The sequence below is a fragment of the Micropterus salmoides genome, unplaced genomic scaffold (assembly GCF_014851395.1).
Source record: "Micropterus salmoides isolate LMB-PRFRI ecotype aquatic unplaced genomic scaffold, ASM1485139v1 Ms_hic_scaffold_15, whole genome shotgun sequence".
In the NCBI taxonomy this organism is placed as follows: Eukaryota; Metazoa; Chordata; class Actinopteri; order Centrarchiformes; family Centrarchidae; genus Micropterus; species Micropterus salmoides.
In genome coordinates this window covers 34,075,161-34,219,339 of record NW_024040596.1, presented here as the reverse complement: position 1 = coordinate 34,219,339, position 144,179 = coordinate 34,075,161, and the positions used below count along the sequence as shown (strand labels likewise).

Sequence of the window (144,179 nt, the reverse complement as noted above, 5' to 3'; positions counted from 1 at the left end):
GGCATTTGGGTCGGGGTCTTCTGCGTTTGCATCGCGGTGCATCTGGGAGTCTTTGTTTTTTTTTGATTTGATTTATTCTTTTTCCTTCTTCCACCCCTATTGGCTACTGGGGGCAGACATCTACACACCCATACCGATTTATATTCATAGCGGCAAGTGCTATGTAGCTCCACATAGGGGACACAGGAAGTGACATATAGCACCTTCATTCGCACATGGGCGTGGCAAAATGACTCGCTAGCGCCACCTAGAAAATTGGAAAAGATTAGCCCCTCGTTCACGTTCAACCTACATGTACGAAATTTTCTGGGGACATGTAGCATATCAAGACGCACAAAAAAGCCTCAAGAACCCATAGCCTAAAGTCAACAGGAAGTCGGCCATTTTGAATTTTACGGCACATTAAGTGACCTTTAACGAAGCAGCCCCCGCCGCACGTTTCACCTACGTGCACGAGTTTTGAAGATGAAAAGTTGTGCTATTTGCGAGTTTTTGTCAATGGGTGTGCCCATGGCGTGGAACTTTGCAAAAAAAAAAAAATAAATAAAATCCGAGCAAATTCTATTCGAGCAATTCATTTTTTGTGCGTCTTGATACGATACATGTCTCCAGAAAATTTCGGACATGTAGGTTGAACGTGAACGAGGGGCTAATCTTTTCCAATTTTCTAGGTGGCGCTAGCGAGTCATTTTGCCACGCCCATGTGCGAAACTTGTAGAATACGAAATTTTCACCGGTTCTGACATGTTTGCAAATTTTGGTGAGTTTTCGAGTATGTTTAGGCCACGTCAGTTGAGCCTACTTTGCAAAAAAAAAATAATAATTCCGAGCAAATTCAATAGGGACCTCGCACGGTCATGCTCGGGCCCTAACTAAAGTTATTTGTCTCAAGATTCATCTTTATTTATAACTTGTAACAGTCTTTGAACATTTGTAAAGAACAAACTGTGTGGTGAAAAGATGCGGCTCTTTGTTGCCTCATACAACGTTGATATTTTTTCACAAAATTTGATACCATAGAATCATTTCTTGTAAAATCATCATGATACAAAGACAGCACATTCTCAAAAGATAGACCGCAGGCTCGATGACACAAATAGAACACACACTCCAAGATACTTTTGGGGTAATGTAAAAACTCTGGTGAGAATCCAAAAGAATCAAAAAAGCTAGCTTTCTGGCCATCCTCAAGAGTGAGCGCCAGCCAGTGCTCCCCAGGCTCGTGTGCAGGGTGGGTGTTAACTATCATGTAAGCAGGTAGTCTAAGGGACTGTCTCAGTAAAGGTAACTGATCTGAAGCCCACACGCCACAAAAGGAATCTCCAAGTAAATGTCGCAATATTCCTTCCAATTCATGGTTGTTCATATTGCCTTAGTAATAGTCCACCAACACTTGTCGTTTTGAATGTATTTCCAGAATAGATTCGTAACACGCGTAAACAATGAGAGTTGTGGTATGAGGTAAGGGCACTCGGAATCTCATTTCCAGTCTTAATCTCCCGTTGGAAATGGTTGACAAAGCTACGCTGTCTTCACTGGCATTGAGGTTGAAAACAAACAAAGAGTAACCTTGCTGAAATTCTTCCCGGTTGATGCTCAGAGGTAAATCTTTTATCCTTTAATCCTCCCTGTGGCGGTAAACATATTATAAAATTCTCGGACAGACAACCCATGGTAAAATTGAGGCTGGAAAGCTTTGGCTGGGACTTGTCTCCCGTCCTGACACAGTGCCATGTATTCTACATCATTGTGAATAAAACTGAAGGGTGACAGGTCTCTCTTTCCTGTGAAGGCTTCGTGGTTTACCATGGCAATAACTAGATATTTAGGTAACGTTCCTAGGAAGAGATTTTCTTGGTTGCATATCCGTGAATTTGCGGGTATAGAATAGGTTTTGACATTCACACGGGATAAGGGGTAGAGGGCAATCCCCCTCATTAAGGCCGATGCATGACCTAGTTGCACTGCTGGGGATACAGTGACTTTCTTAACAAACAGAGAGGCCCCCAGTATTTTTAATCTGTAAGTACTGGCAGCCCCAGCCATGAGAGAAAAGGCATCGCTAGCCCTGGTTAGCTTAATTCTTAAATCCACAGAGTTCAGGAGAAGCCTCTCGCTGAAAAAAATGTCACTATGAAGAGGGCCCAACTGGTGTACCTCCTTAGATTCTTCACTGAATTGAGCTCTCTGTACTAATCCTTTGTTTGGCCCATTATTTACCACAACTGAGTCCATAGACCCCGCTGTGTCTTTGAAAAATAATCCGGCGGTGAACTGGCTTTTTAGAGTATCTTCAGAATAGTGGGCAGGGTTTCTTCAGAATAGTGGGCAGGGTTTCGATCATTGCTCTGTAGGGGTGTGTAGCGCTGGACTGTGAAATCAGTCTATCTCCCAAAATAACGTCGCATTGGCTGAAGATTGTATTTAGGGGATAATTGATGAGACCCACAGAGGCATCGTCAGCCAGGTCTGATCCATCCGCATTTGTAATTTTCAAGCGCAGGTGTAACAGGGTGTCGTTCAAATCCAAATATTTTTCCCCATCACCGGGGATAAAATATTCAACGGAACCTCCATCAGTAATGTCTGACAGAGGCATGACTTCTGTGTAAATCTTTTCATCGATGGAGAGCTGTGTCATAGGAGCTGAAAATTCCCATTCCAATTCCCCCATAGTGCATTCGGCCGATTTGTGATGTAAAAGAGCCATCTTTTCTAAAATATATCAGAGGCCCTTCTGCTAGTGTGCTTCCTCTTGGTCTTACTTTTTTCAACTGATCTTTTTCTTTTTGTCTGCCCCGCTTTTACACGCCGCCCTGGCAGTCTCTTCCTTGCTCTTCGAGCCAACACCATCATGCTGCCTGATCCTTCTTGAACACCTTGGGCCGATCGATCACCTAATTTACCAACGGCGTGGGTTATCACCTCTGAGGTTATGTTTTTAGCCGCTGATTTAAGATGAGGCTTAGCAATGGCAAAACCTCTTTTCATCAGCAGCGCAACAAAACGAAATAATTTTGAGAATATAGACCCTATGCCTCTCCCGTACATCACGGGAGCCCCGCTAAAACCAGGGAGAGCGCCCCCTACTTGATTTTCATAATAGCTCACAAAGCGGTGAGGATCGCATGTATGATGTATCATTTTGTCACAGAAGATGCAAAGTTTTTTGAAGGTCTAAAATGGAGTTTCCAAATGGTAAACTTCACCGGTGTATTTTGATCCGTTTTAATCTCTATGTGAATGTTTTAATTGTGATTCTTGATCACTGGAAGGTAGCAGGGGGGATTAAAATATTGTGTGATGACGTCCCCGTATGTTCCTTGTATATCGATCGTTCTCAAGAGCGGAGCGTATGTATCGCCAACCAGCTGATGCCGAACCAGATCACTGTAGACATATAGATGGGACATACCAGCTTTTATATCTGCTGGGTAGGGTGCCATCCTCTGATTGAACTGTAACCATTTCCCCGGTTCAAACCCCAACATGTAAGCAACAGGAGGATAAAAATGGAGATGAAATTGCCCCCCTGCCTGAAATTCAAATGTCTTTTGAATGGTACTAAAGAGAAAATAAATATCAGAGCCAATTTTTCTAAGAAATGCATGCAGCTCGAGCCTGAGCTTTTCTATGTTGTGATAATATCCTCCCCTAAACCTCTGACGGTGGACCTCACTGTCTGACTGTCCTTCTGAGGGTTTATTCCTCCAATCAAAGTAGGCATCCCCATTAGATATGTTAAACCAGGTATGCGGATATGAAATCTCTGTCAAGGCCACTTGCCACCGACCCTCTAAATTAAGGTGCTGGGCTAAATCTACATGGTAGCTAGAGCTCGTATTATTTTTAAATACTTCGAGACTGGCGTTGGAAGGTAAAGTCACGTAAAACCCCTCTCCGGAGGCTTGATCCATGTTGTAATGACTACAAATCCAATGTATCTGTTTTTTATATATTTTTTAGGTCTCTTGCTTTGACCCAGCTGTTAAACTTCTCAGGCCAGTTTTTCCAGCGCACCAGCATTTCTTTTCTCCCCCTGATACTACGTTCCTCTAAGATTTCTTCCACTTGAAATGCTTTGTCTTTAGAAACCTTAACTTTTTTGCAACTCTGCTTCATAGAATGTACCCTGTATAGGTTCTCCGTCATAATCATTCAGTTTATAAACGGGGTGTTGACGAGGAATGCATTCTGTCACTGTAAAAAGTTCATCTGTATAACTCTGTTGATATTTTTTATCAAACACTCCTCTCAGTTTTGATATTCTTACCAAATCCCCCACATTAAATTTCATCTTTACATCATTTTTGCGCCTAATAGGAAATGTACTGTACAGGTTTTCAAACACTTGAGAGGTATTTTCTGACGTGACCTGCATAGGCGTCATTTTTATACTTTTATGATAGCTATTATTATAGCTTTCAAGCAGTTCCTGTAAGACATCCAAGTATCTAAGGGTGTTTGTAGCTGTAAAAAACCTCCACATTCGCGTTTTTAGCGTACGGTTAAATCTTTCAACCACTGACACTTTTAAGTCACTGGCTGTTGCAAAATGATTAATACCTTGTTTTGTCATTAATCTTTCAAAAGTCTTGTTAAAGAATTCTTTACCCGCATCCGTTTGTAACTTTTCAGGGCTCCGGCTGTCTTTTAAAATAGACTCAAATGCCTTAGAGACCTCGACCCCTGTTTTTTTCTTCAAGGGTTTGGAAAAAACATCGATTACTGTTAATAAATAATTAAAGCCATCATTGTGTTCAGCGAAAGCCTGCATATCGCAAAGATCAGCCTGAAACTGATTTAGGGGTCGTGGTACAAAAACTCTATTTCTTACTAAATGTATCCTGGCAGGTTTATGCAAAGTATATGAATCCTGCTCAGATAAAAAATCTTTGACGCATTCTACATTTACTTTTTTCCCCATTTCATCCTGTAACGCTCTATGGAGTCTGTCTACTCCGCCAAAACTAGCCGGATGTGATGGATTATAATACACTTTTTTCATAATTCGTTTTTCAGACATGTTTCCTGCTGCTCTCTTTGAGGGTATTTGAAAACAACAACGGGATACAAGGGTCTTTATGATTTTTTTATTATTAGTTTTCACAGACATCATCCTCTCAACACAGTCAATGTTAATTTCAATACACTCCCTCCTACAATATGGTAAATATTATTATGCAATCTTCTCACTTCAGTCAAGGTAATTTTTTTTTTACACAATAACTCACAAAATCAACAATATGTACCATATTTTCTACAATAATTACCCATTATGAATTAATTTTTCCCTTCCAAAAGTCCGCAACTTCATTCATCTCCTTGATCTTGGCTTCATCTTCTCCGATCAACATGTCATACAATTTGTCAATTTTCTCACTGATGCGTCGTTACATTTTGAGGTTGTGAAGAAAGGCCTCGGTAGCACCATGGACCCTGTATAACATGTGATGTGAGTCTGCTGGTTCGAAGACATGGTATTTCAGATTTTGTCCTCCTTTAAATTGTGTTTTCTTAGGGGCGGGCTTAGGGGGCGTTGTTGGAGGAGGAGTCTTCTGTGAACGTTAGAGTCTTTTTCATTTGCAGAATCTCCCAGGAGGTCTGACTTTTTTTGAAGAGATCTTTTAACTTTTCTGCTTTTTCAAACATCATTTCCATCCAAACCTCGACAGGTATCCTTAAAGAAGTCTGAAACACGCCACATTCAGTATTGAAATACTGCAAGACAAATTCATCCAAGGCTTCATCTCCTTCGCTCTTCTGATGGCTTGCACGGTAGAACCATCTGCCGGAAGCTGAGCTCCCAAACACTACAGGAAACAATTTTTTTAGGAACAAGCACGGGTGGAACTTCCTGCTTCATTCTCACAGTTGTTTGAGTCTGCTTGTCTTTTGTAGCGGGTTCCTCGGACGTCGCGGTTTTGAGATTGTTTAAAACCAACAGAGTAAGCACAGCCCAGTCCGTTGATGTGAGCGTTGCTTTTGCTGTGAGGTGTCCAAATGTTTCACCTTTCTCCAACTGGTAAAAACAGTTCGTTTACATCATAGTTGAACGCATACCCCCAGACACGTCCTGAATCTAAATTCCATTCCTCATGAAGTGTATCAGGGGGCGGCGTCTGGATCCGACTCAAATACAACACTCGTTTCTTTGGGGCTCCTCCCGGGGTTGAGTTTTGATAACTCGTTACAGGTGTCTGGCTGATCATCTTCGAATTGGCTGCTCTCTTGCTCATGTTTAGGTTGTTTTGGAATAGTTTTGTTATATGTTTCTGAATGACTAAATGGACTCCTTTTATTTTCACAGACTCCCATCATTGGTCTATGGTAACCCCTCCAAGTCTCTTATCATTGGCTCACGGTAACTCTGCCCACCCTCTTATTTTGTATTTGACAGCATGTGGGAGATAACTGATGAGGGGTTGGGGCCGTTACTTCTGGTACAACCAGATTATTATATAGTTCCAAACTCTCCGGCTGATAAAAATAGGTTCCTGTTTCAAAAACGAACTCTGTCTGATAAAACCAGACCGTTTTTTAACATCCGGAGTCTGGGTTATAGATAACCGTAGTTAATAACTGGTCTACAAGATTACCTGAGGATGACAGTTAAACACACAACATGACTCATTGAGAAAACAGAGGGAGGTGCGGGGGGTGGAGCACATTCCGCAATTCACCCTGCACAGCCTATGCTACACCAGAAAGAGTGAGAGGACAGAGAAGAGGAGACACAGACTCACAAGTTTAAGACTAGGCTACAGCTTTGGAGTGATAATGATGGCAAGTTTGTAAGACAAAGCACTAGCAAAGTTTAATTTTGGAACTCACTCTTATTTTGCTGCATGCTGTTGAAGGTAATTTATAATGCTGTTTAATTTTTACTCACCGTTATACCATTTTACTGCTTTACTGTCATTATTTCAATTTATTCTTCACTTGTTTAATAATAAAGACTGACTTGATTCCAAATCAATGAAGAAACCTCCTACTGATCCTTTGCTGGCCCCGGAGATTCCTCCTTTACTTATAACTCACTGCTATACTTTTTTAATGATAAATTTATTGCCATAAACACCTACTAGTTAATTCATTCAAGTTTTATTACTTAATAAAGTATTTAAATCAATGAAAACCCCCCTCCAATTATCAGTCAAAAACACCCAATGGAAGGATGTATGCAACCCTCTTATCAGTTACACACAGACATATTTCCGGTTGGAGCGGGACCGGATGCACCCCTCTTATCAGTTACATACAGACATATTTCCGGTTGGGGCGGGACCGGATGCAACCCTCTTATCAGTTACACACAGACATCTGGTGTAGGGGCGGGACGGGAAATAGCTGTCAAAAATGAGTTTGATGGAATGTCATGTATAATTCTCTCTCGATCTGATAAATAGGACTTAAACCAGCTTAGAGCGGTTCCTTTAATCCCAATGAAATGTTCCAGTCTCTGCAATAGGATCTGATGGTCAATGGTATCAAATGCAGCACTAAGATCTAATAAACAGTACAGAGACAAGTCCTTTGTCTACTGCAATTAGGAGGTCATTAGTAATTTTCACTAGTGCTGTCTCTGTGCTATGATGAGCTCTAAATCCTGACTGAAAATCCTCAAATAAACTATTGCTCTGTAGAAAGTCACACAGCTGTTAAGCTTCTGCTTTCTCCAGAACCTTAGAGAGAAATGGAAGGTTAGATATAGGTCTATAGTTGGCTAAAACATCCGGATCAAGTTTGGGCTTTTTCAGAAGAGGTTTAATTACAGCTACTTTAAAGTACTGTGGTACATAGCCTGTTGATAGAGATAGATTGGTCATATGTAGTATAGAGGTGCTGACTAAGGATAAAACTTCTTTAAGCAACCTAGTCGGGATGGGGTCTAAGAGGCAGGTTGATGGTTTAGATGAAGAAATTATTGAAGTTAGGAAGCAAAACAGTCTAAACATATATCTGGTTCTACAGCTGTTTCTAAGGTTCCTGAGTTAAGAGATAAGTTGGTGCCAGGTGAGGGCAGGTCTTGGTGAATTTTGTCTCTAATAGCTAGAATTTTATCATTAAAGAAGCTCATGAAGACGTAACTACTGAGAGCTATGGGAATACTTGGCTCAATAGAGCTGTGACTCTCTGTCAGCCTGGCTACAGTGCTGAAAAGAAACCTGGGGTTGTTCCTATTTTCCTCTATTAATGATGAGTAGTACGCTGCTCTGGCATTACGGAGGGCCTTCCTATAAGTTTTAAGACTATCTTGCCAAATTAAACGAGAATTTTCCAGTTTGGTGTTGAGTTTCAGTATTATACCATGGAGCTAACTGTCTTTGTTTTAGTATTTTCTTTTTTAGAGGGGCTACAGAGTCGAGTGTCAGCCTGCAGCACTATCAACAAGATGATCGATTTGGGAGGGACTGAAATTAGCATAGGAGTCCTCCGTTACTTTGTGACTTGATAATGAATATAGAGCTGGTGGAATCGCATCCTTAAATTTAGCTACAGCACTATCAGACAGACATCTTGTATAGAAATTTTTGCCCAATGGCGTGTAGTTCAGCAATACAAACTCAAAAGTTATCAAACAGTGGTCGGACAAAGAGGGATTCTGTGGGAACACCACTAAATGTTCAATTTCAATACCATACACCAAAACAAGGTTGAGGGTGTGGTTAAAACAGTGAGTCGGTTCATGAACACTCTGAGAGAAGCCAATGGAATCTAACAGAGAGATAAACTCTACTAAAGCTGTCATTCTCAACGTCCACATGAATATTAAAATCCCCTACAATAATAACTTTGTCCGTTTTAAGGTCTAAGTTGACAAAAACTCAAATTCAGATAAGAATTCAGAGTACGGACCAGGTGCTCGGTACACTATAACGAAGAGAAGTGGTTGCAGTGATTTCCAACTTGGGTGTGAAAGACCAAGAACAAGGCTTTCAAATGAGTTATAATTTAGTTTAGGTTTAGAGCTGATTAGTAGGCTAGAGTCGAAGATAGCTGCAACTCCACCTCCTCGGCCTGTGCCTCGAGGAATGTGAGTATTAATATGACTGGGAGGGGTGGATTCATTTAGGCTAACATATTCTCCATCACCCAGCCAGGTTTCAGTAAGACAAAATAAATCAATATCATAATCTGATATTAGTTCATTCACTAGTACACCTTTAGAAGAGAGAGATCTGATGTTTAAGTGTCTATATTTAACTCTCCTATTCGTTTGCACTATTGCTCTTGTGGTTTTAATTTTTATGAGGTTTTTATGCACAGCTCCTCTTCTGTTTACTTTTTAAATAATTTCGATGGTCGGGGACAGACACCGTCACTATAGGATTTTCACTAAGTAACTCCTGAAATGGAGGAGCAAAGAAGTGTGTTAGACTGCGACTCTGCGTAGGGTTTTGGGTGGGTAACTGCTGAATTAGAAGGGCAGAGAAGTGTGTTAGACTGCGACTCTGCCTCCTGGTCTCAACTCTGGGTTGTCATGGATTTGGTCCACTAATAAACTTGGCCAGATTTCTAGAAATGAGAGCTGCTCCTTCCCAAGTGGGATGGATGCCGTCTCTCCGAATCAGACCAGGTCTTCCCCAGAAAGTCTGCCAATGGTCTACAAAGCCCACATCGTTTGCTGGACACCACCTCGACAACCAGCGGCGGAATGATGCTAATGATGCTATACATGTCATCACTGGTCAGATTTGGCAGGGGTCCAGAGAAAACTACGGTGTCCAACATTGTTTTTGCATATGTACACACCGACTCAACATTAATCTTAGTGACCTCCGATTGACGTAACCGGGAGTCATTACCGCCGACGTGAATAACAATCTTACTGTATTTACATTTATCCTTAGCCAGCAGTTTCAAATAAGACTCAGTGTCGCCTGCTCTGGCCCCAGGGATGCACTTAACTATGGCCACTGGCTTCGCTAACTTCACGTTTCTCAAAATGGAGCTGCCAATGATAAGAGTTGGTTTCTCAGCGGGTGTGTCGCTGAGTGGGGAAAATCTGTTAGAAACGTGAACAGGTTGATGGTGCCCCGTGGACTTTGAATGCTTATGACTATTCCTCCTTCGGACAGTCACCCAGCCCCCCCTTCCTGGCTGCTCAGGAAATCCCGGGGGACGGCTACCAGAGGCCGTTCCGCACCGACTACCGGGGACTGGCTAGCTACAGTAGCTAAAGACTGATCTACCAAGGTGCGGAGCCGGACTTCTAAATCACTGAGCCTCGCCTCCATGTCTAAAAATAATCTACACTTATTACACGTACCATTACCGCTAAAGGAGGCAGAGGAGTAACTGAACATCTGACACACCGAGCAGGAGAAAGTAGGAGAGAGAGAGGTAGAAGGCGAAGCCATCTCTAGCTGCTAAGCTAAAGTACTGTAGTGTCAGCTACCAAAACTTTAGAACAACTATGAGATTGAACAGCAGTCACTAAAAGATGGAAAGAACTGTGAGTGCTTAGGCAAAATTACTGTAAAGAATAAGTGTTTAACGGACAGTTGGCCGCTGTAATCTAACAAATGTAACTGTTATTTATATGTTATTTAGCGAGAGCAGCACAACACGGTACCAACACACAAGCACCGGAAACGGAAATGAGTTGACACACTTACCCCAGTACGTCAATCCTCCAACATCCAGCCATCCAGGTTGATGGGCACATTACTCTCTCAAAAGATAAAACATCAGCGCTACACTTACACATTTTTTATCCCACAATAACAGTCAGGCTAACATTATTGTCTGTGCAGAGATAGATGGCGGTGCATCCACACATGCATTTCGCACATGTCATGTCAAAACGACAGATGTCTAGCTGTGAACCCATCCTATTCTCATAACCCCAACCGCTGTCACACACAGACAATACCATCCACAGTTTTAGCCTACACTACAGGCATTCGCATAATTCGCCACGCATAATCACACAAGTTTAAATAATTATACATACAGGTGGAACATTTGCTGCTTACCTCTGAGTAGTGTAGCTTGAAGCCTAAAGTCTTTCTAAATAACCAGACATTTGTATGATTGATTCTCCCTGAAGTTCGCTATAAAAAATTAAAACATACAAACAAAAAACCCATAAACATAATTTAAGATAATATGCGGCACACAAAAAGAACCATGACTGAGGATAATAATATAAGCAGAGATTCTGTTTCTGCAAAAGAACACCTCATTTAATTACTTGTAAACAGTACAATTTATTCTCAAGTTGAAGTGGAGGACAAATTACATTTGAATTGAAGCCATTTTCAATGCAACAGTCGAGCAAATACTATGGCATAGTCTCATAATATACTGTTATCACATGATTGCTTCCTACCGCCATACAGGTGGAGTTTAAAACAATAACGAAAAATAACACTAGTCTATTTCATTGTTGTTTACAACAAGTCACAGGCTATTTGTTTTAACTCATTGCCATCGTTGTTAAGTGCATGGACTGTTTGTGTAACCTAAATACATGTTTAAACACAGGAGGAAATGCACTTGGTTTACTCTCATTTCAAACGGGGGAATCCAGGGGTCACCCCGTATTGCATACAAATGTCCCCCTTCAATCAGTGACGGCACTACTCAGGAGGAATGCGAACAAAAAATAACCACACATGCATTTGAAACTATTGTTACTGAGAGTTTAAATCAAGAATGAAAGATAACCACACATACACTTGAAACTATTGTTACTGAGAGTGTAAATCAAGAACGAAAAATAACTACACAGGCATTTGAAACTATGGTTACTGAGAGTTTAAATCAAGAACGAAAGATAACCACACATACAATTGAAACTATTGTTACTGAGAGTTTAAATCAAGAACGAAAAATAACCATGCATGCATTTGAAACTTTTGTTACTCATTTTGTTACTGAGAAAGTTTAATTGTCCGCTATAAGACAGTTTAGCCACAGTTAAGAGAAAGCATACATAAATCCACACTGAATCTCAGTAGACCCTCCCTCCTCTACATCACAGTCTTGCAACTAGATGTTACTGCATGTAAGAGACAGAGGCTCACACACCCGCAATGTAGTACAGCCTATCAGCTTTAAAGGCCGTCCCTCAGACATCCCATGATGCATTTCAACTACGGGAGCTTTGTTAAAATTTACTGAAAAAAACTCCTATTTGTATGAAATACAGAAGATGCTTTGTAATTTATGTTTTCTTAAATGTTTCTGGTTATAATATAATGTTTTTTGTCGGTAATTATCATTCCTACAGTTCCGACAGTTTACTATTGAAACCATGAGTGAAGGGACTGTTTAATTTGATGGAGATGGTGACCGGACAAATCCTTAACAAGTTACTGCATATAGCTCTTATGGCTGATTGTATAGCTGGTCTGTTAAAGCACAATTGTTACATTGCTAGCAAACATGTTCTGTTGATAAACTCGTAAATTCACATTGGATTAAAGATATTATATCAGCTCAGACCAGTTGGTGCAGTACTATAGCTTGCTATGGCGGGCGTTGTTAAATGAGAAATCCCCAGGAAACAGCACTAGTCACATCCAACTCTCTGAAATTTTGAGCAACTAATAATGCTTACGGTGTTTTGTTGAACTAAACATGTGATTGCACCGCTGTGGCCCCAAGGTGGGCGATGTCAAAAGATAAACCCCAGAAAACACTTCAACTCTCACACAAATAACAACTCATCTCCAAGAAAGCAAGATTCTCTGCTTTCAAGTCTATAAGGTGTAAGGATTATAATACGCTATACTTTAATTAATTTATTTGTATATAGATAATATCATGAATTTCATAGGGTTTTTAAGGGGCCATCCCACTTGGGAAGGAGCAGCTCTCATTTCTAGAAATCTGGCCAAGTTTATTAGTGCACCAAGTCCATGACAACCCAGAGTTGAGACAAGGAGGCAGAGTCGCAGTCTAACACACTTCTCTGCTCTTCTATTCCAGGAGTTACTTAGTGAAAACCCTATAGTGACGGTGTCTGCCCCCCGACTATTGAAATTATTTAAATCAAAGGTAAACAGAAGAGGAGCTGTGCATAAAAAACTCATAAAAATTAAAACCACAAGAGCAATAGTGCAAACAAATAGGAAAATGAAATGTGGACTCTTAAACATCAGATCTCGCTCTTCTAAAGGTGTACTAGTAAATGAACTAATATCAGATTATGATATTGATTTATTTTGTCTTACTGAAACCTGGCTGGGTGATGGAGAATATGTTAGCCTAAATGAATCAGCTCTAAACCTAAACTAAATTATAACTCATTTGAAAGCCTTGTTCTTAGTCTTTCAAACCCAAGTTGGAAATCACTGCAACCAATTCTTTTTGTTATAGTGTACCGAGCACCTGGTCCACCCTCTGAATTCTTATCTGAATTTGCAGAGTTTTTGTCAACTTTAGTCCTTAAAATGGACAAAGTTATTATTGTAGGGGATTTTATTATTCATGTGGACGTTGAGAATGACAGCTTCAGTACTGTGTACTCTCTTTTAAATTCCATTGGCTTCTCTCAGAGTGTTCATGAACCAACTCACTGTTTTAACCACACACTCGACCTTGTTCTGTATAGCGGTATATGGTATTGAAATTGAACATTTAATAGTGTTCCCACAGAATCCCTCTTTATCCGACCAGTTTGATAACTTTTGAGTTTGTATTGCTGAACTACACGCCATTGGGCAAAAAATTCTATACAAGACGTCTGTCTGATAGTGCTGTAGCTAAATTTAAGGATGCGATTCCATCAGCTCTAAATTCATTATCAAGTCACATAGTAAGGACTCCTATGCTAATTTCAGTCCCTCCCAAATCGATCATCTTGTTGATAGTGCTGCAGGCTCGCTGCAAATGACACTCGACTCTGTAGCCCATCTAAAAAAGAAGATAATAAAACAAAGACGGTTAGCTCCATGGTATAATACTGAAACTCGCAAATTAAAGCAAATATCGCGGAAACGTGAGAGAAATTGGCGTTCCACCAAACTGGAAAATTCTCGTTTAATTTAAGTTTTAAGATAGTCTTAAAACTTATAGGAAGGCCCTCCGTAATGCCAGAGCAGCATACTATTCATCATTAATAGAGGGGGAAAAAAGGAACAACCCCAGGTTTCTTTTCAGCACTGTAGCCAGGCTGACAGAGAGTCACAGCTCTATTGAGCCAAGTATTCCCATAACTCTCAGTAGTTATGATTTCATGAGCTTCTTTAATGATAAAATTCTAACTATTAGAAACAAAAGACCTGCCCTCAACTGGCACCGACTTATCTCCAAACTCAGGAACCTTAGAAACAACTGTAAAACCAGATATATGTTTAGACTGCTTTGCTTCCCTCAGTCTTTACCAACTAACTTCAATAATTTCTTCATCTAAACCATCAACCTGCCTCTTAGACCCCATCCCGACTAGGCTGCTTAAAGAAGTTTTAACCTTAGTCAGCACTTCTATACTAGATATGATCAATCTATCTTTATCAACAGGCCATGTACCTTAAAGTAGCTGTAATTAAACCTCTTCTGAAAAAGCCCAACCTTGATCCAGTGATTTTAGTAAACTATAGACCTATATCTAACCTTCCCTTTCTCTCTAAAATCCTTGAGAAAGCAGTCGCCAAACAGCTGTATGACTTTCTACATAGCAATAGTTTATCTGAGGATTTTCAGTCAGGATTTAGAGCTCATCATAGCACAGAGACAGCACTGGTGAAAATTACTAATGACCTCCTAATTGCATCAGACAAAGGACTTGTCTCTGTACTGGTTTTATTAGATCTTAGTGCTGCATTTGATACCATTGACCATCATATTACATACATATTATTATTATCATATTACACAGACTGGAACATTTAATGGGCATTAAAGGAACCGTTGTAAGCTGTAAGTCCTATTTATCAGATCGATCTCAGTTTGTACATGTTAACGATGCACACCAAAGTTAGTCATGGAGTTCACCAATCCTCTTCACTTTATGTATGCTTCCTTTAGGCAATATTATTAGGAAACACTCCATAAACTTTCATTGTTATGCAGATGATACTCTTATCTATATTATATCTATCGATCAAGCTAGGAGAAACTAATCAGTTAGCTAAACTTCAAATGTGCCTTCAGGATGTAAAAACCTGGATGACCTGTAATTTTCTAACGTTAAACTCAAGCACCTCTGTGATGCATTATCTAAAGCAGGGGTTCTTAACCTTTCTAGCAGTCCAACCCCTTTTTGAAGTTGAAAATATTTCCCCCTCATGGTATTTATTTCTGCCTGTCCTTTTTAAATTTCTGTATGCATTTCTGCCTCGTTATGCAAATGAGGAGGGGCTGTGTCTCAAGGGGTCATCTTCTCTGCTATTGGTGGACCAGTCAGACAGGAGAGCTCTAGGCCTACTCTGCCTGCAGACATCAACGATCTTGCCCCTCATACAGTCAGATGGCTTCCATCAGTGCGCTGAGGTGTTTAACAACTCTGAAGACAATACTACCAGCCATGTCTTCCTTCTCTTTTCATGTAGATGCTCCGACAGACAGTGCTTTCAGTTTGCTGCATGCATGGACACAGAACTGCGGTATATGGAGAAGCACACGGTCAGCTGGCTGCAGCTAAATCTTGAGTGCACTCTTATTCAATTCTGTATGGTAAATTCAGTTTTAACGGATTAGAGCGAGCTGATAGGCAGAGTTAGAGACTTTTTCTGTCCGTTTCTCTCTTTACAAAGACGCATGTTGCAGTCAGAGTCTTCTCTGAAGAGGGCAATGAAGTCTCAGTAGTACACGATGCGAGCACCACATACAAAACAATTCAATCAAATTACACAACGGATATACAGTATGAAAATAAGATTGATTGGATTATACTCACAGGAAGTGAAACCTCTTACATGCGTCTATTAAGTAAAGTAACACAAAAATGTCAGGGAAATTACTTTACTTAGATTTAAGTACTGCAGTTGTACATTTGAAATACCTTCCTACCTTTCTGATAGGAAGCCTTCTTGAGGTGGTATAAAACATTTCTTCTTATATTCTGATTTGAGTTGTGGACAACTATGACCACATGAATTTAAAAAATTAAACATTTCACTGCCCAAGTCAGCTATAACACAAGTCTTGTTCATTAGACTACATGCTGTACAGTATTTGTGGACAGATTTTGTCCCAGGATTTATTATGCATTTCTTCTTCTTCGTTGCATGATTTAGAATAATAAGGTGAGAAATGGGTCTGTTCTAAGTTCATCCTGCACTGCAGCAGCTAATAAAGTCCATTTAATCCCAAAAACGCTTTTCTTTTAGGCAGGCTGGAGCAGAAAACAACTCACCTTTCTCAAGTTGTACAGTAATGTCACATGTGTATGAAGGTGGATCAAACAAGCTAATCTTAAATGTCAAAGTAGAGAGGAGCCTAGTAGGCCTATTTATTTTCATTCATTACACAATATGAATAAGCTATGCAGACAGTTGTAAAGAAAGAACATCTTTTTCTTCTGTTCTCTACTTGTTATAGTTACACAGTATTAGGGGTGTGGGCTGTATTAAAAGTATCCACTGTTCTCCCATGCTCTAACACACACAGTAACGATGAAATGTGTGCTGTTCTCACATTCTTCCTCTGTATGTACACATAAACAACAAGGCAGGGAAATATAAAAGGAATTTATTTTATTGTTTGGGTACATTATTGTTCAGTGTACATGCTCACATCTGAAACAAACTTTACGTGCTTGATAACTCTCCCACCCCGCAGACATCTACACACCCATACCGATTTATATTCATAGCGGCAAGTGCTATGTAGCTCCACATAGGGGACACAGGAAGTGACATATAACACCTTCATGCGGCGTCATAACCGCGTAGCAAATTCACAGCCGCACCGGCAGAGCTCCAGAATATGCAACTCGGCCGGCTCACACGCGGACGCGCTTACAAGTGCTTGTGTGTTGGTACCGTGTTGTGCTGCTCTCGCTAAATAACAGTTACATTTGTTAGATTACAGCGGCCAACTGTTCGCTAAACACTTATTCTTTACAGTAATTTTGCCTAAGCACTCACAGTTCTTTCCATCTTTTAGTGACTGCTGTTCAATCTCATAGTTGTTCTAAAGTTTTGGTAACTGACGCTACAGTACTTTAGCTTAGCCGTTAGCGACTTTAGCTTAGCAGCTAGCGATGGCTTCTCCTTCTCCCTCTCTCTCTCCTACTTTCTCCTGCTCGGTGTGTCAGATGTTTAGTTACTCCTCTGCCTCCTTTAGCGGTAATGGTACATGTAATAAGTGTAGTTTATTTATAGACATGGAGGCGAGGCTCAGTGAGTTAGAAGTCCGGCTCCGCACCCTGGTAGATCAGTCTTTAGCTACTGTAGCTAGCCAGTCCCCGGTAGTCGGTGCGGAACGGCCTGAGTTAGCCTCTGGTAGCCGTCCTCCGGCATCCCCTGTGCAGCCAGGAAAGGGGGGCTGGGTGACTGTCCGAAGGAGGAATAGTAAGCATTCAAAGTCCACGGGGCATCATCAACCTGTTCACGTTTCTAACAGATTTTCCCCACTCAGCGACACACCCGCTGAGAAACCAACTCTGATCATTGGCAGCTCCATTTTGAGAAACGTGAATTTAGCGAAGCCAGCGGCCATAGTTAAGTGCATCCCTGGGGCCAGAGCGGGCGACATTGAGTCTTATTTGAAACTGCTGGCTAAGGATAAACGTAAATACAGTAAGATTGTTATTCACGTCGGCGGTAATGACTCCCGGTTACGCCAATCGGAGGTCACTAAGATTAATGTTGAGTCGGTGTGTACATATGCAAAAACAATGTCGGACACCGTAGTTTTCTCTGGACCCCTGCCAAATCTGACCAGTGATGACATGTATAGCCGCATGTCGTCATTCCGCCGCTGGTTGTCGAGGTGGTGTCCAGCAAACGATGTGGGCTTTGTTGATCATTGGCAGACTTTCTGGGGAAGACCTGGTCTGATCCGGAGAGACGGCATCCATCCCACTTGGGAAGGAGCAGCTCTCATTTCTAGAAATCTGGCCAAGTTTATTAGTGGACCAAATCCATGACAACCCAGAGTTGAGACCAGGAGGCAGAGTCGCAGTTTAACACACTTCTCTGCCCTTCTTTTTCAGCAGTTACCCACCCAAAACCCTACGCAGAGTCGCAGTCTAACACACTTCTCTGCTCCTCCATTTCAGGAGTTACTTAGTGAAAACCCTATAGTGACGGTGTCTGTCCCCCGACCATCGAAATTATTTAAAAAGGTAAACAGAAGAGGAGCTGTGCATAAAAACCTTATAAAAATTAAAACCACAAGAGCAATAGTGCAAACAAATAGGAGAGTTAAATGTGGACTCTTAAACATCAGATCTCTCTCTTCTAAAGGTGTACTAGTAAATGAACTAATATCAGATTATGATATTGATTTATTTGGTCTTACTGAAACCTGGCTGGGTGATGGAGAATATGTTAGCCTAAATGAATCCACCCCTCCCAGTCATATTAATACTCACATTCCTCGAGGCACAGGCCGAGGAGGTGGAGTTGCAGCTATCTTCGACTCTAGCCTATTAATCAGCTCTAAACCTAAACTAAACTATAACTCATTTGAAAGTCTTGTTCTTAGTCTTTCGCACCCAAGTTGGAAATCACTGCAACCAATTCTTTTTGTTATAGTGTACCGAGCACCTGGCCCGTATTCTGAATTCTTATCTGAATTTGCAGAGTTTTTGTCAACTTTAGTCCTTAAAACGGACAAAGTTATTATTGTAGGGGATTTTAATATTCATGTAGATGTTGAGAATGACAGCTTCAGTACTGCGTTTATCTCTTTGTTAGATTCCATCGGCTTCTCTCAGAGTGTTCATGAACCGACTCACTGTTTTAACCACACCCTTGACCTTGTTTTGGTGTATGGTATTGAAATTGAACATTTAGTGGTGTTCCCACAGAATCCCTCTTTATCCGACCACTGTTTGATAACTTTTGAGTTTGTATTGCTGAACTACTCGCCATTGGGCAAAAATTTCTATACAAGATGTCTGTCTGATAGTGCTATAGCTAAATTTAAGGATGCGATTCCATCAGCTCTAAATACATTATCTAGTCACAAAGTAACGGAGGACTCCTATGCTAATTTCAGTCCCTCCCAAATCGATCATCTTGTTGATAGTGCTGCTGGCTCGCTGCGAATGACACTCGACTCTGTAGCCCCTCTAAAAAAGAAAATACTAAAACAAAGACGGTTAGCTCCATGGTATAATACTGAAACTCGCAAATTAAAGCAAATATCACGGAAACTTGAGAGGAATTGGCGTTCCACCAAAGTGGAAAATTCTCGTTTAATTTGGCAAGATAGTCTTAAAACTTATAGGAAGGCCCTCCGTAATGCCAGAGCAGCGTACTACTCGTCATTAATAGAGGAAAATAGGAACAACCCCAGGTTTCTTTTCAGCACTGTAGCCAGGCTGACAGAGAGTCACAGCTCTATTGAGCCAAGTATTCCCATAGCTCTCAGTAGTTACGACTTCATGAGCTTCTTTAATGATAAAATTCTAGCTATTAGAGACAAAATTCACCAAGACCTGCCCTCAACTGGCACCGACTTATCTCTAAACTCAGGAACCTTAGAAACAGCTGTAGAACCAGATACATGTTTAGACTGTTTTGCTTCCCTCAATCTTTACCAACTAACTTCAATAATTTCTTCATCTAAACCATCAACCTGCCTCTTAGACCCCATCCCGACTAGGCTGCTTAAAGATGTTTTACCCTTAGTCAGCACCTCTATACTAGATATGATCAATCTATCTTTATCAACAGGCTATGTACCACAGTACTTTAAAGTAGCTGTAATTAAACCTCTTCTGAAAAAGCCCAAACTTGATCCGGATGTTTTATCAACTATAGACCTATATCTAACCTTCCATTTCTCTCTAAGGTTCTGGAGAAAGCAGTTGCTAAACAGCTGTGTGACTTTCTACAGAGCAATAGTTTATTTGAGGATTTTCAGTCAGGATTTAGAGCTCATCATAGCACAGAGACAGCACTGGTGAAAATTACTAATGACCTCCTTATTGCATCAGACAAAGGACTTGTCTCTGTACTGGTTTTATTAGATCTTAGTGCTGCATTTGATACCATTGACCATCAGATCCTATTGCAGAGACTGGAATATTTCATTGGCATTAAAGGAACCGCTCTAAGCTGGTTTAAGTCCTATTTATCAGATCGATTTCAGTTTGTACATGTTAACGATGAGTCCTCCATGCACGCCAAAGTTACTCATGGAGTTCCTCAAGGATCTGTCCTTGGACCAATCCTCTTCACTTTATATATGCTTCCTTTAGGCAATATTATCAGGAAACATTCCATAAGCTTTCATTGTTATGCAGATGATACTCAGTTATATCTATCGATCAAGCCAGATGAAACTCATCAGTTAGCTAAACTTCAAATGTGCCTTCAGGATGTTAAAACCTGGATGAGCTGTAATTTTCTTATGTTAAACTCAGATAAAACTGAAGTTATTGTTCTGGGGCCTAAGCACCTCCGTGACGCATTATCTAAAGATATAGTTTCCCTGGATGGCATCGCCTTGGCCTCCAGCACCACTGTGAGGAATCTTGGAGTTATCTTTGATCAGGACATGTCGTTTAAGTCCCACATTAAGCAAATTTCAAGGACCGCCTTTTTTCACCTACGTAATATTGCGAAAATCAGGAACATCCTGTCTAAAAATGATGCAGAAAAACTAGTCCATGCATTTGTTACTTCTAGGCTGGATTACTGCAATTCCTTATTATCAGGCTGCTCGAAAAAGTCCATTAAGACTCTTCAGCTGATCCAGAATGCTGCAGCACGTGTTCTGACAGGAACCAGGAAAAGAGATCACATTTCTCCTGTTTTAGCTTCTTTGCATTGGCTTCCAGTAAAATCCAGAATAGAATTTAAAATCATTCTTCTTACCTACAAAGCTCTTAATGGTCAGGCACCATCTTATCTTAAAGAGCTCATAGTACCTTACTACCCCACCAGAGCACTGCGCTCCCAGAATGCAGGGTTACTTGTGGTTCCTAGAGTCTCCAAAAGTAGACTAGGAGCCAGAGCGTTCAGCTATCAAGCTCCTCTCCTGTGGAACCAGGTTCCAGTTTGGGTTCAGGAGGCAGACACCATCTCCACATTTAAGAGTAGGCTTAAGACTTTCCTCTTTGATAAAGCTTATAGTTAGGGCTGGCTCAGGTAGTCCTGAACCATCCCTTAGTTATGCTGCTATAGGCCTAGACTGCCGGGGGATTTCCCATGATGCACTGAGCTCCTCTCTCCTCTACTTTCTCTCCCTCTGTATGCAACCTTATCCCATTATTGCATGTTACTAACACAACTTCTCCCCTTTCTGGTAGTCTTGTGCTTTCTCGTCCCTCTCCTCTCTCCTCCTATCACTTCCTGCAGGTTTTCTGGCTCTGGAGCTGTGGAGTCTGGATCTGTGGCTGCGGGTCGCCTGCTGCCCCGTGTTCCTGCTCGACACCCTCTACTGCAGCGACTGTTGTCGCTGGTCTTATTGTTATTATAATCATTAACATTACGATGGTTACCATTAACACTATTATAAATATCTGTACCATTTTTCATTTAGTTTATAGCAACATTACCTTCGCTGTCTGTACCTCTGTGTGTATATTGTGTAGGCTGCCTCCCTCCCCTCTCTCTCTCCTTACATCCCTCTCTCTCTCTCTCTCTCTCTTTCTCTCTCTCTCTCTCTTTCACTCTCTTCTCTCTCTCTTTCTCTCTCTCTCTCTCTCTCACCCCAACCGGTCGAGGCAGATGGCCACCCACCCTGAGCCATGGTTCTGCTCGAGGTTTCTGCCTCTTAAAAGGAAGTTTTTCCTTGCCTCTGTCGCCTAGTGCTTGCTCTTGGTGGGAACTGTTGGGCTTCTGTAAATATCATCACAGAGTACGGTCTAGACCTGCTCTTTTATGAAAAGCGCTGTGAGATAACTGTTGTTGTGATTTGGCGCTATATAAATAAAATTGAATTGAATTGAATTGAACAAGTGCGTGGGCCCGCCCAACGCTGCTTGCAGCTTTAATTATTGTATTATTTTTTTAGGGGTGCTTAGATGAAATTTAGTGGTGCTTCAGCGCCCCTAAAAATGGTCTAAAATCAGGAGGAGAGAGGAGCTCAGTGTATCATGGGAAGTCCCCCGGCAATGCATTTTTAGACATTATCTTTGGCTATTTCTTTGATGATCCAGAGGTTGTGGGCTGTGAAGGGACGATCTATTCCAAGGCTGTTGGATTAGACTACAGGTTTTTAAACTGCAACATGCCTGGGGATGCTGGAGAGTTGGAGGGGGTGGCGGAGGAGAGATGTGAGGCAGAGATACTGAGGAGGTGAAAGGGACAGGTGCATGCCGTGTTCTGAAAACAACAGGAGGTTGGCTAATCCTGGCCTCACACTACAGGATAGTTGGGCAGGTTTTGGGCCAGATCCCCCCCTCCTGACATGCTATATAAATGTATAAGCCATACCTCTTGATTGAATTGTCTGGTGTGTGAGTTCTGATGTGTAAAATATTAACACATGGAGACACTTACTAGGTACCTTAAAACCCTTAGCACCCAAATGCAACAATTTATCTTAGAAATCATACTCCACTAAGAATCAGTGTTACTTTTAATTCAGTGTTACTTACACTTTCTGAGGAGATCATTATCTCTTAAGTCCATCATAAATAAAGATAAATATTTAGCAACCATAGACCTGAGTGTGTGCCTTAGAATACAGGTTGTATATTCTTGCTCTTGCTCGCAGTCAACTGCTTAAACTGCTTACATCAAAACTCCCTGACATGTGTCTATTTGCACCATGGAAATCATGGAAGTATTCCCCATGCATTATTTGCAAAAAAAATAATTTTGTGAAATTCAGCCTGACGTACAGTATTTGTCTGTGAAATTTGTTCATAGAAAATAATATTAATATTGTAATAAGTTCAGAATGATGTACTGAGGGCAGCAATATAAGTCTAATAAAATATTTTCCGAGCAATAAGTCTACTTATTTTGATGAGTATTTTATTTCAGCAAATAACATAAGTGGTCTTTTTCCAGAATGAAGACTTACGGTCTCTACAAAGCTAATCCCAAAATTGCTTTGTGACCACAGTATTTTACTTTGCAGCAAAACAGAAATGAAGCATGCCAGGAACAATAGGAAAACAGAATGATGTCATTATTTTTATACTGAAGAGTTTTAGGTTGTTTTTAAAACTAATCCACCACAATGGCATGCCTTTTTATTTTTGTTTTTCATTCTTTTTTTCCTCTTTAATTGTGATCATAGACATTCATTTTCAATATTGTTTTAAAATATGCTGAATAAAGATTTCTGACAGCTGAAGCTTTGGTTATGTGATGCAGTTAAGTCAGTATAGTTATGAGAAAGTACATGTTAAAATGTGCTCAGTTGGCTTAGCAAGGCAGTTTCTCTCTGGGACACAATCCAACTAATAACCTCTATATGCCTTCAACATCCTGTTTATAAACAAAATTTAAAAGTATTGTAAGCTCTAAAACATAATAATATGTATATTTTTAATAATCCCGTTTCCAAAGAATGCTGGCATGCTGTGTAAAATACTGTACCATCCGGCTTGTTACCAGTACTCAGTGTAAAAAGCCAGCATCCATGATGATATGGGGGTGCATCAGTGCACATGGCATGGGGAACCTGTACATCTGTGAAGGCACCACTGATGCTGAATGACACATTTTCGAGCAACATATACTGCCAAGTAGACAACGTCTTTTTTAGGGATGACCATGCTTATTTCAGCCGGACAATGAAAAATTCAGCATGTATTCCATCAGCATGGCTCTGTAGTAAAAGAGTGCAGGTGCTAAACTGGCATGCCTGGAGTCCGGACTTGTCACCCATTGAAAATGTATGGCTGGCATCAAACTCAAAATAGGAATATTCATTTTCGGTGTTTTGCACACATTTGTTTAATTTATATTTTAGACAGCATGCAAACTGTTTGTAAAATGGGGTTGTAGCTTATTATATCTTATTAGGGGAACATAAATATTTCTATAATCAGTGTTCTAATTTTTTAACAAATGATTGATTAAATTTATGGCCTAGTCCCTAACCCTAACCCTAACATGTAAGTTTCAAAAGGCATCTCTTCTTTATGTGTTTCTTAGGAAAAAGATGTGTTTAATAGAGCCAGTGATGCTGCTGTCTTTAGAATAGAAGAAATGTCTTAAACAACTTTGTATTATTCTTGATGCATGAAGCCATAAATATAAAAGTTATAACTTTATTTAATTACAGCCTCTCTGAGAGGATTCATATCAAGGTGTCTTCCAGTGAAAACCAAATTGGCACTATCTGAGTTGGACTTTGTTAAGCACAACCTCTCCCTTCGCCATGCAGCAGCATTTAGAAATGTCCTCGGTGCTTTGCCTCTTTCTCTGTGCGCCGTGATCTTACATTTCAAGCAAAGTGTACAACATACATGTTGTATGTTGGCACTATTTGAGTTGGACTTTGTTAAGCACAACCTCTCCCTTCGCCATGCAGCAGCATTTAGAAATGTCCTCGGTGCTTTGCCTCTTTCTCTGTGCGCCGTGATCTTACATTTCAAGCAAAGTGTACAACATACATGTTGTATGTTTTGAACAATGGATCCTTACCGTTAAAAAAACACGACGGAGTTAGTTGTAGAGGCGTCGGTTGGTAACGCCACCCAATGAACTACCGTGTAATAAGATCGGTCTTTTAGTCAGCCAATAGCGTCAAGGGGAGGGTGTTTGTGAGGCGCGGGGGTCGACCGCACCGCAGCAGAGGCATGATGGGAGGGACAATAGGCTCTGTTATAGCTGGTCAACCCCGCCGAGCTGTGTGTTTGGAGCGGCCAACTTGCTCGTTCGGTCTCGTATGTAAAGATGGCGGATCTGCAGGTGAGTATGGATTTAGTTAGCAACATTGTTCATATTCCGCTGCGTTCCATGAAATAACGTTAAGCTTAGAGGACGCCGTTAGACGGTCTTGTAGAGAGCCTCGGGTCTTGTTTCCTTGTTTGAGCACTTGGCAGCTAAAGTTAACGTTAAAGGAAAGAGTGTTTGGAACCGATCTTCCGATGTACCAGTAGGGCTAGTGGCCTATAGCTAGCTGAGTGGTTCATAAAGACGTGTTTGCAGGGTGTGCTGGGACTCTTCACGGCTCTGTTACCTCCGCGAAGTCAGGTGGGAGCTAAATGCAGCCGTGGACTCCAGGTGTAACATTTTGTCTTTGGTTTGGAAGTTAATCTCTGGAGATATGATGTGATGTTGGCCGGTGGACTGTGACCTGCTTGAGTTCAACTTGTAAGACGTGTTAAAGTCAGACTTGAGAAGAGGGCAGCTGCTGACACACTGCTCTGCCTGCTGACAAGATGGACATGGAGCATTTGTGTGGTGAAAAGTTATCCTGGCAGCTGCCCAGTGACAGTGGGAGGATTTAAAATGGTGCAGGTCCCTGACCTTTGACCGACAACCATCCAGTAAGTGAGCGGGATGGCGCATGCTCCTGCCACGTGATCTTTGCTCCTACATTGTGCTATGGCATGTTGTATTTCTGTTGTACATTTAGTGTCCTTGAGGTTTCCTTGCAGATGTTCTGGCAGATACTCTAATAGCTTTTTTTTACACATGATCATATACTGGGGTGGAGTGCTTCTCTGGCAATTTGCAGATGAACAATATGTAGCATGAATCCAAACCTCTAACAGATCATTTTACTTTAGTTTATCTGACCTGGTCCTCCACCTGGCCCATTGGCACTGTGTGTGTGTCTCCCAGTAAATCAACAAGCTTTTTAGACTTTTTGCCTCCTTTTTATTTTTTTTCTTCATTCATCTCCAGATTCATTCTGCCTCAAGTCTTTTTCTGTTTTTGTTTTTTATTTAACCTGCCAATTCCAGTTTTCTTTAAGAAACTTTTAACTTCTCTGTAATGGAAAATTCTTTCTCCTATTAGGACATTTACATCGGCATAAGCATTGATTATTCTTCCTTAGGTGTTCAAAAAAATCCATTCACTATTAAATAACTTTTTGATTTTGAACTGCCGCAGGTTACAGGACCTTCTGTCGCTCAAAATAAACAAACACATCTCAAAAAAGTGCTCCTGGTCAGACTATTGGATGGAGCTTTGTGGACGAATAAAACCTGACTGAAAGTGAACTGCAGTATAACACAGCTCAGTGTTTACCACAGGGTTAAACTGCCTAAATAGTTCTATATCTTAGAAAATCTTTGAAAGCATATGTGTGTGCATTACACAAACTATTGTGCAGCCGGTTGCGTCTGAAAACCGTCCAGTTCTGGTCATCAGAACAACAACCTCTTCTCTCCAACTCTGACTCACGTTTCCAACAACTCACATCTCACAAGACTTCAGAGTGAGAATTGTCCTTAATTCAGTTTCTTGTTAAATACAAAGGGTTTCACCGACAGTCGCTCGTAGGGATCCTTTCCGACATGTTGTCAGACAAAAAAACTTGAATATTCTCTGACGTTAGTCACACATTTCTGGGAAAAACTTCACTTGGCAAGGCTGCAACATCACACACACCTCTGCCCTGCATTAGGCATGCACTGGAAAGTTATATTAGACTTCGCAATTGGATTTAGCAGTGAGGACATACTCGTGAGTTTAGCCCACAATCAGTATATTATCATGTGCCTTAGACATTGCCTTGGATTGGTCCTATTCAGAAGAAAACAGCAGAGTGATTTTTTTGTTGTGTTTGTTTTTGACTTTGATTTCAAAATTTTAGAGTTTTTGCTCTTGTACATTTGCCACTTTCATCTATGATTTTCTTTCTCGGTTTATTAACCCCCACCCTGGCTCTGTATTTTTTTTGGACACGCAAAAATCTAAATATGTGAAAACACTTAGGAGAATTCATTTATAGCCTATAAGTGGGTTACATCTCAAACTATCTCGTTAATTAAAATCTCCTTCCTAAAATCACAGAGGCTGCAGGGCTTGATGTGTGAACATAATGCTGTTGTGTTAATGATTACTTCAACTGCAACCGCAGTGAACAAGTCAGGATGACATCTTAAAATATTTTATCAAGTTGTGTGTATAAATTTCCTACTTCTCATCATTAACACTGGGTACAGATGTGGTGCGTAGTCCAAGTATACAGGGTAGCCTGCAATTAACAACCAACAAAATCTGCTGGGAGCAGTTTAGAGATCCAGCATAATTGGCAACAGATCATGGGTAAAATCTACCCACCTTTCATAGTACGGATTAAATAACTAAAATGAAAGAGTAAATGTCATTAGTTTTCGTTTATTTATTTTATAGGACCTAATAAGCCTACATTTCGAGTAAATATGAATCCGGGGGAACCGATGTTGTGGGGCAGTTGGTCTGACTGGACCGGCAGTTCAGCGGTGCGCGTGGTGATTAGCAGATAGGCACCTGTTGGTGAGCCGCAGGTGGGTTATGCTTCTGTCCTCCGCTTGTAGAGCTGGCATGCTACTTGTCCGTCAAGAGAGCCCGGGGTCCGGGCGGCGTCTGGCGACCACTGTTGTGAGGGGAGCCCCATGTAATGTTAGGGGGAGGCTGACTTAGTTGTGGAGACCCAGGTAGGGATTGGCTGGTAGTTTGTGCGATTTGAACATGTTTTCCATTATCTTTTATACATGTGTACAAAATAATATGAATGCAACAACTGTATGGAGTTGTGTTTTTAGTTTGGGTTGCAGGTAGTGAGTTACTGTCTTGGTGGTTTTCTTTTCCTTGTTTTGTTCCATTAGCCATCCTGCGTGTGGGATAAACTTGCCCCTTGCCCCTTGCCCACTGACTGTGAGCTCCTCTTGCACTGGGTTAAAGTGTCTGCTGGTCATTATATTTACTGCATTTAACCAAGAATGACAGAGCTAGAGATTGATGTAATGAATTTCTTGGGACCCAAGTAGTAGGATTAGGGTAGTTTAGCTCTTAGGGTTTTCTGTATGTAGGTTAGAAATTATACTGTAGATTGCATGTGCTTCATTTATTTGTAGTATTTATTTTGACAATGTGTTAGTTGGGGTGGGAGAAATAATCAATTCTTAGATGCATTGTAATGTGGACGTGGATTATTATGAATCGATCAACAAATGTCTAAATATCAATTATTTAAATGTTAATTGATAACGTAATGTTGACGGAACGCAAAAGGCGGGACTCGCGGAAGTGCAGCGCCTGGACCGTCTGTGGAGCGCACACAACAGCCTGTATTCGGCACACCACCGCTGCGGAATGAATAACCACCCCACTAAAATGTCAGACAATCATTAATATCGATGCGCAAGTAATGATTTTAACTCGCACACTGTGAGCATGGTGACACTCGACGCTCTGCAGCTCTGTGTATCCTGTGTGTGAGGCCGAGTGAATGAGTCCGTTAATAAAAGTCTGTATTTTCCCCAAATGCTGGAAAAGTGAAGGCTGTTGGCGCTACATTTTATGCGTCAAGGCCTGCTCCCTGTCCCCCACACCAGATTCCGGACTTTTGGGGACAGAGCCTTCAGCGTCACAGTCCCCACCCTCTGGAACTGATCCCCACAGAGATCAGAAATGCTGCCTGTCAGGACACTTTCAACGATCTACTAAAAACCCAGCTCTTTACCCAGGCATTCAATCTGGATGACTTTTTGTTGTTCCGTCACTGTAACTATATGTAAAGCATTCTTGGTTCCTGTGAAAAATATTTATTTATGTAACGTTCTAACCATCTGAATCGTAATCGAATCGTGAGGTGCCCAGAGATTCCCACCCCCTTGTGTTAGTTCTTCATATATAAAAAAGGATGTCCCCTTTCGCAAATATTTCTGATTGTACTTGTATTTTGATGTTTTGTGAAAAAATTAACTGAACTGAGCTTCGCATCCTGCAGCGACAAGACTAAACTAAAACTAATAAAAACTAAACTAAAAATTAAAGCTGCAAGCAGCATTGGGAAGTCCCTCGCACTTGTAGCGCGTCCGGGTGTGAGCTGGCCGCGTTGCATATTCTGGAGCTCTGCCCGTGCGGCTGTGAATTTGCTACGCTGTTCCAACGCTGCATGAAGGTGTTCTATGTCACTTCCTGTGTCCCCTTTGTGGAGCTACATAGCACTTGCCGCTATGAATATAAATCGGTATTGGCGTGTAGATGTCTGCGGGGTGGGAGAGTTATCAAGCACGTAAAGTTTGTTTCAGATGTGAGCATGTACACTGAAGTTACAACTTCCTGTGTCATGGCGAAGAGTTGATCTTTGATGCCACGCCACGGACACGCCCATTGACGAAAACTCACAGATAACTTTTCATCGTCAATGCCTTTTAGAAGGCACAGCAGAAATTTGACGTCGATCCGACTAAATCCCTAGGAGGAGTTCGTTAAAGTACAAAGTGTGTAAATCATCCAAAAATGGCCATAAAATTTAAAATAGCCGACTTCCTGTTGTTTTTAGGGCATCGCTCCAAGAGGCTTTTTGGTACGTCTATATAATAATAGCAAATTTGGCTCATTTGTTCCCCATGGGTCCCTGATGACACCTGAAAGATTTGGTGCAATTTGGGCTAAAGGTGACTATAATCAAAAGCTGAAATACCGTGGGAAAATCCTGTTCATGTGAATGTGATTTTTGACCAAGGGACATTTTGCCTCACAACTACACGCCAGTACATTGCAAATTAATAAACCTTATGTCTGCGTGTTTGGGTGATGCTGTCGTATGGGATAGGACACGCCTCTTTTTATTTATTTTTTTGCAACATCTCCACAACTGAAAGCCCTTTTTATGACTATTTATGACTTTTCGTCGTCAATACCTTTAGAAGGCACAGCAGAAATTTGACGTCGATCCGACTAAATCCCTAGGAGGAGTTCGTTAAAGTACAAAGTGTGTAAATCATCCAAAAATGGCTGTAAAATTCAAAATGGCCGACTTCCTGTTGACTTTAGGGTATGGCTTCTTGAGGCTTTTTTGTGCGTCTTGAAATGATACATGTCCCCAGAAAAGTTTGTGCATGTAGGTTGAATGTGAACAAGGGGCTAATTTTTTCCAATTTTCTAGGTGGCTCTAGCGAGTCATTTTGCTCACCCATGCGCGAAACCCATAAAATACGAATTTTTATTTTTATTTTTAATGCCAAAAGAGCAAAAAAACACATTGGAAAAAAATGTTATGTTAGTGTTTTATACCTGGACCCCGTTTCAGGAAAGCATGATGAGGCATACTGGGTTTTCTGTTTCAGATAGTGAGATCAGACAAACCCTGTATCCGTAACACCGGCAACTGATGCTGTGAAGTACTTCACGACACACATTTCTTCATTCATACTGTTTCGATGTCAAAGCACGTACGGACTGCATATCATTTGCAGATGTTAGAAAAAATCGTCATGGTTAGATTTTTAACATGACTGATTTATGACCGATCTGTCAGGAATGTGGACAGAGATGGCGATCTCCGGACATTGTGAATTTATCCTCAGAATAAATTCAATAGGCGACACTAGGGCTGCACAGTTAATCGAATATTGATCGTGATCACGATTTTAGCTTCCCACAATTAAATGAACATGATCGACAGCGATATCGCCATTTTAAAATGAGTGCTCTGGTCATGGAAAACTCTGCTGCATATCAGATCAAGTGCTTCCTAAACTTACAGCCAGGGGGGCGATTTGACTGCGCTCACCTTCCTCCGTAAAGTCTACGAGCCTGCATGTGTCCGCTGCGCCGCAGCTGCCGGAGGTCGTCGCTGCCCTTCTAGTCAATGCTTGAGTCCATCAGACGCAGCATGTGTCAGATGCAGCTCTCTGCTCCGCTACGCGAGGAATACACAAGTCTGTTTTTGACGGAAGCCTTGTCAAGCTGCACAGAGCAGACCGAACTGGGTAGGAAGTCAGACACAGAACGGAATAGAGAACCCGGTCAGTCTTCAAAATAAAACTCCCTGTGCATACTCCGTATAATTTATAAAATAAAACTGCAAAATAGCGTGTGGCACAATGATTTTATCTCAATTGCTTTTGTAATCGTTGGAAGTCAAAATCGAAATTGTGATTTAAAATATGATTAATTGCACAGCCCTACTGTCAGGTATAATAAGTAAGTTTACAAGACTTCCAACCTGGACCATTTCCATGTTCTAAAGTCTGTAATGCCACTGTGTTGATTCCTGTGGACTACGGTAGATCAGAGGTCAAGATGGCATCCAAAGTATCGCTTTAGAATTGTTCTGAAGTTTCTTTTCCTGTCCCCTGCAGGCAAAATTTGATGCAGCAGCAGCTGAGGTGAAGCAGCTGAAGGCGAAGCCTACTGATGAAGACATGCTGCAGGTTTACGCCCTGTTCAAGCAGGCCTCCGTGGGCGACGTCAACACAGGTGAGACAGCATGTCTCATGCTATGACAACTGGCTTCACCAGTATTTGCGGCAACTGCATAATTATTGCTTTTCCCAAAGTCCTTCTAGGCAAGTCCTGCTACTTGGTAACCCGTCTGGGCAGTTATCATTTTGGACTAACAAGACCAGGCCCCCTGTACTTTCACCGAAAAAAACTGCATGTTTAAAACCAGAAGTTTAAAAAAAGTTAATGACTTTGCCCCAAAATAAGGATTAAAAAGTGGTTTTCCTCACCGGTTACACTTCAGCTACACATGCGTGGTAGACCCTTCATTCAGTGGAACTAGGCTTGGGCGATCATCTCTATTTTCATATCGTCTCATCATGGCTACTTGAGAGCTGAATGGGGATCTGATCACTAGGGGGCGGTGTTACGTTGCAGCATGCCAGTAAAATGCCAGCATGAAACAAACTGTGCCTAAATCGCTTCCTGTGTAAATGTAAATGCTCCCTATTTGTATAGCGCCTTTCTAGTTTTTTATTTTTTACTCATTCATACACTGGCGGAACAGCCGCCAGGGGTTTTCGGGTTTCAGTTCGTGGTTCAGTATCTTGCCCAAGGACACTTCGACACGCAACCAGGGATTGAACCGCCGACCTTCCGATTAACGGCCGACCCGCTTGACCTCCTGAGCCACAGCCGTGTGAAAAGGCCTTTACCATGTGGTGGTGCCGTGCATGCGCAAGGGCCAGGCATGCAAACGCCTCACTTTTTCAGCGAAATTTGCCATTTTGAAACCAAAATGGGTCACCTACATGATTTGTGCAGATTCGATGAGAAAATATTTAAACTGTTGCTAAGACAGAATTTAGGCCTACCTGAGAGTCCTTTCCTCTCTAGCATGAGCTTTACAACTGGCTGTGCCTAACCAATCGTCTCTCCGAGTCTGACAGCTGAACATATCGACCTGCCGAACAAACTGATGTAAGCCAGAAGTAAGCTAGCTTACAATGTTAACTGTCCTGTCAGGCACAGTGATGTTGCCACTTTTATAACTTTGCCTACTTTTATTTTTAAGCAGTAATGTTAGCTAAGCTAATTGTTCAGAGCAGTGGCAGCAACCTGGATGTAATGTGGGCTAACGTCGAGGAAAAAAAACGTGTCGGCGTCTGTGTTTACACTGGGGGAGCTGGGGACATGTCCCCAACACTTTTTCAAAGCATTTTTAACAAATGCTTTGAAAAATATCCTGCAACATGAAATGGTAAAGAACAAATGAAAATGCTTTGAGAAAGATTTATTTGCACTGATTTTTATTTTTTTTATTTTTTTATGAATAACCAAGCTAGCCTACTGATTATAAAATGACCTCAGAACGTGCAGGACCAGTCAGTAACTTTAATAACTTCTTGTCACAGTTTGTAGTTGGCCAAATTCTGTGAACATGACACTACAGGAGGGAAGACTAAATCATGCCTGCATGTGTGCTAATTCAGCAGGGAAGATGTCACTTGTTGATCTACAGGAGAAACATGTGAAAGCAACACAGAATGAGAGCTGCATTAGATTCTGTAATACTTACAGATTTTGAATTGTCACCTGACACCTGAATTTTGTGTTTCCCTTTACATAAATAAAACGCATCCACCATAAATTGATGTAGGAAAGGCAGAACAATAAATGTCACCAGAATGTAGCAAATTAAGTGTTTAATGCTCAAAACTTTCTGGGGGAGGACCCCCAACTCATACATTTCAGCTTTGATGATTTCTATTAAATACTGTTAAATTATCGTCACATCTCATTCTCGAGACAACAGTATGGTAAGTGCAAGTGTATCGTCACATCTCTAATCTGAGCCCTGATGTCTCCATTTCTTTTCAACACAAAGTGATGCCCTTGCGTGTCAGTATCTGTATAACTTGTAAGCTTAAAAACAGACCCCTCTGACACTGTCTCTCTGCGTTTCTCTGCTTGCGTATCTCTGACATTGACAGTGTTAAGATAGACTAACTTCTCAGAGTTAGCTTTAATGCTTTAGTCCCGCGAGCAGGTGGAGGTGCTGAGTGTGTGTGTGTGTGTGTGTGTGTGTAAAAATGTATGTGTATACGCCGCTATGTTGTGCTTCTTTAAATAATATCATAGAGTATGGTCTAGTTCACTAAGTCCAACTAATCACACATAGAAGTGTTTCTTTCAAGGCAGCCTCCGCTAATTGCAGTCACGGAACTTGGCATCGCCACCTTGTTGTGCCTTTTGGCGATTTTTTTCATGCAAATACCGGACGGATGATGTTTTACTATGCCATTAATTGTACTAACAGACCTTCCAAGAAGCATGTGCTCCAGTTGGTAAGTGAAATCCTAGCATTTTATTAATGTTGTGTTAGCAATAATTAGCAGGTATCGGTACATTACATTAGCTTAGTCATTTAACTAGCTAATTAGCTAGCTTCAAGCAAGACAAGCTGTGCTAATGATGCTCAAAAAACAATAGTTTAACTTAATACACTTTTAATGCAGTTTGAAGTGTCATGCACAGAAATCAAAATGTATTAGTGTGCATTTAATGTGATAAAACTTTTTTACAAAAGTAATCAGTTAGTCAGAGTTGATTGTGCGCCATTTAGTTAACGTTAGGTAGGGAGATTTATTTTGTTATAGTATAACAGGTTATATAGACAATAATACATATAAAAGCAATTACAAAAATGGTAAACAGAAATAAACTATATTCAGTGGAGTAGTGCTAAGTCTGATCACTACATCTTCCATTCATACCTTCATATCTTAACCAGTCTGTAATCTGCATTAGGCTTCATTAACCGAAATGAGCTGTCATCCAGGCTGTGTGCACGCAGTTGCGTAGATCAGACCTGGTGTCGGATGCAAACATTTAGAAAATCAGGCAAATACCTTTTTTTTGTTTGTTTGTTTTGTTTTAAGGCTTTCACAAGCTGGCAAGTGAAATATTTTCCATTAACGGCGCATTTAAAGCATATTTAGTCTCTGCAGAGCAAATGAAGACTGAACTCTAACATCTAAGTGAGATGATCACTGGATGGATTCTGATATATTAACAGTTCCTGTTGATGTAAAGATGGACATTCGCAGACTGTTATCTGTGCATATGCACCAAACAGCAGTTCAGAGTATTCGGCCTTCTTGGATACCCTGAATGGAGTTCTGTATGGAGCTCCAGTAGGGGACTCCATAGTTCTGCTGGGAGACTTCAACGCGCATGTGGGCAATGATGGAGATGGCCTGGAAAGGCGTGATCGGGAGGAACAGCCCCCCTGATCTGAACCCGAGTGGGTGGGTGGTGTTACACTTCTGTGCTAGTCATGGATTGTCTATAACAAACATCATGTCCGAACATAAGGATTCTCATAAGTGTATGTAGTACCAGAGCACCCTAGGCCGAAGATCGACGATCGATTTTTGTAATCGTTTCGGTTTTGAGGCCACATGTTTCGGACACTCATCAGGTGAAGACGTGTGGAGCTGTCAACTGATCACCATCTAGTGGTGAGTTGGGTCATGGGGTGGGGGAAGACTCTGGACAGACCCGGTAAGCCCAAACGGGTAGTGCGGGTGAACTGGGAACGTCTGGAGGAGGCCCCTGTCCGTGAGATCTTCAACTCGAACATCCGGCGGAGCTTTTCTGGCATCCCTGTGGAGGTTGGGGACATTGAACATGAGTGGGCAATGTTCAAAGCCTCTATCAGCTAAATGAATAAATGCTATTGCTGAAGCTGCTGCAGGAGGCTGTGGTCTCAAGGTCTTAGGTGCCTCAAGGGGCGGTAACCCGCGAACACCATGGTGGACGCCGGTGGTTAGGGAAGCCGTCCGACTGAAGGAGGCCTTCCGGGATTTGTTGTTTGGGATGGAAATAGCTGCATTAAGATAATCAGATAATCAACCAGCAAAGCAAATTGCATTCCCTAGAAATGACCTGTTGCACAGCAGATTAATTATATTAAATATATTTTATTCTGTGTTCACAAACATGTGTTGCAGGTAGAGTCAGGGCAAAGTGAGACACAGGAAATATCAGACGGCTCACAAGTGTAACGTTAGGATAACTAAATACATTTGTACTGTGGCTAGCTACATTAACTAGCAGCTGTTCCATGGTTTTTATGGTATGTAGTCATTTTTGTTGTAGTTATATTATACTCCGTCTCTCTGACTGTGCACCCGGGTTTTCATAATCACCCCCCTCCAGTCTATTCTCCATCTTCTCCCACTGCAAAGACCCTCTTTCAACTACAATAATTACACTCCTGTTTTTTTTTTAAAAATAAAATCAGGGAGGCATGCCCCCGAACCCCCCTAGCATTTCAGCGTCCCCCACCCCCCAGATTCAAAATCCTTCTGCATTTCTCTGATACTCCAGACACGTATGGAATCACAATGTTGTTGCGTTTGACCTTCTTTTCCTCCTCCCCTGTAGTTTTGTTGTTCCTGGATCTTGTGGCTGTTTTCACAAAGGTCCATTTCAGGTATCCGCATGCTGTAAGTGCCCCCTTCAGGTGGTTCTTTCTCTCTGGCTTGGGCGTTTGTTAGTATGTTTTCCCCTCTGTGGTGTAGTGTTCTCATGGCCCCTAGCTTGTGCTTCAGTGGGTGGTGGGAATCGAAGAGTAGGTATTGGTGTGTGTGTGTGTGTGTGTGTGTGTGTGTGTGTGTGTTTTCTGTTTACTCCAATTTGCAGGCTCCTGTCCTCTTCAGTGTGTACAGCGCAGTCCAAGAAGGCCAAACTGTTGCTGTGGACATCTTCTCGTGTGAACTTGATGTTGCTGTCCACAGAGTTGTGTTCTGTGAAGGCTTGCACTTCATGGCTTTTAATTTTGACCCAGGTGTCGTCCACATATCTGTACCAGTGGCTCGGTGCTGTTCCTCTGAAGGAGTTGAGGGCTTTGTTCTCCACTTCTTCCATGTAGATGTTTGCCACACCGATGAACCCATGGCATAGCCATGCGTCTGTAGAATCCTCCATTGTACTGGAAATAGGTGGTGTTTAGACAGAGTTCGAGTAATTTGCAGATCTGGTCAGGGCTGAGGCTGGTTCTGTTGTCCAGGGTGTCTTGTGTTAGCCGTTTCCTTAAGGTGAACAAAGAAGTCACATGATAGGATACCATCTGGGTCCAGTTTCAGTCCTCAAACTTTGTTTACAAAGTCAATGGAGTTTTGAATGTGGTGTGGCATGTTTCCCACCAAGGGAGCTAAGATGGTAGAAATGTGTTTGGCAATGTTGTAGGTGACCGAGTTAATGCTGCTGATAATGGGCCTGAGTGGGGCTCCTTCTTTGTGTATCTTGGGTAGTCCATATATGCATGGAATGGCTTCTCCAGGATACAAACGGTAAAATTGTTCACGGGTGATGGTGTTGTCTTTCTGTAGCTGCTGTAGACATTCTATGTCCTTTTTCTTGTATCCATAACGACTGTCGTTACAACAGCCAGGAACACTAAAGAACCAGCGGTATCGACGATCCTGGCAAACGACCCCACTGAGGTTAAATAGCTTAGTTTCCCAGTCAGTCAGAATTGAAGAAGTCCTTTGGATGAAGGATGAAACCAAGTCCAGTTGCCCTTGACTTTAATGTTCTTTGGATAAATATGACCTGGATGACTGAGAATTTTCAGACATGATAAATATACGAAACCAAAATTGAGTGTTTAAAGTGGTGCCTCCTGCATAGATTATTATAGCATATTTGAGTAAATAGTGTAAAAAATGTAAATGATTTCAGGTTAAATCCTGCTAAATGGGAAAACTATGCCACCTGCTGTTATAAAGTTGTACCTACATCAAGTAACGTTGGTAATCTAAGGTAGAGGATTATGGATAATTCTCCAAGCGACGGAGGATTTGCTATTAGGTAAGGTGTTTGTAAATGTCTGTGGACTAAACAATGATAACTAAGTTGAAAAGCACAAAGACTGAGCTAGCTTTATTTTGTTGAATGTTAGATTAAATTTGCCATATTTAAATGAAAATAACCATTAATTTTGTGTTCTCTCCAGGGTAGCTTGCTAACTTTATCATGATGCTGTTTTATCAGACAGATTGTTGCTGCTGTTTGTCCCCATGAGATGACGATTCTACACTATTGTCCTTTGTCAGAAATGCAGGTATGTTGCAGTGTGTTGTTCTAAAGAGTGTAGTAATATTTAAACATTAGGTTGACTCATTTCCTGTTATTTGCCTCCTTGTATGTTGTCATGTAACCAAGTTGCATTATTGTAAGCATAAAATGGAAAAATACATATAAAAAGGTAACCGTGAAGGAAATCTGTATGAACACATTTTCATGTATGTTGTTCTATTCTCACAATTTAAGAGAGACAACTTTTGTTATTTCATTTATTTAGTTATTTATCGAATAGTGAATTTAAATCCACTATACGATCAATGTGTTGTTGTGTCAATGTATTGTACTTTGGATTTGCCACTAGACAGAGCATGCAATGTTTGTCCACATGCGATGACAATTCTACACTCTTGTCCTTTGTCGTAAATGCAAATGTGGAGTAAATCTGCTGTTATTCATTGAGATTCAGTTAGACAAGCGACATACCACAGAGATCATACATGCTACCCTAACTGTTATGCTATGCTATAAAGGTTATCATGTTGAGGTGATCTCAGAGTGTACAGTAGGTTTATGGGAGGACATTGCTTGTTTGTGTGCTTTGTCAATAATTTTTTTACCCATTTTGTATTTTGAGGTGCCAGGAGAGCCGATTGCAGAATCCGTCCAGATGTGGTGCACCTGTGTCCACCTCTACTTGATATAAAAGTTTCCACCTTGTTCACCTTGCTGCTTTGCTTGACCTTTTGTTTTTACTTTATACCACAATATATGAACACTATATAATATGATTTTAAAATGACACTAGGTTCCCATCCATAGGTTCTATCATTATAATTACTGTTAGAACACATTATTTCCATGTCATAAAAAACTGTTACATTTGTAACCTTTTAATATTGATGTTTTCGTGAATGCAAAATATGATTTTAATTTAAGCTGTTGCTTGTGTATTGGGAATCAGACTAAATGTACTTGCAATAAAATCACATTCTTCACTGATCACTTTACTATGTTAACTGGAAATAATGTGATCTAATCTTTTAACAAAATGACAGTAAACAGCTGTAAATGAACATGTTATGATGGTATTTATAAGTTTAACATTTTGTTTATATGCTAGAAAGTTAAAAATGAAAACCTGCCGTCCAAATAAAACCAGAAGACCATGGAAAATCAGCTTTCATACGTCAAGTATCCAAGACGAGTATTTAGCAGTTTAACTGGGTGTAGCAGACACGGTGGATGCTTCATAGGTGGCCATGACCTCCACAACAACTGACCACTGAAAGAAATGTGTTATAACAAATCTCAATGTGCCTTTGTGTGTCAACAGTCATATTCAAGATAAGAATCTCGCACAGCGCGGTCTATTGCATTAACGCTCAAGTCCAAACTAGCGTGTAGGGAATTACAATCTTTAACGTAAGCTGTTAGGCAATAAAAGTTAAGTCTAATGGTTTGCAAGCTAAATAGCTACCATCATATGTAATCAAGCACTAGTTTATTAAGTTGTGACAAGTAACGTTATAATCAAGTGACAAATAAATGACTCGTAACTAGTTAGCCCATGTGAAAATCTAAATTGAGGTTCATTGATTTGCTTCAGATTGTTCGTTTGAATTGTGTAGTATAATCTCAATAAAAGATAAATTATTATTTTAAGTTTTGTTGAGTAGTTTCAGGTTAACCTACCTCCAGTGTTACGTCAAGCTGGTAATGGGACAGACATCGGCTGTAGGTCGTCGGTCCGGAGAGGACAGCGGCTGGGTCCGGATCCGGACCGTGGTCCGCCTATTAGTGACCTCTGGACTATAGGTTCTATTTCGCTACCAACCACCAATGTCGACTTGCCTCTGAGGGGTTTTAGCCGATTAGCTACCTCCATGCTAGCAATGCAGACTAGCATATTAGCTTGGTAGCTATAGGTGCATGGTTTCAGAAATAAGGAACCTGATCTCCTTCAAAACAGCTGTTCAGAAATCAGTCACAGACACTGTCGATTGGTGTTGTTTTTTTTGTTTTTTTTTTTTTTTTTTTATACAGTCAATCATCATAATACACAGTAATGTGCGCAGCACATCGACAAACAGGTATCAGTCATAGGCTGCTCAGACTTGACAGGTTGGGCTTGCAAAGGAAAGGCAATGACTATAGCAAGGGTATTCAATTAGAATTCAAAGAGGTCCAGTTAGAGAAAATTTCCTGAAGCAAAGGTCCGGAAAATCAAAACGACTAACTTGCATTATCAATCAGTACCATAACGTAGTTGTATCAACATATGTTTTTAGTCAACAACGGATTGTCAAATTAAATAATATTTGAGTCAGTTTTCACATCAAACTGGAGGGATAATAAATAACTACTCTAATAATAAATTCTAAATTTAAGTAAACCAAAGTGCTTAATTTTTAGAAAAAAATTAAATAAAAAGTGTAGCTTGAAGTAATGAAGTGTAGTCTTAACCAACACACAACACACCTTAACAAATGAACAGCTGTAATGCTCTTCTCTTTCATTTCCATTTATAAACCTCTTTCCTATTTTCTCTTGTTCATTCAGAAACATGATCTCTAGATTGTCCTGCCAGCTAGCATTGGAGTTCTATGAGAGATTCTGGTTTTGAACTGCCTGTGGGAGGAACATACATGTAAAAATCTGTACATTCTTGATTAAAAGCCATATGAAATCTCTTTTCTCTTTCGCCTACTCAATTCGTGTGTGTTTCCAAAACGTCTTTTGTGAATCTGGTGGACTCAACCAACAAGCATTGGAATGCACAGATTTGATTGGCAGAGCAGCGTCACATGGGACGACTGGAGCACATGCGATTGGACTGTGAGTTTCCTGGTCCGCTAAACCAGTACAGTAAAGTTTCAGTAATAAATCAGTTGTAGGTCGTCGGTCCGGACAACGGCTGGGTTGTGGCTGGGTTATTAGTGATCTGTGGAGTAAGGTTCTATTTCCTCTCCTACGTCCTCACCTTGAATATATACAATGGTGAGACCCAGCCTTCTGCTTGCATTTTTCTTCAGCACTGAGCTGTCTAAAGAGCAGAAGATTTCCTGTCGGAAAAGAAGAGCGATGTCTTTTAGCAAGTCGGCCTGAGCGGGGTGGGGACGCCGTTACATCAGTACGGGTGTGCGGCATCCGTGACACGGGCTTCGTCCTGCCGGGGGACCTCCATTCCCCACACACCCATGCTGGGTGTGCCTCAGACAGTAGCTCACCCCTGGCTCACGCTGCTTGTTCTGCGACCTCCTTTCTCCCGAAGAGAAGCAGCACTGGGCGGATCATGTTGCCGATGAGGTGGCTTGGCGGTCCACCCACTCTCTTGACAAAGCCCTCGGCCTGTTGCTATCGGATGAGCAGGAATCCCCCAGCAGCTCCGCGCTCCTCGTTCCAACGCCGGGCCTCGATGTTGCTATGTTGCCGCAGCGAGGCAAGCAATCGTTAAGCTACAAGGATGCTACGGTCGGGCTAACGTTGAGCTAACAGGTAGCTAACGGTAAGCTACCGTGTAGCTGGTAAGCTATACGTCGGAAAGAAGCTTTGTGAAATGTAAGTGCTCCGTATTTGTATAGCGCCCGTCTAGTCTTTTTTGAACACTCATAGCGCTTTTACACTACATCTGCATTCACCTTCATACACAGAGCCTAAGTGCTCACGGAAACTGACATTCACACTCATTCATACACTGGCGGAACAGCTTCATTATCAGGGGTTCAGCCACAGCCGCCCCCAAATCTTTTTGCTCCTTTTGTGGAAGTTGTTGAACAAATGCCGTCTGTGCCTGTCTGCCAGCTGCCATTAGCCAAGTGACTAATCTGCAGCTTGAAGCTCAAAGCAACAAGCATCTGTTCACGATCAGAGGTCCCTTTACACACCCGTCCCCACAGAAACTGTATGAGCCCACGACAGCGGACATTTCGCTTCCTGTGGACAGAACACATACACACCCGGTACAGTGTGTGATGCTATTGACATGCACGCTCCCCTGGCAGTGCCCTGTGAGCTCGTACATAGTCACGGCATCACCGACGCAGTCCCTCCTCCTGCATCCGTGAAGTACGGCATCAAGTGTGCGCCAACATGTCCTGGTGGAGCGAGTACTGGCTCGCCTCCCCTGGTGGCTGCGACTTGCCGTCATATTGACTCTCACATGCCCGCCACGCAGGGAGGTGCTCCCTCCTGTATGGTGCCCATGACCCTCCCTTCCCCCCACCAGGTGCTAAGTTCTCCTGTTCGGTGGAACACAGAGGTTGCTGCCTGCCAGGCCCCACCACAGCCAGCATCCCCGCCCTAATGAGGCGGGCCCCTCCCCCATGGGTCGTGGCTGGGCTTGAAAGTTTTGTGATATCTACTGCCTACTTAGCCTATCAACACAGAATGATACTGCGCCACAAACAGGCACAGAGGAATGCATTTTCAGACTGGAGCAGCTTCAGTGAACGAGTGGGAAATATGTTTTGAAGGTATTATTCTTGACTTGCTCAGACCCCAAAGTGGTAACTACAGACTGAGAGAGTCGGCTGCATCAGTGCCAAAGTAGTGCATTTTTTTTATAAACCTTTACCGATTTATTATGTCAGCAATCTGATTTAAAAAAAAACAAAAAAGACAATTCCGAAAATTGAGAACATGCTGAATATCGGCTCTGATATGGCACAATAATTTTAAACATTTCAGCTCAATCAACTTGTTTTTATTATCAGCCAAAGCCAAAATTGAGATTAAAATTTGATGAATTGCACAGCCCTACTCGAGACATACCCATCCTTCATTTTAGCTGTTGCTGCCTTTTTTTCTTTTGTGGTGAAACATTACAAACGTGCTATGAGTTAGGGTTTGGATGAAAGGCATCTGCCTTGTTCTTTAGTGGCCTTTTATAATTTAACAGTAGCACCCCGCTGCTGGGCTCCAGTTTCCACTCTTTAACGGGAGGCTTTCTGACTTCAAATGCATTACAGCTCCAGCACACAAGGTTTCTTATTTAATTTACTTAAACCTTGTAACTTCTGTCTTTGTCTTTCTTCTCTCTAAGGTCGTCCAGGGATGTTTGACTTCACTGGGAAAGCTAAATGGGATGCCTGGGAGAAGCAGAAAGGTACACGTTCAGATCTGTTGACTATATCAGAATCAGAAATACTTTATTGATCCCCGAAGTGAAATTCTGTGTTACAGTTGCACACATTGCACAAGGGCAAAGGAATATAATAAAGATGGTGGTATAGAGAAGTACAGTGGGTACGGAAAGTATTCAGACCCCTTAAAATTTTTCACTCTTTGTTTCATTGCAGCCATTTTCCAAAAATCAAAAAAGTTCATTTTATTTCTCAGTAATGTACACTCAGCACCCCATCTTGACAGAAAAAAACAGAAATGTAGAAATTTTGGCAAATTTATTAAAAAAGAAAAACTGAAATATCACATGGTCATAAGTATTCAGACCCTTTGCTCAGTATTTAGTAGAAGCACCCTTTTGATCTAATACAGCCATGAGTCGTTTTGGGAAAGATGCAACAAGTTTTTCACATCTGGATTTGGGTATCCTCTGCCATTCCTCCTTGCAGATCCTCTCCAGTTCTGTCAGGTTGGATGGTAAACGTTGGTGGACAGCCATTTTCAGGTCTCTCCAGAGATGCTCAATTGGGTTTAAGTCAGGGCTCTGGCTGGGCCATTCAAGAACAGCCACGGAGTTGTTGTGAAGCCACTCCTTCGTTATTTTAGCGGTGTGCTTAGGGTCATTGTCTTGTTGGAAGGTAAACCTTCGGCCCAGTCTGAGGTCCAGAGCGCTCTGGAAAAGGTTTTCGTCCAGGATATCCCTGTACTTGGCCGCATTCATCTTTCCCTCGATTGCAACCAGTCGTCCTGTCCCTGCAGCTGAAAAACACCCCCACAACATGATGCTGCCACCACCATGCTTCACTGTTGAGACTGTATTGGACAGGTGATGAGCAGTGCCTGGTTTTCTCCACACATACCGCTTAGAATTAAGGCCAAAAAGTTCTATCTTGGTCTCATCAGACCAGAGGATCTTATTTATCACCATCTTGGAGTCCTTCAGGTGTTTTTTTAGCAAACTCCATGCGGGCTTTCATGTGTCTTGCACTGAGGAGAGGCTTCCGTCGGGCCATTCTGCCATAAAGCCCTGACTGGTGGATTGCTGCAGTGATGGTTGACTTACTACAACTTTCTCCCATCTCCCGACTGCATCTCTGGAGCTCAGCCACAGTGACCTTTGGGTTCTTCTTTACCTCTCTCACCAAGGCTCTTCTCCCCCGATAGCTCAGTTTGGCCGGACGGCCAGCTCTAGGAAGGGTTCTGGTCGTCCCAAACATCTTCCATTTGAGGATTATGGAGGCCACTGTGCTCTTAGGAACCTTAAGTGCAGCAGAACTTTTTTTGTAACCTTGGCCAGATCTGTGCCTTGCCACAATTCTGTCTCTGAGCTCTTCAGGCAGTTCCTTTGACCTCATGATTCTCATTTGCTCTGACATGCACTGTGAGCTGTAAGGTCTTATATAGACAGGTGTGTGGCTTTTAAGGGGTCTGAATACTTTCCGTACCCACTGTATATACAGTGAGGAAAATAAGTATTTGAACACCCTGTTCTCACACTTAGAAATCATGGGAGGGGTCTGAAATTGTCATCGTAGGTGCATGTCCACTGTGAGAGACATAATCTAAAAAAAAAATCCAGAAATCACAATGTATGATTTTTTTAACTATTTATTTGTATGATACAGCTGCAAATAAGTATTTGAACACCTGAGAAAATCAATGTTAATATTTGGTACAGTAGCCTTTGTTTGCAATTACAGAGGTCAAACGTTTCCTGTAGTTTTTCACCAGGTTTGCACACACTGCAGGAGGGATTTTGGCCCACTCCTCCACACAGATCTTCTCTAGATCAGTCAGGTTTCTGGGCTGTCGCTGAGAAACACGGAGTTTGAGCTCCCTCCAAAGATTCTCTATTGGGTTTAGGTCTGGAGACTGGCTAGGCCATGCCAGAACCTCGATATGCTTCTTACAGAGCCACTCCTTGGTTATCCTGGCTGTGTGCTTCAGGTCATTGTCATGTTGGAAGACCCAGCCATCTTCAATGCTCTAACTGAGGGAAGGAGGTTGTTCCCCAAAATCTCGCAATACATGGCCCCGGTCATCCTCTCCTTAATACAGTGCAGTCGCCCTGTCCCATGTACAGAAAAACACCCCCAAAGCATGATGCTACCCACCCCCATGCTTCACAGTAGGGATGGTGTTCTTGGGATGGTACTCATCATTCTTCTTCCTCCAAACACGGTTAGTGGAATTATGACCAAAAAGTTCTATTTTGGTCTCATCTGACCACATGACTTTCTCCCATGACTCCTCTGGATCATCCAAATGGTCATTGGCAAACTGAAGACGGGCCTTGACATGTGCTGGTTTAAGCAGGGGAACCTTCCGTGCCATGCATGATTTCAAACCATGACGTCTTAGTGTATTACCAACAGTAACCTTGGAAACGGTGGTCCCAGCTCTTTTCAGGTCATTGACCAGCTCCTCCCGTGTAGTTCTGGGCTGATTTCTACCTTTCTTAGGATCATTGAGACCCCACGAGGTGAGATCTTCCATGGAGCCCCAGTCCGAGGGAAATTGACAGTCATGTTTAGCTTCTTCCATTTTCTAATGATTGCTCCAACAGTGGACCTTTTTTCACCAAGCTGCTTGGCAATTTCCCCGTAGCCCTTTCCAGCCTTGTGGAGGTGTACAATTTTGTCTCTAGTGTCTTTGGACAGCTCTTTGGTCTTGGCCATGTTAGTAGTTGGATTCTTACTGATTGTATGGGGTGGACAGGTGTCTTTATGCAGCTAACGACCTCAAACAGGTGCATCTAATTTAGGATAATAAATGGAGTGGAGGTGGACATTTTGAAGGCAGACTAACAGGTCTTTGAGAGTCAGAATTCTAGCTGATAGACAGGTGTTCAAATACTTATTTGCAGCTGTATCATACAAATAAATAGTTAAAAAATCATACATTGTGATTTCTGGATATATTTTTTTTAGATTATGTCTCTCACAGTGGACATGCACCTACGATGACAATTTCAGACCCCTCCATGATTTCTAAGTGGGAGAACTTGCAAAATAGCAGGGTGTTCAAATACTTGTTTTCCTCACTGTAAATATCAGAGTAAAAATATAAAATAAAATAATATAAGGAGTGTGGATATGTACAATATTTATAATATTTACATAATTACAAACTGTTGGTGAACAGTAATATGGAATAAATAGTAGCAGCAGATAGTATTGCACATTATAATTCAAGCAATGTGTTATTGCACAAAACAGATGATAATGTCCAGTTTAAAACTAAGTGTCCATGTGTCAGACACTTAGAGGGAGGAGTTATAGAGTTTGATGGCCACAGGCAGGAATGACTTCCTGTGGCGCTCTGGTGCATTTTGGGGGAATAAGTCTTGCACTGAAAGTGCTCCTGTGTTTGAGCAGCACATCATGGAGTGGGTGGGAGACATTGTCCAAGATGACATGTAGCTTGGACAGTATCCTCCTCTCTGACACCACCGACAGAGAGTCCAGCTGCACCCCACAACGTTACTAGCCTTGTGGATCAGTATGAGTCTGTTAGTGTCCCTCAGCCTACTGTCCCAGCATGTAACAGGATACCACTGGCCACTACAGACTCATAAAACATCCTCAGCATCGTCCTGCAGATGTTGAAAGACCTCAGCCTCCACAGACAATAGAGACTGCTTTGGCCCTTGCTGTAGAGGGCTTGAGTGTTCTTGGCCCAGTCTAGTTTATGTGCACTCCCAGGTATTTATCCTCCACAATGTCCACAGGGACCCCCTGGATGGAAACAGGGGTCACCGGTGCCTTTGCTGTCCTTAGTAGTGATGGGAAAAGTCACTCTTTTGAAAGACTCGAGTCACCAAATCTCGTTCATTAAAACCAACTAATCTTTTTTTGTGTCATTTCGTTCATTTTAACTAAGCTGGTTATTGCGGTGCTGCAGCCCTCTAGTCGGCCATTTAAAAAAAAACAGTTCTCAAACACAGAAGGCTGCCTGGCTTGCTCTAATTGACATAGTATAAGGCACAAATTCACCTCTTGATCTTTCTTGGTTCTATAAAGCCCCATGGAGCCACAACCAAATTCAAACCATGTGAAAACCACAGAAATATGTTGTCAATATTCGATTAAGCAACTACTCCGGCTAAATCTGTCCATTTTCACAATCTTTCCTGAGTATACTACCAGACCAGCCATATATATGTGTGTGTGTGTGTGTGTGTGTGTGTATATATATATATATATATATATATATATATATATATAATTATAATTACTATCACTATATCTCTAAAGTGCTCATTCATACAGCAGCCTAACGCCTATCCATGAGTAAAATGATTTACAGGGAATATATTGAAGTAATAAGCTTGACACACTAGAAGAATAAAACACACTCTTATTAAAATTTAACAAATTTAATAATAATCTCAAACACTGCAGGTTGTTCACCAGTGAGGAGCGGTGAAACAACAGCAGGGCTCTGTCCATAAATAAAAAGTAAACGTTAAGTTGCGTTCTCTAGTGGACCGGATCAGCTGTTAGATGTAAAAACACCATGAACGAAACGTTCTTTGAACGACACAACACTACTCCTTAGATCCACAACCAGCTCCTTATTCTTTGAGCTGCAGATGGTTCTGCTCACAACATGTGGTAAATGTTGTACATGTTTGTACATGGTACATGTTTCATTAGTTGTCAGTTTTAATCATCACTGAATGTATACATTATACAAGTTTTACTTTTTGAATGGCATTACTGAAATAAATCAACTTTTTGATGATATTCTAATTATATGACCAGCACTTGTAGTCTTCACTCAGTAATCTCAACCGCCATCAGAAAATATTGGTAATCCCTCACAGCTCGAGGACCCAACCATACGCAGTAATTAGGTTTCATATGACTACTTCTCAGGACTAAACACTGCATGCAACAAGGAGTAATGAACAAGTAGTAACATTAGAAGAATTTATTGCAATTTATTACCAATTACTTAATGAATGCATTTTGATTTTTCATTAACTATCAGGCAAGTCCAAAGAGGATGCCATGAACGAGTACATCACCCTGGTGGAGCAGCTGAAGCAAAAGTATGGATTCTAACGTTATGATAACGACAAGCCAAGTGGACTGAAAGCACCAGCTGAGACCACCACCGGTCGTCCCGACGCTGGGAAACGCCTTAAAACCTAAGGAGTATGTCCTTACACAACACGTGAATGCCTGGTGGACCACCGATCAGAAACTGTTGTCATATTTTAGTTGATGTTTTCAACCATGTCTCTGCACAGAGTCCTGTCATTTCAAATAAAAATCATTCTACTCTTCAGTGCAGTTTGGTGTTCTCAGATTTAAAAAAATAATGTGTGTATTATTTACATCATACATAAAGATTTTCATGGATGGTAGCAAGGTGAATAACTTGATGAAGGTATTTCAAGGCTGTGGATGAGATTCACACACTTACTGCTACAGGCCTAATTGGCGCTTGTTCCTAGCAAAGAGTTTTCCCTTCAAACCTTCTTACTTAGCTGCCTTGAGCGAGGCCCAGTGTCAAGTTTCCCCTTTCACACCAGATTTTGATGCAGGTTCCCATTAAGTCTGCGAGGACTCATGGCTATCCTCCTGTGACATCAGCAAGTGTTTTTGAGTGCTCTTTGGTTGACTTTGTCGCCCTTAATGCACACTGCCTATAACGCTGCAGACTTTGCTTTAGTGAGAAACCCACAATTCATAGTGTGATGTTTACATGGTGATGACAGTGGAATTAAAATAACAAATCTTTTAACTATGAATGTGCATGTTAAGCAGTATGTAAATTGCACATATTGCACAGTGATGTCATCCAATTAGGTTTATTTATTTACTGCAGTTGAATATTATGAAAAACGGCTTTCAACTTTCTGATCTTAACCCTGAGCCACAGCCGCCCCGTTGTTCTACCTCTGTATTTTAAAACATTGACCAATAGGAGCACAGAGCACAAGCAGCCAAAAAAATGTCCACAGAAATACAGACAGTAAAGGTAGTAGGGGTACAGACTGAAAATTAGAGGAGGCATTTACTCACTTAACAGGTTATAATCTGAAACTGAGTTTGTAACTCCGTTCTGCTACACAGTAGACCGTATACATTAATACAGAAGCACTTATAATTAAAGCTGCAAGCAGCGTTGGGCGGGACCTCGCACTTGTAAGCGCGTCCGCGTGTGAAACGGCCGAGTTGCATATTCTGGAGCTGCATGAAGGTGTTATATGTCACTTCCTGTGTCCCCTATGTGGAGCTACATAGCACTTGCCGCTATGAATATAAATCGGTATTGACGTGTAGATGTCTGCGGGGTGGGAGAGTTATCAAGCACGTAAAGTTTGTTTCAGATGTGAGCATGTACACTGAACAATAATGTACCCAAACAATAAAATAAATTCCTTTTATATTTCCCTGCCTTGTTGTTTATGTGTACATACAGAGGAAGAATGTGAGTACAGCACACATTTCATCGTTACTGTGTGTTAGAGCATGGGAGAACAGTGGATACTTTTAATACAGCCCACACCCCTAATACTGTGTAACTATAACAAGTAGAGAACAGAAGAAAAAGATGTTCTTTCTTTACAACTGTCTGCATAGCTTATTCATATTGTGTAATGAATGAAAATAAATAGGCCTACTAGGCTCCTCTCTACTTTGACATTTAAGATTAGCTTGTTTGATCCACCTTCATACACATGTGACATTACTGTACAACTTGAGAAAGGTGAGTTGTTTTCTGCTCCAGCCTGCCTAAAAGAAAAGCGTTTTTGGGATTAAATGGACTTTATTAGCTGCTGCAGTGCAGGATGAACTCAGAATAGACCCATTTCTCACCTTATTATTCTAAATCATGCAACGAAGAAGAAGAAATGCATAATAAATCCTGTCCACAAATACTGTACAGCATGTAGTCTGATGAACAAGACTTGTGTTATAGCTGACTTGGGCAGTGAAATGTTTAATTTTTTTAATTCATGTGGTCATAGTTGTCCACAACTCAAATCAGAATATAAGAAGAAATGTTTTATACCACCTCAAGAAGGCTTCCTATCAGAAAGGTAGGAAGGTATTTCAAATGTACAACTGCAGTACTTAAATCTAAGTAAAGTAATTTCCCTGACATTTTTGTGTTACTTTACTTTTAATAGACGCATGTAACAGGTTTTATACTTCCTGTGAGTATAATCCAATCAATCTTATTTTCATACTGTATATCCGTTGTGTAATTTGATAAATTGTGTTGTATGTGGTGCTCACATCGGGTACTACTGAGACTTCATTGCCCTCTTCAGAGAAGACTCTGATTGCAACATGCGTCTTTGTAAAGAGAGAAACAGACAGAAAAAGTCTCTAACTCTGCCTGTCAGCTCGCTCTGCTCCGTTAAAACTGAATTTACCATACAGAATTGAATACGAGTGCACTCCAGATTTAGCTGCAGCCAGCTGACCGTGTGCTTCTCCCTATACCGCAGTTCTGTGTCCATGCATGCAGCAAACTGAAAGCACTGTCTGTCGGAGCGTCTACGTGAAAAGAGAAGGAAGACATTGCTGGTAGTATTGTCTTCAGAGTTGTTAAACACCTCAGTGCACTGAAGGAAGCCATCTGACTGTGTGAGGGGCAAGATCGTTGATGTCTGCAGGCAGAGTAGGAGCTCTCCTGTCTGACTGGTCCACCAATAGCAGAGAAGATGACCCCTTGAGACACAGCCCCTCCTCATTTGCATAATGAGGCAGAAATGCATACAAAAATAAAAAAAGACAGGCAGAAATAAATACCATGGGTGAAAATAAATAAGGTAAAAAAATACAAAGGAAGAATAAAACAGACAAAAATATTAAAAACACACATAAATAAATACATTAAAAAAATTAGTAATAAATAAAGTTGAATAAACAAATAAGGTAATTATAACAAAGGTGAATAAGTAAAGGCACTAATTAAAATATATACATTTATGTCTCCTTGTATAATTTAATTACTACCTACATTTATTTATTTACTTTATTTTTTTGTGTATTTAATTGGATGCTTATTTATTTATTGAGCATTTATTTATTTCTGTATTTATTTCTGACTGTGTCAGGATCGGTCCTCCATAGCGGGGTGGGAGAGTTATCAAGCACGTAAAGTTTGGTTAAGATGTGAGCATGTACACTGAAGTTACAATAACTTCCTGTGTCATGGCGAAGACTTGATCTCTGACGCCACGCCACGGACACACCCATTGACGAAAACTCGCAAATAGCACAACTTTTCATCTTCAATGCCTTTAGAAGGCACAGCACAAATTTGAAGTCGGTCGGACTAAATCCCTAGGAGGAGTTCGTTAAAGTACGAAGTGTGTAAATCATCCAAAATTTGACGTAAAATTCAAAATGGCCGACTTCCTGTTGATTTTAGGGCATCGCTCCAAGAGGCTTTTTTGTGCGTCTGGACAAGATACACGTACCACAGAAAATTCGTGCACGTAGGTGAAACGTGCGGCAGGGGCTGCTTTGTTAAAGGTTACTTCCTGTTGCCAGCAGGTGGCGCTATGACTGTGGGTGAATGTCGGCATGTACATGTGTTCAGGGCGGGACTCTCATCCTACATGTACAGTTTGGTCCAGATGTGAGCATGTACACTGAAGTTACAACAACTTCCTGTGTCATGGCGAAGAGCTGATCTTTGACGCCACGCCACGGACACGCCCATTGACGAAAACTCGCAAATAGCACAACTTTTCATCGTCAATGCCTTTAGAAGGCACAGCAGAAATTTGACGTCGATCCGACTAAATCCCTAGGAGGAGTTCGTTAAAGTACGAAGTGTGTAAATCATCCAAAAATGGCCGTAAAATTCAAAATGGCCGACTTCCTGTTGACTTTAGGGTATGGGTTCTTGAGGCTTTTTTGTGCGTCTTGCCATGATACATGTCCCCAGCAAATTTCGTGCATGTAGGTTGAACGTGAACGAGGGGCAAATTTTTTCCAATTTTCTAGGTGGCGCTAGCGAGTCATTTTGCAACGCCCATGTGCGAAACTTGTAGAATACGAAATTTTTCACCGGTTCTGACATGTTTGCAAATTTTGGTGAGTTTTCGAGTATGTTTAGGCCATGTCAGTTGGGCCTACTTTGCAGAAAAAAAAATATATATACATATATATATATATATATATAATCCGAGCAAATTCAATAGGGACCTCACACGGTTGTGCTCGGGCCCTAATTAAAGCTGCAAGCAGCGTTGGGCGGGCCCTCGCACTTGTAGCGCGTCCACGCGTGAGCCAGCCGAGTTGCATATTCTGGAGCTCTGCCGGTGCGGCTGTGAATTTCCTACGCGGTTCCGACGCCGCATGAAGGTGTTATATGTCACTTCCTGTGTCCCCTATGTGGAGCTACATAGCACTTGCCGCTATGAATATAAATCGGTATTGGCGTGTAGATGTCTGCGGTGTGGGAGAGTTATCAAGCACGTAAAGTTTGTTTCAGATGTGAGCATGTACACTGAACAATAATGTACCCAAACAATAAAATAAATTCCTTTTATATTTCCCTGCCTTGTTGTTTATCTGTACATACAGAGGAAGAATGTGAGAACAGCACACATTTCATCGTTACTGTGTGTTAGAGCATGGGAGAACAGTGGATACTTTTAATACAGCCCACACCCCTAATACTGTGTAACTATAACAAGTAGAGAACAGAAGAAAAAGATGTTCTTTCTTTACAACTGTCTGCATAGCTTATTCATATTGTGTAATGAATGAAAATAAATAGGCCTACTAGGCTCCTCTCTACTTTGACATTTAAGATTAGCTTGTTTGATCCACCTTCATACACATGTGACATTACTGTACAACTTGAGAAAGGTGAGTTGTTTTTTTGGGATTAAATGGACTTTATTAGCTGCTGCAGTGCAGGATGAACTCAGAATAGACCCATTTCTCACCTTATTATTCTAAATCATGCAACAAAGAAGAAGAAATGCATAATAAATCCTGGGACAAAATCTGTCCACAATACTGTACAGCATGTAGTCTAATGAACAAGACTTGTGTTATAGCTGACTTGGGCAGTGAAATGTTTAATTTTTTAATTCATGTGGTCATAGTTGTCCACAACTCAAATCAGAATATAAGAAGAAATGTTTTATACCACCTCAAGAAGGCTTCCTATCAGAAAGGTAGGAAGGTATTTCAAATGTACAACTGCAGTACTTAAATCTAAGTGACATTTTTGTGTTACTTTACTTTTAATAGACCCATGTAAGAGGTTTTATACTTCCTGTGAGTATAATCCAATCAATCTTATTTTCATACTGAATATCCATTGTGTAATTTGATAAATTGTGTTGTATGTCGTGCTCGCATCGCATCTCAGAGAAGACTCTGACTGCAACATGCGTCTTTGTAAAGAGAGAAACGGACAGAAAAAGTCTCTAACTTTGCCTGTCAGCTCGCTCTGCTCCGTTAAAACTGAATTTACCATACAGAATTGAGTACGAGTGCACTCCAGATTTAGCTGCAGCCAGCTGACCGTGTGCTTCTCCCTATACCGCAGTTCTGTGCCTTTAGAAGGCACAGCAGAAATTTGAAGTCGGTCAGACTAAATCCCTAGGAGGAGTTCGTTAAAGTACGAAGTGTAAATCATACAAAAATTAAAAATGGCCGACTTCCTGTTGAGTTTAGGGTACGGGTCTCGCACGGTCGTTCTCGGGCCCTAATAATCTCTACAAATTCAATAGGGACCTCGCACGGTTCATCCTCGGGCCCTAAAAATAATAATCTTCACAAATTCAATAGGGACCTCGCAGGGTTCGTGCTCGGGCCCTAAAAAAATAATCCTTACAATTCCAATAGGGACCTCGCACAGTTCGTGCTCGGGCCCTAATAATCTTTACAATTTCAATAGGGACCTCACACGGTTCGTGCTCGGGCCCTAATAAACTATCATCAGGGGAGCAGTGCTGAGGATGAATTAGAGTTTAAGAGTCTGATAGCTTGGGGTTAAAAGCTGCTCTGCAGTCTGGTGGTGCGGCAGCAGAAACTTCTATATTCCTTCCCAGAAGGCAGCAGGCTGTGGCTGGGTGGGTACTGTCCTTTAGTATCTTTTGGGACCTCCAGTCCTGGGCCGTGAACATCCCATGTTAGTGATGTTTCCAGTCAGGATGCTTCCTATTGCTCCTCTGTAAAAGCTGACAAGAACTTGGCGTAAGTACTATAGTATTGTATGTCTTTATATTCAGCACCTGCATAAAAACACATTAAGAACAAAACTCTAAATCAAAAGCCTGTTACACTCAAAAATGTTATGCACAAAAGACAATGAAAGACTCATTCTGTTCATTCATTTGTGCTGGCCAGAGGACTTCGTCCACATCACACGCAACTTTCCAGTCCTTTGCCAGGCAAAGGGGGAAAACCCTCTGGTGTGCCAGATCTAGCCTAAACACCCCACCACACCGATCTCACCACAGGCCAATTCGATTGGCTGTAAGAGATTTTCTCTAGTATACGAGTCTCTGTCATAGACCGTCCAGCTCCAGGCAGAGAAACACTCGGTTCGGTTGAGGGAAAGGGCTGTATGGGTGAAGGTAAACCTTTTGAATCACTGGTTGATGTCTCACATATCCGGACTCCATTGTGAAAGCTGACATAGGCTCAAACCACAACATAGACAGGATGTACTGCAGGCTGATGATTCGGCTGCTCACACTCAAACAAAAGACCCCAAGGTTAAATGATGGTAGAGACCTGTCCCTTACTTTTCTTTGCAAAAAGAGTGGATGTGATTTGCAAAAGGTGTCCAACTACCTGATCTTGTTTAAGGTTTTGCCAAAAGAGTGATTCATTTGACAATTCAATTCAATTCAATTTTATTTATATAGCGCCAAATCACAACAACAGTTATCTCACAGCGCTTTGACTTACAGGTTTAGGCCACTGAGGTTCACCGTGTTTTCCTAGAATGCTCATAATATCGCTGTTACTTTCATGTTTTGGGTCAGGATTGATTCACCATAGTGACTGAGTCTGTGAATTTTGTGCGTACAACTTAAATTAAACTCACTAGAGTCAGGAAATTGGAGGAGACCACGTCTCTAAACAAAGGAATATTCACAGCAAAAACCTTCCTCCACGCCCTCAATCTCCTCCTCTGTGGCTCATGACAAAAAGAGAGCTGCTGTCATCCCAGCTAGGCTGGCGGTTTTCCTTTCTAGTTTTAGATGTCTTTAAATTTCTTGTGCCTCATCTAGCCAGTGAACAATGGGACTATTCTCACAAGCTGCTGTTGTTGTTCAGTACAAAACTGAAGAATTTAGTTTTGTACCACGTGGTCTTTCCAGTTATAGCTTTCCATTTCTTGTGTTTAGTTTTTATCTGACAAATGCAATTATAAGAAGTTAGCGCAGTCAGATGTATTTTAGAGAAGAGCTCAGAACCGCAGCTGTACTGAGCTGCTACTCTAGCCAGCTTTGAAAGTGGCTTTGTGTTCTAACGCAAGAAAGAGAACAGAAGAAACGGCAAGACCTGCATCTTCCTGAGAGCTGTGCCCACAAGACCTTCCGTTCAGCATGGACTGCACCTAGACCTGCTAAACCAGGGTTTTTGCTGTGATGAGTTAATTAACTTTAGAGAAGCGCCCTAGCTGGGTGGCATGGTGGTGCAGTGGTTAGTAATGTTGCCTCACAGCAAGAGGTTGTGGGTTCAAACTCCGGTTTCCCCGGCCTTTCTGTGTGGAGTTTGCATGTTCCCCTTCGAGGGAACTGCGTCGGTTACGACACTATGGGAACGCCTCTAGGCGTAGCAGGTCTGAACGTGAATGAAATCACTCCAATCCTATTGGCTTGTTGCTAGAACGGTAAGGTGTGACGGAATAACCGGAGGAGTATAAAGCACACCTGTACACACTCATCATTAGCTTTTTTCTATTCAGCAGGCGCTCTGTATGTTGTTTGAAGAAAGCTCCAGTCCTACAAGCAGTGTGTCTTACCTGAAGAAGAAGTCTACCAGCATGTCCGGCAACCAGATGTACAGAAGGTGTGTTTTTTTCTTGCCCTCCGTACATCACGGATGGAGATTCTCATGAGATGTGTGTCTCATGTTTGGGGATGGAGCACGCCCGGGCAGCTCTCGAGGGGGCTGCCTGCGCCCGTTGCGAAGCCCTTTCCGTGCGGGTACTGAGGTACAGCATGGCTCTCTTTCCGAGGATGGTCGGATGTGTTTTCCCCGTGGCGCGGGCCCTGTGGCCGCTGAGGCGGCCCGGCGGCTTCACTCATGGGTTCACAGCGTGATCTGTCGGAGGATTTCGGGACGGCTGAGGCTTTTTCCCGACCTTCATCCGCTGGCTCCGACGCTTCCTTTCCTCGTTCGGGAGCCCGTTCTCGGCTTCTCCCGCTCGCGGTTTGGATCCGGAGACGCGGCAGCAATCCGACTCCGAGGAGGCGGACGTGCTCAGCGCAGTGGACGATGACTTCCGGGTGTCGGGGTGGCGACATCTGGCCGCGCCCGACTATGACGTGCTGCTGGAGGTGGTGACTAGAGCCGTGGCTAAGCTCAACACCAAGAGACAGGAGGAGCAGACACCACAGGCTAGTGGTAAGCTTGATGAAAGGTTTCTTAAGCACCACGCACCACCTCCACGCCGATCTCTTCCTGATTTACATGATGAACTGAGTAAATCATGGGGCAGACTTCTCTACACGGCTTTCCACACCCCAATCACTGAACTACAGTAATGTGATGGGGGTTAGGAACCGTGGTTATGGGAGGATGCCTCGGGTGGAGGATGCGCTTGCGAGCTATCTCTCCCCTCGACTTGCGTCCTCCCTGGAGAAGCCGGCGTTACCATCCAAACCATGTCGCACCACATCCACGCTCGTGGGGAAGGCGTACATGGCAGCGGGCCAGGCAGGTGCGAGCTTGCACACCATGGCGGTGCTTCAAGCCTACCAAGCCGACCTGCTACAGGAGATGGTTCAGAGGGGGGGTCCCTCTAGGGAAGATCTGGCGGAGCCTCGCAGAACCACGGAGCGTTAGACGCAGGGCGATGCGTTCCGCCGGTACCTCCCTTGCCGGTCTGCACCCCAGGCAGCTGAGGCTGCCGGGCGTAGGTCCCTTCCCTCTACGAGCTCCTACCGAGAGGAGAGCAAGCAGAGTGTCGCTTCTCGGGGGCCCCCCCCGAGGGGCTAGGGCAGCGAGGCGCTCTCAACCTCAGCCTTCTGTGAGACGCGATCTGAGGACCGTCATCCAGTCCCGACGGAGCTCAGGGAAGAGGTCCTGAAGACCGGGGTAGGGGAGTTTTTTCTCCCCTCCCGCACCCCCCCCACCCCCCCGGAGGCCGACCGAGGTCCCCTCCGCCGTGGCAACAGGTGATGTTATCCCGCCGTTTACACGTTCAGGACGCACCTGCCACCAACGAGTCCGCGCCGTACTGCCTGCCCCGAGGGTCTGCAGGCGGACGACATCCCGACTCACTCACCGTGGATCTTCGGCGGCTCCCCCTGCCGTTCTGGGGCTTCAGGGGTCCACCAGAAGATCACACGAGACACCGACCACCAGCCCTGAGGGGCTGGTTCCGTTGGCAGACTTTGCAGAGGCTTGGCGGAGCCTGACAAACATTTCTCCGCGGGTCCTGCGCACTGCCATAGATGGGTATCGACTACAGTTCAAACCCGCCCTCCAATTCAACAGAACAGAGGGGGTGGTTTGGACTGTTGTCCGCCCGGAGCAAGGTCCGGTGTTGGGACAGGAAGTTCGTACTCTGCTGAGGAAAGGGGCCGTGGAACGTGTCTCCCCCCAGACAGAGACGCCGGTTCTACAGCCGTTACTTCATAGTCCCCAAGAAGGACGGAGGGCTGCGTGCCCTATTTTTGGATCTGCGGGTTCTAACCGGTCTCTGAGGAGATTCAGGTTCACGATGCTCATCATCCCCGCCATCGTGACGCACATCCAATCTGAGGATTGGTTCGTCACAATAGATCTAAAGGACGCCTATTTCCAGGTCTCCATCCGTCCTTCTCACAGGAAGTTCCTGAGGTTCGCCTTCGGGGGTGTGGCTTACCAGTATCGGGTTCTTCCATTCGGCACCCCCCCCCGGAGGCCGACCGAGGTCCCCTCCGCCGTGGCAACAGGTGATGTTATCCCGCCGTTTACACGTTCAGGACGCACCTGCCACCATCGAGTCCGCGCCGTACTGCCTGCCCCGAGGGTCTGCAGGCGGACGGCATCCCGACTCACTCACCGTGGATCTTCGGCGGCTCCCCCCTGCCGTTCTGGGGCTTCAGGGGTCCACCAGAAGATCACACGAGACACCGACCACCAGCCCCGAGGGGCTGGTTCCGTTGGCAGACTTCGCAGATGCTTGGCGGAGCCTGACGAACATTTCTCCGCGGGTCCTGCGCACTGCCATAGATGGGTATCGACTACAGTTCAAAACCCGCCCTCCAAATTCAACAGAAGAGAGGGGGTGGTTTGGACTGTGGTCCGCCCGGAGCAAGGTCCGGTGTTGGGACAGGAAGTTGTACTCTGCTGAGGAAAGGGGCCGTGGAACGTGTCTCCCCCCAGACAGAGACGCCGGTTCTACAGCCGGTACTTCATAGTCCCCAAGAAGGACGGAGGGCTGCGTGCCCTATTTTGGATCTGCGGGTTCTAACCGGTCTCTGAGGAGATTCAGGTTAAAGATGCTCATCATCCCCGCCACCGTGACGCACATCCAATCTGAGGATTGGTTCGTCACGATAGATCTAAAGGACGCCTATTTCCAGGTCTCCATCCGTCCTTCTCACAGGAAGTTCCTGAGGTTTGCCTTCGGGGGTGTGGCTTACCAGTATCGGGTTCTTCCATTCGGCCTGGCACTTCCCCTAGCACATTCACCAAGTGTATGGATGCAGCACTGGCCCCGCTGAGGCTCCGGGGCATCCGGGTTTCAACTTCATCGACGACTGGCTCATCCTAGCCCAGTCTCGAGAGTTGGCAGTTCGGCATCGAGATGTCGTTCTGGCTCGTCTGCGGCGTTTAGGGCTGAGGCTCAACGCAAAGAAGAGCGTGCTGGCGCCCACCCAACGGGCTACGTTCCTAGGGGTTGTATGGGATTCGACAACGATGCGGGCACAATTGTCTCCGGCACGTGTCGACACCATATTGGCTGCCGTGAAAGGGGTGAAGTTAGGCCACGCCATCACTATGAAACACTTTCAACGAGTGTTGGGTCTCCTGGCGGCTGCGTCCAGCGTAATACCATCTGGACTGCTGCACATGAGACCCCTGCAGTGGTGGCTAAGGAACAAGGGTTTTTCCCCGAGGGGAATCCTCTCCGTCTGGTTTGGGTTACGCACAAGTGTCTTCGTTCCCTATCAGTTTGGAAGGAAACTTGGTTCCTGTCCCAGGGGCCCGTGCTGGGAGGGTCTTGTCGCCGGCTGGTTCTTTCAACAGACGCCTCCCTCACGGGCTGGGGCGCGGTCATGGAGCGATGTATCTCCTGGGGACGCAGAATCAGGGAGCAGACCTGCTGTTGAGGCAGGGGCTGAGGCCCGGGGAATGGAGACTTCACCCCGAAGTGGTTCGAGCCCCATAGACGTGGATCTGTTTGCGTCTCAAGAGACTACGCACTGCCCGCTATGGTTTCTCTCGTTCCTCCAGTCCCGTTGGGTCTGGACGCCATGGTACATTCGTGGCCGAGGCTACGTCTGTACGCTTTTCCCCCAGTCGCTCTGCTCCCGGGGTTCTGGAGCGGGTCCGCCAGGACTATGTCGGCCTACTGCTCGTAGCCCCGTTCTGGCCAACCCGGGTGTGGTTCTCGGACATCATGTCGCTCCTGGACGGCCCGCCGTGGCGGGTCCCTCTGAGGAGAGACCTGCTGTCCCAGGCGCAGGGCCGGGTTCTTCACCCTTGCCCCGCCATATGGCGACTGTGGGTCTGGCCCCTGAGGGGGCACAGTACCTAGAGGCGGGTCTAACAGCCGGAGCAGTCGAGACCCTCCTGAGCTCCAGGGCCCCGTCCACACGGAGGATGTACGGCCTGAAGTGGAGTGTTTTCTCCACTTGGTGTAGGGAGCGGTCGGTGGACCCTGTTACCTGCCCGGTGGTTCAGGTACTTGAGTTCCTCCAGGACCGGTTCTCTGCTGGTCTTTCCCCTTCCACCCTCAAGGTGTACGTGGCAGCTATTTCATCTTTCCACACCCCTCTGAGGGAGGGGTTCTTGGGGAAACTTCCCTTGGTTGTACTTTTCCTCCGTGGTGCCCGGAGGATGAGACCTGCGACTCGGTCCAAGGTTCCCACTTGGGATCTGGCAGTGGTTCTTGGGGCGTTGGCTGAGGCCCCCTTCAAACCCCTGGAGTCAGCTGAGGCTAAGCACTTGACCCTCAAGATGGCCTTTCTCCTTGCTATCACCTCTCTGAGGAGGGTGGGGGAGCTCCAAGCGCTTTCGGTTTCCCCGCAAGCCTGGAGTTTGCCCCGGGGAATATTAGGGCTATCCTGCACCCTCGTTCAGGATACATCCCTAAAATGCCTTCTTGTGCGGCAGGGTCCACAGTGCTGCAGGCATTTCATCCTCCACCTCATGTGACGGCGGAGGACGGGAGACTTCATCTGCTCTGCCCTGTCAGAGCACTGAGTATTTACACTCTGAGGTCCTCCCGTTGGAGGAAGGCTGACCAGCTGCTAGTGTGTTTTGGGTCTCCCAGGGCCGGGCTCCCTGCATCCAAACATACTATTAGCAACTGGATTCAGACTATTTCCCTGGCCTATCAGGTGCGCGGTTTGCCTTCACCTGTGGCTGTGAGGGCTCATTCTACCAGAGGCAAGGCGGCCTCTCGAGCCCTCCTTTCCGGGGCCTCTTGCAGGATGTTGTTTAGCGGCTGGCTGGGCCACTCCGCACACATTCATTCGGTTTTACAGTCTTGACCTTCCTTCGGCACCTGGCACTCGTGCGCTCTCCTCTTAGTAGTGCCACTTTATTGCACACAGGGGCAGGCGGGGTTTTCGGCACGGTTTAGTGGGTATCTCGTTCCCATAGTGTCGTAACCGACGCAGTTCGAGTTCCCTCGAAGGGGAATGTCTCGGGTTACGTATGTAACCCTGGTTCCCCGAGAAGGGGAACGAGAGACTGCGTCGGCCCGCCGCACCTCTCTCCCCGCCTGAAGCGCCTGCTTCATAGTTTAAGCTAATGATGAGTGTGTACAGGTGTGCTTTATACTCCTCCGGTTATTCCGTCACACCTTACCGTTCTAGCAACAAGCCAATAGGATTGGAGTGATTTCATTCACGTTCAGACCTGCTACGCCTAGAGGCGTTCCCATAGTGTCGTAACCGACGCAGTCTCTCGTTCCCCTTCTCGGGGAACCAGGGTTACATACGTAACCCGAGACGTTCTCCTTGTGTCTGCGTGGGTTCTCTCCAGGTGCTCTGGCTTCCTCCCACAGTCCGAAGACATGCAGACTGACCCTAAATTGTCCTTAGGGGAGTGTGAGTGGTTGTCTGTCTATGTGTGGCCCTGCGATGGATTGGCGACCTGTCCAGGGTGTACCCGCCTTGCGCATGATGTCAGCTGGGATTGGCTCTAGCCCCCTGTGACCCTATACGCAGGATAAGCGGTTGACAATGGATGGAAGTGCCCTAGCTTAGATCATAACTTCACTGTTGCCAGTAAGCTTCATTTCACCACAATATCTGCTATGTTTGTTCTTTTCCCTGTTAATCATTCATTTATTAGGTATTTAGCTATAAAACCCTCATTTCCTCAGAAGCTGTTTTTTCTTTGAAGCAGAAGAAAAGGTCAGTCTATCCTTCTGAAGAATGATCAAATGAATAAATCTACTTTGAATTAAACAGGGTTGTGCCTCTATAAACAAGTGTTTACTGAAGAAGTGTTTCTCCTACACCATTTCTGTTTTGTCTGGTGGTCCTCAAACGAGTGTAGGCCTATTGGCCTCAGGTGAAGATACCAACGATGGTCGTTCAGTCTTGGCCACAGGTAGTCTTAACGACTGTAACGACTGTCGTCACAGCAACAAGGAACACTAACGAACCAGCGGTATCGATGACCCGGGATAACGACCCCACTGAGGTTAAATAGCTGAGTTTCCCTGCCAGTCAGTCAGAACTGAAGAAGTCCTTTGGATGAGGGACGAAACGTCTTCCAGTATCTTCAACCAAGTCCAGTTGCCCTTGATTTTAACCTTCGTTGGATAACTATGACCTGGATGACTGAGAATCTTCATAGACATCTTATACACTTGCAGTTTAGTCAAGAAGCACTTTATTATAATGACAGTAGTGTTTCAACCTGTGGGTCTGAAATCTATAAATGTAAATCAATATCAACATGTTGCAAAGGACAAAACAGAGGAGTCAGTGGATGATATCCATGGATAGTTTTACTGAAAAGGCAGCGTCCCAGGTGTTCAACTGCCCTGAAACTTCTTCATGATCAGGCTGCTGGGTGGTGCGTTGGTGAATATTGTCCCCACAAAAACATGTGTCCCCCACAAAGAGTGATGGATCACTCTGCAGCAGCCCAGGTCCTCAATCTGAAAGCCCAGGTAACGGTACCTGTCATCCGTCTCAAACAGTGTGTTGTTGGTGTACGAGCCAAAGAACTGCAGAGGAACAAACACAGCGTTACTTGATCACACCCCTCTCCACAAACCAGCAGCGCTTTTAAACACAACTCATGATTATTGCTGTTGTTATTGTACATATTCTTTATTATTCTATTATTCTTCATCTTTGTATTTAATTTATGATTCTTCACCTGCAGAGTTTCATCACCTTCCTAAAATAATGGCCATTTTTTCAGATTTTTCAGAAAACACAAAAATTTAACCAAATATTGAATGAATGATAAATATTAATAATTTTACTCAAAAAGGTTATGGCTATAGATGACTGTTGACATACTAATAACGACACGTCTATTACGTAACATAAGAGGAATACATTTTTGAACATGCCTTTGTGACAATTTTAAACCTTCCACTTACTATAACAATTGCACTTGTAGCGCGTCCGGGTGTGAGCCGGCCGAGTTGCATATTCTGGAGCTCTGCCGGTGCGGCTGTGAATTTGCTACGCGGTTCCGACGCCGCATGAAGGTGCTATATGTCACTTCCTGTGTCCCCTATGTTGAGCTACATAGCACTTGCCGCTATGAATATAAATCGGTATTGGTGTGTAGATGTTTGCGGGGTGGGAGAGTTATCAAGCACGTAAAGTTTGTTTCACCAGTCCTGACATGTGTGCAAAGTTTGGTGAGTTTTCGAGTATGTTTAGGCCCCGTCAATGGAGCCTTGATAATGTAATGTAATATGCCAATTGCTTCAGTGATTATTGATTCTATTTAGGGCCCGAGCACGACCGTGTGAGGTCCCTATTGAATTTTTTATTTTATTTCTGCAAAGTAGGCTCAAATGACATGGCCTAAACATACTCGAAAACTCACCAAAATTTGCAAACATGTCAGAACTTTCGTATTCTTCAAGTTTCGCACATGGGCGTGGCAAAATGACTCGCTAGCGCCACCTAGAAAATTGGAAAAGATTAGCCCCTCGTTCACGTTCAGCCTACATGTAGGAAATTTTCTGGGGACATGTATCACCATTTTTGGATGATTTACACACTCCGTACTTTAACAAACTCCTCCTAGGGATTTAGTCCGACCGACCTGTGACCTTTAACGAAGCAGCCCCCGCCGCACGTTTCACCTACGTGCACGAATTTTCTGTGGTACGTGTATCTTGTCCAGACGCACAAAAAAGCCTCTTGGAGCGATGCCCTAAAACCAACAGGAAGTCGGCTATTTTGAATTTTACGTCAAATTTTGGATGATTTACACACTTTGTACTTTAACAAACTCCTCTTAGGGATTTAGTCCGATCGACCTCAAATTTGTGCTGTGCCTTCTAAAGGCATTGAAGATGAAAAGTTGTGCTATTTGCAAGTTTTCGTCAATGGGCATGTCCGTGGCGTCGATGATTCGCTATGAAACAGGAAGTTGTTGTAACTTCAGTGTACATGCTCACATCTGCACCAAACTGTACATGTAGGATGAGAGTCCAGCCCTGAACACATGTACATGCCGACATTCACCCACAGTCATAGCGCCACCTGCTGGCAACAGGAAGTGACTTTTAACGACGCAGCCCCCGCCGCACGTTTCACCTACGTGCACGAATTTTCTGTGGTACGTGCATCTTGTCCAGACGCACAAAAAAGCCTCTTGGAGCGATGCCCTAAAATCAACAGGAAGTCGGCCATTTTGAATTTTACGTCAAATTTTGGATGATTTACACACTTCGTACTTTAACGAACTCCTCCTAGGGATTTAGTCCAACCGACTTCAAATTTGTGCTGTGCCTTCTAAAGGCATTGAAGATGAAAAGTTGTGCTATTTACAAGTTTTCGTCAATGGGTGTGTCTGTGGCGTGGCGTCAAAGATCAAGTCTTCGCCATGACACAGGAAGTTGTTGTAACTTCAGTGTACATGCTCACATCTGAAACAAACTTTACGTGCTTGATAACTCTCCCACCCCGAAGACATCTACACGCCAATACCGATTTATATTCATAGCGGCAAGTGCTATGTAGCCCCACATAGGGGACACAGGAAGTGACATATAGCACCTTCATGCGGCGTCGGAACCGCATAGCAAATTCACAGCCGCACCGGCAGAGCTCCAGAATGTGCAACTCGGCCGGCTCACACCCGGACGCGCTACAAGTGCGAGGGCCCGCCCAACGCTGCTTGCAGCTTTAATTTTTATTGATAGATACCCTTATTGAGACTGCTTAACGATCTGATTCTTTATCGAAAAATATTCAATGTGCGATAACGTACTGAACGAAAATATATTGAGATGACATATCACTTGCGGTAAATAAACATATATTGAAGTGTGCATACTGTATTAACTGCCTGGTTGTTTTTAATTTAATATTTTAAATACAGCTAAATGTTTCTAGAGCAGCAATGTTTACAACAGCAAAGTAACTCAATAATTTTATCTGACATCACTAGTGACTGACGTTTAGAAAAAATACCATCAGTCTGTAACGTTATCAGTCCCTCCTCCTCTCTCACTGGCTGCAGGTAACGTTACCAGGTAGGAGGAGGAGCGGCTGGTTTGTCTCAGCCATCAGCTGAGTTTTTAAGACTACAGACCAGTCTGTGCTCCAGACAGACAGCTTTCTATTCAGCCTGTTTGTAACATTTGGCTAATGCCAAGCTAGCGTTAGCTGTGCTTGTATATAACACACAGGATGAGATAACGTTACTGAGGACAGAGATGATTAAATGAACCCTTTCTACATGTTTAACGTTACCTTACAGACAGGTGTATTGATAAAGTATTGTCTTTTTACTTGCAAAGGTTTTATTGCACGTACTTACAGTAACGAGGACGTAAACAGGAACGTTACCTGTACTGCCTTGTATCATCAGAGTCACACCAAATGGAGTATATTATTAAGTCACACACACACACAAAGTGTTTATTTATGGCGTTACGGTATTAATTTCATCCTACGAACGGACAAGAAAATATTTTATACTTTGTAAATGAAATGTAACCCTTTTAAGACCCCGTGGGTACCCTGAGCACTGAATGACAGTGTTTGGCGCTCATTGTAAGTCACTTTGGATAAAAGCCTCAACTAAATGAATGTGGAATCTTACCGCCAGGCCGGAGGATGGGTCAATAAAGTCGGCCCAGAATCCTTCTCTCTGTAGAGCGTAGCAGATATCCTTCGCTCCATCTATGAACTGCAAGGCAGAGGAACAACTTCGTCTCAGCTGGTGCCTTCAATGATGTGTGTGAGATTGTGTGTTTGCTGATGATTTACCCTCTTCAGTTAACCATGTGTGATGCATCTGCATGATAAGTAATAAAACTATTGATCAAAAGTATTTTTCTTCCAAAAACACCTGGTTTATTTTTTGTCAACATAATCTGTTATTAATTCATGTTCACTGTATGTAGTTAGGATAATAGAAACACATTCACAAAGTTTATATTCAGGCTGAGTTATAGCAGTTATAACATTCGGAGCAAGTGTGATTTGCACAAAAAACACAAAGCCATGTAAAAAGAGCCTGACATTCCAGAGTGAGCTGTGAGAAAGCTGGGGACTGAGCACAGACTGTGACATGTCTCCGTCAGACTTATTCAGCCATAACTACATTACTCAAAAAAAGGGCTGGGTATCGTTCAAAGATTTTCGATATCGATACGATACCTCGACTTCGATCCCAGTTCCTGAACGATACTTTTTTCGATACCAATTTTATTCTCAACAAACGGAGAACCATTGTTGTTTGTATAAAGTAACTTAATTATAAGATTATTATTATTAATAGTTTATTTCAATAATTGTTCCTGCATATGCTGCATATTTTCAATGTAACATAGGCCTATATTATGTTTTTGTTGTTTTTATTCCTCTTTCTTTAGTTTTTATAATGTCATTTCATTGTTTATTAATTATATATTTTTTATTGTTTATATGTGAATTTGTGCTCTGGCAACATTTCAACCTAAACATTCATGGCAATAGGCCTGAAAGAAAGAGAGAAATCTCTCATCTCATGGAAACAAGTTTCTGCCACTACATATCAAAGTTTCCTCCTCACTAGAGGAAGAGGTGGCCAGGCGACAACTATCACAATAGAAAGTAAACTTAGCCGCGCTGTCTTTAATCCACTGCAGCAAAGTCACACACATCAGCCCAAGGATCAGGACATGATGTCACTATCACACGGAAGCGCTTCCACCGGCTGCACATACAGGTCCGTGTGTGGCAGTGGCGTCACTTACTGATCCTTGGGAAAATGTAGCGTGTGTGGAAGCTACCGCGCTACTCGGTCAATAAAAGAGCTTTGATTTGATTCAAAAAACAGCGCCACCAAGCTACTAAGAAATGTAGTTAAACTAGTAATGGTGCTACTTGTAGCGACGGTACTGCCCAACACTGCTCGTACGGTGGGCATTTTGAAGCAGCTCGGTGGCAGTAGGGCGCAGAGACAATGACTGCACCGCCTCTGTCTTGTTGCAAGACGGAGCAACTTTCTGCTCTTAAGTTTATCTTCACCAGGTTGGTCGTGTTGTTGTGAATTAATTTGGAGCATTATAGCCTAAATTGTTATCATTAATTACTAGAGCAATGGTGGTCTACATTTTCATCTTTTAAAGTGTTATTTTATAGTGAAAAGTTAGGATCACAGTGTTAAAACTCTATAGCTGTGAGTGTGTGTGCTCCTTTCTGTATCTAACTGCCCAGACTCAGCAGTAGCACGTGTGTGTGTGTGAGCAAGTTCGTGTGCTTTGGGAGAAAAGGGAGGGAGCACAGTGAGGCAGCATCAAAAATACTTGCAAAGGAAAATATAGAAGCAGATTTTGTATTACAAAACATACATCAATATAGTCCATCACAGTAAGAATGCCCTGTTTCTAGCACAGAGCACAAACAACACCAGTTTATTCCATAAAAGTCAGGTTATGGATGAAATGGCATGATCAAGTGGAGTGCATGCAGAAGACACAGAGGAGGAGGAGCAGGCAGTCAGGGAATTTCCCAGACTCAGGTGCAGTAGGAAAGAGAGCCAAGAGATGATGTGAAGCCAAGAAACAGAGCTATAAAAGGAGGTATAAAAGGAGGTCTCTGTTCTGGGAACAGAATGGGGCTCTATTTTGCACCGATCTCTGACACACTCCGGTGGAACTTTTGTATTCTAATTGGTGTATATTTTTGTTGATAATAAAAATGTTGGTAAAAGTTCAAGCTTTCTTATCTGGCCCAAGTCTTGAATTTTTACACGACATTAGTGTCGCTGCTCTTGGCAGCAATTATCTTACGTCGCAAATATTGCATCGCGCACTGTTTCATCAAGCCACACTTTTGATTTTCTGATCTGAAACCTTGGATGTGGATCCCTCTATCACTCCCCCCTTGTGTTAGTAACATGCAATAATGGGATGAGGTTGCATACAGAGGGAGAGAAAGTAGAGTAGAGAAGAGCTTAGTGCATCATAGGAAATCCCCAGGCAGTCTAGGCCTATAGCAGCATAACTAAGGGATGGTTCAGGACTCACCTGAGCCAGCCCTAACTATAAGCTTTATCAAAGAGGAAAGTCTTAAGCCTACTCTTAAATGTGGAGATGGTGTCTGCCTCCTGAACCCAAACTGGAACCTGGTTCCACAGGAGAGGAGCTTGATAGCTGAACGCTCTGGCTCCTAGTCTACTTTTGGAGACTCTAGGAACCACAAGTAACCCTGCATTCTGGGAGCGCAGTGCTCTGGTGGGGTAGTAAGGTACTATGAGCTCCTTAAGATAAGATGGTGCCTGACCATTAAGAGCTTTGTAGGTAAGAAGAATGATTTTAAATTCTATTCTGGATTTTACTGGAAGCCAATGCAAAGAAGCTAAGACAGGAGAAATATGATCTCTTTTCCTGGTTCCTGTCAGAACACGTGCTGCAGCATTCTGGATCAGCTGAAGAGTCTTAGAAGTAACAAATGCATGGACTTTTTCTGCATCACTTTTAGACAGGATGTTCCTGATTTTCGCAATATTACGTAGGTGAAAAAAGGCGGTCCTTGAAATTTGCTTAATGTGAGACTGAAATGACATGTCCTGATCAAAGATAACTCCAAGATTCCTCACAGTGGTGCTGGAGGCCAGGGCGATGCCATCAAGGGAAACTATATCTTTAGATAATGTGTCACGGAGGTGCTTAGGCCCCAGAACAATAACTTCAGTTTTATCTTAGTTTAACATTAGAAAATTACAGGTCATCCAGGTTTTAACATCCTGAAGGCACATCTGAAGTTTAGCTAACCACTGAGTATCATCTGCATAAAAATGAAAGCTTATGGAATATTTCATGATAATATTGCCTAAAGGAAGCATATATAAAGTGAAGAGGACTGGTCCGAGGACAGATCCTTGAGGAACTCCATGACTAACTTTGGCATGTATGGAGGACTCATACTATGAAAACAGTATTTTCATACAAAGAAAGGAATAACTTAATGGATCACATTTTCATCACCAAATTTACACTTAATGAAGAATTTGTCGCAGGCAGTGTTTCACAACTTTCAATAACTGACAAACTCCAGCCGCCACCTCAAATTACTCACGCACAGATTTGTAGGACAGAGATCTGATCTCAATGACGATAACAAGAATGCATTAAAAACACCAGGTAAGAACCTAAAGACAAGATTAGTTCATTACAATTGTTCACAATCCATAGATACATTCAAATGAGAGCAAACAAACCCATACACTGTTCAACAGTATTTGAATTAAACCCAAATTGGACACACATGCATAGACAAGAGAACTGTTTGCCATTTAGAAAATATGAAAGTATCCGCTGTTCTCTAAACTCGCGCACAAATTAATCTTATAATCATCTGTATGTTATTAGAGGGTTTAATTTTTCTCATGTCAGCAGCATCTGTATGAGACCCCTCTCACCTACTGTAACATTAAACATACTGCTGTGACCTGGGAGGAAACCGGGAGGGGGCAGTGAAAAACGAGACGGTTAGCAAGTATGATCAGGAATGTTTTCAGGAGAAGTGATGTGGGCTATTTGTATTATGATTTAAGTCATGGATTTTGTGACGAACAACGAACTCACCGCTAATCCAGATGTTTTGTGGTGAGCAGTATTATTAATAGGGAAGTTGCAGCGTATTCTCTGGTGGGCAAAGTCTGCAACACTCATGACATGAGTGAAGGATCCAACTCTACGTTTCTTATAAATCGGCTGTTAAAAAACAGCAATACCGATTTAGCTGCAATTAGCTCATATCGACCGATAATATCTGCACAACGATAAATCAGTCAGGTTTTAGTATAAACTGTCAAGACAGAAAAAACAGCTGCTCTACAGCATCATCGTCAGTGCTCCATATGTTCTAACAAACTCCAGACAAAGCTCACCTTGTCAAGCATCTGCTCCCTCTCCTGTTCCACCTCCGCACACCATGACGTCATATCTCTCTGGGTCTTTTGGGTCACTGTGACCACCATCATAGCAGACGATGGAGCCTCAGGAAACATGGACTGGAAATCTGTTTGTCACATTATCAGGAGAAATACACATCAGATAGAAACACTCACTGCTTCTCATCAGCAGGAGCGGCTCTCCTTCTGGTGGACAGATAGGGAATTACAAACATAACAAGTCACTGGACTTGTTATGTTTGTAATTCCCTATCTGTGAATCATGTGGTCCTTAGTTAACACTGAGTGTTTGCTGGGACAGTTCCCAGCAAACACTCAGTGTTAACTAAGGACCACATGATTTCTTGATAAACGGTCCAAATAAAGAAAATGAACATGGATGTTATGTGTGAGGAGTGCAGTGATCTACCTTTTTTTAGTAGTTCAGGGCAAGACTGTATGGCACACTCCACACTGGAGTTTTCAAAGTACTGTTCAGCTCTATTGACATTCTGAGAGGAGGCCGGATCATCTTTGTCCTGACACACACAGACAGAAAAAAGCAGTCAGAACAGCATTTTTCCTTTAGTTGGCAGTATACTTCAGACAAAATGAAATGTATTAGATGAAATGGCGGCTGTAAAGAGGCCTTGCTTTTAGCTTTTTTAAGGATGGAAAGTTTGATAGGCACGTTTAGATCAAAGTTGGCTGTAGGAGGCTGTGTGTGTCAATTAGTATGTAGCTTTTAAGGCGGCACAATTAATCTAATCGCGATGTCGTCATGTGCGATTACATAACTGCAAAAAGTGTGTGATTTAATAAAACAGTAGAAGTATGTGAGACACTCTCTTCTGTGCGTCGCTGCAGTCTGCTCATTATCTCCACCCACACCCCGGTGTGGGTGGAGATAAAGCCTACGAGCAATAAGAAAAATGTTTTATGAGCCGTGTGCCAGTAACCTTTAAGACAACAACCTACGGTAACCCCGTCTCCGACACGCCGCTAATCATTCAAAACATAGTCAAACTCGCCACCAGAGCACCGAGAGAAATGCCGGTGCTCCAGTCGGTCTGTGACAGCGACAGAGCGACGTCGGCAGCAGCTGAAGCAGTAAGATCGCAGAAAACAGGGACAATATAAGGAAGCTTTGGCCATTTAACGTTAGCTGTATCGGTGCCTTTTGTTGCTAAACTTTTCATAAAGCCGACGTGCCTGTAAGTTTCACTATTCACTAACCGACCAATCACAGCCCGGATGGGGCGGGACGTTAAAAAAGGTTTAACGAACTACAGCAAATTTTCAAATGTTGAACAATATGATTATTGACAAGTTAGTACTTAGCATTAACAAATTACAGACCAATGTAGAGCCTTTTGCTTGCACAAAGATTCAATGAAAATATAAAAACCTATAGAAATTATTAAAGCTGCAAGCAGCGTTGGGCGGGCCCTCGCACTTTTGTAGCGCGTCCGCGTGTGAGCCGGCCGAGTTGCATACTCTCGAGCTCTGCCGGTGCGGCTGTGAATTTCCTACGCTGTTCCGACGCCGCATGAAGGTGTTATATGTCACTTCCTGTGTCCCCTATGTGGAGCTACATAGCACTTGCCGCTATGAATATAAATCATGTAGATGTTTGCGGGGTGGGAGAGTTATCAAGCACGTAAAAGTTTGTTTCAGATGTGAGCATGTACACTGAACAATAATGTACCCAAACAATAAAATAAATTCCTTTTATATTTCCCTGCCTTGTTGTTTATCTGTACATACAGAGGAAGAATGTGAGAACAGCACACATTTCATCGTTACTGTGTGTTAGAGCATGGGAGAACAGTGGATACTTTTAATACAGCCCACACCCCTAATACTGTGTAACTATAACAAGTAGAGAACAGAAGAAAAAGATGTTCTTTCTTTACAACTGTCTGCATAGCTTATTCATATTGTGTAATGAATGAAAATAAATAGGCCTACTAGGCTCCTCTCTACTTTGACATTTAAGATTAGCTTGTTTGATCCACCTTCATACACATGTGACATTACTGTACAACTTGAGAAAGGTGAGTTGTTTTCTGCTCCAGCCTGCCTAAAAGAAAAGCGTTTTTGGGATTAAATGGACTTTATTAGCTGCTGCAGTGCAGGATGAACTCAGAATAGACCCATTTCTCACCTTATTATTCTAAATCATGCAACGAAGAAGAAGAAATGCATAATAAATCCTGGGACAAAATCTGTCCACAAATACTGTACAGCATGTAGTCTAATGAACAAGACTTGTGTTATAGCTGACTTGGGCAGTGAAATGTTTAATTTTTTAAATTCATGTGGTCATAGTTGTCTACAACTCAAATCAGAATATAAGAAGAAATGTTTTATACTACCTCAAGAAGGCTTCCTATAAGAAAGGTAGGAAGGTATTTCAAATGTACAACTGCAGTACTTAAATCTAAGTAAAGTAATTTCCCTGACATTACTGTGTTACGCATGTAACAGGTTTTATACTTCCTGTGAGTATAATCCAATCAATCTTATTTTCATACTGTATATCCGTTGTGTAATTTGATAAATTGTGTTGTATGTGGTGCTCACATCGGGTACTACTGAGACTTCATTGCCCTCTTCAGAGAAGACTGACTGCAACATGCGTCTTTGTAAAGAGAGAAACGGACAGAAAAAGTCTAACTCTGCCTGTCAGCTCGCTCTGCTCCGTTAAAACTGAATTTACCATACAGAATTGAATACGAGTGCACTCCAGATTTAGCTGCAGCCAGCTGACCGTGTGCTTCTCCCTATACCGCAGTTCTGTGTCCATGCATGCAGCAAACTGAAAGCACTGTCTGTCGGAGCGTCTACGTGAAAAGAGAAGGAAGACATTGCTGGTAGTATTGTCTTCAGAGTTGTTAAACACCTCAGCGCACTGAAGGAAGCCATCTGACTGTGTGAGGGGCAAGATCGTTGATGTCTGCAGGCAGAGTAAGAGCTCTCCTGTCTGACTGGTCCACCAATAGCAGAGAAGATGACCCCTTGAGACACAGCCCCTCCTCATTTGCATAATGAGGCAGAAATGCATACAGAAATTTAAAAAGGACAGGCAGAAATAAATACCATGGGTGAAAATAAATAAGGTAGAAAAATACAAAGGAAGAATAAAACAGACAAAAATATTAAAACACACACATAAATATATATTTTAAAAATTAGTAATAAATAAAGTTGAAGATTATAACGGAGAATAAATAAATAAGGTAATTATAACAAAGGTGAATAAGTAAAGGCACTAATTAAAATATATAAATTTATGTCTCCTTGTATAATTTAATTAATTAATTTATTTACTTTATTTTTTTGTGTATTTATTTGGAAGCTTATTATTTATTGAGCATTTATTTATTTCTGTATTTATTTCTGACTGTGTCAGGATCGGTCCTCCATAGTGGGGTGGGAGAGTTATCAAGCACGTAAAGTTTGGTTCAGATGTGAGCATGTACACTGAAGTTACAACAACTTCCTGTTTCATGGCGAATCATCGACGCCACGGACACGCCCATTGACGAAAACTCGCAAATAGCACAACTTTTCATCGTCAATGCCTTTAGAAGGCACAGCACAAATTTGACGTCGATCCGACTAAATCCCTAGGAGGAGTTCGTTAAAGTACGAAGTGTGTAAATCATCCAAAAATGGCCGTAAAATTCAAAATGGCCGACTTCCTGTTGACTTTAGGCTATGGGTTCTTGAGGCTTTTTTTTGCGTCTTGATATGATACATGTCCCCAGAAAATTTCGTACATGTAGGTTGAACGTGAACGAGGGGCTAATTTTTTCCAATTTTCGAGGTGGCGCTAGCGAGTCATTTTGCAACGCCCATGTGCGAAACTTGTAGAATACGAAGTTTTTCACCGGTTCTGACATGTTTGCAAATTTTGGTGAGTTTTCGAGAATGTTTAGGCCATGTCAGTTGAGCCTACTTTGCAGAAAAAAAAAAAAAAATATATATATATATATATATATAATCCGAGCAAATTCAATAGGGACCTCACACGGTCGTGCTCGGGCCCTAAATATAAATATATATATATATATATAATCCGAGCAAATTCAATAGGGACCTCACACGGTCGTGCTCGGGCCCTAATAATCCGAGCAAATTCAATAGGGACCTCGCACGGTCGTGCTCGGGCCCTAAATATATATAATCTTAGCAAATTCAATAGGGACCTCACACGGTCGTGCTCGGGCCCTAAAAATCTTTACAAATTCAATAGGGACCTCGCACGGTCGTGCTTGGGCCCTAATAAATGGCAGCAGGTAGAGACAAAGTTTCTGATAATTTATCACTCGCTGTCTCTAATTCATTTAATGTAGTATTTATAAAGATTAAACATGACAATTAACTTTAATCTTGTGTTGCAGTTTGTGTTATTCTAAATTTTGACACCAAGATTAAAAATTTTACAACAAATGCTTATTGGTTCCAAATATCACTCATCGGTCCAATTGGTTACTAATAATCGGGATCGGCCCGGGAAAAAAATAAAACCATACGGGTCGATCCCTATCATACACAAATATGTTTTAACGATGTGCGCTCTATGGCTCTGGCTTATGTATGAAATCATCTTACGGTTACTTTTTCCCTTTTTACTGTTTATTTATTGCATTATTTTAATGCTATATTTTAATGTTATTTATATTGCCACTGTATTTTTTGTTTCTTTTGGAATATCCTTTTCTTATGAATTATATTTTTATATTTTTATATTTTATTTTTGCTTACTAGCAAATCCCAGCATTCTACTGAACCTTATAGCGTTCTAACATCACTGTGGTTCTGAGCCCAAATACAGTGTAACAGTACAAAAAGCTATTTCAGACATGTAGCTCTCTGTATGTCTGTTGGACCAGTCACACTGTCACACTATTTAAGCTTCACAATGACCTTGGTGTATTGAAATGCAAGTGTAATACAGTCATAAACTGGGGCTACTTCACAGGTGTGCAGATATCAAAAGTTAACTGATGATCTTAAGAACACATTACAACAGAAAATTAAACCAAGGGTTAAGTATAAATCAGTTTATCAACACGTTATCCCTATATTAATGAAGCTAATCACAACCCACTGTGAGCTATGGCTAAAGTTTGATGTCATGTTACGGTCCATTTTATTGTACCGTAGCAGTGCATTTGAAGATACAATGCTAGCAAAGTAAAACAAAAAGCTATTAGCCTGTTTTATCGTTTTTTTCCTTGCCTCTGTCACCTAGTGCTTGCTCTTGGTGGGAATTGTTGGGCTTCTGTAAATAACATCACAGAGTATGGTCTAGACCTGCTCTTTTATGAAAAGTGCTGTGAGATAACTGTTGTTGTGATTTGGTGCTATATAAATAAAATTTAATTTAATTTTTAGCCGGTGTTTGATGCACGTACAGCTGGTCTCCATTCATTGTTCTGACCGCAGCTTCATTCTTATCCAACTTTCTTAACACCCAATTGATATGTTTCTCACATATCAAACCTGCGCGATGATGATAATTCCATTTCAACTTCACATTGGAGCCTATAAGCCCCGTCCCCCGAGAGCGCACACCGCTCTCGCCGTTGCAGAGCTGAGCACCATAATCCCCGACCCCACACTAGCGGCTCCGCTGTGTCCTGCGAGCTCTCCCTTGTACTAAACTTGTACTAAGTAAGGCTTTATGCGGTGGCCCCACAGTGTTTTCCACCTAAAGGTCCCAGCTATAGTTGTCTGCATGCATTTGTTAGCAAACATTTTTAAGCAGAAATGAAAAATATATTAGTTTCAGTGTGTTTAAACTTATAAGTAGCCCAAAATCAAATGGTGTGCTAGTTGTTAGCTGGCAGGTCAATTGTGGATTGGCCAAGCAGGGAAGACTTGTGGTTCTGTTGGAGTCTTTTGCTACGTCACGTTCCAATCTTGCAGGAGAAGGACCCAGTCACTCCATCTATTCCGCTCAGAGCTAAGCTAATTAATTGCCTCTTTTAGCATGTAAAGTTAGCTGACAGACTTTGTCCCGTAGCCACTGGCTAACTGAGTTGGTTTGCAGGGATTTAAGTAGAGCCTGACCGATTTATTGGCCTGACGATATTATTGCCTGATATGCGTACATTTACATCAGCATCTGCGTTTATAACAGCCGTTTTATGAGAAACATAAATTAGAAACAGAGAAATAGATCCTTCACTCATGTCAGGGTTGTTGCATAGTTTGCCCATCAGAGGGCGCTCTGCAGCTCCCCTGCACACCACACCACAAAAACCACAAAAGAAAACAATCAGCTGACCAGAGTCTACCGGAGCACACAGAGAGAATGAAGGAGAATGACTGCGTTACCGTCTTACCAGTGAGTTGGTCATTTGTCACGTTAATTACATGACTTAAATCATAATAAAAACTGCCCTTATTACTTCTTCTCTCCATGACCTTACTTCCTAACCCTCCTGTTTTTCTTTGCCCTCTCCCAGCTCCTCCAGGCTCACAGCAGTGTGTTTAATGTTACGGTAGTTGAGTGGTGGAGGATATGCTGTTGACAGATTGATTGAAGATTTTTTTCTGAAATAGTGCGGTATTTCTAACAAACTGTCCTCTAGATGCGAATATGCTACATTTAAAGTAGTTATTATGGCAGATTATGTGTAAGGTAAAATACACATCTCTCTCTATGATTACAGATGGCTGAAAAAGTTGCACCTTCTAGCAGCAATATTTATTTAGACTATGATGTATTTTATTACTAATCCATTTAGGAAAAGTTATTATAGTCCACATACAGAACAGCTTTCAATATCGTCCTGTTCTTACATACATGTGTACTACATACAGGAAAGGGCTCTACTATCCAAATTTACAAAATCAAAATATCTGCTCATAAATCGGCTCTTTTTCCCTTTAATATTGTCATCGGCCCCCAAAACCCACATCGGTCAGGCTCTAATCTTAAGAAGGTAACTGAATCACTGCCATAAGAGCAGAGAGTTCTGCTATATATTGCACTGCACTCTTTCCATTTGTTTTGGCCTTTTATACAAAAATGAAAAATGAAACTGATCATAAACTGAGTAATAGCAGAATTCATGGCAGAGTGGTTGTTTTGGATTGCACTGGATTATATGGGTGAATCTGGCAAAATAGCAATTCAAACATTGTTAAATATCAGGAGTGTATCCTAAATTGTGTTGTTACACAGCTACACTTAAATGATTACATAAGTGATGCTGCACAGTGAGCTGTTGTAAACGATCTTTCAGTTTTTTTCTAGTATAACTTGTGGTTAAATTTATAAATATTAACATTATAACACTCACAAAGAACTCTCCGATGAACTGGGAAAGTACAAACTCATGTCTCTCACTGCTGGATGGCGCAGACAGTACATCAGAGATCATCTTGTCTGGCAGGCTTGTTTTATGCTCTGCTAGTCCTTCCAGGTGGCAGTCAAAACCAGCATTGCCAGGCAGCTGGAAGCGCTGGTCCTGGGGTCCAAATGGCCCCATGCTCTCATCAGGCCACACTGTACAGAGTCCTTGATCAGAGAGGAACATTTAAAAAAGTAAACAATGCAAGAAAATACAGCTTTCACCTACACCAGAATCACAGGAAGAAACTGCACAACTATTTGACCCTTCTGTTGCATTTGATTCATGTTTTCAATATGCCTTATGTCTATACAGCATAATGACACACATTATAATCTACATACCCATGTCAGAAGGAGTGATGGCTACATGGGGCTCATCAGAGCCAGATGATCCAGCAGCAGAGAAGGATCTGGCTCCGGCCACTCGATGCACCAACACATGAAGTCCTGGGAGGTAACTGACCAGCCTGGCTCTGCTGCACAGCACCTGAACACACACAAACTACCTTTCTCACAGAGTACCAAAGATGTAGCGTTTACTATGAGTGTGTCCTGCATTCACAATGAAAAAAAGCAACTCAATTTATATATATATATTTTCAGACACGCAAACTGGTCATAGGTTAAAAAAAAAACAAAAAACAAAAAGGTGAGAAGGATAAGCAAGCAGAGAAAAACACAAAGACGGTGTAAGGGGGGTTTGTTTTAGGCTTTCATGTTGTATAGGTAATGCACATTTGTCTACAGAAAGATACAGACACGCTAGGATGCCACTTTGTGTTGAAAAGTGGTGGGGACATCAGGGCTAGGATTAGTAGTGTGACGATACACCAAGCTCACGAGATGAGACAATATACAGATGGTTTCATGAGAAAGAGATGGGACAATTTTTTTATTTTATTTTTATTTTTTACCGGGCCGGACAGGGGGGCAGACACGGGGATGGGGGGGCACAAACAGACAGCACAGAGAAAGGACAACACCTGTAAGAGAAGGGGGAAAGGGGGTGGAAGGTGGGGACAACAGGGAAAAGCTGTGGGAAACACCAATTGCAGAAAGCAACGAAACCTGCAACAGAACAGAGAGGGGGGCTTAGGGAGGAGAAAAACAACAACAAACAAACACAAACAAAAACAAACAATAAAAATAATAATAATAGTATTAAAGCTGCAAGCAGCGTTGGGCGGGCCCTCGCACTTGTAAGCGCGTCCGCGTGTGAGCCGGCCGAGTTGCACATTCTGGAGCTCTGCCGGTGCGGCTGTGAATTTGCTATGCAGTTATGATGCCGCATGAAGGTGTTATATGTCACTTCCTGTGTCCCCTATGTGGAGCTACATAGCACTTGCCGCTATGAATATAAATCGGTATTGACGTGTAGATGTCTGCGGGGTGGGAGAGTTACAGTACAAGCAAGTTACAAGCACGTAAAGTTTGTTTCAGATGTGAGCATGTACACTGAACAATAATGTACCCAAACAATAAAATAAATTCCTTTTATATTTCCCTGCCTTGTTGTTTATGTGTACATACAGAGGAAGAATGTGAGAACAGCACACATTTCATCGTTACTGTGTGTTAGAGCATGGGAGAACAGTGGATACTTTTAATACAGCCCACACCCCTAATACTGTGTAACTATAACAAGTAGAGTGTAATGAATGAAAATAAATAGGCCTACTAGGCTCCTCTCTACTTTGACATTTAAGATTAGCTTGTTTGATCCACCTTCATACACATGTGACATTACTGTACAACTTGAGAAAGGTGAGTTGTTTTCTGCTCCAGCCTGCCTAAAAGAAAAGCGTTTTTGGGATTAAATGGACTTTATTAGCTGCTGCAGTGCAGGATGAACTCAGAATAGACCCATTTCTCACCTTATTATTCTAAATCATGCAACGAAGAAGAAGAAATGCATAATAAATCCTGGGACAAAATCTGTCCACAAATACTGTACAGCATGTAGTCTAATGAACAAGACTTGTGTTATAGCTGACTTGGGCAGTGAAATGTTTAACTTTTTTAATTCATGTGGTCATAGTTGTCCACAACTCAAATCAGAATATAAGAAGAAATGTTTTATACCACCTCAAGAAGGCTTCCTATCAGAAAGGTAGGAAGGTATTTCAAATGTACAACTGCAGTACTTAAATCTAAGTAAAGTAATTTCCCTGACATTTTTGTGTTACTTTACTTTTAATAGACGCATGTAACAGGTTTTATACTTCCTGTGAGTATAATCCAATCAATCTTATTTTCATACTGTATATCCGTTGTGTAATTTGATAAATTGTGTTGTATGTGGTGCTTGCATTGGGTACTACTGAGACTTCATTGCCCTCTTCAGAGAAGACTCTGACTGCAACATGCGTCTTTGTAAAGAGAGAAACAGACAGAAAAAGTCTCTAACTCTGCCTGTCAGCTCGCTCTGCTCCGTTAAAACTGAATTTACCATACAGAATTGAATACGAGTGCACTCCAGATTTAGCTGCAGCCAGCTGACCGTGTGCTTCTTTCTCCCTATACCGCAGTTCTGTGTCCATGCATGCAGCAAACTGAAAGCACTGTCTGTTGGAGCGTCTACGTGAAAAGAGAAGGAAGACATTGCTGGTAGTATTGTCTTCAGAGTTGTTAAACACCTCAGCGCACTGAAGGAAGCCATCTGACTGTGTGAGGGGCAAGATCGTTGATGTCTGCAGGCAGAGTAAGAGCTCTCCTGTCTGACTGGTCCACCAATAGCAGAGAAGATGACCCCTTGAGACACAGCCCCTCCTCATTTGCATAATGAGGCAGAAATGCATACAAAAATTTAAAAAAGACAGGCAGAAATAAATACCATGGGTGAAAATAAATAAGGTAAATAAATACAAAGGAAGAATAAAACAGACAAAAATATTAAAACACACACATAAATAAATACATTAGTAATAAATAAAGTTGAATAAACAAATAAGGTAATTATAACAAAAGGTGAATAAGTAAAGGCACTTATTAAAATATAAACATTTATGTCTCCTTGTATAATTTAATTACTACCTACATTTATTTATTTACTTTATTTTTTTGTGTATTTAATTGGATGCTTATTTATTTATTGAGCATTTATTTATTTCTGTATTTATTTCTGACTGTGTCAGGATCGGTCCTCCATAGCGGGGTGGGAGAGTTATCAAGCACGTAAAGTTTGGTTAAGATGTGAGCATGTACACTGAAGTTACAACAACTTCCTGTGTCATGGCGAAGACTTGATCTCTGACGCCACGCCACGGACACACCCATTGACGAAAACTTGCAAATAGCACAACTTTTCATCTTCAATGCCTTTAGAAGGCACAGCACAAATTTGAAGTCGGTCGGACTAAATCCCTAGGAGGAGTTCGTTAAAGTACGAAGTGTGTAAATCATCCAAAATTTGACGTAAAATTCAAAATGGCCTACTTCCTGTTGGGTTTAGCCTATGGCTCCAAAAGACTTTTTTGTGCGTCTGGACAAGATACACGTACCACAGAAAATTCGTGCACGTAGGTGAAACGTGCGGCGGGGGCTGCTTCGTTAAAAGTCACTTCCTGTTGCCAGCAGGTGGCGCTATGACTGTGGGTGAATGTCAGCATGTACATGTGTTCAGGGCGGGACTCTCATCCTACATGTACAGTTTGGTCCAACAACTTCCTGTTTCATAGCGAATCATCGACGCTACGGACACGGCCATTGACGAAAACGCGCAAATAGCACAACTTTTCATCTTCAATGCCTTTAGAAGGCACAGCAGAAATTTGACGTCGATCCGACTAAATCCCTAGGAGGAGTTCGTTAAAGTACGAAGTGTGTAAATCATCCAAAAATGGCCGTAAAATTCAAAATGGCCGACTTCCTGTTGACTTTAGGCTATGGGTTCTTGAGGCTTTTTTGTGCGTCTTGATATGATAGATGTCCCCAGAAAATTTCGTACATGTAGGTTGAACGTGAACGAGGGGCTAATCTTTTCCAATTTTCTAGGTGGCGCTAGCGAGTCATTTTGCCACGCCCATGTGCGAAATTTGTAGAATACGAAATTTTTCACCGGTTCTGACATGTTTGCAAATTTTGGTGAGTTTTCGAGTATGTTTAGGCCATGTCATTTGGGCCTACTTCGCAGAAAAAAAAAAAAAATATATATATATATATATAATCCGAGCAAATTCAATAGGGACCTCGCACGGTCGTGCTCGGGCCCTAATAATCTTAGCAAATTCAATAGGGACCTCGCACGGTCGTGCTCGGGCCCTAATAATCTTAGCAAATTCAATAGGGACCTCGCACGGTCGTGCTCGGGCCCTAATAATCTTAGCAAATTCAATAGGGACCTCGCACGGTCGTGCTCGGGCCCTAATAAAGTAGCGAATAGAAATTTCCAATTTACTCTGTCAAATGCTTTCTCTGCATCTAAAGAAACAACTGTAGTTTCCAGGTTATGAATAGTGGCATAGTCTATTACGTTAAGTAGCCTGCGTGTATTGTTGGTGGAGTGCCTGCCCTTAATAAATCCTCTTTGGTCAGAGTGTATTATACCAGGAGTGACCTTCTCTAGCCGTCTTGCTAGGGTTTTGCAGATGATTTTAAGATCTGCGTTAATAAGTGATATTGGGCGATAACTGGACGGGAGTGTGGGGTCTTTGTCTGGTTTAAGGAGCAGGCTGATATTAGCAGAATTCATTGTTGGAGGCAACATGCAAGTACCCCTAATTTGCATAACCATCCTATAGAATGTGGGCGCAAGTATTTCCCAGAATTCCTTATAGAGTTCAGCGGGAAAACCATCTGGCCTAGGGGCTTTATTATTCGGCATATGTAAGAGAGCTTCATGGAGTTCAGCCATTGAAACAGGTGAATCCAGAGCCCTGATCTGTTCATCATCTAACCTTGGCAAATCTATATTGTTCAGAAATGCATCGATGTTAGAGCTAGATGGGTCAATTTGTGATGTATATAAGTTTTTATAATAATCTCGGAATGCATTGTTGATTTCTTCTGGGTTATAAGTCAGATTCCCAGCTGAGTCCTTTAAGGAGGAAATTGTTATTTTTTCTTTATTCAATTTCAATTGGCTGGCTAAGAATCTGCCGGATTTATTGCCATGTTCAAAGTTCTCCAAGCGTAGTCTTTGCAACTGAAATTGGGTCTTTTTATTAATAATTTCATTTAATTCAAGTTTTGATTTCCTCAGATCATTCAGCATGTGTTCCTGTGGGGAGGTAGCAAGGGTAGTTTCTAATGTTTTTATTTTTTGTTCTTTCTTTAATTCACAAGATCTCTCTTTCTTTTTTTTGTATGATGAATAGGAGATTATTTTACCTCTCATGACTGCTTTTGCTGCCTCCCAAAGAAGACATGGCGAGGTTCCTGGCAGGTCATTAGTTTCCATATATATTGCCCACTCCTTTTTGAAGTAACTTATAAAATCTAAGTCTTTAAGCAATGATGCATTAAATCTCCAACTTCTAGTTGGCCGTGTGACCCTTTTTTTAGTAAGAGTGATAGAAACCGGTGCATGATCACTGATAGTGATAGGGTGAATCTGAGTGTTGGAAATGTCTGCCATAATTGAGCTGCTAACCAAAAAATAGTCAAGGCAAGAATATGAGTGGTGGACTGGTGAAAAGAAGGTATATTCTCTAAGAGTGGGATGGTGAGAATGCCAAACCTCGCAAAGACCAAAATCGCTCATGTATTGTTTAAGGATGTCTGCTGATTTCCAAATACGGTGACCACGTCCCCTACTGAGCCTGTCAACTGCTGGATTACATACCATGTTGAAGTCCCCTCCTAATAGAAGAGCTGTGTCTGAGTGAGCAGTGAGTGAGTTGAAGAAAGCATGAAAAAAGGAGGGGTCGTCAACATTTGGGCCATAGATGTTAACAATGCATAAAGGAGTATTTTGAATCGAAATGTTAACAATAATGAATCGACCCTCTGGATCAATAGTAGTGGTATTATGATTGAAGTGTGTTTTTCTATTTATCATAATGGTGACACCCCTTTGTTTTGAGTTATAACAGGCTGAGTACGAGTGAGTAAACTGTGGTGAGGTTAGTTTATCTGCTGTCTTGGGTAAATGAGTCTCCTGTAGTAGGATAATGTCTGCTTGCAGATTATTTAGATGGTTCAAAATTTTTAATCTCTTTTCCCTTGAACCAACTCCGCGTACATTCCAAGAGGTGATTATAAGTGAGGTCATCATTCAGCTAAGGGATGTGGTGAAGGCTAGTGTGTGCAGTGTGCGTGTTGTATCATTGTGTGTGTTGTATGCGCCTGTATGTGTGTGTCTATGTGTTCATGTTGTATGCGCCTGCGTGTGTGTGCTAGCAGTGTGCCCGACTGTTTGTGAATTAAACAGTATGAAAATTGCGCAGCTGATCGACGTGTAAACGGCGGAGGAAGAGCAACATTAACAAAAGAAAGAAGCAGTGAAACAAAAACAGAGGAAAATACACAAAACATTATCGGACAGTCTAGTCAGATAACCACAGTAAAATGTAAATGCTCCGTACTTGTATAGCGCCTTTCTAGTCTTTTTGACCACTCAAAGCGCTTTTACACTACATCTGCATTCACCAGTCACACACATTCATACACTGAGCCTAAGTGCTCAAACGGAAACTAACATTCACACTCACTCATACACTGGCGGAACAGCCGCCAGGGGCAAATTGGGGTTCAATATCTTGCCCAAGGACACTCAACCAGGGGGAGCCAGGGATTGAACCGCCAACCTTCCGATTAACGGCGGCGATTGTTTTCCGCCGCGAGCTGGCGGGTTGGATATTTTCTCTTTTTCACACCATTCTCAGTAAACCCTAGAGATGGTTGTGTGTGTAAATCCCAGTAGATCAGCAGTTTCTGAAATTCTCAGACCAGCCCGTCTGGCAACAACAACCATGCCACGTTCAAAGTCACTTAAATCTCCTTTCTTCCCCATTCTGATGCTCGCTTTGAACTTCAGCAAGTTGTCAAACACGTCTACATGCCTAAATATGTTGCTGCCAGTGATTAGCTGAATAGCTATTTGTGGTAACAAGCAATTGACCAACTGTACCTAATAAAGTGGCCAGTGAGTGTAGGATACAGTGTGTTAATAAATGTCTGCTGAAATCCTGATAGTTAAATCATATTTTAGTTTTCTTGTGGGTAGAAAAAGAAAGGACGGTGCTGACTGTGGAGGAGTTGAGATTAATAAAGCAAGTCGGTGATGCAAACTAAACATTTCTTTGGGCTTTTAATGTCAAAATGAAGTGCTTGGTAATCATACAGAAGGAAGGTGGTTCTAATGTTGCCTATTTTTAATATTAATTTCGGCAGGTAAATGTCAAAAGTTGTAAAGTAAGTAAATTAAGACAAAGGGCTAACATGAATAATGTATATTGACTCTGAGGTCATACTAACAGGGTTTCCCGCCGTTAGAAGGTGGTGAAGCCCAAAAAGGCTTGTTGCTGTGCCAGCAATGTAAAATCCAGCATCAAAACTAAATGATGTTTTTTTGTTTTATAGGCAAACATGACATTTCTTGGCATACGACCCAAACCCCCCACCCAAATGTGTTTGCAACAACATGTTGTATTGGTGTTTTATATCCACATATAAAGCATGGCGAACTTTGAAAGTGCACAAAAAGACTTTTGCTTCACCTTCACTGCTACAACTCCATCCTAGTGGAAATACTGCTATGTCATCCTATCGCTCTGTCTCTTTCTGCAAACACACTTGACTTACACCGGCCATCTGTTTCCTTGCAGTGTCCAGTTGTATGTGTAGGAGTAGATGATGAAGAATTATTTCCACACACGTCTGTTCTGACACAATGTTAGACTCTAAACCTAGAGAGAGAGAGAGAGAGAGAGAGAGAACAAGAAAACAGAGTTTTTAGCGAGAGGGACTTTACATAATTCCAGGCAAAGGCTCTAACGTACATTAACGTTAACCAGCTGTTTCTGTATGTTCACAATACAATTTTGAATTGATTGAATTATTATTACGAATTGAATAATTCACATGCACACACAGCTGAAAGTCTGGACTTTAACGTCATCAGATCTGACGGCGTAACAATGGAAAAGTTAACAAGTGAGTTCACGTAAGGCTAAGGCCCAATCCCAATGTGAGGGTCTGTGAGGGTCTTTAATAAGACTCACAATTACCTTCTTTATTTTGGCTTCTTTGTTATCCAATACTGTTTCAACACCATTTTATGTCTCGGGTTGTTAAAATAAGCCATAACGTGTTTTCTACAGTAAAAAAAAAATCAATCACCAGCCATGATGGATAAAGGAGGTTGATCACCTTGTAAGTTACCATTGGCTATAAAGCCTTTTCTCTCTTATCCCAAAACTTGCTAATATGCATACATCTTAAACTGTCAACAATAACTGAGACCCATGCAAGCTGTTACTAGTCTTGTAACGTGATCAAAGTGAGGATAATGTTGCAGCATGTAGCCTCACCTTATGTACTGCAGCCTTCAGCAAATTAATACTTCACTCACAGATGCTGACATCTCGCCTTAATAAAGGCAAACATCCAACTGGATGACCTCTACAGTAGGCGTTTCCCACACACTGATTTATTTGTGGTGGCCTGCCACATCATCAACGCTTATTTTCCATTTATTTTGTTACGATTTAAAATGAGTAAAATCGTATGCAAAGTGAATATATTCTCTCAGCATCTACTCTCACCCTGTCGCTCTCTCTCTCTCGGCACAGTTACGCTGTCATTCTGTGGGAAACACTGTATTTACATGCAATTGGGATTCATGTTGATAAATAGGCCTATAGGTGGGCAGGAGGGTGAGCGTGAGCATTCTCAATGTGACAACCCTGTCCATTATTTAGTGACCTTATTCTGTCTTTTTGCTATCTTGGTTATTAAGTAATATATTCCACAGTGTTGTCCACCTTTAGATGGCCAGCATTACAACAACATGGGGCGCAGTGTCAAAGATGCGCTTTTTGTAGTCCATCTTCGTAATATTGTAGTTTTATCACGGCAGGTCACGGCAGTAACATCCGCCGTCGCATAATTACGTCGCCTAGAAAAGAGCAGTCGGATTCTCTGAGCCCCGCGGTCCTCTTTTCCTATGTCCTTAAGAATTCTGCTTCACATCTTTCCTTGATCTCATGACGTTTTCCATCGAGGTCAAGGAAAGGTGGTTAGGAATGGAGATTTTTTTTTTTACTTTTCGGATGCAGCCTGGGACTGGGCATAAGCTACGAAGTAGCAAAACACGAACTTACCTGCAGAGTTCATATATATATATATATATATATATAGCAGCGGTATTTAGCATCCATTTGCAGCAGTAGACAGAACACCCAAATACAAACAGTCCACTTCTAACTGACAGCGTTATGTTTCATTTCTGCGACTGAGCTCACTGAGAGCTAGGTACAGCACAACACTAAATTATTCCAGCTAACGTTACACTCACCTTGAATTCGAGCATGCGCTGTTCTTCTTCTTCTTCTTCTTAATATGAATTTACGGCAGTTTAGACGCTCCTAGGTGTATTACTGCCCTCCTCAGGAAGTCACTGTAATGATAATGTTATTAGGTGCGTTCAAGATGACGGCGGCTAACTTTCGCCGACTTGATAGTCTGATGATACACGGGGCAACTTTTGGAGCAATGTTGCTGGCCAGTGTTGCTGGTGGCAAGCCTGACTATGGTTTGAACGGATAGCGGCGGAGTGGTGGGGGAAAGGGATTACGGTAGTAATCTTTACTCATTCCATTGATGGCAACGTTGCCCTGCACGATTGCTCTAAAAGTTGCTCCGTGTATCATCAGTTTAACTTGAGCTGCAGGTGACTGCAGGGGCCAGCCTAGATGTAACAAATATATATATATATACACACACACACATATATATATATATATATATATATATATATATATATATATATATATATATATATATATATACACACATATATATACACATATATATATATATGTGTATATATATATGTATACATACATACATACATACACACACAGTGGGGGAAATAAGTATTTGACCCCTTGCTGATTTTGCAGGTTTGCCCACTTACAAAGAATGCAACGATCTACAATTTTAATCATATGTACATTCTAACAGTGAAAGACAGAATCCCAAAGAAAATTCCAGAAAATCACATCATATGAATTTATTAAAATTGATAACCATCTGATGAGGAAAAACAAGTATTTGACCCCCTGGACAAACAGCATGTTAATATTTTGTAGAAAAGCCATTATTGGCCAGCACAGATGTCGGTTTTTATAGTTGTTGACAAGGTTTGTGCACATTTCGGCAGGGATGTTGGCCCTGTGGTGTCCGAACGATAATGCTGCGATGATGTGTTGAGAAGAAATCCGCTTGACACTGTTCTTGATTATAAAAATTTATTACATCAAGGAGTTCAGCATCAATTACAAGCTCTGCAGCAGCTTGGAGAGTGACCCAGCCCGATGGCCACTCTGTCTCTCTGTACATCGAACACAGCTTATATAGGACATGTTTAGGTCTCTGCTAAAAACCATATAAGGGCACAGTCCCTTCATACACACTAACCTCTACTCCCCCTACCACTGGGTCAGAGGTCAAATTTCATAGAAGGGTTCACTCTTTGCACACCCATCAATCATTACTTCCCCTTAAGGGTTCACTGTGCCTCTCTCCAGCTCTGAGTCAGTGGTCAAGTTCTATAGGAGGGTTCACTGTCCCCATAAGGGTTCACTGTCCCCAGCTACAGAGCATTATGTTAAACTGTAATGGTCAAATGCACATATGTTATACACCACATATTCCCCCCTACGAGACTTAATTGAGTCTCGAAAAACAAAAAGAGATAAATTTCTCCAACACATACTTCTTGCATATTATTTTTAACAACATATCAACTTTATGGAGTGTGAGAACGAAAAACCTGTCCGGCAGCCTTCATTCCAAATTCCCTCTAAGACAATCTAGACAGGAAAATTTTCTCACGGCCCCTCTGCCTTAGGCGGCCACGCATGGTACTCCAGTCCAATTAATAAACGACATCTTTATCAGTCAATGCAGAAATATGGTTTAGCCAATACATGTGAAAACCTCAGGAAATTAAACAAATCAAAACAATGTCCGAATTCAGGCTGGTCAACCCATCGGACCCTCCAACGGACCTTTCCCTGCCTAGACCCTATATCCCTAAGCATCAAGAAAAAGAAAAAACCTGAGGTCCCCAAATATTAACTCCCTAAGTGAAAGTACAAGTCTTTACACAGTTAACACAAAAAGAATATAATTGTTAATTAAGTATTATTCATTCACATATGTATTCATATCTATATCAAAGTAGACATAGGAAGGTATTCCACTGCAGCTCCTCAGCAGTGTCGATGCAATCCAGACGTTTCCACACCGTCCTTGTCCAGAGTCCATTCATACTGTCCTTGTTTGAGTATTTAAATCCCCATCTGTAATCCCCATATACTCTGGAAGAAAAGAAAACACCAACCAGTATCTTGTTGCAAATAACACATGAAAATTAAAACCTCAATGTATGAAAATACAAAGTAACATTAAAATGGATATCTTTCCATCATTACTTCATCTGGTTCCCTTCATCATCTCCATCTGAATCAGCCGTAGTTAACAAAGGCATCTGAGTGTTCTCCCCAGGCATTATCACTCCAACCCATCTCAATATCATAGCTTTCGCAAAAGTCAATAGCACCGTACAAAAGCAAAACATCAAACACAGCGCTACAAAGCTGCTACCAAAATCTGAACCACCTCTGCTCCCACTGGTCCTAACTGATTTTGTAGCCAAGTATTTGCTGACCATCCAGCTCCCTCAGATTGACCAAACGCATCCCTTATACTCTTTAATGCATCTATAACACTAGTGATATTATCAGAACTATCTGGGATCAAAGTATAACAACCGTCTCCCGTCAAGTTCATAGCCACACACAAACCTCCTTGTTTGGCTAAAATATAGTCAAGAGCCATGTCATGTTTCAACAATGTCAGTCTGTGACTTCTTTGAGTATTTGACAGAAGATTAAACCCTCGTATAGTTTCATTTGCAAAACCCCATTAATTTTTTCACACACCCCTTGACTTTGTGGGTGATAAACTGCTCCAAACGTTGTTTGATTCCCAATTTTTGCTAAATCAATTTCACTGTTTTATCCACAAACTCTTTCCCATTATCTGATGATATTCGATCTGGAAGTCCCCACCTGCTTATGACTTCTCTACACAAAAACTTGGCAACCGATTGAGCGTCTTTCCGCTTGGTTGGACAGGCCTCCGGCCATCGTGAAAATCTATCCACAACCACTAGCATGTATCTTTTCCCTTCAACTGGTTTTATCATATCGACAAAGTCAACAACTAACTCACGCATAGGACCCCTTGGGGTGGGAATGTAACCCCTGCGGACATTATTTTTCAGACAGATTGTACACCTGCCTATGACATAATCAATCTGTTCAAGCAAATATGGTGCCCAAAAACCATACTCCTTTGTGATTTTTCTCCTAACCTCCCCCCTGGCAACATGAGCTAACCCATGTGCTTCCTGAATCATCAAACCTAACAGGTCCAGAGGTGCTACTATCAGTCCCTCATGATTTCTCCAAAGACCCGTAGAATCCTTAACAGCACCTCGGTCTAGCCATAACTGTTTATCAATCATAGCAGCAGCTTCCTGCATCAAAATCACTTCCTTAAGCGTAATTCTGTCTTCCAAGTCCACCCCATGAGTGACCAAAAACCTTGCCCAATTTGTCAGCTCCTGTGACAGCTTTTGCAGCTTCATCAGCAGCTTTGTTCCCTTGTGTCACTCTTGACGCATCTGTTTTATGAGCTGCACACTTAGCTATCGCTATCTCTTCAGGCCTCATCATAGCATGCAACAGTTTTATTATTTGTGCGTGATGTTGTATCGGAGAACCATCCGTTTCTTAAACCCCCGACCTTTCCACACTGCTCCAAACAAATGACATACATTATGTGCATATGCCGAATCAGTATATATTGTCACTCGCTGCCCGTCAGCTAACAAACACGCTTCTGTTAGCCCCACAAGTTCTGCAGCTGTGCAGACGCAGGCTGTGGTATTACTTCAGCTTTTTCAACAACAAATCCCGTTCCTTGAGCTTTTACTACTGCATAGCCAGCACACAATTTATCTCCCACACGATAACAAGACCCATCAGTCCAATACTCCAGGTCTGCCTCACGTAGTGGAAGGGCTTGCAAGTCTGATCTAAGCCTTGAGTATTTCTCTGCCTCTTGAACACCATCATGTGGCTCACCATCCTCTGACGTTGGCAAATTCTCGGCTGGATTTACCGTATCACACCTTACCAGGGTGACATCCTCCTGCTCTAAGAGCCTATGATAGTCTCTAAGCCTTGGCATAGTCAATGTGTATTTTCCCCTAGTTCAGTAGATTCCTGAGACTATGATGGGTAAGAATTGTCACTGGGTAACCCCTCGTAACAGATGATGCTTTGTCATACATTAAATAAACTCCAACCATTGCTCTGTAGCACAGTGGTAGCCCTAATTCCACTTCTGAATATGCAGTCGAATAATAGGAAATAGGTTGAGGATTCGACCCTGTACCCGTCGGCTGACAAAGGACTGCACATGCATATTTACCTCCAGTGGAATTAGACACATACAACAAGAAATTCTTAGAGTAATCTGGTAGTGTGAGCGCTGGCGCCTCCTGTAACCTCTGTTTGATTGTTTCAAATGCCACAAGGCCTTCCTGTGTCCAGGACAGATTGCTGTGAAGTTGAGCGTTCCCAGTATCCTTAACCATAGCTCTCAAAGGTCCCGTCAAACTAGAATAATCCTCAACCCATGCTGAAGAATAACCAGCAATACCAAGAAACGTCAACATCTCTCTGACAGTTCTGGGCTTTGGAGCCTCCAATTGACAATCAGAAATGCTTCTGTGTCCATGCGTTATTGTCTGACCCAAATATACAACCTTCTCCTGGCAATATTGCAACTTCTTTTGTGAGGCCTTATGCCCCTTTTCTGCCAATATTTGTAGCAATTTTTGAGTCTTTGTGACATGTTTCTTCATCTTGTGAACAGATCATAATATCGTCGACATATTGAATCACAGTACTCTGCAATATCTGATCTATCCCTACCAAATCATCTTTCAATACTTTGTTAAAAATATGAGGACTGTGTTTAAATCCTTCAATCTCTCATACTCATAAAACTGTCCTTTATATGTGAATCCAAATAAACCCTGACTCTCTACACTAAGAGGAACACTAAAAAATGCACCACACAAATCTAACACCGTGAAATGTGTTGCATCAGGAGGGATTTGGGCTAACAAAGTATGTGGATCCGGAACTTCTGCTGGAAAATCAGTTACCACTTCATTTACTGCTCTCAAATCATGAACCATACGATAAGTCTCATCAGGTTTCTTCACAGGCAACAAAGGCGTGTTACTCTGAGGATTTGTTGTCTTCTTCAAACACCTGCTTTCAAAAGTCCCTCAATTTGTGGTTCGATTCCTTGAATTGCTTCATCCTTCAATGGATACTGATACTTCCAAGGAGGTCTAGCTCCTGGTCGAAGTTCTACTTTCACTGGTTGGGCTGACTTCACAAGTCCATATCGGTACTGTGTTGAGACCACAAACATTCTGGAACTTGTCGCAACATCTCCTCTTTCATAGAATCCGAGTCCATCTTGGCACTACAAATAGATTCATGTGTCATCCGTACAGCTTGTGGCTGTCCCTGTCCTTTAGCTGAAATCATGATTTTGACAAATCGCTGATCTGTACTCCTCCAAATTGCCAAATTCTCTTTCATCGGTACAAAAACAGCTTCCTCTGCTTCTGTCATCATTTCCCCTATGTGTTTCTGCTCATAGTCTTCAGAAACCAACAAAGTCACATGTGGCACACTCTTCTCAATTTTGAATTCTTTCTCCAGATAATCGTCAGTGTTTACCTTCATAGCAGCTCCTTGTGGTCCCAAAATTATGCAACTTGAGCTTAGTTGAATTCCCTTTGGTTGATGAGCCAACCATTCCTCTGGGTTTGATTGGGCAGCATTCTTGAAATACTTGAGCGTACAATGGAATGGATATTCTGGAAGTTTCGCATCTGGCATGTTTGCCACAATGAATTTCTCCCATATCTTAGCCGGCTCCAAGAAATCTGCACTGAGATTTCCAATCCAGAATACTGCAGAGGACTCCATCTCTGTTGTCATCAATAGTTGGTGGACCATTTCTTTTGGCACGTCTATCAGACAGCCATCTGGTGTACATTTTATTGTGCAGTTCAATCTACACAAAGCATCTCTTCCCAGTAGAGCAATAGGTGTATGTTCTGATACCAATTCCGTGAGAGGAATCAGCTGCTTCACTCCCTCAAACCCCCTTGTCCGAATCAGTTGATTGTACATAGGAAGATGTGTACCATCTTCAGGCCGAACACAGGTGAAAGCCGCTCCGCTATCCGCCATTACTTACAATGGTCGGTTACTCAATTGTTGGATCTCTTTCCGGCCCTGATGCTACCAGCTGACACCCCCCTTTCGGATTTTCTGGGCACCTCTAGAATCCTGGCTCCGGGCCCCTGTGAGGGTTCACCAGTCCTCCAAGCGACCTTGACTGGCCCCTGAATCCTCCTCTGAAATTTCCTCCTCTGAAATTTCCTCCTCTGAAATTTCCTCCTGAGCTATTGCACTCACGGGCAAAGTGACCAACCTGTCCACAATTGTAACACACTTCTGGAGATTGCTGAAAGTATGGATTAAATCCTCCTCTTCTTGGCTTCCTCGTCCTCTTCCTCTCCAATTCTGCATCTGTCCATAAACTGGCTGTGGATATGAAACAACTGGGACCACTAGTGGTGGTTGGGGCAATGCAGTTGTTCCTGGCTTGACTGAAGCTGTGGTGGTGATTGTTGCTTTGGTAAACACTGCTCCTGCATAACCAAAGCCTGTTTCTTCTCCTTCTTCTTATTTTCCACCAGTTGTATTTGATTGAGTTTCCTGAGAGTCACTTGGTCCTGTTCTTTCTGATCATGTTCCTTTTTCCTATATAGATCCACTTGATGGGCTATATGATCTGTATAGACTCCTATTGCCATGCTTCCAAGTCCAACCACCTCTGCCAGTTTGCTCCTTACTGGTGGGGGCAACCCCATCTGTAGTTTAGCTCGCAAAATTGACCGCTCCATTTGACTCGCCTCTGGATCATTTCCTGTGATATTTCTCCACACCTGATGAGCTCTCGACACATAGGCTCTCGGATTCTCTTCTTTCCCAATGAATCAATCAAGATATTGTCAGGATGCACATTTGTGGGAAACGTGTCTTTCAGTGCTCTCCACAGTCGATTCCTACTTGCAGCGAACAACTCCGGATGATTTACAGCAGTCCCCACATATCGATTAAGTCCCGCTCTCTGAAAAATCTCTTCCATACCTGGAATCCCCAGGAGATTAGCAAAAGCCTCTTAATATCTCCTATGGCAGTTTGTGTTCCTACCGTAATTTCTTCCAACTTCGAGATCCAAGGATGTGCTCCATCTTGAAGAATAGGCAACTTCTCAAGTATATCTGACATATCGGTATTCTGCAAAGGCTTATACTCCAGATTCTGTCCTCGGATTATCACTGGCAGCATCTTCTTACTTGTGCTCCCTTTCCTTGGGCGTAATGCATACTTCTTCTCCAATTTTTGAGGCCCTTTTTTCCTCAGTTTCTCCCTCTGTATTGTCAGCTTCTCGAGATGTTCTTCCAATTCTCTTATTTCTTCTGGATAAGTCGACTTCTCCAAGCATGATATGCATCGATCCATGTCTTTTTCTATTTCTTCAGTAGTCATTGGAGGATAAAATCCCTTGAACATGAAGCACCTTTAATCTCCCACTCTTCATCGCTGTCTCCATCTTCACTTTCATCGGAGATCTGATCTCCTGTATCCTTCTTCTTCCAACTTTCATCACCCCTTCTTTCCGCTCTGGCCAGCCTCCGTCTGATCACAGGATCATATCCACCCATGATCTCTTCTACATCACTCTGTTCATCATCATCTTCCATTCTCCTAAGCCTCGCTCTACCCTTGGTTTCCCAAACATGTCATTCTCTTCTTACTTTTGGAGCTTGGATTCATCTTTATGTTGTTTCTGCTTGTCCTCTCTCTATGACTCGTTCATCTTCATCTCTGATGCAATAACCACCTCCTGAATAATCACTGGAAGCTGAGGATAGACATCCTTAAACTCCGCTTCCTCCTCGTATGGTGGAGGTCTTTTTGCTGAATCCGTATGTGAGAAGGGTTTGTTGACTTCTGCCATTAATTTTCTCTGTTATCTTTGCCTCTTTTGCCATTTTCTCCACACCACTGTCCCTTTTCTCTTGCGTCTCTTCATCAGTTTTTGACCTTCATGTTCGAACAACTTAAGAACACCCAGCTCTCTTCGTCTCTTCTCTTTACGTCGTTCCCCTTTTTTCCCCTTGTTTTGATCCGACTTATATGTGGACACAAGTACTTGCATTATTTTAAGTACACCTGGGTTAAGAGTCCCTTCCACAGGCCATGGTTGTTCAATATTAGGCCAACGCTTATGCCATTTTTCAGATAACTTTACAATACCATCAACTAGAGGATTATTTTTTTGCACTACATCAACCGGAGTAGTTACTTTCAACGTTTTAATGTCCTTTTTCCGCATAGTGACAACTTTTTATATTTCTTTATTGTAAATTATTTTCCTTATTACTTATTTGTTTATTTTTCTTTTAATTCTACTTAATTGTTGATAGGTGGCAATCTTACCACATCCGCTAATGGAAAATCAAGGGAATTTGTCAACTCCAGAGCAATCACAAAAATCTTGTTATCCAGCAATCACACGGCGCCAACTCCTACCTAATAAGCACCCTCTCACCTTAGTTTTGTCCCAAAATCTCAATACCACTCAATTCCCAACACAACTTGACTTCAAACGACCCCTGCACAAAAACTCCCATATGTAATATTCAAATACAGTAACTGATCAGTCTGTTGCCAAGTCTCCCCTTAGATAGTCATAACATGAAATATGGCAGGCATACACAAATAGACTCTCTGTGTTACAAATGTGTCTATAATATCCTGAAAGGAAACAAACTAAATGTGTATCAGCCGTAATAATTATAAATGAGTATAGACACATATGCACAGGTGTTTGTAAAGAGTTTGTGGATTGCACAATACTGGCCAGACTGGATCCGGGGCTGCTTTGCTGTGGCGCCCTGGACGGCACCCCCTCTCTCTCCTTCTCTCTCTCTCTCCTTCTTGTCTCTCAGTCCACAGGAGAACAAAAACCCAAAAAAGGCAAACAACACTTTAGTCCTTTTATGTACTCACAAGGTTATTTCCCCCCAAAATAAGAGTGTCACCTCTCTGAATAATCATAATCTATTTTCCCTAACTTTTTAACATATCTACGTTAACATGCAAGCTAAGGAATTTCGGTGTCATTTACACTGGGGATGCTGGGGACACTACTCTTCACTCCTATTTAAAGCTTACTCTATTAACAACCGTTCTTCAATACCAATGAAAATGCCTTTTAAAATGTATTTACACACATAAAAAAAACCCCAAATGAAATACAAGTAAAATATAGAAAAACAAATGCGCACTTCCCAAAAAAGTAACTTAGGCTAAGAAAAACCCCCACTGCTGCTTCTGAAATGACCCAAACCATACAGCAGCATTAATCAATAACTTTAACAAATTTCAAAACACAGTTTTCCCCTTGATCAAGTTCCCTTCTCTATTTCTTTATTATATATGTATATATTCTCTTCCTTCTTTATTTATTTATTCTATTATTCATATATATGTCTTCTTGAATCCTAGCCTTATTGTCCTCTGCATAGTCTCTCACACACACTAGGCTTCTCCTATTTCTCACACACACAACCGAGACACAGCAGGGACAGCTCTCCACACACACTCACACACATGGTAGCTATCCAGTCAACAAGAATGCATTTCTTCACACTGTTTATAAAGCATGCTTCCGCCGCACCTTTTTCCTTTATTATTTTCCTTCCTAAATTTATGCTACCTCGAGTTTGCAGATATTTAATGAGAGGCCACTTCGGACATAGTTCGTCAACACATGTATCGAGAGGTAACTTGCAATTAAATTTTTCTTCTACAAGCTCCCAGTTCCTTTGAACGGACCCGAAAATTCACCTAGTTCCTTTCCAGGATTTGCGGCCCATCTAAGATCGCCTTTCAAGGGCTTTTTGTCCAGATCTGCGGCGTCCTAATCCTTATTTTTTCCTTAACCTTATATTTTCTTCCTTATATTAATTTGTATTCAAGCCGAATGACCCTGGCCAGGGTTGCACTCTCTCTCTTTTTCCCTTACTCCAATTTACCTATTCCTTAAAGCCTAGTTTCACGCGACAGTAATTTCCATCCCACATGACTTACGGTTATAAGAATCTGAGGGCCCATATTCTTAATCTTTGCAAAGTTATGAAACCTCACTTCCCGTTACTCCTAGGCTGTTCCTTTTTCTTCCTTTTATATCTATCTATCTGTCTTCATTACATTCACACACACAACCTTTTTGCGTTATCCACCACGCACACAAAATTTAGAACGGAGTCTTCTCACACATCCACCCGCAAGCATTCACACGGGATCGAACCGGTGTACCCTTCAACGCACACACAGACACACGAACTGACCAGCGCCCACAGTTTAACTCACCCTATACGCTAGCTTCTGGAGCGGGAGTCAGCTCGACGGAGCCTGTGATGGAACGATGAATTCTGGCACAACACGGTCCCTTCGTGGTCGCCAATTTCTGTGGTGTCCGAACGATAATGCTGCGATGATGTGTTGAGAAGAAATCCGCTTGACACTGTTCTTGATTATAAAAATTTATTACATCAAGGAGTTCAGCATCAATTACAAGCTCTGCAGCAGCTTGGAGAGTGACCCAGCCCGATGGCCACTCTGTCTCTCTGTACATCGAACACAGCTTATATAGGACATGTTTAGGTCTCTGCTAAAAACCATATAAGGGCACAGTCCCTTCATACACACTAACCTCTACTCCCCCTACCACTGGGTCAGAGGTCAAATTTCATAGAAGGGTTCACTCTTTGCACACCCATCAATCATTACTTCCCCTTAAGGGTTCACTGTGCCTCTCTCCAGCTCTGAGTCAGTGGTCAAGTTCTATAGGAGGGTTCACTGTCCCCATAAGGGTTCACTGTCCCCAGCTACAGAGCATTATGTTAAACTGTAATGGTCAAATGCACATATGTTATACACCACAGCCCACTCCTCCCTGCAGACAGCCTCCAAATCATTCAGGTTCCGAGGTTGTCGCCTGGCAACTCGAATTTTAAGCTCCCTCCAAAGATTTTCAATTGGATTCAGGTCTGGAGACTGGCTAGGCCACTCCAGAACCTTGATGTGCTGCTTCTTCAGCCACTCTTTTGTTGCTTTGGCGGTGTGCTTAGGGTCGTTGTCGTGCTGAAACACCCATCTTCGACCCATCTTCAGCTCTCTCACTGAGGGAAGGAGATGTTGGTCCAGAATTCCACGATACATGGCCCCGTCCATCCTCCCCTCAATACGATGGAGTTGTCCCGTCCCCTTGGCTGAAAAGCACCCCCAAAGCATGATGTTGCCACCACCATGCTTGACGGTGGGGATGGTGTTCTTTGGGTTGTACTCGGTGTTCTTTGCCCTCCAAACACGACGAGTTGAGGGCAAAAAGTTCTATTTTGGTCTCATCTGACCACATCACCTTTCTCCAGGCCTCTTCTGAGTCGTCCAGGTGGTGAATGGCGAACTTCATGTGGGCCTGTACATGTTTCTTCTTGAGCAGGGGGACCTTGCATGCGCTGCAGGATTTCAATCCATGACGGCGTAGTGTGTTACCAACCGTTTCTTTTGTAACTGTGGTCCCAGCTGCCTGCAGTTGATTCATCAGTTCCCCCCTTGTGGTTTTGGGATGATTCCTCACCGTTCGCATGATCAGGGACACCCCACGAGGCGAGATCTTGTGTGGAGGCCCAGACCGAGGGAGGTTGGCGGTGGTGTGGTGCTTCTTCCATTTCCTGATAACTGCACTGACAGCCCCACTGTATAACAGGGACCCAAAAACAAACAGAAAATGGGCTTTTTAAAGCTGACTCTTTAAAACATTTCTGTTTCTGGAGTTCAGTTAATATAAATAATATTACATACATCATTCTATTCTAACTTCATTTTTCATTTGGTGATAAGCTGTTGTTGTTTCACTTAAGTGTGAAGAAAAAAGTTTGGCTGCATCAAATAAGAAAGACAGCAAAGATCTCCAACCTTGGCTGAAATAAATCTCCAACCACTTGTATTATTCATGTGAATCATGTGACCTTGATCAGGAGGTAATAATGTGATTACTTATTAATTTTAATACATTGTCATTGACTATATCCCCTGTATCTCTCTGTATAAGAAACATGATTGATATGATGTACCACTCTACCATGCTGTAAGGGCCCTGTACATCTGGGTGCCCTGAGCAAGATCATTTTGGGGGCCCTGCCTCGCAGTGGATAGACAGTGAAGTATTCATAGAACCAGATAGCGTATGCAATTATAACCCTTGTACATTTTATTTGTACCTCTAGCAACATGATGGGCTGCAGTTTTTTATTGCTAATTAAATACTCACACTGAAACACTCAAAGTAAAACTGACTGACTGCATCATTTTTACTCTACTTTGTTTTTTCTAAATGCTTAGTGTTGAAACTGTTGAGATGGCTCCAAACTTGCAGTATTAAAACATTTACTCTTGATTTAGCAGAAAGACAAAGGACTACAAACTAACCTGATGGTGTTTTCATTGTTGCTGGTGATTTTTAAGAGGTAGTATTATGCTCATTGTCAGGTTCAAAATCTTATTTAGGGGTTGTAATAGACCAAGCTTACATGTTTTAATTTTCAAAAAACACCATTTGTCATACTGCACATTGCTGCAGCTCCTCTTTTCACCCTGTGTGTTGCACGCTCCGCTCTTGAGCTACAGAGTGATACTTCTTGCCTCTAAATGATCTTTGTTGGGAGTTGCACATGCACAGTTCCTAGTTAAGGACCACTAGCCAATCAGAAGCAGAGAAGTGCAGGTCAGTGAGAAGCAAACATGGCTTCGTTTGAGCTGTACATGTTGCCGACCAGCTCGGCAACATAGACTGGAGCAAGAGTTTGAGTTATTAATCTGTAACAAAAGTATCTTTCATCCATAAAGTTTTAACTGAGTTCTGTCTCTACATCACAGTATCAACCTTCTGTCCATTGACTGCCTGGAGGGTAGCCAGTGTTTGGAAGGAAGAGGAGGTGCGTGCTGCAGCTCACTGTTTTTCCACATGTGTTTTGAGTGTCAGACTAGCCGCTTGGCGAGTGTTATATGCCCGCATTTTGCTTTCATCCCCATGACAACAGGGATGAAAAGGAACCATGTGGGTGTGGTTGGAGGATGTTGTAATAATTATGTCTGTCTTGACAGATTGATGCCACAGTCATTGACTTAATGGATGATGACGCTCTTGCTGGCGACATTCCAACATATGAAGATCGAATAGCAGCAAGACGGCTCTGTTTGGAAAATAAAGGTACAAAAGCATCCAAAAAACATTCCCTGCTTGAAAAACTAAAGAAAAAGATGGGCATCGATGGAAATGAGAAAACTGATCAAGAGATTTTTGTTGCTCCAAAGCTGAAAAGAACTTATGCAACAAACAACAAAAAAACAAGACCAGAAAAGTTGAGTTGGGGTGGATTCATGAAGGTAAACAAGTAAGGAAACGCAGAGTAGGGGGAACAAGGACCCTTGATGAATCCAAAGACATATTACAGTGCGCTAAAGACCTTTTCTTCCCAAACAGGAAAAGTAAATTTGGAAGATTTGAGACATCTCTAAACCAACAGATTTATCTGAGTTTCTGAGAGTTCATCCGCAGCACGTGTTCACTAACAATGTAACAATTGTGCTTTAACAGACAAGCTGAGAATTAACTGTAAGTAACTTGTCATTGCGTTCGTCCGATCACCAGCCCCATCAAACTCAAACGTCCTTTCACTCACGGTTTCAATAGTAAACTGCCATAGGAATGATAATTACCAATTAATAATTAATTAATAATTTTTGGGTGTTTTCTAAGTTTATTGTAACAACTGCAGAAAAGTAATAGCCAGTAACGGCAGAGTTGATTATCTCATAAGATTACAGAACACAGGATAGGGTCGCAATATCTTTTCCAATATGGCCATTCAGAGTGGCACCCAACATGAGCATCAGCTCCGCAATCACTAGGTCAAAGGTTAAGTTTTTCACTCACACTTGATGAAGGTGTTCAAGGACGTCTAAAAATGGACTGGGCCTAAGGATCCAAATTAAGAACCTATTTATGTGTTTGAAGAGGCAGGAAAATACTTTTCCCACACAGTTGCAAAGTGGAGTTATTTTGGAAATACATTCAGGAAGGAAAATTTGCCGTTCATCTTTCCAGTAGCTATGTTATGGAGTGGGCCATTTGAGCATTTCAACAAGTTCAGGTTTATTCACAGCCCCAAATCACTATTTACAGTCTCAAATAAATGCATTTGCCTTTCATTACTACAAGTTGTACAGTCCATGAGGAGAAACGAGTAATGGAGCACTCATTGAGTCTTAACACAGTAAGAAGAAGATCCTATAGTGTGCCTGCCCCAGACAGCTTGTGGCACATAGATGGGAATCCATCCATCCATCTTCATCCGCTTATCCGGGGTCGGGTCACGGGGCATAGATGGGAATCTAATTAATTAGGCAAGTATTGTGTAATTTGAAAAGTCGTATTATTTTGGTAACAAAATGGTAAATGATTGATTCACTGATAAGTGGACAAGCACTCCCTGAGCCAGAGCTGCCCAAACAAAATCAATCTAAAACTGATAGGACAAACTTTGTTATCCATAGACTAAAAACAAACAATGGAAATGAGGACAGAGGGCCCATGTTTGTTTATTCTCAACTGCTTTTAAAGACAGTTAGGGTAGGCAACTTTCTTGTATAATCAGATGCTACTAATTGCAACAAAATGTAACAAAAAATATTGGACATTAACACATAACCATTTGTAGGTGGGGCTGGTGAAAATGTCCATCAGAAAGGCCTCATTTTGTGAAACAATGATTCATTAAGTAGACTGAAAGCCTAATAATTTGACATGGTATCAATATGTGGTGTAAGAGTTATTTTAGCATAAACTGCTTATTTTGATATCTGACATAATATTTTATGTAACAGTCGTTTTATGACTTCATTGTGTAAGATCATGTATTTTTTAAAATATATGTGAAAGACTCTTGGACAAGCCATGTCCTCAGTGTCTGTCTCTTATAAATGTCTTATTTAAAATTTGTGTACAGTAGGTGGCGCATCCATGGTGGCATTGATGGCTTCAGCAGAGTTGCAGCTTATCTTGGTGCATCCACGAACAGGGCTGAGACTGCCTTAAATCTGTCATACTGTCTGAAACTACCTCATTCCATCCCGTGTGGTGACAAAGGAGGTGAAAACAGAGATGTTGCTATTTTCACCACAGAGGAACCAATCGTAGTGTCCATAACCAGAGGTATGTAAAAAGCCAAGAATTGATTTTGTGATAGTGGGAGCCACTGTGTTAGTTCCATACATTTTTTTTTTCAAAAAGCCTATGACATTGACCAAACTTCTTTTTTTAACTTACAACTTATAAAGTTATGTTAAACCCCAGAAAACATATTTCCCACCTCATGCACAAAATCTATTTTTTATTTATTTTACCAGGAAGTGTCATTGAGATTGAAAATCTCTTTTACAAGAGAGACCTGGCCAAGGTAGCAGCCATACATAAACACAACATATTAAAATGCTACATACAAGGTAGCAAAACCCAGTAATACATTAACAATGGTTAAAAAATATTTTAACTCTTTAAAAACTTTAAAAACTAGGGGAGGGTATACCTTAAAATTGGAAATGTAATCGAATACTTACATAAAAAAACGAAGTTGCTGTTATTGTGAATGACAAAGTCTTCTGATATTACAGATTTATGAAGAGATCGGTACGTTTGGCCTAATATAATGCAAAGAGGCCTCCTCCCCCACAGCAGCTGTTGAAAGAGAGCTATTATCTACACTATAATCTTAGGTGCATCTCAGAAAATTTGAATATCATGAAAAAAGAGAATTTTCCCCCCGTAATTTGAATCAAAATGTGAAACTTTGACATATTCTAGATTAATTACACATAAAGCTTTGGGTTTGGGTAAAGCTGGTCGTCGCCATCTTGGCACTGCGTCACCACGCGTCACTCCCAGATAACCATAAATGGGCAAAGAAAAAACACAGACCATTATTAATAAAAAGGTAAGTCCGCGTTGTGAGCATTTTTTGTGAGCAATTGTGAGCATGACTGAGATTCAGGAGCAGCAGACCAGCTCAAGCTTAGATGACTGCAGCAGATTAGTGCAGGAACTGGTGGAACATCCTCCCCAACAGTGACACCTTTCAGGAGAAGTTCATGTAGAAGGTGAAGGAGATGAAACAACAGCACTAAGCTGAGACATGAGCTCCTGGAAGCCAGTCAGACAATGGCTCAGAGAGGGTGCTGATAAACCTGTCATTGTTTTTAATGTGTATGCAGATCAGTTGATGTGACATGATTTGGGAAGATAAGACTACTACTTTTGTTTCCTCTTCTTCATGTCATTCCTTTCTACGTATGTTTTCATATTGTGTAACATTTTATTCATGCCATTTTTTTTAACTTCCCATTCAGCTTCTGCTGTTTGTATAGCACTATCATAAGATTGCAATCTTAAAGGCGTCTGTGGGCAGCCATGGCGCAGAACCACCTGTTGTAGAAGTTGTAATAAACAGCACAGAGATAAAGTGTAATTCTTAAAGGTGAAAACACCTTCATTAGTACATTAATATGACTGTGAGGATGTGCTCAGGACTATATATTCAAATACCAGATGGAAACACCACTTTGTAACATTAACATGACTATAATCTCAGGACGTGCCTAGCATGTCGGGAGAGGGAGCCAATCTCGCCTCCCGTACTGTACGTATAAAGGAATGATTCATCGCACATTTGACTCCATTATTGATGTTACAAGTTTTCTATTACATCTTCGAAATGACTGTGTGTGGAGGAGGCACTGAGCCCCGCCCTCAGTGAAACACAGAGAGCAGAGGACAGAAGCTGTGTCACAAAAACATAGCAGCACAGTTTTTATCTGTTCATATAAATTGCATCCACATTTTGGTAGATTCCATTATTTTTAATATTGTATAGATGTCCAGTGTCAGTAACACGTCTGTTAATTTCAAGGATTTACAGACACAAAACACTGCGTTTTCTTATACTCAGACAGGATTTTACAACTCTGGAAAGTTCTTACTGAAGCAACTATTAGACTATATCAGGACTGCCTTCATGTTACAAAGTATTCTAAAAGGAATGGGCAGACATGCATCCAAATCACTGAAATAATCAAACAAATAAGAATAAATAGCCATTAGTCACATGACAGATGTGTAATTCTGTAAACCACCAAAACCTGTCTAGAATAATATTTATTATGACATTATTTTGTAGATTTAGATTATTTGTCCTGTCTTATAGTTGGCCTTTGTTTTGCCACTTACTACTACCCAAATACCCCTCACCAAATCAAATTCATACCCACTACTGAATGCACAAAGATTAAATCACAAGGTCGTCTCATCTGACTAAGCATGACAGCACATAAGTGAATTTTCCACAAAGCATTCCTTCAAATTAGGCACAAGAAATATACAGAATTCTTTGAAATAATGCAAAACACGTAACAAATATGATTTTCTATTTCTAAAAATCATAGGAGAAAGATTCCCAGTGGATAGGGAGGGGCTCTTTTTACTTTCCTTACACGTGGTAGATGTAAGGAAAACTTGCTGGTTAAAGTCAGTTGTCCTCACTGAGAAAATAGGCCTGCAGAGTCTTGCCCCTGGAGATGTATTTGATGCTCTCTATCTCACCACCATAGTTGCTGGGCTTCTGAAAGTGGATCTCCAGGTAGTCCTGCAGATCCTCTTCATCCTCCACGTCCTCAATGTCATCCAGTAGGATGGTTCGTTTCGGAGAGCCACAGAAAGTCTGAAACAAATCAACATCAACATTGTCATTGCTCTGCAGACAGTTTGTTATATAGCTTCCTTCTCTTCTTCACATGAGATGGATACCAACCTTATTCCAGCCTAGATGGCGCAGCAGACAGTCGCCTCTGGATTACGCTGCGTAATGCTTTTTGTGTTTTTGTTTATAAATTCTGTTTTCTGCCATCCCTTATTCATCGCGGGAGTTTTCGTCGTTTGTGCTGGTCACTGTTTACATTCCACCTCAGGCCTGTGTTAGTGAGGCGTTACTGCACCTGGCCGACGAATTTCCAAAGTATAGACAGCATATTAAGTGTCCCACCAGGGACACTAACACACTGGACCACTGCTACACTACAATAAAGGAAGCCTATCACTCTGTTCCCCGTGCAGCCTTGGGACTCTCTGATCACTGTCTGCTTCATCTTATCCCAACATACAGGCAGAAACTGAAATCTGCATAACCTGTTGTAAAGACTGAAAAGATGGACCAATGAGTCAAATCTGGAGTTACAGGCCTGCTTTGACTGCACTGACTGGAGTGTTTTTGAGGCTGCAGCCACTGACCTGGACAAACTAACTGACACTGTGACATCAGTTTTCACATTAGTCATGTGCAGTCCTCCACACATCACTAACGTGAATGACTAATCATTCATGCAGCACACCTGGACACACCACCGATCACTGAACAGATCTCTGCCTCACTGCCACAAACAACCGTCTCCACCTGCTGGCATGTAAAGCCGTCTGCTCCCAGCGCTGTTCCAAAGACTTCTCTTCCTGTCATCATCACGCATAGACCAGTAAACCGAAATGTGCACATCCCACACAGAAATATTAGTAATATCTTAAGGATTAGGACAACTGCACCAACTCCAGCACCCAAAACAAACTCATTTAAAATGGCTCTCTTCAATGTGAGATCACTTTCAAGTAAGACTTTTATCTTAAATGATTTTATCTTGTCTGCAAATCTAGATTTTATGTTTTTAACTGAATCCAGGTTGCAAATGAATGACTATAGCCAGCTAGCTGAACTGTGTCCGCCTCAATATGATTGTTTTAGTCAACCGAGGGTCAGTGGTCGTGGTGGTGGGCTAGTGAGCGTGTATAGGAAAATTTTTAAATGTCATCTAGTACGCTGTGCAGGGGGCCGCCAGGAATTTTGGGCCCCATGACAAAAAATCAAACCCCTCTGCGCAACTGTTGTCACCACATCTCTATGACTAAACTGTCCCATTAAAAGCTTTACATAACTCTAATTAAAGGCTTGCATGTGACTGGCTTCTTGTAGTTCAATATTAGCACAAGAGGATGCAGTTCATTATTTGCTTCTCAAATAAAAGTCTGTATCTATAGATGTCATTAACGGCCATAATTCAATCTAAATGAACGTATCAAACTGGATTATTTTAATATAGTCTGCAACTTACATGCAGGCTGAGGTATGCTGCTGTCCAGCATCCAGTACAGACAGGAAGTTTATTTTATTTTATTTATTTCATAATGATCATTATGTGAGAAAATAATTTGTGTTTGAATTTCTGTCATTAATAAATATTTCATTTTCTTTGTTATGGTAAAAAGAGAGACAGAAATCCCCACAGGCTCCCTGGAATGATGCTAACTGGCATGTCATTAACACAGTGCTGCTCACCTTCTTCACTGGGACAGGGAGGCTACAGTTATGGGGAGACTGGGCTGCTGCTTACTCATCTGTTGTTAGTCTGCTAAAAGGGGCAACGACAATGATTTAAAATGTATATATATATATCATATCATATCTGCTTGTTGTCACTAAATATATATCTTTTTTTGCAATTCTTTTTTTATTGGTATTCAACATTGGTCTCATGTTTCTGTACAATGTAATCCAAAAACTGAACACACATAACCCCTATTCACATCGTTGTCACAATTTACAAAATTCAGCTTCTCAGAAGGACATATGTGTAATATCAAAAAAGGTAAAGGAAACAAACAGAAAAAGAACAAAACAAAACCAAAAAGAACAACTATGTACAGATAGGGAGAGATCTTTTTAAAACACCTAATTTACTGGGTTGTGAAAATAAAGTCCGGTCTATGGGGTGTTACATAGTTAACCCATTTTTCCCATTGTGAGGCAAAGTTTTCCAAATTGTGATTAATAAATGCTGTTATCCTCTCCATTTGTAAATGTCCATTGTTATTTCCATCCATGCATTCAAAGCTGGGCTTTCCTGAGATAACCATTTCCTGGTGAGAGACTTTTTACTTGACACCAGTAATACATTCATTAAATTTTTATCCTTTGACCATTCTTGAGGTATATATCCAAAGAATATGATTTTACTCTCTAGGGGTATTTTGCATTTAAAAATAACTTGTAGGGCATTGTGTATTTCTCTCCAGTAGTTATTAATGATAGGGCAGTCCCAAAAAATATGATAATGGTTTGCTTTTGGGATTCCACAGTTTCTCCAGCAAGCAGGGGGGTTGCCATCATAGTGTGATTTTTGAGAGGGTGAAATAAAAGTACCTTATCAAGCTTTTCCAGACGAACTTCCTCCATTTCTGTGAACTGGTACACCTCCATTGATATCTCCATATTGTTGCCCATTCTTCCCCAGATATAGTTATCCTCCCTTCTTTTTCCCATTTAGTTTTAATATGTGAGGTTGAATATGTTTTAAGATGTGACAGACCCTTATACATGTGTGAAATTAGTTTGTTATTAGTATCTGAGTTATATGCTTTTCTGAATAATTCTACAAAACATGCACCTGCCACGGTCACATTTTCCATCTTCTTATTAAAGTAATGCCACAGCTGCAGATATCGATAGAAGTCTTGTTTTTCTAATGAGTATTCCTCCTTAATTATTTCAAAACTGAGCAGCTTCCCTCTTTCACTACCTGGCATAGAGCCGTTATTCCTTTATCCGCCCAATGCCGAAATCTGGCATCCAGCTTATTGGGTGTAAATCCTGAGTCATGTGCACACCACTTAAGAATTGCAATATCACCCTGTAGTTTATATTTTTACATAACCAATTTCCATGTTTTAAGAGTCAGTTTCACCCATGGGTTGTCTTAAGTATTTATATGGCTTTGTAGGTCGTTATCAGCTAAGATTGCTTGTATGGGAATGGAGGGTATTTTCTCTTCTATGTCTTTCCATTGAGCATTATATGACGGATTGCACCAGTATATCATAAATCTCATCTGTGCTGCAAAATAGTAGTCCTTGAGGGAAGGAAGTCCCCAGCCCCCTTTTTCTTTGGCTAACTGTAAAATTTTGAGACAAACCCTTGGTCTTTTACCTTTCCATATGTACCTTGACAACATTTTATCCCATTCATTGAATTGGTTTTGGTTAATCTCCGTTGGTAGGTTCTGAAATAGATATAATAGTCTGGGCAATATATTAATTTTAATATTCAATTCTTGAGCCGAGACCAAAGAAAGGGATTAAGTTCCATCTTGTTATGTCTTCCTTTATTTTTTAAGTATAGGTATATAATTGCATTGACAGTTTTGTCAGATCTTTTGGTATATTGATGCCCAAATATTTGAAACATTCTGTCTGCCATGCAAAGGGATACCAACTTTTAATTTCTCCCGGTGGGCTATAGTTATCTGAGAGCAATTGGGTTTTACCTATGTTGATCTTGTATCCTGATAGTTGACCATATTGTTCAAATGACTGCATCAGCTTAGGTAAGGCATATGTTGGTTGCCCAAGATAAATCAAAATGTCATCTGCATAACAGGCCATTTTATGTTCCGTCCCTTTAATAATAATTCCCCTGATATCTTTATTCTGCCTAATATGTTGAGCTAGTGGTTCCAAATACAGTGCAAAAAGTAGCAGTGACCACGCACAACCCTGTCTCGTACCTCTTTCTAAAGTAGAAGTATTCGATAAGTATCCATTGATTTTTATCCTAGCAGTGGGATGGTCATATAGAGCCTGTATTGTTTTAATTGTATTTAATTGCATCCTGGAAACCAAACCTATGTAGAACTCTGTAAAGAAAGATCCAACTAACAGAGTCAAAGGCCTTCTCAGCATCAACGCTTATCACTATTGCTTTCATTTGAGTTTTCTATATATGATCCATAATATGTAGAGTTCTTTGTATATTATCATGTGTTTGTCGTTGTTGTAAGAATCCTGTCTGATCATTATGTATCAATGTTGGCAGAAACTTTTCCAATCGTTTGGCCATAATGGAAGTAAATAACTTATAATCTACAGATATTGGTCTAAATGATCCACATTCCATTTTATCCTTACCTTCTTTTGGTATAGCTGAGATTATAGCCTCTTTCCAGCTGGGTGGCGTTTGCACCTTTTTTAAAACCCACTTTAGTGTAGGAAGTAGAACAGGGATTAACTCATTTTTAAGTTCCTTATACCACACTGCTGTATAGCCATCCAATCCTGGTGATTTGTTTGATTAAAGTGTACTAATGGCAGCTTTTAATTCATCTTCAGTTATGTCAGCAGTTAGTATTAAATTTTGGTCTTCGTTTAAAGTAGGTAGCTCCAAGGAATTCAGGTAGGTGTCAATTCGGGTAACATTTTCCCCTGGTACATTAGGACAGAGTTTTATAAAACACTGTAAAAGCTTCCTGAATTTCAGTTATTTTATTTTGAACCATTTTTGTCCTTGGATCCTTAATTTTGTGAATTGTGGTTTCTGCTGTTCTTTTTTTTAGTTTCCACGCTAATACTTTCATAGACTTAGATCCACTTTCATAGTGTCTCTGTTTCAGGAACTTAAGATTTTTCTTAATATCTTGTGTTGCCAAACTATCAATCTTATTCCTAATTTGTTTTATTTCCTTTAATAAACCTTGTGCCAAACTCAATTTATGTTTCCTTTCTAGCTCCTTCAGGTTGTTTTGTAGTTCCTCTAACGTTTTATTTCTAATTTTTTTCATGTATGAGGATATTGCTATGATCTTCCCTCTTAATACAGCCTTGAGAGTATCCCACAGAATAGGAGGTGAGACCTCTCCATTATTGTTGAGCTCCAAATAAAGACTTATTTCCTTTTTAATTTGTTCCACAAAACGGAGATCATTGAGTAGACCGGAGTTTAGTTTCCATGTATTATTTTTTGGTCGTAAGTTAAAATCAAAGAATAAATATATTGGAGCATGGTCGCTTAAATCTATCGTCCCAATTTCGCAGGTGCTTATTTTGTTTTTGTCTTTTCCAAATGTTATAAAATAGTATATTCTTGTATATAGAGAGTGGGGTGAGGAGTAATGAGTATAGCCCCTTTCATCGGGGAACAGGTCCCTCCCTATATGTCAATTAGATCAACTTCCTCAAAAAGTGCATTGACTTTCTTATGTAAAGACTTTCTATCATGCGTTTTTCCACTGGAAGAGTCTAACTCTGGTTGTAGGTGTATGTTTAGATCTCCTCCACAGATCAGGAGGCCTTCTGTTTCAGTTACCATGATGCTACTGAGTTTCTGAAAGAAGCTTATATCGCTACCTGGGGGTGAATATACATTCAACAGAGTAACTGAATTACCCTCTATATTCCCCCTAACTAAAATAAATCTGCCCTCCTTGTCTCCTACTTCGAGTACCTTTTCAAAATTTAGCTTCTTTGAAATGAGGATAGCAACTCCTCTCCTGTGTCCTGATTTATACGAGGAGTAAAATATATTAGTGAACCCCATTCTTTTCAGTTTTGCATGCTCATTATCTTTCAAATGGGTTTCCTGTAAATATACTACATGGACTTGTTCTTTCTTCATTTTAGACAGGATTTTACTGCGTTTAATAGGATTTAACTGCCCACTGACATTAAAAGAAATAAACTTCACCTTGTCACCAACCATATACGTGTGATTGACAGTGTAGTCTCAGACCTAACCAAAATAGACACATCAGATCTACTCCCTGGGAAAACAAGAATAAAGAACGTAAATGCAAAAACCGATAAATAAAAGTGTGATTCCAAGGCTGGGGTCTCTAACAGATGACCCTGAGCTAGGTTAGAAGGAACATCTAGCTGTGGGGGAAAGCCTTCTCCATCTATGAGCTGAGGGCCCCCACTATGGCATCCGAGATAATAATAAAAAAAAAGGTCTCTGTCCATTAACACAGAAGAGTCTGTGTATTCCTCCCATGTTGTAATTCACATTTAAATAGGGAGATGGGGGCGGATGCAGGTATCATTTACATGTTATTCAGAGCCCTTCGGGAGGGGTTGAAGCTGTCTTCTGTAAGCTTGCAGTCTCTCCTTGATGTTCTTCTCTCTCTCCTCTCCCGTCGTCTTGCACCTCTCACAGTATTCCAGGCGGAGCGGGACAGCTGCTCGGCCAGGCTCTCCCTCTGTACTGTCACACTGACGGGTAGCCCTCTATCCTTCATATCTGTAGTCGCCTCCTCCAATGTCTGGTACAGCCGTGTCCCGTCTTCATAGAATACTCGTAGTTTAGCAGGGAACGGGGTCTGGAAGCGGATCTTGCTCTGCTTTAACACACGCTTCGCTTCCGAGTATTCCTTGCGTTTTTGTAAGATTGCTGGGGGGTAATCTTGATCAAAGTATATTGGTTTCCCGTTCCAGAACACCTTCTTCTTTTCCCAAGCCTTGCGCAGAATCTCTTCTTTAATCTTGTAGCGGAGGAATCTGATTATTATTGATCGCGGCCTATGTACTTCATCCCCGGGAGGTCTCGGGGCGAGCGCGCGGTGGGCTCTCTCAATGTACAGCTCCATCGTCGGGGGGATCTCCAATGTGTCCCGTAGTAACTTTTCCACGAACACCACCATCGACGAACCCTCAGCTCCCTCAGGAACATTATATATCCTTAAATTCTCCCATTGAGATCTCCCTTCTTGGTCAATTAATTTGTTTTCTTGCTGATTTATCACTTTTATCATCTTGTTTAGCACCTGCTCCACGTTTTGAACGCGATCTTCCACCGTTTCGATTCTTGTGTCTGCCTCCGCTATTTTTTGATGAACGTTAGTGAGCTCAATCTTGATGTCATTTAGTTGTTGTTTTGTGTCTTTATGAAATTCCCGTATCTCTTCCAAAACTTTCGCCAGGCTTGCCGCCTCGGCTTGGGGGAGGTTAGCTTCGCCATCTTGCAGGCCTACCTGTGTAGGTGAGCCGTTATCCATGTTCCCTTCCTCTACAGGCTCTTCAGTTGCGCTTTTTTTTGTTTCCGTCCCTTTGTCCCCATTCTTGCCCCACTTGCCATTTCACGAATCGTCGAAAAATATTATATTTGCCGGATTAATGGGGCGAACTAAGCAATTTCTCGGAGGGGTCCTTGTTTAAGGCTGCCATTCTGTGTGGTAAAGTCACCGGAACCCCGTTGTCACTAAATATTACTGCTCCTCTAAAGATTAGGCCCACGTCTAAAGCTAGTAAGCAACCCTGGATAAATGACAGCATTCGCAGCCTAAAATGGAATGCAGGAAAGCAGAGCGCAGATGGAAAAAAGTCCATTACCTCAGTCGGAAGGATTTATTAATCCTTAACTACAATAACATGGTTAAGGATGCGAGAACACACTGTGGATCAGCTGGTAAACCCAGCCCCTCCTTGTGCCTCAGCTGGAAGTAATGATTGTTTTTAGATCCATCTCACCCCGGACACAACCTGTTCCAGCTCCTCCCCTCTGGTAGGTGCTACAGAGCACTGTATGCCAAAACCAACAGACACAGAAGCAGTTTCTTCCCACAAGCCATCACTCTGATGAACAGCTGACTCTGACTCACAGTGTCAGGAACAATTCCTTTGCAATAACCCAGTAACTCTGTCTCTAGTCACCCACCTGTTTACTGGCTAACACTTATAATGTATTCTATTTCAGTGCTTTTCATATTGTAATTTTGTCATATTGTATATATTGTATATAAAATCCACCTACCTCATGTACATAACACCTGCACATAATACCTGTTAATTCCAGCATTCTTTGCTCCATCACACTGTGTACATGTGTACATGTATTGCACATAATAATAATTTTCTCCTGCATCCTTTACACTCTGCTCATTGCACTATTGTCTCAATCTGTCTATATTGTTTTGTTTATAGTGAGTATATACACTCACCTAAAGGATTATTAGGAACACCTGTTCAATTTCTCATTAATGCAATTATCTAATCAACCAATCACATGGCAGTTGCTTCAATGCATTTAGGGGTGTGGTCCTGGTGAAGACAATCTCCTGAACTCCATACTGAATGTCAGAATGGGAAAGAAAGGTGATTTAAGCAATTTTGAGCATGGCACGGTTGTTGGTGCCAGACGGGCCGGTATTTCACAATCTGCTCAGTTACTGGGATTTTCACGCACAACCATTTCTAGGGTTTACAAAGAATGGTGTGAAGAGGGAAAAACATCCAGTATGCGGCAGTCCTGTGGGCGAAAATGCCTTGTTGATGCTATAGGTCAGAGGAGAATGGGCCGCCTGATTCAAGCTGATAGAAGAGCAACTTTGACTGAAATAACCACTCGTTACAACCGAGGTATGCAGCAAAGCATTTGTGAAGCCACAACACGCACAACCTTGAGGCGGATGGGCTACAACAGCAGAAGACCCCACCGGGTACAAATAGGAAAAAGAGGCTACAATTTGCAAGAGCTCACCAAAATTGGACAGTTGAAAACTGGAAAAATGTTGCCTGGTCTGATGAGTCTCGATTTCTGTTGAGACATTCAGATGGTAGAGTCAGAATTTGGCGTAAACAGAATGAGAACATGGATCCATCATGCCTTGTTACCACTGTGCAGGCTGGTGGTGGTGGTGTAATGGTGTGGGGGATGTTTTCTTGGCACACTTTAGGCCCCTTAGTGCCAATTGGGCATCGTTTAAATGCCACGGCCTACCTGAGCATTGTTTCTGACCATGTCCATCCCTTTATGGCCACCACGTACCCATCCTCTGATGGCTACTTCCAGCAGGATAATGCACCATGTCACAAAGCTCGAATCATTTCAAACTGGTTTCTTGAACATGACAATGAGTTCACTGTACTAAAATGGTCCCCACAGTCACCAGATCTCAACCCAATAGAGCATCTTTGGGATGTGGTGGAACGGGAGCTTCGTGCCCTGGATGTGCATCCCACAAATCTCCATCAACTGCAAGATGCTATCCTATCAATATGGGCCAACATTTCTAAAGAATGCTTTCAGCACCTTGTTGAATCAATGCCACGTAGAATTAAGGCAGTTCTGAAGGTGAAAGGGGGTCAAACACAGTATTAGTATGGTGTTCCTAATAATCCTTTAGGTGAGTGTATGTGTTCTCTATACTGTAGCCTTTGATTTCATATGTATTATTATTATTATTGTATGAGTAAGCACATTCAAATTCCTCGTACGTGTAGGGCAGTCACGGTGAAGTAATTTACACCATGGCAATATACGGTATGCGGTATTATCACATTTTTCATCAATGAAGTAATTTGGTGCCATTTAGCATAATGTTAGTAAGAGTGTCTGTCACCTCACTGCACAGCGAGCTTTACGGTCAGAACAAGCTAGCTGCTGGATGCAAGTCAACAACATTGCCAAGCAAACTTCTATTTGTAGTTTGACCGTGTCTTTTTCCCCACATAGCTATATCTCTAAATGCTCCGTATTTGTATAGCGCCTTTCTAATCTTTTCGACCACTCAAAGCGCTTTTATAGTACATCTGCATTCACCATTCCCACACATTCATACACAGTTCAGTATCATGCCAAAGGACACTTCGACATGCAGTCTGGAGGTGCCGGATTGAATTGATTGTGATTCTGATATTGCTAGACTGCTATCACTGATGTGAACTCAAGCTATCCACAGCTGTTGATCTGTATTTGATGAATTAGTATTTGATACTAAAAAGGTACAATTTGGCTACAGGATTTTATGCCAACAACTGACTGATTTTATGAGTAATGTAGTCTTCAGTGTTTTTTACAACATTAATTAACCAAAAAAAAAATTTCTTGAACATCACTGTTAACATTAAACAACTTATTAAAAGTTAGGAGTAATTGAAATAAAGATACTCATTGTAGGTCAAAACATGACTTTCTAAGTCCAAAATTTGACTTACTATGTGTTAGGTCTTAACTGGTCTCGATTCAGTTCAATTATGATTATCCTGTCAACAATTCGAATTGATATCTCGATGCATCACCGTGCCTAAATGTAACGTATATAGCATTATTACATTATTGTTACTGACCTCTGTTGCTGCTATTTTAATTTCTGATGCAGATATTATTAGTATAGATTCCGATACTGGTTGAACTAGCACTTTACAATACTCCAGCCACACCATGTTCAGTCCGCCTTAATAGAGCATAGTGTAGTTGAATGTTAATTTGTGTATGCGGTATGTGGATGAATGACAAACAAATGAAAACAAACTTGAAGAATTTAGATTGATTATTGGCATTTCTGAATCAATTCAGAAGAGTGTGGGGACTGGTGAAGATCGCTGACTTTAGCATAGCAGCTAGCGATGGCTTCTCCTTCTCCCTCTCCTACTTTCTCCTGCTCGATGTGTCAGATGTTCAGTTACTCCTCTGCCTCCTTTAGCGGTAATGGTACGTGTAACAAGTGTAGTTTGTTTAATTTTTTGACATGGAGGCGAGGCTCAGTGATTTAGAAGCCCGACTCCGCACCTTGGTAGATCAGTCTTTAGCTACTGTAGCTAGCCAGTCCCCAGTAGTCGGTGCGGGCCGGCCTAAGTTAGCCTGTGGTAGCCGTCCCCCGGCATCTCCCACGCAGCCAGGAAGGGGTGGCTGGGTGACTGTCTGAAGGAGGAATAGTCGTAAGCATTCAAAGCCCACGGGGCACCATCAACCTGTTCACGTTTCTAACAGATTTTCCCCACTCAGCGACACACCCGCTGAGAAACCAACTCTGATCATTGGCAGCTCCGTTTTGAGAAACATGAAGTTAGCGAAGCCAGCGGCCATAGTTAAGTGCATCCCTGGGGCCAGAGCGGGCGACATTGAGTCTTATTTGAAACTACTGGCTAAGGATAAACGGAAATACAGTAAGATTGTTATTCACGTCGGTGGTAATGACTCCCGGTTACGCCAATCGGAGGTCACTAAGATTAATGTTGAGTCGGTGTGTACATATGCAAAAACAATGTCGGACACCGTAGTTTTCTCTGGACCCCTGCCAAATCTGACCAGTGATGACATGTATAGACTCATGTCGTCATTCCACCGCTGGTTGTTGAGGTGGTGTCCAGCAAACGATGTGGGCTTTGTAAATCATTGGCAGACTTTCTAGGGAAGACCTAGTTCCCACTTGGGAAGGAGCAGCTCTCATTTCTAGAAATCTGGCCAAGTTTATTTGTGGACCAAATCCATGACAACCCAGAGGTGAGACCAGGAGGCAGAGTTGCAGTCTAACACACTTCTCTGCCCTTCTATTTCAGCAGTTACCCACCCAAAACACTACGCAGAGTCGCAGTCTACCACACGTCTCTGCTCCTCCATTCCAGGAGTTACTTAGTGAAAACCCTATAGTGACGGTGTCTGTCCCCGATCATTGAAGTTATTTAAATCAAAGGTAAACAGAAGAGGAGCTGTGCATAAAAATTTCATAAAAATTAAAGCCACAAGAGCAATAGTGCAAATGAATAGGAGAGTTAAATGTGGACTCTTAAACATCAGATCTCTCTCTTCTAAAGGTGTACTAGTAAATGAACTAATATTAGATTATGATATTGATTTATTTCATCTTACTGAAACCTGGCTGGGTGATGGAGAATATGTTAGCCTAAATGAATCCACCCCTCCCAGTTATATTTATACTCACATTCCTTGAGGCACAGGCCGAGGAGGTGGAGTTGCAGCTATCTTCGACTCTAGTCTACTAATCAGCTCTAAACCTAAACTAAATTCTCTAAACCTAACTCATTTGAAAGCCTTGTCTTAGTTTTTCACACCCAAGTTGGAAATCACTGCAACCAATTCTTTTTGGTATAATGTACCGAGCACCGGGTCCGTACTCTGAATTCTTATCTGAATTTGCAGAGTTTTTGTCAACTTTAATCCTTAAAACGGACAAAGTTATTATTGTAGGGGATTTTATTATTCATGTGGACGTTGAGAATGACAGCTTCAGGACTGCGTTCATCTCTCTGTTAGATTCCATTGGCTTCTCTCAGAGTGTTCATGAACCGACTCACTGTTTTAACCACACCCTCGACCTTGTTCTGGTATATGGTATTGAAATTGAACATTTAATAGTGTTCCCACAGAATCCCTCTTTATCTGACCACTGTTTGATAACTTTTGAGTTTGTATCGCTGAACTACACGCCATTGGGCAAACAATTTTATACAAGATGTCTGTCTGATAGCACTGTAGCTAAATTTAAGGATGCGATTCCATCCGCTCGAAATTCATTATTAGATCAAAAAGTAACGGAGGACTCCTATGCTAATTTCAGTCCCTCCCAAATCGATCATCTTGTTGATAGTGCTGCAGGCTCACTGCGAATGACACTTGACTCGGTTACCCCTCTAAAAAAGAAAATAATAAAACAAAGGCGGTTAGCTCCATGGTATAATACTGAAACTCGCAAATTAAAGCAAATATCGCGGAAACTTGAGAGGAATTGGCGTTCCACCAAACTGGAAAATTCTCGTTTAATTTGGCAAGATAGTCTTAAAACTTATAGGAAGGCCCTCCGTAATGCCAGAGCAGCGTACTACTTGTCATTAATAGAGGAAAATAGGAACAACCCTAGATTTCCTTTCAACACTGTAGCCAGGCTGACAGAGAGTCACAGCTCTATTGAACCAAGTATTCCCATAGCTCTCAGTAGTTATGACTTCATGAGATTCTTTAATGATACAATTCTAACTATTAGAAACAAAATTCACCAAGACCTGCCCTCAACTGGCACCAACTTCTCTAAACTCAGGAACCTTAGAAATGGCTGTAAAACCAGATATATGTTTAGACTGCTTTGCTTTTGCTTTAATGATGAGTCCTCCATGCACGCCAAAGTTAGTCATGGATTTCCACAAGGATCTGTCCTCGGACCAATCCTGTTCACTTTATATATGCTTCCTTATCAGGAAATATTCCATAAACTTTCATTGTTATGCAGATGATACTCAGTTATATCTAGCGATCAAGCCAGATCAATTCAGATGTGCCTTCAGGATGTTAAAACCTGGATTTAGTTATTTTTCTGAGGCCCAAGCACCTCCGTGACGCATTATCTAAAGATATAGTTTCCCTTGATGGCATCGCCCTGGCCTCCAGCACCACTGTGAGGAATCTTGGAGTTATCTTTGATTATTTGATTGATGAAAATTAGTCCATGCATTTGTTACATCTAGGCTGGACTACTGCAATTCTTTATTATCAGGCTGCTCGAAAAAGTCCATTAAGACTCTTCAGCTGATTCAGAATGCTGCAGCATGTGCTCTGACAGGAACCAGGAAAAGAGATCACATTTCTCCTATCTTAGCTTCTCTGCATTGGCTTCCAGTAAAATTTAAAATCATTCTTACCTACAAAGCTCTTAATGGTCAGGCACCATCTTATCTTAAAGAGTTCATAGTACCTTACTACCCCACCAGAGCACTCCGCTCCCAGAATGCAGGGTTACTTGTCGTTCCTAGAGTCTCCAAAAGTACACTAGGAGCCAGAGTGTTCAGCTTTCAATCTCTTCTCCTGTGGAACCAGGTTCCAGTTTGGGTTCAGGAGGCAGACACCATCTCCACATTTAAGACTAGGCTGAAGACTTTCCTCATTGATAAAGCTTATAGTTAGGGCTGGCTCAGATGAGTCCTGAACCATCCCTTAGTTATGCTGCTATAGACCTAGACTGCCGGGGGACTTCCCATGATGCACTGAGCTCCTCTCTCCCTTTCTTTCACTCCCTCTGTATGCAACCTCATCCCATTATTGCATTACTAACACAACTTCTCCCCTTTTCGGTAGTCTTGTGCTTTCTCGTCCCTCTCCTCTCTCCTCCTATCACTTCCTGCAGGTGTTTCTGGCTCTGGAGCTGTGGAGTCTGGATCTGTGGCTGCGGGTCACCTGCTGCTTCAGTGTTCCTGCTCGACACCCTCTGCTACAATTATTACTAGTCCTATTGTTATTATTAACATTACGATTATTATCATAAACGTTACTTTATATATCTGTACCATTTTTCATTTAGTCTATAGCAACATAACCTTTACTGTCTGTACCTCTGTGTGTATATTGTGTAGGCTGCCTCCCTCCCCTCTCTATCTCCTTCCATCCCTCTCTCTCTCTCTCTCTCTCTCACCCCCAACCGGTCGAGGCAGATGACCGCCCACCCTGAGCCATGGTTTTGCTCGAGGTTTCTGCCTCTTAAAAGGACGTTTTTACTTGCCTCTGTCGCCTAGTGCTGCTCTTGGTGGGAATTGTTGGGCTTCTGTAAATAACATCACAGAGTATGGTCTAGACCTGCTCTTTTATGAAAAGCGCTGTGAGATAACTGTTGTTGTGATTTGGCGCTATATAAATAAAATTTATCCGTATAGCAATGCATCAAAGAATCAATCATTTTTCACACCCCTACTATGTATACAGTCTAACATACGTACCATATGTATACACATTTTAATCAAAAAGCCAGGTAAATCTAGCTGCTAAGATAAATGTAGTGGAGTAAAAAGTACAATAATTCCCTGGACTAAAATATTAAGTCTGGACTAAAATATTTTCAGTCAACTAAGTTGAGTTGTGCTTTTCAGAAATGCCATGAATTGCCATGGAAGTGGTATTATATGTTATATATTAGTAAATACTGCATGTGTAAATGAAAGGATAGATGAGATTTTCGCTGTTCTGATTTAGTAGTGACTCTAGATAAAGGGTGGAATTATTTACAAAAACTGCATCATAATGTACAGATGAAATCATGTGCTCATTCCAACCCCAGTCTTTGGGTTTAAATCGTTTTTGTGATCAGTGTGGTTTGTTAGGGTTCTACACTGGAGTATGTATTATGGAGTATGTATGGGAAAACAAAAGCAGGAGAGGAATACCCAGTCTTAGTACTGTATCTTACCTGAAATTTGCGCAGATGGTATTTGTAAATGGGTCCAACCTCCACATTCACTTCATTTTCCAGATCCACACGGTACCTCCCTCTCAGGGCCAGGCTCTCAGCAACTACAGTTACACACACACACACACACACACACACACACACACAGAGTTGACATTGGATAAGAGTTGACATTGACAGGAGTTTACATAGATACAAAATTAAATGGACACGAGTTGGCATACATAGGACTTGACATGGACACAGGCTGACACAAATAATATTTGAATGCTATATCTTTATATCCCTTAGACTTACACCTTAAGAAGTGCAGGGTTTTGACAGTTGTATGACTAAGAATTTTCAAGGTGAACCCCAAACATTCATTATTATAATAATTGGTGGGAGTCATATCCACTTCTTGGGTGGCAAAGGACTTGTTCACAAGGTATGCCATGGCGAGGACATTTTCCCACCGATTAATACACTTACCATTACACACCAGTGTTATCAATTACACAGGACATTTTACAAGAAGATATATTCATATGTTCGCTCAAAATCTGTATTTTGGCAGCCTCACTCTTGTGGTGCACTTGAAGGTGTGTGTTTAGAGGTGTTGCCTCCAGATGCTGCCACCTTCATCAGACAAAGATTACAGATTACTAGAGTAGGTGTAGTGTTATGTGTTTAAGTCCAGGAGTGCACCTCTGATGCATGCGCATGTATAACATGGTAAACAGTAAATGGTGTGTCGAACCTGGAACTTTCTTTGAGTTATTAGTTGGAAGAGCAGCAGCTCTCTATGGGACCTATCGGAGTAGCAATTAGGTTAAGATGTGTTCTAAGAGCCAAGTTAACTGACTGACAAGTTGAGGATGAGAGAGGTAAATATAATTTTAGCTCACTAACAATGATAGCTTGGCTTAGTATACTTAAGCTACATTTCTAGAAGAGGGCCCAGCTATGCTACATGGTTAACAATATAAGAGCATTGACATGACTAATCAATTCCTCAGTCCCAACAAATCCAGTTTTGTAACTGCTTTTCAGAATTGGTTCTTGAGCTCCAGTTTTAGTAAATCAAGAGCTAAATACACACAGAATGTGGGTGCAAATTGACTAAGGAGACATTTGCACTGCAACACTGTCCAATGCCGTTTTTCCCATTACCAGTACCAGCTCAACTTGACTCAACTCGCTTCCTGCTTTCTTACAGTGCAGATGCTTTGCTGCTTGCTCTTGCCTCTGCTCGCATTCTTTTGTTGAAACTCTTTTTCCTGCCAGAAATTATGAGCAGCAGCTCTTGGATACTTTTAAATCACGGGGACTGTCATCTATTCAGATAAAGTAGGCTATTGCCATACTTTAAACACTTTTATGATCTAAGTGAGGCCTATCAGTAGCACTAGCTTGTACTGCAGTGACTGGAGTTATAGCTAATGCTAATTAGCAACAAGATGCCCCCCCTTTTCCACTGACGACATCCACAAACTTCTACAGAAAACTGCAGTGCTGGAAACCAAGATCCACAGGTTAGAAGTGAATGTGAAAGTGAATGGACTATGTGGGAATGACACTACTTTGCCATGGACCCAAAACAGTGGACAAGAGCATGCTAACAAACGGCTAATTAGCACCAACAAGACTACGAAGAAGCACAAGGCCTGTGTACTGAGTAATTAATCTGAAAGTGGGAGTCTTCCCTGGGGAAATGGGAGGGCAGAACCCAGCGTTCTGAGATTTGTGATGTGATTGGCTGGCCTGCATCATCATGCAGGCAGAGCCCCTCTTCAACCCTTAGTTCTTAGTAGGACACAGCCGTAGACAGCTGCGAAAGGGAGAGTTAGCAACAAACCTCCACAACAACTTAGTGTGCAACAACAGAACAGATTTTTACCACTATTGCAGGACCCAGGATCTCCGTCTGATGACCTGGATAATCTCCCGTCCTCACACAGAAAGGTAAGGACTGAGAGTAAATCAGAAAGTAAAAGGCTGCAGTGAAAGCTAACGACTGGGCCTCAAACTCTGATTGTGGGTGACGCTGCTTTCCGAAGGATACAGTGTCTGACTTGGCAGAAAGAATCCTGCATATCGTGGCTGAACATCCTGCTGTGAAAAACATCATACAACACATGTTTTGAAGCAACAGTCTGAAGTGTTGAAAGAGGCTTTTAATAATCTGTTGAACACAGTCAGCTCTTTGAATGCTGAGGTGTTTATCAGTGGCCCTATACTGCCAATCCAAAGAGGAGCTGAGAGATTCAGCAGATTGATGGCATTGAACACGTGGCTCTCAACGGCATGTACTGTCCATTCACAATTTATTGAAAATTTTTACTTTCTATGGGACCGCATACATCTTTTTAAGGCAGATGGACTTCGACTTAACAAGTCCTTTTAAAATTGTTCAGCTCCAACCTGTTTTACTTTCTGCGTCACTCATCTGTTCCCTCTGCCAAGGACAAGAGGAATCAAAACAAGAAGACATCACACAACACGCCAGAAACCTTGAAGGAGAGCCACCTCAGCCCCCGCAGGAAGAGAGCTCTGATCACAGGAGATATCTGAGCCAAGAGAAAGAGCCTCCACCTCCCTCACTGAAAACCAACAGTGAAGATTCACCATCTTTACCCCCCCAATCCCCATCTAGGACACCCTTCTCTCCAGACACCCTTTCTCCCTCCTCCCCCCTGTTGGACTTCACTGATCACATGAAATAGCTGGTTATTGCTGGGACCACATTTACTCCCCGCACCTTCGCTCGCTCTACTCCCATTCCCTCTACCCTAAACCCCCCTCACTGTCCACCTCCACCGCTGGTTCTAAGTCCTACAGGTTTGACACGTGTCACAAACACAGCGGCCAACCCGCCCTCCCGCTCCGCAATGGCGGAAAAGCCCAGAAAGCTCTGTCTGATACGTGCTGGGTCCAGGCTACAAGGAAAATGGCACTCATGACTCTTCCAAGGACAAGCCGGGGCCCAATGTGCTGGTAGTCTTCTCCATTCCTGTCTTGATAGTTAACACACTCATCATTCTTTTTCTGTTAAGAAACAGGAAGCACTCAACATAGCCTGCAAATTTATCATTAATTCCTCGTCAACCACAACCTGTTGCAAAAAGTGGGCCAGATAAACTAAATTTAGCTTTATTAAATGTCAGGTCTGTTGCAGGAAAAACATTTTTAATCAATATTTTTATAATCACTCACAATCTTAATTTCATGTTTTTAACTGAAACTTGGTTGGACCAAGATAACAGTGCAGCTGTCCTTATCGAGTCTACCCCTCCCAACTTCAGAGAAGCTAGAGTGCATAAGAGAGGAGGTGGAGTTGCCATTTTGTTTAATGACTCCCTCCAATGCAAAAAGATGTCTTATGGGAATTTTGCTTCTTTTGAAGATGTGGCTCTTCAGCTGAATTCCTCTTCTTGAGCTATTTCTCTAAATATCTACAGGCCCCTTAAATACTATGCAAATTTTTGATGACTTTGGTGAACTGCTGTCTGTGTTGACTTTGACTGTGTGGTTATTGTTGGTGATTTTAACATACATGTTGACAACCCCCAGGACAGAGGGACTAAAGAACTGTGTTGTGTTCTTGATAATTATGAACTGACTCAACATGTGACGGAACCCACACACAATAAGGGGCACACTTTGGACTTGGTCATCTCCAAGGGTCTGGACATTTCCAAGGTTGTGGTGACTGATGCTGCTCTCTCTGATCATTCCTGTGTTTTCTTTGAGAGTGCTATCTGCGTGCACACTAATGTGCAAACAGAGGTAATCACAAAACGGCATATAACTGAACATGCTTGTGAAAAATTAATCAAGGCTTTCTCTTCCACACCCGCCCTCTCACGGGTCTCAGTCGGTGATAATTTCAATTCTAAAGTTACAAAGGTTACTGATGCCATTGCACCAGCCAAGGTGAAGGTGGTCTCTGGTAAGAGAAGATCTCCATGGAGAAATGCCACGTTGGTTATAAACTCTAAAAAGTGAGTGTCAAAACGCTTAACGCAGGTGGCAGAAAACAAATCTCCAGAGCTGAGCTGACACAGGAAGCACATCCTCTGCTGGGCCTTCCTGATGGTGTCAGTGTTGGGCTCCCACTTCAGGTCCTGGGATATAGTGGATCCCAGAAACCTGAAGGATTCCACAGCAGACACAGGGCTGTTGAGTATGGTGATGGGGGCAGAGTGGGGGGGCTCTTTCCTGAAGTCCATGATCATCTCCACAACTTTGAGCGTCTTAAGCTCCAGGTTGTTGACTGACTGCACCAGAGAGCCAGCTGATCAACCTCCCATCTGCAGGCCGACGTGCCACCGTCCCGGATGAGGCCGATGACTGTTGTGTCGTCAGCGAACTTCAGGAGTTTGACAGATGGGTCTCCTGAGGTGCAGTCGTTGGTGTAGAGGGAGAAGAGAAGTGGGGAGAGCACACACCCCTGGGGGGCGCCAGTGCTGATAGTCCGGGTGCTGGATGTTTCCCAGCCTCACCTGCTGACTCCTGTCAGTCAGGAAGTTTGTGATCCACTGACAGGTGGAGGCTGGCACAGTGAGCTGGGTGAATTTGGTGCTGAGGATGTCCAGGATAATGGTGTTGAACGCTGAGCTGAAGTCCACGAACAGGATCATTGCATATGTCCCTGGAGAGTCGAGGTGTTGCAGGATGTGATGCAGACCCAAGTTGACAGCATCATCCACTGACCTGTTAGCCCTGTAGGCAAATTGCAGGGGGTCCAACAAGGGGCCTGTAATATCCTTCAGGTGGGCAAACACCATTCTTTCAAAGGACTTCATGACTACAGATGTCAGGGCGACAGGCCTGTAGTCATTCAGACCAGAGATGGAGGTTTTTTTTGGGACCAGGATGACTGTGGAGCGTTTGATGCAGGAGGGAACTTCACACAGCTCCAGTGATTTGTTGAAGATCTGAGTGAAGATGGGGGCCAGCTGGTCTGCACAGATTTTCAGGCATGATGGTAAGACACCGTCAGGTCCAGGAGCCTTCCTGATCTTCTGCCTTTGGAAGAGGTGGCTCACGTCCTCTTCACAGATCTTGAGTGCAGGTGAGAGGTCAGGGGGGGAAGGTGACTGTTTGAAGATGGTGTTGGAGTGGGGGAGAGGTGTGACTCTGGGCTTTTCAAACCTACAGTAGAAACCATTCAGCTAGTCTGCCAATCGTTGAGTACCAGCAGTGGTGAGGGATGGTCTCCTGTAGTTGAGAGTGTCCGTATTTAGCTTTTTAGCATAGCACCTCGTTGCAGCTTTGACCTCTTTAGTCAGTGTGTTCCTGGCCTGGTTGTACAGGACTCTGTCCCCACTTCTGAAGGCCTCCTCCTGGTCTGACGAAGCTGCCTGAGTTTCCAGGGTTTTTGGTTGTTGTATGTGTGGAAGGTTTTAGTCGGCACACACATGTCCTCACAAAATCTGATGTAAGATGTCACAGTGTCATTTTAGTTGCTCCAGGTCAGTGGCTGCAGCCTCAAAAACACTCCAGTCAGTGCAGTCAAAGCAGGCCTGTAACTCCAGCTTTGACTCGTTGGTCCATCTTTTCGTTAGTTTTCTGGTCGGCCAGGTGTAGTAACACCTCACTAACACAGGCCTGAGGTGGAATCTAAACAGCGACCAGAACAAACAAGGAAAACTCCTGCTGTGAATTAAACGGTTTACAGATTATAAATAATATCTTTAGGTGAGGCCTGCACGATTTCTTCAACACTGTGACATCTGTGCACCAACCTTCGTTTATATAGAAACAGAGTCCGCCTCCCCGTGTTTTTCCCGTGAGCTCTGCGCAGATGAGATTAAATCCCGGTTGGTGAAGTGCGCTGTCTGGGATGTGCTCGGTGAGCCAGGATTCGGTGAAACGGAGGGCAGCAGATCTGCAGAAGTCCGAGTTAGTTCTGTTGAGGAGCAGCAGTTTGTCCATTTTGTTGGCTAGAGAGCGGATATAGAGAGCGCCAGGTGGATTGAAGGGAGTCTCAGCTTAACCAGCGCACCTGCACGTTTTCCCCTGCGCCGTTTCCGAAGGATCCCAAACAGAGCTGCCGCTCCTCCAACTAATAACTCCGGGAAAGTTCCAGGGTCATTAAAGAGCAGTGGAATAGTACGAGCAGTAGAAAGTCCAATGTTTAAGAGCTCTTCTCTGGTAAAAGTTACCAGAGAGGGACGGCAGAACACAGCGTTAATTAACAAAAACACAAAACGCACTACGGAGGGTAATCCCGAGGCGGCCGTCTGCAGCGCCATCTTGGTATTTAATTAAATTTTTATTTAATTTGATTTTATTTTTAAGTAAAATCATTGAAAAAGCTGTTTTTCACCAGCTTAGTGCTTTCTTGGCACTAAATAACTGTTTTGATGTCTTCCGCTGAGTAACCGTATTGAGCAGGTCAACAATTGGATGTGCCAGAAATAAAGTTATTGTTTTTGGAGCCAGGGAAGAATGATTAAAATTTGGTGCTCAGCTTTAATCTGTGATGTTACGAACCACAAATCAAGCCAGAAATCTTGGCGTAGTCATGGACTCTGGACCCTGAATTTAAGCAGCCACATTAAGACAATTACAAATTCAGCCTACTATCACCTGAAGAATATATCAAGGATTAAAGGACTTGTGTCTCAGCAGGTTACCAACTTATCCATGCATTTATCTTCAGTCGTCTCGACTACTGTAACAGTGTCCTTACAGGGCTCCCTAAGAAATCCATCAGACAGCTGCAGCTGATTCAGAACGCTGCTGCTCGAGTCCTCACTAAGACGAAAAAGGTGGATCACATCACTCCAGTTCTGAGGTCTTTACACTGGCTTTCTGTCCGTCAGACAATTGATTTTAAAATCCTGCTGTTAGTTTATAAAGCACTGAATGGTTTGGGGCCAAAATACATTTCTGATCTTCTGCTTCGTTCTGAACCATCCAGACCTCTCAGGTCGTCTGGAGCATGTCTGCTTTTTGTCAAAACTAAACGAGGAGAAGCAGCATTCAGTTATTATGCTCCATATATCTGGAACAAACTCCCACATAACTGCAGGTCTGCTGAAACTCTTTTTTCAATTTCCCTGTGTTGCTTTTATGTTTAATGTAAAGCACTTTGTTGTTGAAATACGCTGTACAAATAAACTTACCTTGCCTTACTCCACTCGGTTTCGCCGTGCTCTGTTTTCCATTGCAGATAGTATGCAGAGATGGTACCCCTCAATGTAGCTGGTCGTCATAGCGACGCCACACATAACTGCCGCAACGTAATGTTCAGTGCGACACACACACTAGCGACCCATATACAGCTGTCTCTTGATTGAAGTTAAAAAGTTTCAACATTCCTCAGAATGTAAAGACTAGTGCTGCAGCTAACGATGATTTTAGTATTCAAAGCTTTTATAGATTATTTCAACAATTCATCGTTTAAGAAGTACCTTTGCTTGGCAACAGCGCACCCATTCCCAGTTAACGAATGACTGTGACTGTGTCCGAAATCCCCACTCATTCACTACTCCCTACCCCTCTGTAGGGAGTTGTATGTAGAGCACTACACAGTGAGCTCACTCGCATTATTTAAAATTACTAAAACAGTTTTGGACACTACCGATCGTTATTTTGTATATATATATGTAGGGCTTGGTTGGTGACCATAGGTTGTACACTACTTTTCCAATTGCATTCTGGGATACACTGAGTGGACTATACAGGGTATAACAATTATCACTATATATTCGGACAGCACTAAAAAATGGCGAGGTCACTATATAGTCCACTATACAGTGAGTAGTGGGTGATTTCAGACGCAGCCTGTGAGGTTACAACTCACGGTCCAAAAAGGAGAACAACAAACGCACATGTGCACATTTTCAGCTGAGGACTGCAGCTTACTTTGTCAAGCCTTCAACTCATGATTTCAGTTAAATGCTAAAGTTGCTGTTACCTTGTCTGTGGTCCGCTGGCAGAACACCGGCTGCTTTTTGTTCAGCTGCCGTCGTGCTGTTGCCGAGGCGACATTATTTTGTTTTACGCTAGACGGACGGTAACATTACAGAGTTGTTGTTTTCTTTAGCTTGAAATAATCCCATACTTTCGACACTTTTTTCTTTGTCTCTCGCTATTTTCTCAGTGCCATTATAATCACGTCATGTTCACAGCAAAAGCACGATGTGCAACAGTAATAAATGTCCGTGTGAAACAGTGTTCTTAACAGTTATATGGATTAAACAAAGCATCGATGCAAAGAATTTGTGTCGATGCATTTTATTAAATCGATTTAATCAATGAATTGTTTCAGCCCTAGACAAGACAGATAAGCAGTATGAAAACGTTCCAGCTGTGGAAGAGCTTTTACGCTGCCATTGTTGCTGCAGGAACCAGCCGGCCACACACACTGCCGGTCGCCTTCCCCTGCCGCCACTTGCGGAGCTCCTCAACTCCGAAAACTTTCACACATTTTTTGTTCCGCCATCACTTCTCGTAAAACTGCAAATTTTTTAAATCTACACAGCTGATTTCTCACCTCAAAATTTCTCAGAAGTGGATTTAGTGATGAAATAATGTGTGAAAATTGTAAAATATAACTGTCTGGCGTGCGCAATGATGATGATGCAGTGAATGGTGACGATTCTCAGTAGCCTGCTGTTTTCACGTCACATTTTAGTATTAGGTGATACGAAAAAACCTGGTAGCAGGTACAACTTTTCCGCAATGGAAAACTAAAAAAGGCAAGTGGAGTCAAGGTGAGCTGGTACCATGCAGTGGAGAAGGGGCTTAAGTAAATGTGGTCCAATGATTTTTACCTCCAGGGTGGAGAAAAGTGATCTGTCCTGTCCCAGTGTTCTCATCGTACTCCACACGTTCCACTTCTCCTCCTCCTCTGCTGGGCCTGGAGAAACTCATCTCCAGCCGGTCCTTCATTCTCTCCTCTGGCATGGAAGAGGGGATTTTGGAAACCTTGAGCTCCTTTCTGGAAACATCGAGGTGGACCTTCATTGATGACAGCACACAACAATTACAGGGAGTCACCGCAAACAATACTTACCAAATACAGTATAACGGAATAACAGTGCACCGCTGTTCTGAAAGGCAGTACTGATGCTAGGAAATGAGTTGGTACGCTAAAACTTTAAACACTTTAAAGTAAAGCTTCGCTTCCAAGTCTGGCGCGCACACACACAATCTGTTGATGTGCAGCAATACTTGTCATGGCCTGAAAGTGGAAAAACACCATCACTGCACAAAATGTACCTCAAACTTAACAGCAGGATCCATGGTTATTCTTTTTGGTTTCACTTCCAAACTACAACTGTCACAGGACACAGAGCACTTGGCAGTCTTCAGGATTTGAGAGGCAACTGGAGAACAGAAAAAAATGAGAGAGATAGGTATACTCATCACAGTAAGGTATTGTTAAAGTATGGGTTTGGTATCACTACTGTAACGTATTGGCACTGACATAAAACAAATGATCCTCATCCCTAATCCCCAGTGAGTTCACTTTGGACATGTTCGTCTGTTACTGTGCTAGTCATTTCATCTTCTACTACATGTCCAAAACAGCAGCAACCTCTGCTGGCTCAATAGCTACATAAATGAAAATGAATAAACAATAAAGCAGGTGGGCACACATGTTAGGGTCATGTAAAGTTCAGTTCACTTCAGTGATTTACTTTTCTACTTTAGAAAGAATCTGAATAATATTTTAGAAACGAACTCAGCTACTTATCATATTACAGTCTAACAAGTAGTAGAGAAGATTAAGTCACGTGTACCTTTCTCCTCTTCAAAGGTGACAAGTGCCTGTCCGTTTTGCAGAAGCACAGTCGGTCTCTGGCTGATGGCAAACACTCCTCTGATTGGCTGATTATCGTCCTCCCTCTCCTCTTTATTCTGAGCGCTGAACTTTACCTCTGTGTCTGGAATCTGGGCGTAAATCTTTAGAGGTGGAGGAACACACAGACTTACAGGACAATAATTGTATCTGTGACATCATAAAAATTATTTTGTATGTTAATACTGGTGTAATTAATGTAGTCTTATTGCTGCACATTGGAGGGTCCTGAGGACTTTCTTCATTCCCACCTTAAATTTCTGCTTCAGTTTGATAGACTTCGCCCTCTTAGCTTCCAGTTCATCTTGACATCTCCACAGTTTGTCCTGCAAATCCGCTTTGTGTTTACCAAGCTTTTGAATTTCATCCTGTGTGAAAGAATCAAGAGGAAGAAATTAGTGAGTTCCTTGTTATTCTCATCTAATTTCCTCCAAGCAGCCTGTAGATGTTACTGTACCTGCACTGCATTCATGCTTTGACTGAACTCCTTCTGACAATCCTCTTGCTTTTTGACACAAGCAAACATCTCTTGCTGGGCCTTCGTCTTGGCTTCATCCTCTTCCAGTTTTTCCAATATCAGCCTGGCTTTCACATCATCAGCTTTCTCTGCTTTAGTCTTAAAGATAAAGCAGGAAGAGTTCAGAAAGACTCCAGCTAGACTTGAGGACAGGCTGCACAGAAACTGTTCAGGAGAAAATAGTTCCAGTTCCAGATGATGGTGGTGGATTACGCCATTAACGGGAACACATGTTGTTGAATTTTCTTAATGTATTTTTTTAATTCTGTGAACACCACAAACTGAATTATATTCACCTCAATTGTAGTGGCAGTGGAGGCAGAAAAACTGGATTAATACCACAAGAGGGAAGAGACTGCAAATCGACAGTAAATGGACTATATAGAGCAGGGGTAGTCAATTAAAGAGGTGGTATTATGCTCATTTTCAGGTTCAAAATCCTATTTAAGTGTTGTACCAGAACAGGTTTACATGGTTTAATTTTCAAAAAACACCATATTTTTCTCATACTGCACATTGCTGCAGCTCCTCTTTTCACCCTGTGTGTTGTACGCTCCGCTCTTGAGCTACAGAGTGATGCATCTTACATATACAAAATCTATGTTGGGAGTTGCACATGCGCAGATCCCAGGTAAAGACTACTAGCCAATCAGAAGCAAAGAAGGGCGGGTCGTAAGAAACAAGGTAGTGTGATCCAAATCAAAGCCGCTTCAGACTGCGACCGTAACCTAGCAGATGGTAGAAGTTACTCACAAGTCCTTCATCATTGTTCCACATCTTACCATAAACCACTACATAAATCACCATATTTCAACTCAATCTGCCAAAAATTGGCCAAACAATTTCAACGTTTGCTCAGTAGCTTTCACATCAGGTGTAACGTTAGCATTATAGCTATAACTTTAGCAGTGTTAGCCAACGTTTACAACAACTCCGCACTTGAACAGTCTGTGACGTTACATTGCTGTGTTTATTTTAAATATAATTCACAACCAATAAAGCATACTTACAGGTTGTGATTGTGAATTTCCAGGCCCAAACAGAGTCGGAGTTGCATCGTCTTTTAGGACTAAATGTTGAACTGTTGCCAGTGTTCTGACGATCTATGCTGCCTTGCTGAAAAATGTTACCATAGCGCAAATCGATAGACTCGACTCTACTCGGCCCTGCGCCGTTTTCCATTGCAGATAGTACCCAGAGATAGTACGTAGCTTGTCGTCATAGCGACGCCACACACAACTGCCGCAACGTAATGTTCAATGCGACACACACACCATTACGTAGCTTGTCGTCATAGCGACGCCACACACAACTGCCGCAACGTAATGTTCAATGCGACACACACACCAGCCATCACTTCTCGTAAAACTGACAATATTCGAATGAATATTCTCTCTGACCAATCAGCAGTCTGTCGTGTTTTCACGTTACATTTTAGTTTCCCTCAGCTCACTTGGAACCTCGACGGAGGTGATACGAAAAAAAGAACCTGGAAGCAGGTACAACATTTCTACAATGGAAAACCAAACAAAGGCGAGTGGAGCCATAGGGCCTCCGCTCAGACTAGCTTAGTTTGAGGGCGTGCCTGACCCCCGCAAGCTGCTTGGCAAGCTTTATGACGCGTTTTCATTGTGAGGTCACAAGTAAAGGAAGTGAAGGGCTGGACTACAAATCAGCTGTTTTCAAGCGGTTCAGAGCAGAGTTTTCTGTGGGAGATGGGAAGTCCCCTTGGGCTGGACTTTGGGCTTTTTCACTTTGCAAACCTGTTACATGCACAAAAAAAGTGATATAACTCAATAAAGGAGAGGGAAAAAGGGGAAACTCAAACCTCACTTTTTATTAGATTTTTCTGAAATGAAGTGGATTATTTTTCAAAATCTACATAAAAACGTCATATTTTTAAATACAGCTTTTAGCTTACTTAAATTTAGAATTTATTATTAGAATAGTTATTTATAGTCCCTATAGTTGGATATGAAAACTGATAGAAAATATTGTTAAAAAATGATTGAATTGTACTTATTTGATTTGAAAGTAAGCTATTGACTACATACATGTGGATACAACTAGACTTTGGCACTGAATGATAGTCGTTATGATGTTCCAGAACTTTACTTGAGGATATTTTCTCTAGCTGGTCTTTGAATTTTAAAGAATTCATTTCCCACAGAAAACTCTGCTCTGAACTGCTTGAAAACAGCTTGTTTGTAGTCCAGTCGTTTCCCTTTCATCCCTGTGACGAAACAGGGAACTTTTACTATTCATGTTAGCGGAGCGCTAAACCGGAAGTTAGCCTGCTCGGCCGGCAAAAGTCAACGCAGTGGACGCTGCAGCGCTACTGCCGACTGGTGTTTGGGGGTGTAATTTCGGAATGACACCGGATACACCGACGCACGTAGACCCTACGCAGGAGTATAAATCAAGCTTAATAACTCACTCTGAAACTCTCTCTTGCTCCAGTACATGTTGCCAAGCTAGTCGGCAACATATACAGCTGAAATGAAGCATGTTTTCTGGCTTCTCACTGGCCCACCCTTCTCTGCTTCTGATTGGCTAGTAGTCCTTAACTACAAACTGCGCATGTGCAACTCCCAACAAAGATCATTAAGAGACAAGATGTATCACTCCATAGCTAAAAGGAAGCACAGGGTGAAAAGAGGAGCTGCAGCAATGTGCAGTATGACAAAAAAATTGTGTTTTTTGAAAAAATTAAACCTTGTAAACCTCTTCTGGTACAACCCCTAAATAAGATTTTGAACCTGAAAATGAGCATAATACCACCTCTTTATCTTAAAGGTTCAGTGTGTAACATTTCTGAGGATCTATTGACAGAAATGCAATATGAGATCCATAACTATGTTCTCAGTGGTGTATAAAGACCATACATAATGAACCATTATGTTTTTATTACCTTAGAACAAGACATTTTTATCTACATAACTGCGGGCACCCCCTCCTATGGAGGTTGCTGTATTTTGTCGTCATGTTTCTACCATAGTCTTAAACGAACAAACAGCGCTACAGAGCGCGTTTCATCATCACGGCGTGCTTCTTCTGCTTGTGTAATTCCGGTAGTGTAGATGCCTGTCACTACATTGAATACGTACAAAGAAGAAGAAGGACTAATAATAATAGCAATATACAGTCTCTGAGTAGTCTTCTGGTTTATTAGAAGTAAAAAGAGAAGTGACATTTGGACAACTGAAGGAGCACACAGTTCTACAGTCTGTGATTTGGCTTTGCCAGTTACGTTAACGACACAATCAGCTGATCAGTAACGTTAATTGGCAATAAAACCGTAACGTTAGCTTAGAGCATGGAAGCATCAGCCAGCTAAACTTTTAGTGACTGGTAGGAAAACATTTATTGTTAGTTGGATTGGTTTATTCTCCAGCGCTGTTCTTTGGCTTGTGGTGTTAGTTGGATTAATTTCATGTAGTTCTCTCTCTCTCTCTCTCTCTCTCTCTCTCTCTCTCTCTCTCTCTCTCTCTCCCCAGCACTGTTTTAGCTTTGTATGTTACATTCCTGAGAATCAACTGATTGCTAATTGGCAATAAAACAGCAGCTTCCCAGCATCGAAGCTCAGATCAGCCAGCTAAACTTTGAAAAAGTATGTAGTTGGATTGTAACTTCATGTAGTTATTCTCCAGCCTCTGTTATGGCTTTGTTATGTGGACAGAAAAGTGCTGTTACCTTCCTGAGTCAAACAGCTGATGAATATTATCGGTAATGAAACGGTAACAGCAGGGAAGCTCAGATCAGCAGCTAAACTTCACATTTTACTGCCTTGGTGGAAAACAATATATAACAAGACCGTGTGCCTATCAAGTGACCAATAATAAATACTTTCCGAATTTGCATTAAAAAAACTTATTGGATATTGCTTCCCACTGTGCACACAAATATATAATTTGTACTTTCACATGCTAAATGCCCATTAAAAACGTTACACCGTGTTACCACAAGCTGAAATTTTGGCTGTCAGTACTACTTTGTGTTTCTGTTGTATTTAAAAAAAAATTAAAATAGACATTTTGGTAATGTTTGCAGAAACAGTGAGGCTTACATTGTCCTGGTATCTGTCAGTGGTCATACTTGATGCACTAGATGTGATAGTGTTAGAGAATTTCTTCATTTACTTTGGTATGTTAGTCCAGATGAGCCAACACTCCCAAGATGTAAAATACTGTATTACAGGAGTACGAGACATGATGTAGCACTTCATTTCTTCATGTGGCTGTTGTTTATTAATGAACAAGTAACAATAATATTCAAAAAAACATCTGGTTTTACATAATTTATATATATATATATACATATATATTCTTAATATATCTAAAAGAAACCTCATTTCTTGACTGGTATTTTCTTTTATCTCATAGATGATATCTACGGCTCGCTTGGATAGGGGAGGGGGGGGGTGCAATTCGCAGCCCTCACCACTAGATGTCACTACAACTTACACACTGAACCTTTATATAGCCTATACAGAATGCAGGAAGTTAACTTATATTTGAGTATTTTCTCCCCCTTGGTGGTCCTTTAATTTAAATAAAGGATCTGAGTGCTGCGTTCTACTAACTTGATGCTTTTCACGGAACTGTTGAATTCTCAGGAAGCCTACCTTTTTGAACAGAAATGTAGGCTACAATATTACACCATACCGCAATGTATTTTGCCAGATACTGTTTTGAAACTCCGCGTTGAGCGACTCGCATTTTTCTCTCTGTATGCTGAGCTCGACCTAAACTTACTTCGGTGTTGAAATAAAACGGTAGCCTACTTCACTCTGGAATCCCATATTTAAATATTTTGAACTGTGCGTCGTACCTTCCAAGTCTCCAGCTCTTTCTTGGCCTCCTCCATTTGACTTCCCTCCTCCTCCAGACCACCGTCCATCTGACAAAAAGGAATAGCCCTGTTACCAGCTGAACCGGACTACAGTCCTTCCCAATAAGTAGACCAACGATCACACTCGTCAAATACTTTAATATTCCTTACCTTATCTTCTATCGGGCGGTTACTGTAAATCTCCGCCATGACCTGACTGACGAAAACGAAACTCTTTTCACGAAATAATAACTCCAGTCAAATAACTTACTGCCTGTCCTAATAGTAAACCTGTCTATCGTTTCTGCTTTATTTAGCTGTCGAATAGTCGTAAAGTGGGGGGGAAATGCAAACAGAGAAAACACACGACGCAGATCCGACTGACTGAAATCAAAAGTGAAAGCTAAGAAGGCTGGATTGAAGCATATGCCGTGTTCCAGACTGCTCGGAAATGTCCAAGTTGAAATATCTGACAATCAACCTTAAAGCGTTGCAGCCATAGACTGTTTATAAAAAGGTTCCAGCTGCGTGGTGATGCCTGACTCCGAAAGGGAACGAAAAATATGGCTGACCGTGACAAACACTTTGTAAAGTGTAAGCTACACAGTTGCGCCCTGAGTAATTTATTAAAGAGGTTTTAATAGCTGGTTTGTTTGACAATACTTTAGAGACTGAGTAAGACATATTGTAATTCAATACAGAACAGATGAAATGACGGGGTGCTTTGAAGCGTTCCATGCATGTGAAATTTACCAATAAGACATAATAGTACAGAATCATTGATGAATCATTAATTTACAATTTAGAAACAAGACCAAGATGTCTTCAAATTTTGGTGTTAATGTGTTGAAACTCTGAAAAGTCAATAGAGCAACTTCTATCCAGAATTCTTGAGAATAAGTACAATTAAAGAAAAGATGACTAAAGGATTCAACGTCTAGTTTACAGAAAGAACATAAAGCTGAAAAATCTGTTTTAAATTTATTTAACAATTTAATACAGGGATAGTATATATGTGAAATTTTCATATGAACTAGTTTCATTTCATTTAGTATGAGGAATTTATTAAAATCTGACAAGATATCTTCTGCCAAGTATTCTGGGGAGTTTCATTTCCATAAGAGATCCAATTTGGGAAAGTCACTATGACCAGAGAAGCTGGGATTGGCTCCAGCCCCCCGCGACCCTGTACGCAGGATGGTTCAGCTTAGTTTGCCACTATAAACTCAGCTGGTGGAGACAGACCAGTCCTCCTCTCTACCAGCAGCATCAGAGGGAGGAGGACTGGAGGGATTGAGCTGTTCATTCTTTCTAAACTTCAATCAGTATGTTGATGTCAGGAATAGGATTTATTTTACAGACATGTTAGATTTGTTTCCAGTGAGATATTAGTGACTTTGCTGTTGTAAATCCTGTTGCTGCTCTAGAAACAACATTTAGTTTATAAAAGTTTTTTAATAATATATGCAATTATTTAGTAATAAATAGGACTGATAAGAATCGATAAAGAACTGAACCAATAAGGAATACCAATCAGGGGTGGCTTGTTCATTAGGGCGACCGGGCGACGCCCCACCAAGCCGGGAAAGGCAGGGCATTTTTCTCACACTTTCTACCACACTGTTAGTTAGCTGTGACTGTTTTTGACAGACAGTTTGACTTTGAATATCGCTGTCCAATCAGCGCCAAGTCATGTTCCGTGGAGTCCCGCCTCTTTTGGGGCAAATTCAGTCTGGTTGTAATTCGCCCAGATCTCTCATAGACTTTCATATAAAGTTTTTTTTCGAGCTGCAGGTGCTGCAATGCAATCTCTATGGGTTCTGGGAGGGCTCGCACTTACAATGGATAGAAAAGGTCTACACACCCCTGTTAAAATGCCAGGTTCTTATGATGTAAAATAATGAGACAAAGATAAATCATGTCAGAACTTTTTCCACCTATAATGTGACCTATAATGTGTACAATTAAAAATAAACTGAAATTTTCGAGGGGGTAAAATGAAAAATAAAAACCTTACAATAACCTGGTTACATAAGTGTGCACTCACCCTTAGACTAACATAAATATAAATCAACATGCAGCCTGGGGAGCCAGGATTGAAACACCAACCTTCTGAATAATGACCAACCTGCTCTACCTCCTGAGCCACAGCCACCCTGAATGTCTAGTACACTAGAGCTTCTATTGTTCATTAAGCCTTACAAAGAAGTGTTGCATCAAAGAATGTACAGTAACTTGAGCTAAAGTGAACAGGAATGTTATTTTTGTACAATGTAATTTAATAAAACTATAACTAAGTTACTGAAAAGATCCTGTTACTGAAGTTTCTAAAACATTACATTATATACTAAACAAGACATTTTGAAAGCTTGAACACTGCCTTTGTCTCTTTTGTCCCGGATTGAGTGGGCCCCTCTGACAAAACAACTGGCCTTAATAAAATTGGTCTAGAACCGCCACTAAATGGCAGGGTATACAATTCTTACAATACCTTCTGCCTTTGACAACAATACTCAACCTTGTATGGTGAGGTCTCTTTGCAGCCAACAATTTAAACCTTTCTTTGCTTTTTCTATTTTGGGCAAGAAGTTAGTTGATACTCTCTCAGATGCAGTTTTATCTATCAAGATACCAAGATATATCACAGAATTTTTCACCTTTATGCCACAAGTTTTATCAGAATTCTGCACTGTTAATATCTCACATTTGGTTAATCTTAAGACCTGATGCCTTAGAAAAATACTTTAAAGCCTCAAATACAATTGGAACTTGAACTTCGGTGTCATCTGCTATTTGTACGTCTTCAGTATTTGTGCAATAAATATTGTGGATGTCAATGAGTTCAGCAGCAATTAAAATAAAAAATGGAGATATTGGGCACCCCTGTCTTATGCCTCTTTTAACATTAAAACAAGGTGATGTGCCATTAACTAATGAGACACTGCTATTGAGATTTAACCATCTTTCTAAATTTTCCCCAAATCCAAATTTAAGCAAAGATTCAATTATAAAGGGATGTTCCACAGGCCTTGTAAAAGTCTAAAAAGTGTAACTGCTTCTTCATTAATTGTTTGAGGATATGTCTATCCTTCATAAAACCCGACTATATGATTATGATCTGATTTCATTCAGACAGGGTTTAAAGAGGTGGTATTATGCTCATTTTCAGGTTCAAAATCTTATTTAGAGGTTGTACAGGAACAGGTTTACATAGTTTAATTTTCAAAAAACACCATACTTGTGTGTCATACTGCACATTGCTGCAGCTGCACTTTTCACCCTGTGTTGAAGGCTTCGTTTAAGCTATGGAGTGACATCTTGTTTCTAATTGATCTTTGTTGGGATTTGCACATGCGCAGTTCCTAGTTAAGGACTACTGGTAAACACAGCTTCATTTTAGCTGTATATGTTGCCGACCAGGGGTGCGTTTCCTTTACAACCACGGAAGGTAGCATTGAACTATCTTGGTACGATGCATCGTTAAACTAACAAAGACCTGTTGGTACCACCGTGGTTCGAACTAACTTAGTTTGAACCAACATAATTCGAACTAACATGTTTCCAGGTGTGTTTGTCTGACTTTCCCAGCAGGAAACTCACAAAACGTACTATTCTGCCTGCATTATTATGCTAACTTATTATTTAGGCTTTTCATATTATAGTTGTACAGGCAATAACAAGAAAATCATGCTTTTGGGAAAAGCAGCCCAGCTTGGCAACACAGATCAATCAAAAATCAATTCCAGCATAGTCTGTAAGAGGAGCAGGATAGATATTACGAAAGCACAAGGAAGGTGCCAGAGAATCAGAGGTAAGCCAGAGATCTATGCAAGATTTCTGATGAAGGTCAGCTTTGAACCACGTAAACAAATCCAATGACTTTGGATACATAAGTCTGAACGCATCTACCAATGACAGACTACTGCAAAGTTTGATCTACCTCTAGGGGGAAACGTGTCAACATATAAATCTGGGGCTTCATTAAAGTCACCACCAATAAGTGGGCAGAAGAAAATGTAGCTTTTAGGGTGTGTATCTTGGCAGATAAATCCTGAAGGAGAGTGTTGTTCAGGGTGGTCCCATTAAAAACATGAATATTAGCTCAAATAAAGGAATCATCCATTTCAACAGCACTAACAAATCATCTACTTTCAGGAAAGAGTAATTCAATAATAGAACCATTAAAGGTAGGATCAGATAATGTCATAATGCCCCCTGAATGACTACAACCATGACAAAAGAGACCTCCAAAAAGTTTCATCTCTCTGACATGAATGCATTTCTTGTAAGTATATGACCCTCTTTTGTGCTTTACAAAACAAAAATAAGGCTTTTCTTGTGCAGAAATCCTCCTTCCAGTGATGATGGTGAATAGACCACTGTAGTCGGCCAGCTTCCCTTCTTTTCTCACCTGCTCCACAAGTGTCTCCAATAGACAGAGAGAGGATGGTGTCTGTGTTCTCTCAATAGATTTCTCAATACATTAAAGCTTCTCAAGAATGGAGTCCTGTCTTTCACCGATTTTGTTGATGGCAGCAATTTAATTTGAATTGCTCAACTTGGATTTGAATTTACTAGTTTGAAACTGAATTCCAATAAACTTGAAACACTATTGAGCAATAAAGATATTTTAAGTTCCATACATGTCTCTTGCTCAGTTAGCCAATTCATTACATCCCATTACTCAATTTGCAATTTGGCCTAGTGGAGCTAACAAACTGTTACCTTTTAGGAAGGTTGATTTATTGTCTCAATACAAGTTGTAGAGCTCTTTTAGCAATGAGTTTTGATGATTTTATTATTCATGTGAACGTTGAGAATGACAGCTTCAGTACTGCGTTCATCTCTCTGTTAGATTCCATTGGCTTCTTTCAGAGTGTTTATGAACCGACTCACTGTTTTAACCACACCCTCGACCTTGTTTTGGTATACGGTATTGAAATTGAACATTTAATAGTGTTCCCACAGAATCCCTCTTTATCTGACCACTGTTTGAAAACTTTTTCTATTGCTGAACTACACGGCATTTGTCAAAAAATTCTATACAAGATGTCTATCTGGTAGTGCTGTAGCTAAATTTAAGGATGCGATTCCATCAGCACTAAATTCATTATCAAGTCACAAAGTAACGGAGGACTCCTATGCTAATTTCAGTCCCTCCCAAATCGATCATCTTGTTGATAGTGCTGCAGGCTCCCTGCGAATGACACTCGACTCTGTAGCCCCTCTAAAAAAGAAAATAATAAAACAAAGACGGTTAGCTCCATGGTATAATACTGAAACTACTGAAATTAAAGCAAATATCGCGGAAACGTGAGAGGAATTGGCGTTCCACCAAACTGGAAAATTCTCGTTTAATTTGGCAAGATAGTCTTAAAACTTATAGGAAGGCCCTCCGTAATGCCAGAGCAGCGTACTACTAGTCATTAATAGAGGAAAATAGGAACAACCCCAGGTTTCTTTTCAGTACTGTAGCCAGGCTGACAGAGAGTCACAGCTCTATTGAGCCAAGTATTCCCATAGCTCTCAGTAGTTATGACTTCATGAGCTTCTTTAATCTTGTCACAAGATCTCTGACGTAATTGCTGACGTAATCTGCACTCTGCGCATGCGTTAGCGTCTGTAGCCACCTGTCGGAAGCTCCGTCTTAAACCGGACTCTTATCCAGTTTTAATCCACTCTTTTTTTCCGTTACATTTTTTATATCCTTTTTATTTAACTTAACTTTATTTAAGTTTTACGTGGGTTAAGGATTTTAGTCATCCGACATGGATTTTAAGCTAGATGACCGTAAAAACGTGATCAACGCTACTGACCACAACAAAGCTCCGGTGACTATGCTAGCCGAGATAACTCTGCCCCATGAGGACTGCTCACTCCTTAAGAAAGCGAACAAAAAGATTGCTGACCTTATGGAAGACATCCAACGACTTTCAGAGGAACTCAAAGAGAAAGATTCCCTGCTGACTGGCTTTATGGATGTGGCTTCAGTACAAGCCAAACAGATTGTTTCTCTTAGCGCAACCGCTAACATCCAGGACACCGTGTTTTGGGACCCCTCTAGTCTTCCCAGGCTTTCATCCTGCTCGACTCCGAAGCATCAGTCAACCTGGGCTGAAGTGGTGGTCCGTGGCTGCAAGAGAGGCTCGGATGGGGCTGCCTCTCCTCCGGACATCGGCCTCTCCAACCGCTATGCAGCCTTGTCTAACGACACTCCGGTCCATCCAGCGGATGCACCTGCGGCTTCGAGTCTCCCTGATACGGATCTCTTTCGGCGCACAGTGCCTGCCGACACTGTTGCATCTCCTTCACCGGCTACATCTCCTGCACTGGGCCGCCGGTCTGGCGCTGGGCCTGATCGGTGGCCGTCATCCCGGTCAAAAACCTCCGCTTCCCGACGTAGGATCCTGAAGGAGGCTGTGCTCAGACGCTCCGGAGGCCGTCTCTACCCTTCACCGTCGGGTAGCCCTTCTCTCAGGTCTGTTACTGCTACTCCAACACAACACTCGGCAGCTCACACACTCCATCCTCAGTCCGCACGCAGTGTTGAAGCAGATTCTGCTCAGTTCTGCTCTGGATCCCCACAACCAGCATCTCCTCGTCCTCTTTTCTCCCCAACAACAGTAATAATTGGTGACTCCATAACCAGAAACCTCCGTTTCTTTAACGCTACCACTCACTGCTTCCCTGGTGCCACCACGGCTGTCATTTTAAAAAAACTCCAGGACCTGATGCCATCGCTCCCGTCCTCCATCACAAGAGTGATAGTCCATGTCGGAACAAATGACACAGCTCTTCGGCAGTCTGAACTGACAAAATTAGATTTTAACCGTCTTCTTAACTTTTTAAAGCAGTGCGGAAAGTCCGTTTTTATCTCTGGTCCCATTCCCACAGTCGGTCGCGGTGCTGGCCGCTTCAGTAGACTCCTTGGCCTCCACGACTGGCTCCAGTCCGCCTGCAGGGCTCACCGTGTGTTTTATGTGGATAATTTTAATATTTTCTGGCAAAGAATGTCTCTTCTTAAGACAGACGGACTTCACCCAAACAAACGGGGCTCAGAAATGTTAGCTGCGCACATACAGCATGTGGTGCGGTCCACACATGACTTACGTGAATGACTAATCATTCATGCAGCACACCTGGACGCACCACCGCTCACTGAACAGATCTCTGCCTCACTGCCACAAACAACTGTCTCCACCTGCTGGCATGTAAAGCCGTCTGCTCCCAGAGCTGTTCCAAAGACTTCTATTCCTGTCATCATCACGCATAGACCAGTAAACCGAAATGTGCACATCCCACACAGAAATATTAGTAATCTCTTAAGGATTAGGACAACTGCACCAACTCCAGCACCCAGAACAAACTCATTTAAAATGGCTCTCTTCAATGTGAGATCACTTTCAAGTAAGACTTTTATCTTAAATGATTTTATCTTGTCTGCAAATCTAGATTTTATGTTTTTAACTGAATCCAGGTTGCAAATGAATGACTATAGCCAGCTAGCTGAACTGTGTCCGCCTCAATATGATTGCTTTAGTCAGCCGAGGGTCAGTGGTCGTGGTGGTGGGCTAGTGAGCGTGTATAGGAAAAATTTTAAATGTCATCAAGTACGCTGTGATGAATTTAACTCCTTTGAAGTTCTCACTCTTAAAGTTGGAGGGCTGCAATCTATCATATTTGTTATAATTTATCGCCCCCCAAAACCGCCTGGAGGATTTTTATCAGAACTTCCTGAATTTTTATCTACTCTGGTTTTAAATTATGACAGAATTGTTCTTTGTGGCGATTTTAATATTCATGTTGATGACCCCAACAATGTTAATGCAACTGACTTTTTAAATATGGCCACTTCTTTTAACTTCAAACAACATGTCAAAGGGCAAACACATAACCGTGGTCATACACTGGACTTGGTTTTTACCCTGGGTGTCAGTGTTTCCTCTGTGGAATTAGTGGACATGACCATATCTGACCACAGATGTATTGTTTTTAGCTGCGATTCGCCTGTTACTCATGCTGCCTCACCAAGCTCCGTGTGTTCTCGCTTCTTTAATGAACAAAGTGTTTCAAAGTTTTGCGCATTCTTTCAGAGCCAAAGCCAACACCTGTCTGAAATATTACTGCTCCTCTAAAGGTTAGGCCTACGTCTAAAGCTAGTAAGCAACCCTGGATAAATGACAGCATTCGCAGCCTCAAAAGGGAATGCAGGAAAGCAGAGCGCAGATGGAAAAAATCCAGTCTCCAAGTCCATTACCTCAGTCTGAAGGATTTATTAATTAACTACAATAAAATGGTTAAGGATGCGAGAACACACTATTTTTCTGAACTCATTACTACACATAAACACAATCCCAGGTTTCTGTTTAAGACTGTGGATCAGCTGGTAAACCCAACCCCTCCTTGTGCCTCAGCTGGAAGTAATGATGACTGTGAATTGTTTTTATCTTATTTTACCAATAAGGTGGTGTCAATCAGAGCCTCTATTACCCCCGTGGACTCTTACTCAGAGGTCCCTCACCAGCAACAACAGAGTTTTAACCAGTTTTATCCCATCGACTTGTCTGAGCTTTTAAAAACAGTATCACAAATGAGAGTGTCCTCCGGCCCACTTGATATAATACCTACAAAATTTTTACTGAAAGTAATAGATTCTGTTGGGCCCCATTTGATCTCTGTTTTCAACAGCTCCCTATCTACTGGTTGTGTCCCTGATTATTTCAAAACGGCTTGCGTGAACCCACTTTTAAAGAAACCTGGTTTAGATCCTCCCTCCCACATAATTTTAGACCAATTTCAAAACTGCCTTTTATTGCAAAGATTCTAGAAAGAATTGTGTCCAAACAGCTGCTCACTGTGCTGGAAAATAACAAATTATTTGAAAAGTTTCAGTCTGGTTTTAGGAAGTACCACAGCACTGAGACTGCCCTGCTTAAAGTCACCAATGACCTTTTAATGTCTGCTGATGAAGGTATGTGCTCAGTCCTGGTACTCCTGGACCTTAGCGCTGCTTTTGACACCATTGATCACAACATCATATTAGACAGACTGAGGCACTGGGTGGGGATCTCTGGTACTGCTCTAGAATGGTTTTCATCCTACCTGTCAAATAGGAAGTTTTGCGTGTCTGTAAACAACTATGTCTCTTCATTCTGTCCAGTTAAATATGGTGTGCCTCAGGGGTCGGTCTTAGGACCCATTTTGTTTTCCTTGTATCTGCTTCCCCTTGGACATATTATCCATAAACATGGCATTTCTTTTCATATTTATGCTGATGACACACAAATATACTTGCCCGTCAGATCCACAGACCCTGGAATGCTGAGTTCACTTAACAACTGCCTTTGTGAAGTTAAAAAATGGATGTCAAATAATTTCCTCCAGCTGAACTCAGACAAAACAGAAATCCTGGTCATCGGGTCTCAGCAGATGGCAAATCAAATACTGCCATCTGCTGGTTCCCTAGTAAATCACATTAAGCCTGTGGCAAAGAACCTTGGTGTTTGGTTTGATAGTAATTTAAATTTCGAGCAGCACACCACAAAGCTTGTTCAATCATGTTTTTATCAACTTAGAAATATAGCTAAAATTCGATCTATGTTAACTTTTAAGGACACCGAGACCATTTTACACGCCTTCATCTCATCACGCCTGGATTATTGCAACAGCCTTTTCACCTGTTTAACCCAAAAATCTATTGATCGACTCCAGACTGTCCAGAACTCAGCTGCCAGGCTTTTAACCAGAACAAAGAAATATGACCACATTACTCCTATTTTAGCTTCATTACACTGGCTCCCAGTATGTTTTAGAATTGACTTTAAAATTCTATTGATCACTTT

At 42.0% G+C, this 144,179-nt stretch overlaps 3 protein-coding genes across 5 annotated transcripts; 1 reads left to right on the top strand and 2 right to left on the bottom strand.

Moving 5' to 3' along the window:
• The first annotated feature begins 24,794 nt into the window (after positions 1–24,794).
• dbi (diazepam binding inhibitor (GABA receptor modulator, acyl-CoA binding protein)) lies at positions 24,795–47,885 on the top strand. Its single transcript, XM_038719789.1, has 4 exons — positions 24,795–24,950; positions 31,292–31,409; positions 42,511–42,573; positions 47,586–47,885. Exons 1-4 carry the CDS (start codon positions 24,936–24,938, stop codon positions 47,657–47,659), a joined length of 270 nt encoding a protein of 89 aa, XP_038575717.1. The 5' UTR covers positions 24,795–24,935; the 3' UTR covers positions 47,660–47,885.
• Positions 47,886–61,811: 13,926 nt separating this feature from the next.
• mmadhcb (metabolism of cobalamin associated Db) lies at positions 61,812–86,423 on the bottom strand. 3 transcript variants are annotated; one of them, XM_038719788.1, is made up of 8 exons: positions 86,356–86,423; positions 84,642–84,745; positions 77,241–77,385; positions 76,846–77,063; positions 69,954–70,062; positions 69,521–69,651; positions 65,243–65,329; positions 61,812–62,168 (listed from the first exon to the last, which is right to left on the bottom strand). In XM_038719788.1, exons 2-8 carry the CDS (start codon positions 84,648–84,650, stop codon positions 61,974–61,976), a joined length of 894 nt encoding a protein of 297 aa, XP_038575716.1. In that variant the 5' UTR covers positions 84,651–84,745; positions 86,356–86,423; the 3' UTR covers positions 61,812–61,973. The 3 variants fall into 3 exon arrangements, with proteins under 3 accessions (XP_038575716.1, XP_038575713.1, XP_038575715.1); XM_038719785.1 differs by lacking the exon at positions 86,356–86,423 and adding an exon at positions 86,162–86,346; XM_038719787.1 differs by lacking the exon at positions 86,356–86,423 and adding an exon at positions 86,162–86,346 and having other exon boundaries at positions 84,642–84,739.
• A 16,838-nt stretch (positions 86,424–103,261) lies between these two features.
• On the bottom strand, positions 103,262–134,793 carry nmi (N-myc (and STAT) interactor). Its single transcript, XM_038719784.1, has 9 exons — positions 134,509–134,793; positions 134,338–134,406; positions 129,448–129,606; positions 129,242–129,358; positions 128,932–129,094; positions 128,408–128,514; positions 127,960–128,146; positions 119,192–119,295; positions 103,262–104,139 (listed from the first exon to the last, which is right to left on the bottom strand). The coding sequence occupies exons 1-9, from the start codon at positions 134,545–134,547 to the stop codon at positions 103,948–103,950; spliced, it is 1,137 nt and encodes a 378-aa protein (XP_038575712.1). The 5' UTR covers positions 134,548–134,793; the 3' UTR covers positions 103,262–103,947.
• Between the last annotated feature and the right edge of the window lie 9,386 nt (positions 134,794–144,179).

What these genes read in the sequence shown, in the direction of transcription:
- nmi (XM_038719784.1), bottom strand. Translation starts at nt 134,547, where the DNA reads ATGGCGGAGATTTACAGTAACCGCCCGATAGAAGATAAG. An exon ending in CACCTTTGAAGAGGAGAAAG is followed by an intron (nt 128,515 to 128,931) that starts GTACACGTGACT and finishes TCTGTTCTCCAG; the next exon opens with TTGCCTCTCAAATCCTGAAG. An exon ending in ATCCTGCTGTTAAGTTTGAG is followed by an intron (nt 128,147 to 128,407) that starts GTACATTTTGTG and finishes TCATCAATGAAG; the next exon opens with GTCCACCTCGATGTTTCCAG.
- dbi (XM_038719789.1), top strand. An exon ending in CGTGGGCGACGTCAACACAG is followed by an intron (nt 31,410 to 42,510) that starts GTGAGACAGCAT and finishes CTTCTCTCTAAG; the next exon opens with GTCGTCCAGGGATGTTTGAC. An exon ending in TGCCTGGGAGAAGCAGAAAG is followed by an intron (nt 42,574 to 47,585) that starts GTACACGTTCAG and finishes ATTAACTATCAG; the next exon opens with GCAAGTCCAAAGAGGATGCC.
- mmadhcb (XM_038719785.1), bottom strand. An exon ending in AGTTCATCGGAGAGTTCTTT is followed by an intron (nt 70,063 to 76,845) that starts GTGAGTGTTATA and finishes TGTGTGTGTCAG; the next exon opens with GACAAAGATGATCCGGCCTC. An exon ending in ACCCATCCTCCGGCCTGGCG is followed by an intron (nt 62,169 to 65,242) that starts GTAAGATTCCAC and finishes GTTCCTCTGCAG; the next exon opens with TTCTTTGGCTCGTACACCAA.